Source organism: Somniosus microcephalus, chromosome 2, assembly GCF_052327205.1.
Source record: "Somniosus microcephalus isolate GS21.2 chromosome 2, FLI_Smic_1.0, whole genome shotgun sequence".
NCBI lineage: Eukaryota > Metazoa > Chordata > Chondrichthyes > Squaliformes > Somniosidae > Somniosus > Somniosus microcephalus.
The window spans coordinates 126,754,175-126,898,353 of record NC_140988.1 but is presented as its reverse complement, the minus strand read 5'-3'; positions in this window follow the sequence as shown (position 1 = coordinate 126,898,353).

The following is a 144,179-nucleotide window of genomic DNA, read 5'->3' as shown; positions in this document are numbered from 1 at the left end:
AGAAGGACTAATACGCCTTGCTAGCAATCACTCTCAAAAGACTACACTGAGGGTGGGGTTGACCAAAAGCATGGTCAAGAAAGCATGGCTATATGTAGGCTCCCGTCCACCACCGTAACTTCACTGGAAACATGGTTTCCGCTGCAATTCCGACAAGTTTAGCGATGGAGTGGGTGCAGCACTGGGGAATTCCCAGCCTTTGTGAAGCATATTTATTTACCTTAAGAATTTTAGATTTTCAAAAATAAATGACAATTTTTTTGGGGTGGTGGAAAGCCCAAGCCTTGCTTTATTACCTTAAGTGTCAGCCTGGCTTAGTGTTCCCACTTTCACCTCTGAATCAGGAGATTGGGGATTTAAATCCCACTGTAGACTTCAGCACCTGCTCTAAAATGTGAGCGGATAATCTAAGTTGATGCTTCAGTGCAATAGTGACGCATTGCCTTTTGGTGGAGATGTGAAACCCAGGCTGGGCCTACGCATTCTGGTGGATGCAAAAGATGCCACAGCGCATCTTCAGAGAGGAGCAGGGAGTTTTCCCCAATATCCTGGCCATTCATCTCATTGCTATTAGTCGGACCTTGCTATGTGTAACGGATCACCCTCCGCCATTTCCGCCATCTCCAACGCGATCCCACCACCAAACACATCTTCCCCTCCCCTTTCAGCATTCCGAAGGGACCGCTCCCTCCGTAACACCCTGGTCCACTCCTCAATCACCCCCAACAGCCCCTCCCCTCCACACGGCACCTTCCCGTGCAAGCGCAGGAGATGCCCTTGTTAAATCCGTGAATCTTGAGGTATGGTGTTCTTCAATAAATAGACGGAGACTGCAGATGAACAATCAACAGGTGTTTACTGGATGAGGGTATTCTAAAAACCAACAGTACAGATCCCTACTCAGGGTTTTTCTACAGGTGTGGTCACTGCCGGTACTACAGTATACAGGAGCTGTAAAAGTAGTTCTCCTCTTAAAGGTACATACACTACAATTCCTCCCCTTTTAGATTAACAGTACCATAACATTCATTTAACAGTTAACACTTTTAACATGCACATTAACTGAAATAGTCCATTTATAAATTCAGTCTTTGGGGCCGCTTCCTGATCCTTTCTGGATAGCGCCTTTCCTGAATGTCTTGCTCTTGGTGCGGAGGTGATTCTGGCCCCCTGTCGTCGGTTAGTTCATCAGCTTCCGATGCTACTGTTTCTGGGGTAGATGCTACCGGTATGTCGGGTTCATCACCAGGTACGCGAGACATGGGGTTGACTCGTTCCTGTGACGCTAGGATCTGGTCGACATGGCGTCTCACAATGTTCTCCCCAACATCCACTGTGTACATCAGTGGCCCCTGCCGTGTGCATATCGTTCCTGGTTGCCATTTCTCTGTTCAGTAGTCGCGGGCCAAGACTGGTTGTCCTACATTGAAGCTCCTTGTCGGCTTCTCATTGATGTGCTGGAATTGCTTATTCTCAACATTTCTTCGTACATTTGGTCTGAGCAAATCCAGACGAGATCTCAACCTTCGGTTAAAGAACATCATGTCCGGGGTCTGGTTGGTAATTGCATGTGTCGCATTTCTGTAGGCTAACAGGAAATTGTCCACCTTATGCTGCAGTGGAATGTCGTCATCGCACATGGCCCTTACTGCCTTTTTAAAGGTTTGTACGAACCTCTCAGCCAATCCATTTGTGGCTGGATGATACGGGGCGGATGTGTAATGCCTTACCCCATTTCTTCTCATAAATTTCCGAAACTCTTCGGACACAAACTGTGGTCCGTTATCAGAGCAAATCTGCTTTGGCAAGCCGTTCCTGGCAAATATAGTCCGTAGGACTGCAATCGTTTTCTCCGTAGTGGTGGAGGACATTTTGATCACCTCAGGCCATTTCGAGTGCGCATTCACTGCTATCAAGAACATTGAGTCCATGAATGGACCAGCAAAATCAATATGCACCCGTTGCCATGGAGAGGAGGGCCACTCCCATGGGTGTAGAGGGGCATGTGGTGGTGCATTTTGGACCTTCTGGCATCCTGAGCAGCTCTTTGTTAGGTCCTCGATTTGTTGATCAAGCCCCAGCCACCACACATAAGCCCTAGCAAGGCTTTTCATTTTCACCCCTCCCAGATGGCCTTCGTGAAGCTCATTGAGCACTCTCTCCCTTAACTTGGGTGGAATTACCACTCGGGATCCACACATCAATGTCCCTTGGCATACTGACAGCTGTTCTCTTCTGGATGAGAATGCTGGCAACAGTGAGTCACCATGTGTTGGCCATCCCTTCACCGTCAAATCATATACCCGAGACAGTGTCGGATCATTTCGGGTCTCCTTCTCTATATCCGCGTTAGTTACTGGCAAGCGTTCAATTATAGTTGAATAAAATATTTCGACAGGGTCCACTGCTGGTACTTCCTCCACAGTAGGCAGTGGCAGGCGTGATAGCCCATCAGCGTTTCCATGCTGTTTCGTGCCCTTATACTCTATTTCATATTGGTTCGCCGCTAGAAAAACGGACCATCTTTGTAGCCGTTGTGCAGTCATCACCGGAACGCCCTTCTTTGGATTAAAGATGGAGACAAGTGGTTGGTGGTCAGTCAGCAAGGTGAACTTCTGCCCGTGCAGATAGTGGTTGAACTTTTTCACTCCCCACACTAGGCTGAGGGCCTCCCTGTCAATCTGGGCGTAGTTGCGCTCGGCTGAGGTTAGTGACCGAGACGCAAAGGCTACTGGCCTCTCGAAACTGTCCGGGAATTTGTGCGATAGCACCGCTCCAATACCATAGGGTGATGCATCACACGCCAACCGAATTGGTAGTGCTGGGTTGAAATGAGCCAACACCTCTTTTGATGTGATCAATTCTTTGCACTTCTGGAAAGCTCGTTTACATTTGTCATTCCACTTCCATGGTACCCCCGTTTGCAGTAGGGCGTTCAGTGGGTGTAATACTGTAGACAAATTTGGCAAGAACTTATGGTAGTAGTTCACCAGCCCGAGGAACGACCTCAGTTGTGACACATTTTCCGGTGCTGGAGCCTTGACTACTGCCTCAATCTTTTCAGGAGACTTATGTAACCCCTCTTCATCGATAACGTGGCCACAACACGAGATCTGCTTCTGGAAAAACTCGCATTTGTGGCGATTAGCTCGGAGCCCATATTCCTTAAATCTAGTGAGCACCTGCTCCAGGTTGGCGAGGTGATCACTGTCATTTTCGCCCGTGACCAGGATGTTGTCCAAATAACACTGGGTCCCTGGAATCCCTTGCAGGACTTGATCCATTGCCCTTTGCCAAATAGCCGGAGCTGATGCTACCCCGAACACCAGCCCGTTGTATTGGTAGAGACCTTTGTGAGTGTTGATCGTGAGGTATTGTTTCGAGGCTTCTTCTACCTCCATTTGCAGGTACGCCTGGGCCAGATCAATCTTAGTGAAGCGTTTTCCTCCAGATAGCGAGGCGAAAATATCTTCAATCCGCGGAAGCGGATATTGTACCGTGTGAAGGACTGGGTTCACTGTCACCTTTAAGTCCCCACAGATGCGAACCTTCTTTGGTTCCCCAGGCGTATTACTCAACGACCTCTTCATTACAGGAACGATGGGTATAGCCCACTCGCTCCAGTCCACTTTGGACAGTACTCCTGAACATTCCAAACCTTCCAGCTCTGCTTCGACGGCTGGGCGAATCGCATAAGGCATCGGTCTGGCCTTAAAAAACTTTGGGCTTGCATTTCCTCTATTTTGATCGTCGCTGTTATGCCTTTTAGTGTTCCGAGTCCCTCCTGGAACACTTCTTGTGCGTCAGTTAGCATTTTTGACAGTTGTCCAGGTGTGACATCGTCATCCTTTTTGGCCTCTACCATCAGTGCTTGTATGGAATGCCAATCTAACTCTATCTTCCGGATCCATTCACGTCCTAGTAGTGGTGGTCCTCCATCTGGCAATACATATAGGTCCATTTTTGCTGTTTCCTTGCCGTTGTATATCACGTTCACCCTTATTTTTCCTTTGGGGTAGACTTTTTGCCCCGTGTACGTCTTCAAGACAATCGCTGTATCTCTCAAGGGTCTATGTGAGAATAGCCGCTTGTAGTCCCTTCGGTTTATGATTGTTAGGGCTGATCCTGTGTCCAATTCCATTTTCACTTGGACTCCGTCTATCTTGAGTGTGACCCAGATAGTTTGGTGATCCTCCATTTTGATTACATTATGTAGTTTCAGACAACCCAGCTCCTTGCTTCCGGAGTCTGAACTACTCTCCGTCACCTTATGTACCTTCTTGTACTTCTCCTGTGGAGATTTCTTGCTGCTGGTTTTCTTTCCCGACCTGCAGACTCTTGCTATGTGTCCTGCTTTTCCACACTGTCTGCACACTTGGTCCTTGAACCAACAATCCTTCTGGTCATGTTGTTCTGCCGCAGCGATAACACTTCACTGCTCCATATGACATTTCATTGGTGCCATATTCTTGCAGTCTCCGTTGTATCTCTGCAGCACCCCGTGCGGCTGCTTTGTGTGATACTGCCATGCTGAAAGCCTTGTCCAGCGTAAGATCCTTTTCTGATAGAAGCCATTTCTGGGTTCCTTCACTTTGAAGCCCACACACAAACTTGTCCCTTAACGTATCTGCTAGTCCCGTTCCAAACTGGCAGTGTTTCGATAGCTTGCGCAGTTCCGTTAAATACTCATCATTACTTTCGTCTTTATGCTGGTTCCTTTTGTGAAACTTAAATCTTTCTGCTATCAGCAGCGGTGTGGGGTTTAAGTGGTCCTGTAGGATTGACACTATGCTTTCAAAATCCTTATCCACTGGCTTCTCTGGGGTAACTAGGTTTCGCAGTAAGCCATACATTTTTGCACCCATGGAATTCAACAATACCAGTGCTTTCCTGGCATCTGGCACTTCATTCGCCTTGCAGTACACTTCAATACGTTCTACATATGTCGCCCAATCTTCGACTTCATTGTCGAACGCTGTGACACTGCCACTCTTCGGCATCCCTGGGTGTGGTTAGACTGGCTAAAATGGTGTCTCCCGCGCTCTCCCTTCTTCTCCGCTGGCTCAAAATGGCGTCTCCCACGCTTCCCTTTCTTCCCGCGCTCGCCCTTCTTCTCCGCTGCGGCTTCAAAAATGGCGTCTCCCGCGCTCGCCCTTCTTCTCCGCTGCAGCTCAAATGGCATCTCCCGCGCTTCCTTTCTTCCCCCGCGGACGCTGCTCAGCCCTTGAGCACTGGCTGCGCTCTGCGCGTTTTCCTGCGCGCCTCTCTCGTTGACGCCGCTCGGTCCTGAACCCCAGCTGTGCTTTACCCTCTCTCTCTTTTTGTTTTCCGTCGACGCCGCTCGGTCTTCAACCCCCGGCTGCGCCCTGTGCGCTTTACCCTCTCTCTTACCCCATCGACGCTGCTCGGCCTTTTCTGTGCCGTCGGTCGGCTCCAGCCGCCGCTGTCCGGGAAGGGTCTGTGCCGTACCTGTTGCCAGCCTGTTGCGCTGGATCGTTGTGACTGGAGAACCAAGCCCAGCTCTCAACAGCCTCCCCTGCGATGCTCAATCTCTGCTGGATGACTGGGCGGTTGCTCGTGGTCGACACCCGTGCTTCTGGCCTCAACTTTCTTCCACTGTCCTCCAGGAGCGAATCCCTGGGAGGAAATGCAGAGTTGCAGGTAGGTCCGAATCTGCCTCGTCGCCACTGTTAAATCCGTGAATCTTGAGGTATGGTGTTCTTCAATAAATAGACAGAGACTGCAGATGAACAATCAACAGGTGTTTACTGGATGAGGGTATTCTAAAAACTAACACTACAGAACCCTACTCAGGGTTTATATACAGGTGTGGTCACTGCCGGTACTACAGTATACAGGAGCTGTAAAAGTAGTTCTCCTCTTAAAGGTACATACACTACAGCCTTTTTACCTCCTCCCTTCCCACTGTCCAGGGCCCCAAACACCCCTTCCAGGTGAAACAGCGAATTACTTGTACTTCTTGCAATTTAATATACTGTATTCGCTGCTCACGATGCGGTCTCCTCTACATTGGGGAGACAAAACGCAGATTAGGTGACTGCTTTGTGGAACACCTCCGTTCAGTCCGTAAGGGTGACCCCGAGCATCCGGTCACTTTAATTCTCCGCTCCACTCCCACTCTGACCTCTGCGTCCTTGGCCTCTTACACTGTTCCAATGGTGGACCTCGTGGCACAACGGTAACGCGTCTGACTCCAGATTAGAATCACGTCGGGGCCACTGTTCTTTCAGGTAATCCCGGAATTAATACTTGGAGTCCGTTTTTCACGTTTACGTAGAATGTGAGAGGTTGCAGCCCCTCTTTCATTACTTGAAGGGGCTGCTCCTCGATTTTTGGTTGCACTTCAGTCCCACGCTCTTGATCTACGGTCACCCGGTGCGGAGGGGAGCGGGCAGGTTGGAGGACCTCCTCGTAGGACTGCTCCTGGGCCTGGCTAAAAAAGCCATTAATTGGTCCAGGCAGCGGGCGGTCGAGGGGGTCGTTCAGCCAGATTGCCTGCCTCTCTTCCGCAGCCATGTTCGCGCCCGGGTGGCCCTGGAGATGGAGCACGCGGTGTCCGCCGGCACGCTTGAGTACTTCCGCGACCGGTGGGCACCGCAGGGACTGGAGTGCGTTATCAACCCAGACAACCAAATTTTAATTTGATTTGTTAAGGTTCATTTAAAGTTTTGTTAATTTACAGTCAAATTTGTTTACGTACTTATCAAAAGAGTACACTGTTCCAATGAAGCTCAACGTTAGCTTGAGGAACAGTACCTCATCTTTCAATTAGGCACTTTACAGCCTTCTGGACTCAACATTGAGTTCAACAATTTCAGACTATAAACCCCCCCATTTTTTTCAGGCAGCAGCTGTTGATGATTCTGCCACCCCATTTGCAACATTTAATCTCTCCTGCCTTCAAATCTAGCACAGACTGAACCTTTAGTTCCTTCCTCCCCCCCTCTCTCTGCCACTGCACCTGCTTAAAGCCGGTTACATCTCCAACTTTTACCAGTTCTGACGAAGGGTCACAGACCTGATGTTAACTCTGTTTCTCTCTCCACAGATGCTGCCTGGCCTGCTGAGTGTTTCCAGCATTCTCTGTTGTTATTTCTTGCTATGTGTAAATTGGCTGCTTTTTTGTGCTGATATAACAACACTGACTACCCTTCAAAAGTGGTGAATTGGTTGTGAAGTGCTTTGGGACTTCCTGAGGTGAAAGGCACTATAGAAATAGGGCTGCCAACTCTGCTTAGACATATTCCTGGAAGTTTCATCAGATGACCTCCGGTCTCCAACCACTCTGCCAGTCAAACAGCCTTTTTCCCATTTCCAATATTTTTTTTAACTAATAAAACAAAACTTAAAAAAAAACAATTTTTTAATGCCCTTATGATTTTTCTCCTACTGCCAGCTGCAGTGCCGAGAAGATTAATCTTTATTTCCTGAAGATTCCAGGATAATCTTGGAGGGTTGGCAATCCTATACTGCAAGTCTTTATTTCATATTTACAACACTGTATACACATATGTATAAGACACCGCCTTTGACCTGTTATTAACCCTGCTCATGAAGCTGATGAAGCTGATGAAGCTTCCACCTACAAGTAAAGGTGTAACCTACTGCTGTCAGCTTGATGAGTGTTAATATGCATGCCTGCAGTCGTGGCTCTATAGGTGTGACTGAATGCAATAGCTGCTGGGGCATTCTCCATCTACTGAGTACATAAGAAAGGTACAGAGAGCTGTGGAAACTTGTTCATTTGTTGAGCTTCCAGCCTCACCAGATAGAAGAGAGAGGCTGCCAACAAAGAAATAGGAAATACCAAACTGATCTAATATTTGTCCTTAAAAGCTGTACACCTAGCATCCAAATGGACAAAGTTGCCATTGTCTATTTTAAATGGGGCAGTTGAAAGAGCCTAGAAAATGGGAAAACATACCTTGAAATCATCCAGTTCTATTGGTGGGACTTTGTCGACTGCAAGTTGCCAATTATAACCTGTGATAGATTCAACTAACAGCCGTTCTACAGTCTGGATGTAGCTTGTTGCCAATCCAGGTGGCCATTGCTGGTTGCCTTTAATCAACCAATGTCACCTATAGCCTAGATATAGCTGTTGGTGCATTATTTGGGGGTTAACTGTGTGTTACTAAAAGTTTCTGAGAGAATTTACTCTTGCTTGTTCATTCACAGTTTTGCTGTTTTCAGTCTGTGGATAAAATGTGGACTTCCCCCCCCACATAATAGTTCAGCCAATAAGAAGGGAACAACTGTTATTCCTGTTAATCAGCTATGAACTGCAATCAGGAAGCAGTTAAGCATCTGAAATAGCACTTGGAAGCCAAAGGCAACTGTTTAATCATTCCTGAATAAGGGAAACCCAATTTTACAGATCAAGAACTTCACACCCTTCTGCAAGGACTTAAGGAGAGGAGGCACACATTTTAAGGAATTGATGGTCACCATCCCTAAAATGCCTGGCACATCAGACACGGGAGGAGGATCGGGTAGCTTGAAGCAGACACCAGTCAACCACCACAGTTTCAGATGTGGCTGAATCAAATGCAGGCCCTTAAAACACACAGCCCAGAGAGGTCGAGGGCCACCAAAATCCAGCAGACTGTCAGTAAAACCCTGCAGCTGGCCATATACTTGTGCCTTAACAAAAGAATCATGCAGGAATGATAGATTCAGTGTCACACAAAGCAGAAGCATCAGGGAGCAGCACTGCACCAGGTCATACTGCCAACATTCACACACTACATACTGGAGGAATTATAAAACTTCACTTGAACATTGTGCTGAGCACTTATTTGTCATTGGTACAATAAAGCCTGAGCCCAGCAAAAGATTGCACTAGTTCACATTTGAAGAAACAAAAATTCCTTTTGGATCATACAGGGCACAGCAACTCTTCCGACTCTGGAAAGCAAGCAGTTCTACAGAAATAAAGTGCTGCCCTCTCACAGTACCGCTGTTTGTCAGTGATGAAAGTTACAAAGTCATTGACTATGCTGAATAATGTAATCAACTCCTTTACACATCTGTGGGCAGCAAACTAGTTGACACTGTAGATGTTCTCTGTGCTAGCCTGGAAAAGGCCCATGAATAAAAACGGAGTCCCAAGCTGACTCTGAAGGTCACTGGCAGTGCCATGCAGTTACTGCCTGCTGTACAGAGATCTTCCTGAAGGAGCTTGCACTGCTCTGTCAATGCTTTCCTGTTGAACTCCATTCCCTCAGGCACATCTCTACTATTATTACCAGGCACACGGAACCCCATTGTGTAGTGAGTGAGGGGACTTGATGGTACACCTGACATCATGGGAGTCTTTCAGAAAGGAAATAGAGAGAGTACAACACCAACATGTTCCCATAAAGGTCAATGGTGGGACCAACAAGCCCAGGTATCAAGGGATATACAAGAATGGATTAGGAAAAAAAGGGAGGTTTTTGGCAGATACAAAGGACTAAAAACAGTGGAGGCCTTAGAGGAGTATAGAAAGTGCAGGGGGGTACTTAAAAAAGAAATTAGGAGAGCAAAGAGGGGGCATGAAAAAACACTGGCGGGCAAAATAAAGGAAAATCCCAAGGTATTTTATAAGTATATTAAGGGTAAGAGGATAACCAGGGAAAGAGTAGGGCCCATTAGGGACCAAAGTGGCAATCTGTGTGTAGAGCCGGAAGATGTAGGTGAGGTTTTAAATGAATATTTTGCATCTGTGTTCACTATGGAGAAGGGTGATGTAGGCATAGAAATCAGGCAGGGGGATTGTGATATACTTGAACAAATTAGTATTGAGAGGGAGGAGGTACTAGCGGTTTTAGCGGGTTTAAAAGTGGATAAATCTCCAGGCCCTGATGGGATGTATCCCAGGCTGCTGTGTGAGGCAAGGGAGGAGATTGCAGGGGCTCTGACACAAATTTTCAGAACCTCTCTGGCCACAGGGGAGGTGCCAGAGGACTGGAGAACAGCTAACGTAGTACCATTATTCAAGGGTAGTAGGGATAAACCAGGGAATTACAGGCCAGTGAGCCTAACATCAGTGGTAGGGAAATTATTGGAAAAAATTCTGAGGGACAGAATTAGTCTCCACTTGGAGAGACAGGGATTAATCAGGGATAGTCAGCATGGCTTTGTCAGGGGGCGATCATGTCTGACCAATTTGATTGAATTTTTCGAGGGGGTGACTAGGTGTGTGGATGAGGGTAGTGCAGTTGATGTAGTCTACATGGACTTCAGTAAGGCTTTTGACAAAAGTCCCACATGGGAGACTGGTCAAGAAGGTAAGAGCCCATGAGATCCAGGGCAATTTGGCACATTGGATCCAAAATTGGCTTAGTGGCAGGAGACAGAGGGTGATGGTCAAAGGTTGTTTTTGTGACTGGAAGCCTGTGTCCAGTGGTGTACCGCAGGGATCGGTGCTGGGTCCTTTGCTGTTTGTAGTGTATATTAATGATTTAGATATGAATGTAGGAGGTATGATCAGTAAGTTCGCAGATGTCACGATAATTGGTGGAGTGGTAAATAGCAAGGAGGGAAGCCTCAGGCTACAGTACGATATAGATGGGATGGTTAGATGGGCAGAACAGTAGCAAATGGAATTTAACCCTGAAAAGTGTGAGGTGATGCATTTTGGGAGGACAAACAAGGCAAGGGAATACACAATGAATGGTAGGATTCTAGGAAGGACAGAGGATCAGAGGGACCTTGGTGTGCATGTACCTAGATCCCTGAAGGCAGCAGGACAGGTAGATAAGGTGGTTAAAAAGGCATATGGGAAACTTGCCTTCATTAGCCGAGGCATAGAATATAAGAGCAGGGAGGTTATGATGGAGCTGTACAAAACGCTAGTTAGGCCACAGCTGGAATACTGTGTGCAGTTCTTGTCGCCACACTATAGGAAGGATGTGATTGCATTGGAGAGGGTGCAGAGGAGATTCACCAGGATGTTACCTGGGCTGGAGCGCTTCAGCTATGAAGAAAGAATGGACAGGCTGGGGTTGTTTTCCTTGGAGCAGAGAAGGCTAAGTGGGAACCTGATTGAGGTGTACAAAATTATGAGGGGCATAGATAGGGTAGATAGAAAGGAACTTTTCCCCTTAGTAGAGGGTTCAATAACCAGGGGGCATAGTTTCAAGGTAAGGGGCAGGAAGTTTAGAGGGGATTTGAGGAAAAACTTTTTCACCCAGAGGGTGGTTGGAATCTGGAACTCACTGCCTGAAAGGGTGGTAGAGGCAGGAACCCTCACAACATTCAAGACGCATTTAGATGAGCACTTGAAACGCCATAGCATACAAGGCTACGGACCAAGTGCTGGAAAATGGGATTAGAATAGACAGGGCTTGATGGCCAGCACAGACACGATGGGCCGAAGGGCCTCTTTCTGTGCTGTATAACTCTATGACTCTATGACTATCATAGGCACCCTTTCCTGTTTATTCTGGTCTTTCTCTGCCAAGTCCATTACTAGTGGTGAACTGAGCACAGTCTTCATGGTGCACAAAAACTAAAAAGCGGAAAGTGATATTTTAATTGGCTCTACTTAAATAAAGGCTCCAGCAGTTTCATCCTTAATGCCTTATTCCATCTGGGTGAAAAATAAAGCATTGGACTAGTGATGCATTACAGCGGCATCGTGGGGCAAGGCCTTCTTAAATAGCCAAACTGCCCCCTAAATGGATGTTCTGCATGATTGCGTGCATTAGCAACTGAAGCCCATTTTCACCCTCCAGCAGTTTTGTTCATGCTGGGAGATGTGCAAGTACTGTGTACTTGCACTTTTGACATTGCTGCCCCCTATTGCTCACCCCTGGTGTAATGCTTCATAATGACAACAATTCCCAAGCTTATGTCTCCAAATGTGCCTTGAGACAAGGGTGCTGCTCTCTGCTGAAGCTTCAAGGGAAGGTCTTCCCTTGCAATGTGGAGTTATCTCCATGAAGAATTATTTATATTTTGTGTTTAGTCGCAGACAATATCAAGGCAGAGCAAGTAAGAGCAGACCGTACATTTACAGGAATAGTGTTTAACTTTTCTTCAGTGTCAAAACTTCTGAAAGCTATTCAATTAATCTCATTCAGCACTGGATTCCTTTGTACAGTAGGGATTGCCTGGAGCCACCAATCCCAGATTCACTTCTGTCTCTACATGACAGTGACTCTCAATCCATCAATTAGACCACACCTGCCAAAAACCACCGGGACTTAATTCCATTAATGATGTCATTAGAGGATTTTTGCTGTACTGCTGTTTTTTACTGTTTCTGTTTGGAATGTATGTCAGCAGAATCAGATACCTGCCTGTTCTGTACAATCGTTCCTGTCTACCTTTAAAATCATGTGAAAATCAATGCTTGTCTCTCCAGCTCAATTTTCAGTCGACATCTAATGAAAAAAAAGCAAAGGGATCAAGCTATCTCCTTCTATCTGACAGGTCATATTTTGTAATCTTCTAGGGTCACTGCCAAGCTCACAGCTTCGTAATTGCTTGTGTTGACATTCATATTGACACTGATTTACTTTGATTTTTATCTGATTGAGGTCGGGCGCAAAGGTAAATTGTTTAAAAAAATGGTTCAAAAAATCATTTCAGTAATGGAATGAAAAAAGTATGCTTGAGCAAACAGAACTTTACTCAGAACCCCCTCAGTACTGAATTTATTTTGCACCTTGGCAGACATATATAAGTGTCCCAAAATATTATTTTTTTCAACTAATAGATTGAGTTTTTAAGTGGAATTAGCAATCAGAAGGCAGTAGTTAAAATCAAACAAGGATATTGCAGAATAATTGCCGGCACCCATTAATACAGAACATCATTTTGAAGGGCATTATTGTCATCACTGATTCTTGGTTTTCATTACCATCCCTAGTAGGACTTGAGAGGGGAGTATAGCCACATTTTTAGTGATCCAATAGGGGGAGCTGCTTTGCAGTGTCTTTCTTTCCATCAATCTGACAGTCCAACAGACTGTCCGTTTGTCTGCCTAGTTACCCGCTTGACCATGTGTCTGTGTCTTTACCTATTCCATTTTTTGTGTGTGTCTCCTGATTTGCTGCTGCTGCTTTGACCCACTAAACACGCTGATCTGGTTCGGCGTAACAGCATCTTGTGTGGCAATGAATAATTGCGTGAGTAAGCAGGATGGTCTAGGGTGGCTCAGTGGCTGTTTATTTTTAAATTAAGAAACATTTAAAAAAAACCATAGGAGCAGTATTTTTACTATTGTGTGCCTCTATTCTCTCATAGGAGGCACATGCAGAAGACCAGGCTTTAGTTTTCAAAACATGGCCCCCAACCAATTTATTGGAGAGTGGATACACAAGACAGCCTAAATGCGGAAAAGTAATACATTAAAATTAGTTTGGATTTTCTCTCCCCCAAACCCAGGAAGTGTGAAAACCCCTTGTGATACAAGGTAAAGGTGTACCCTGCTCTGTCCCAATAATGTGCCTCACCCCTAATCCCAGAGGAGCATCACTGTAAAATCTTTCAATTTCCACTCCACATCCTCTAGCTTCTCCGAGTGTTATTGACAATTAGTATGAAATTAGGGGCAGTTTATTGTTATCAGCTCCTGTCCAATAGGTACTGCATTAAGGCTGCACCAACTGGACAGGAGCCCACAGCACATTGGGCACTTACAGCCATCATCTCATTAGTCTGGATGATACCAGGCATGAGAAACTATAGTTATGATGAGAGTCTTGAGATACTGGGATTATTTCCACTGGAGCAAAGAAGACTAAGAGGAGCAACCATTGATGAGTTGAAAATGATCCCCAGTGTTACAGCAGATTCACCAGGATGATTCCAGGGTTGGGAAACTATAGTTATGAACAGAGACTTGAGATAGGAATATAGGAACAGGGGCAATGTTCCCTCTAATTTTTATTTGTACTGAGTGGGCCACAAACTCCTCTGAGCACCACCTTGTCCATGGGCACAGTTTACAACAACAACAACTTTCATTCACCTGACCCAAATTAAATGATTCTGCCGTGTTGACTGCTATTATTAAGTGTTTAGTAATCGGAACAGTCTCCACTTAAAGCTGGGTTTTATTACACGCTGAATGCGTTTCCCTCACTAAAAACCAGTTGATTCTAACGTGCTGAAGTCAAAATTGACACAGATTTCGTACAACTTTAGCCGCACGTACGCCTTCCTCGCTCTTAGCTGCATTAACAGAAAGAAGAAAGCAGAAACCCATTTTTCTGAACAAGCAAGGTCGCTGTGAAGCGATTGGCAGCTCTACTTGTTAAGAAAGGACGGCAGGAATAGAATACCACACAGTTCTTCAAGTTAGATTCAAGTTTAGTAACAATTTTTGAGATTTATGAGAAACGTTGCCTCTAGGTTTCAGGGTCAGTTTAGGATGCATACTGTGCAATAGGTACCTGCAAATCAGTTTTACTATTTTAAAAACGTGTTTCCCCAAGATGATTTGGCATGCACTCAGTTTTTAAATATACAACATTATTTTATTTACCGTGTTTGGATTTTATCCAAATCTTTCAACTCACCCACTTTTTTTTTGGCTAATAAAGAAAATCGATTGAAAGAGGTGAAACGTTTGCAGAAAGCTGCTAACTGCAGGTTGGGGAGGGTTGAAGTTGTCTGTCTCTTTGCATGTGCTTTAACCTGAGCAGGATAGCCAAGGGATCGAGTGTGGGATTGTTTAAACCGTGTCCTAGCAACCGTGCGCACCCTGAGCAAGCTCCTGACTGCTAGGGAAGGATTCAGAGACATTGACAGACATTGCTGCCGCTTGCCTTGATACAACTGCCACTCGAGTCTTTGGCACAATTCTTTCTGAACTGCATCACAAAGCAGCGTATTACATAAGAACATAAGAACATAAGAAATAGGAGCAGGAGTAGGCCGATCGGCCCCTCGAGCCTGCTCCACCATTCAATAAGATCATGGCTGATCTGATCCTAACCTCAAATCTTCTATCACTCTGCATCCACCCGAACCCATGTGATCTCCCGGGAGAGGCGAAAAACCAGATAAAGACCCAATGGCCAATTTGGGAGAAAAAAATCTGGGAAATTCCTCTCCGACCCATCTAGGCGATCGAAATACTTCCAGGAGATCACTCTGTCCCTATATTTTCTACAGTACTTACCTTCTGTAAAGGCGATCTCCACCCCAGCCAGGAACAGGAATAAAACCATCTCCTGAAATCTAACACAGAATTAGAACACAGTAGGAGCAGAACTAGGCTACACGGCCCCTGGGCCCACTCCACTACCCACAGGGCCATGACCATTCCGAACCTAGACTCATGTCCAATTTCCTGCCCGCTCCCCGTAGCCCTTAATTCCCTTTACTTCTAGGAAACTATCTATTTCTGTTTTAAATTTATTTAATGATGTAGCTTCCACAGCTTTCTGGGGCAGCAAATTCCACAAACCTACCACCCTCTGAGTGAAGAAGTTTCTCCTCATCTCAGTTTTGAAAGAGCAGCCCCTTATTTTAAGATTATGCCCCCTAGTTCTAGTTTCACCCATCATTGGGAACATCCTCACCGCATCCACCCGATCAAGCCCCTTCACAATCTTATATGTTTCAATAAGATCGCCTCTCATTCTTCTGAACTCCAATGAGTAGAATCCCAATCTACTCAACCTCTTCTCATATGACCACCCCCTCATCCCCGGGATTAACCGAGTGAACCTTCTTTGTACTGACTCGAGAGCAAGTATGTCTTTTCTTAAGTATGGACACCAAAACTGTATGCAGTATTCCAGGTGCGGTCTCACCAATACCTTGTACAACTGCAGCAATACCTCCCTGTTTTTATATTCCATCCCCCTAGCAATAAAAGCCAACATTCCATTGGCCTTCTTGATCACTTGCTGCACCTGCATACTAACTTTTTGAGTTTCGTGCACCAGGACCCCCAGATCCCTTTGTACTACAGTACTTTCCAGTTTCTTGCCATTAAGATAATAACTTGCTCTATGATTTTTCCTGCCAAAGTGCATAACCTCACACTTTCCAGTATTGTATTCCATCTGCCAAATCTCTGCCCACTTACTTAGCCTGTCTATGTCCCTTTGCAGGTTTTTTATGTCCTCCTCACTCACTACTTTCTGTCCCATCTTTGTATCATCTGCAAACTTTGATATGTTACACTCGGTCCCCTCCTCCAAATCGTTAATATAGATTGTAAAGAGTTGGGGACCCAGCACTGACCCCTGCGGAACACCACTAGTTACTGGTTGCCAATCTGAGAACGAACCATTTATCCCAACTCTCTGCTTTCTGTTAGAGAGCCAATCCTCCACCCACGCCAGAATATTACCCCCAATCCCGTGATTTTTTATCTTGAGCAATAATCTTTTGTGTGGCACCTTGTCAAATGCCTTTTGGAAGTCTAAATACACTACGTCCACTGGTTCCCCTTTATCCACCCTGTATGTTGCTTCCTCAAAAAACTCAAGCAAATTTGTCAAACATGACTTCCCCTTCATGAAACCATGCTGAGTTTGTCCTATTAAATTATGTTTATCCAAATGTCCCGTTACTGTCTCCTTAATAATGGACTCTAACATTTTACCAACCACAGATGTTAGGCTAACAGGTCTATAGTTTCCAGCCTTCTGCCTACTACCCTTTTTAAATAAGGGTGTTACATTAGCAGTTTTCCAATCTGCCGGGACCTTTGCTGAGTCCAGTGAGTTTTGGAAAATTATTACCAATGCATCCGCAATCCCTACCGCTACTTCCCTCAAGACCCTAGGATGCAAGCCATCAGGTCCAGGGGATTTATGCGCCTTGAGTCCCATTATTTTACCAAGTACCACTTCCTTAGTGATTTTAATCATATTTAGTTCCTCCCCCCCTAGAGCCCCCTGTTTGTCCAGTGTTGGGATATTCTTAGTGTCCTCTACTGTAAAGACTGATACAAAATAATTGTTCAGTGTTTTTGCCATCTCCATGTTTCCCACCATTAATTTCCCGGTCTCATCCTCTAAGGGACCAACATTTACTTTAGCCACCCTTTTTCTTTTTATATAACTATAGAAACTTTTACTGTCTGTTTTTATATTTTTTGCTAATTTACTTTCATAATCTATCTTCCCTTTCTTAATCAATCTTTTAGTTATTTTTTGCTGTCTTTTAAAGACTTCCCAATCTTCCATCCTCCCACTAGATTTGGCTACCTTATATTCCCTAGTTTTTAGTCGGATACTAGCCTTAATTACTTTACTTAGCCACGGATGGCTATCTTTTCTTTTACACCCTTTTTTCCTCAGTGGAATATATTTTTTTAGGAAGTTGTAAAATAACTCCTTAAATGTACACCACTGATCATGTACCGTCTTACCCTTTAATCTATTTTCCCAGTCCACTCTAATCAATTCCGCTCTCATACCTTCATAGTCTCCTTTATTCAAGCTCAGCACGCTTGTTTGAGATCCAACCTTCTCACCCTCTAATTGAATATGGAACTCAACCATGTTATGGTCACTCATTCCAAGGGGATCCTTTACTAGGACACTTTTAATTAATCCTGTCTCATTACACAGGACCAAATCTAAGGTTGCTTGCCCCCTGGTCGGTTCGGTTACATACTGCTCAAGAAACCCATCCCTAATACACTCAATGAACTCATCCTCAAGGCTGCTCTGCCCAATTTGATTTGTCCAGTTAATATGATAATTAAAATCCCCCATAATTATAGCTGTTCCCTTATTACAAGCCTCAACTATTTCCTGATTAATACTCCGTCCAACAGAGTTGCAACTGTTCGGAGGCCTATAGACTACACCCACTAGTGTTTTTTTCCCCCTTATTATTCCTTATCTCCACCCAAACTGTTTCACTATCCTGCTCCTTTGACCCAATATCATTTCTCTGTATTATAGTGATTCCTTCCTTTATTAACATAGCCACCCCACCTCCTCTCCCTTCCTGCCTGTCCTTCCTGATTGTTAAATAACCTGGTATGTTTAATTCCCAGTCATGGTCACCCTGCAGCCATGTTTCTGTAATGGCCACAAGATCATACCCATATGTCGTTATTTGTGCCGTTAACTCATTCATTTTGTTACGAATGCTACATGCATTCAGATAAAGAACTTTCAAATATGTTTTGTAACACTTAGTTCCTGTTTTTTCCCTTTTTAGTACTTTACTTTTTACTCCTTACCTTCTGTCCCTTCCTGACACATTCTGTTTTTTAATTCCCCCACTGCTACCTAAGTCTATGACCTTCTCTGTTGTCATTTCTATTATTTGCTCTCTAGAAACCTCCCCCCCACTAATTAGTTTAAAGCCCTCTCTACAGCCCTAGTTATATGATTCGCCAGGACTCTAGTCCCAGCACTGGCCAAGTGGAGTCCGTCCCAACGGAACAGCTCCCTCCTGTCCCAGTATTGGTGCCAGTGTCCCAAGAAGCAAAACCCATTTCTCCCACACCAGTCTTTGAGCCACGCATTTAACTCTTTAATTTTATTTATCCTAGCCATATTCACTTGTGGCTCAGGTAATAACCCAGAGATTATTACCCTTGAGGTTCTGTTTTTTAATTTGACCCCTAGCTGCTCATACTCCTTTAACAGAACCGTCTTCCTTGTCCTATCTACGTCGTTTGTACCAATATGGACCACGACAACTGGATCCTTCCCCTCCCACTCCAAGTTTCTTTCCAGCCCAGAAGAGATGTCCTTAACCCTCGCACCGGGCAGGCAACACAGCCTTCGGGACTCCCGCTCTTGGCTGCAGAGAACCCTATCTATCCCCCTAATGATACTATCCCCTACCACTACAACATTTCTTTTTACTCCCTCCACTTGAATGGCCCCCTGTACCACGGTGCTGTGGCCAGGTTGCTCATCCTCCCTGCAGTCCCCGCTCCCACCCTCACAGGGAGTAAGAACCTCGATCCTGCTGGACAAGAACAAGGGCTGTGTCTCCTTCAACACTACATCCTGGATCCCTGTACCTTCCTCACTCGTAGTCACACCGTCCTGTCCCTGACCACGGACTACATCTGCAGTAATTAACTTCATAGGTGTGACCATCTCCTGAAACATAGAGTCCAGGAACTTCTCCCCCTCCCTGATGTGTCGCAGTGTCTGAAGCTCGGTCTCAAGCTCCATAACATGGAACTTGAGTTCCTCTAGCAGCAAACACTTGTCGCAGATGTAATCACCGTGAGCCTCAATGGGGACCACCGGCTCCCACATCTCGCAACAGTAACACATCACCTGCTCCATTCTATATAATTAATTAAATTTCTTATTATTAGTTATGAAGACCCTGCCCGGATATAGATGATAATGTCACACCACTATTCAAAGGACTTACCAACTTAAAGGTATAAAAGAGAAGAGAAGGAAGAAAACCAACCAACCAACCAGCTGATCACCAACCTCCTCCTTGAATACTGTCTGTGGGGCCTGTTTGGTTGACTCGTCTTGCTGCTCCGCCTCCGCAGTATTGTCCAAGCCTGGGAGTGGGGAACAAAACAGAGCAAAAAACACACCCTCACCTCCCACTTATCCGAACTCTCCCACTTAGCAAAATTGAATCACATAGAATAGTACAGCACAGAAGGAGGCCATTTGGCCCATCGAGATGGCGCCAGCTCTTTCGAAGAGCAATCTAGTTAGTCCCACTTCCCCACTCTTTGCCCGTATCCCTGCAATTTTTGGAATGGAGGTGGGGGGGGTGGAGAGAGAGGGGAAGAGAGGGAGGGGGTAAGAGAGAGTGAGGGGAAGAGAGAGAGAGAGGGGAAGAGAGAGAGAGAGGGGAAGAGAGAGAGGGGGGATGAGAGTGTGAGGGGAAGAGAGAGAGAGAGGGGAAGAGAGAGAGGGGTCAAGAGAGGAAGAGAGAGGGGGTGAAGAGAAATAGAGGGGGAAGATAGATAGATGGGAAGAGAGAGAAAGAAAGAGGGGGAAGAGAGAAAGAGAGAGGGAGAAGAGAGAGGGGGGAGAAGCGAGAGAGAGAGGGGAGAAACAAGACAGAAAGGAGGAGAAGAGAGAGAGAGAGAAAAAGGGGGAAGAGATAGAGGGGGAAGTTTCACATTCTCACCATTTTCTATTTCTAAAATGTCACTATGGGGAAGAATCCATCACGACATATCTGCAAATATTTTTTTACAATGTGCACAAGGCCCTTCAACAATGTATCACCACAAAATGAGCAATATTTACAATTTAAACAATACAACAGTGACTACACTTCAGAAAATATTTAATTGGCTGTAAAATGCTTTGGGACGTCCAGTTGTCGTGAAAAGCGCTATATAAATGCAAGTCTTTCCTTATTTTGGTCCCTGAACCAAAAGCTTCCAAAACACTCCCAGCTGATCCAACCTTTCAATCGCCTTACTATGCACCACCCATCGCAAAACCCATTGGCTACCCTTCAAGACCGGTCCACACTCGATTGGCTAGTGCGGCTGCCAATCCCTTGCGGCATAAAGTTCAGCTCGCACCGTTTCACAGAGCAGCTAATGACATTTGAAACTATGCCTGAAGTGAGACAGCTTTGTGATATTCAACAGATATCACCACTACTGTTACATTTTAATGCATTTTCTTACCAACCCACTGCCTGACTTTTTTTTATTAACAAAACAAAATCATGCATTTAATTTTTTAAAGTCTATTTAAGTAGGGGAGTTATCCCCGGTGTCCTGGCCAATATTTATCCCTCAACTAACATAGCAAAAACAGATTATCTGGTCATCATCACATTGCTGTTTGTGGGAGCTTGCTGTGTGCAAATTCGCTGCCGCGTTTCCCACATTACAACAGTGACTCCACTTCAAAAGTACTACATTGGCTGTAAAGTGCTTTGAGACATCTGGTGGTCGTGAAAGGCACTATATAAATGCAAGTCTTTCTTTCTTACTTATTTTGGGAATGTGGCATTTTATAAACAATCCTTTCACCTCACTGCAAAAAGCAGAATTCTATTGAAACCCTCCAGTATTTAAATCAGGCAAAAATTGAAGGAGTTTTAAAGTCTGATATTGGGAGCTGGGTTTGTGTTGGAGGAGCAGCCTGATGTTATGTATTGTGTGTTCTCCTCCCACCTGTGGTGGCGCTGTCACAGCAGATAACTGGTTGGGTGTTCTCTTGGTTAAGTTTAACTCTCTTTGTTCGGAACCCTCCAGAACTTCCTTTTCCCTTCGAATAAAGCACTTCATGTTTGAACCTCTGAGTTCTAATTGTGTCTAGGTAAAAAGGTACCGACACAGCAAAGTGGTGACGAGGAGCGGATGAATCTGCGTACGTTACGGGTGCAGTGAGTAAACAGAAATTTAAATTTGAAACGTGAGATGGCTACTATATTAGGAAACATCAGTGATTTTGATGAAAATGTGGAGCAATGGAGCGCTTATACGGAACGTTTTGACTATTTTGTCTTGGCGAATGCGGTGGCAAACGAAAAGGTCGTGACTACCTTTTTGAGTGTAATGGGGCCGAAGACATTCAATTTACTTCGCAGCCTTGTGCAGCCAGATAAGCCAGGAACTAAAACGTATAAGCAACTAGTGGAAATTCTTGGAGCACATTTTTCACCAAAACCTCTGGTTATTGCTGAGAGATTTAGATTTCACAAACGGAATCAAGAGGAGGGGGAATCAGTGATGATGTTTATTGCTGCTTTAAAAAGGTTGTCGGAACACTGCCAGTTCAAAGAGGTGCTGAATGACACCATTAGAGACAGACTTGTGTGTGGTCTGCAAAGTGCAGCCACACAGAAGTGCCTTCTTACTGAGGACAACCTTACTCTTGAAAAGGCCATTGAAGTTAGTGTCTCCATGGAGATGGCGGAAAAGGAGGCTCACCAGTTGAGTTCAACAGGGAGAGTTCACAAGGTGTCGTCTGAGCCTAAAGGTGCGCGGAACGGCACATGTTACCGTTGTGGGAAAATGGGCCATCACGCTAATGACTGCTGGTGTACGGAGCTGGAATGCCGAAATTGTGGCGAAAAGGGTCACATTGAACGCGCCTGTAGAGATTAAAAAAAGAACAGACAGAGCTGGGAAGCATGGAAGCAAAATGTCTGTATTTGGACAAGAGAGGAAAAAGAGTGTTCATTCAGTGCAGTATGATGGAACAAGCAAAACAGAGGGGAGCGACACCTCTGAGGAGGAAGAGGTGCACATACTGACAGTTGCAGGTGGTTCAAATGGCTACTGGGTGTCACCACTGGTGGAGGGACAATCAGTGCGGATGGAAGTGGACACAAGCGCGGCTGTGTCCCTTGTTTCAGGCACTGTCTACAACAAAATGCTAAAGCATCTTACCCTTCAGCCAACAAACATTGTGCTAAAGACGTATACCGGCGAACCTGTGGCCATGAGAGGCGCCATTGAGGTGACAGTTAAATTGAACGGACAGACTGCAAAACTGCCACTATATGTGGTAAAGGGAAATTATCCATCGCTACTGGGACGTGCGTGGCTAGAGAAAATCACACTGGACTGGCCTGCAGTCTGCATGATGTCAAAAGGGGAGTCAGGTCTGACTGCAGTGTTAAACAAACATGCAGAACTCTTCAATGGGGAACTTGGGAGCATGAAAAAGATCAGCGTGAGACTGGACATTAAACCTGACAGCAAGCCGAAGTTTCACAAAGCCCGACCTGTACCCTATGCAATTAGGCCAAAAGTTGAGGCTAACTTGGAGGCCTTAGTCGAGAATGGAGTCCTGGAGCCTGTGAGCGTGAGCAAATGGGCCACACCCATTGTTCCTGTCCTGAAAAAGGATGGATCTGTTTGAATCTGCGGGGATTTTAAAGTGACTATTAACCCGGTGCTGTCTGCGGAACAGTACCCTCTTCCCCTCATTGATGATCTTTTTACGGGCCTGGCCGGAGAGCAAAAGTTCAGCAAAATAGACTTATGCCAGGCTTATCTACAAATGCATGTCGATGACAAATCAAAGGAGCTGCTGACAATTGTGACACACAAGGGGCTATGCAGATACTGCCGCCTTCCATTTGGAATTACGTCGGCCCCTGCTCTATTCCAAAGGGCAATGGATCAGATTTTGAGTGGACTGCCAGGAGTCCAGTGCTACCTGGACGACATCCTTGTCACTGGGACAAATGAGGAGGATCATCTTCTGAACTTGGATGCGACACTACAACAACTGAAAGAATACGGACTCAGAGTTCGTAAAGACAAATGTAAATTCTTTCAGTCTTCAGTTGAGTACCTGGGGCATGTGATTGACGCTACTGGCCTGCATAAGGCGCTGTCAAAGGTCAAGGCGATCATGGAGGCCCCAGCACCCCAGAATGTGAGCCAGTTACGTTCATTTCTGGGGCTACTTAACTACTATGGGAAGTTTATTCCAGACTTAGCAACATTGCTGAAGCCGTTACATCAGTTGCTATGTCAAGGCAAAACATGGAAATGGACTGAACTGTGCAACAAAGCTTTCGCCCAAGCAAAGAAAGCATTGCTGAAGTCGGAGGTCCTGACACACTTCGACCCAAAGCTACCCGTGCAGCTAGCATGTGATGCATCACCATATGGTGTGGGAGCAGTCATATCCCACATCATGCCTTCGGGAGAAGAGAAACCTATCGCCTTCGCATCACGCACCTTGAACAAGGCCAAGAGTAACTATGCGCAGATCGAGCGCGAGGCCTTGAAAATCGTTTTTGGAATTCGAAAATTTCATCAGTACCTGTTTGGGAGAAGGTTCACACTCCTGACGGACCACCGTCCATTGACTTCAATCTTCGGGCCCAACACCGGAATTCCGTCTCTCGCTGCAAGCAGGATGCAAAGGTGGGCTTTACTGTTGTCAGGACACACATACGACATCAAATATCGCAAATCAGACTTGCATGGCAAAGCAGACGGTCTCTTGAGGCTACCCTTGCCTGTTACTCCCCCAGAGCCTTGTCAGATAGACATCTTCTACTTTAGACAAGTGGAGGGCGCACCTGTCACTGCAGTTCAGATGCGAAGGTACACCAGCAACGATCCAGTCCTGTCTGAGGTAATGGACGATGTCATTCGAGGGAGAGCTATAGGAGATTCTCCTAGTTTGAAACCTTATGTTTCAAAAAGAAATGAGCTCTCCGTCCAGGCAGGTTGTCTTCTTTGGGGACGCCGTGTCATCATTCAGCCACCTCTGAGGGAACCTATATTGCAACAACTTCATACAGGCCACAGTGGGATGGTTCGGATGAAGAAAATGGCAAAAGCTACTTCTGGTGGCCAGGTCTCGATGGGAATATTGAGGAGAAAGCCAAAACATGTTTGTTAAGTCTGTGTGTTCTAGTTGTAATTACTAACACAGACTACAAGATTAAAGTTCAACAGGTCTTTACTGGTTGGAGGTCAGGACTATACTAAATACAATATTACTACACAGTGCTTATATACCGGTGGTCACCACCGGTATTACGTATACAGCAGCCAGAGAAAGTAGTACATCTCTTAAGGTGGAACAGGCTTAAGTTCTCTTAAGGTGGAACAGGTTACATACACCACAATGTTCCCCATGTAAAAGGGTCCGGAATGTTCTCTACCGGAATGTTCCACAGCTGGCAACCCTACACCCCTGGGATTGGCCTGCAGAAGTGTGGCAGCGAGTACATGTGGACTTCGCCGGTCCTTTCGAAGAGAAGATGTTTATGGTGGTTGTGGGTGCTCGTAGCAAGTGGCCACGGCAGAGAAAACAATTGAGAAACTTGGTGAGATGTTCAGCCGTTATGGCTCACCGGAACAACTCGTAAGTGACAACGGTCCACAATTTGTATCACAGGAGTTCTAATTGTGTCTAGGTAAAAAGGTACCGACACAACACCTGAGACTTCCTGCTGACATGCTTCTAGATTTTCTTCCTTGCTGCTTGTTGCGATCAGCACATCACCTCGATTGCATAAGCAATTTGGAACTCCTTGCAAAATCTTATCCATCGTAGCCTGGAAGATTTTGGGGGAGGACTTTACACCATTCGGCAGCTTGGTGTATGAGTACAGTCACTTGTGTGTGTTGATGGTGAGATACTGTTGACTCTTTTTGTCAAAATTCAGCTGAGCATAAGCGTGCGACAGGTCAAGCTTGGAGAAAACCTTTGACCCAGAGAGTGCTGTATACAAATCTTGCGATGTAGGTAATGGGTACTACTCATTGTCAACTGCTTGGTTGATAGTAACTTTGTAGTCACTGCACAAGCGTATAGTTTTGTTTGCTTTAGGCACTACTACAATCGGGGTAGCCCATTCACTTTTGTCAATTTTTACTAGCACTCCATTCTCTCTCAGTTTCTCCAGCTCTTCCGCCACCTGACTTTTCAATGCATAAGGGACCAGCCTTGCTTTACAATAGACAGGCTTCGCGTTGGACTTGATGCGGATATGCGCGTCATACCCAGTGATGCCCTCATAACTGTCTGTGAACATGCTTTCGTACTACTTCAGCATTGTGTTGAGTCGCTTCTACACTGAAGTTGTTTTTCTAGTCTAGTTTTAACTTTCTCAACCAGTCTTTGCCCATGAGGTTTGGCCTGTTGTTGTAGCTTGCTACAATAATAGGCAGCTTTACTGACTGGCCATTGTGCTGAACTGTACATTCCATTCATCAACATGTCTCTTGGCTTTCTCTGGAGCAGGTTTTTAACTCTACGCTACTCTTTGTAAGTGGTATTTGATTAAACTTACTCTCATGTGTCCTTACTCATGATAGAGCAGTCCGCCGCCGTGTTGATACACATATCAATATATTGGTCATTGATCAAAAGTTTTGTACGAGAGTTTTTCTCACAACTGCTGGCATTGCCGCTAGTGGCATAGATACTGTAGATGCCTAGTTCTTCAACATCAGGTGTGTTCACTTCAATATTGTGAATTCCTCCCTTCTGGTGTCATTGCTTTACATTGCCACTAGAATGGTTCTTACATCCTGCTTTAGATCTAGCTCTGCAAGCTGTTGAAATATGGCTTTGCTTCTGGCAGTGAAAACACGTCGCATTTCTGTATTGGCAGGACTGTGGTGAGTGATTTCCATTGCAGCGATAACAATTCAGTGAACTGCACTCACCGACGAGCTTTTGACTTGATCTCACCAGCTTTAGGTTTGGCGGTGGCTTTGTGACTGTAGACATCAGCTGCACTAGTCACTTGAGTTGGATGGAGCTCCCTAGCATTCTTAGACGCTATCTCCATAGATAGGGCAATTCTGCATGCTATGTCAAACATTAGATTTGGAGTGTTTAGTAATTTGGACAGTGTGCGCTCATCCACCAGTCCACACACAAACTTATCTCACAACGCACAATCCAAAAATGTGTTGAAGTTACAATGCAAAGACAGGTTCTTAAGAGCTACAATGTACCCACTGATGGTTTCACTTTGTTTTTGGATTTGGTAGTAAACCTATAGCTCTCTGCTATTTCTAAAGGCTTTGGATCAAAATGGTCCTTGAGTTTCTCGACAATGCCTTCAAACAACACATCTTTCACTTTCCCTGGCGCGAGTAGGTTTGTTTACGTTCCGTAGACATCTGGCCCAATCTCTGTTAGAGAAATTGCTTTCTCCCATTCACAAATTACTTTATTTTGAGCTTGAACATTCTCATCTGTGTCTTTGGTCTCAATAATGTTATTGGCCCCAAAAAACATCTCCATCCGCTCAATTTAAAAACTGAATGGTTTGCGAGCTCAGTCATACATGCTGAAGCTTCCGATGAATCCCGTAGGCATGTCCATGGTTGTCCTGATCCCGTCGAACAGTGATTCAGCACGCTACCTGTGTACCTGTGAGAATCAACACTGCTGTTGCTGTGTATACATACACGCAAAGGCGAAGCACAGACATTAACAGTAAAACATCGCAAAAAATTCAGTTTAGGTGTCACAAATTCACCTTAAACTTTTCCACTCCAAGGTTGAACACTGTGTCCTTCCATGGTCCCTAAAAATGGCTTTGGGATTCCATTCTCATTGCCAAAAATGTAATATCTGTGGAGAGAACAAATGAAGGACAGAGACAGGATGACTTGCTAGTCCATGTGCTTGTTTTACTAGGCCAGAGCGAACTGAGCATGCTCATACTAAACCATGTGACAAACCATGTGATAATACATTACAGAACACAACACTCCTACCTGGCCATGGCCCAGAGCGTGTTCATCTCCTCCAATCCACACACACTGATAGCACTACACAAGAGCTGACAGCCAATCAGATTAAATTCTCCCTGCACCCCCCCCAGCTGCACTGTATCCCGCGCTCTCTGCAGCTGCTCGCGCTTTGGCCGTTGGGCCCCTCCCCCCGCTCCAGCTCTCCACTGTGCGTGACCTGGGAATTTGAGTGTGCGGGACCTTGCAGATCACTGCCTGCGCACCTTAAAGGGAACTTTGAACAGGAGTAGGCCATTCAGTCTTTCAAGCCTGTTCTGCCATTGAGTTAGATTATGAGTGATCTGTATCTTAATTCCATCTACCCGCCTTGGTTCTGTAGCCCTTAATACCCTTGCCTAACAAAAATCTATCCATCTCAGATTTGAAATTTTTAATTGACCTAGCCTGAATAGTTTTTTGGGGGAGACTGTTCCAGATTCCCACTGCCCTTTGTGTGAAGAAGTGCTTCCTGACATCACCCCTGAATGGACTAGCTCTAATTTTAAGTTTATGCCCCCTTGTTCTGGACTCCCTCACCAGAGGAAATAGTTTCTCACTATCTACCTTAACAAATAGAAAGAAAGACTTACATTTATATAGCACCTTTCACGACCTCAAGACATCCCAGAGTGCTTTGCAGCTAATGAAGTACTTTTGAAGTGTAGTCACTGTTATAATGTAGGAAACATGGCAGCCAATTTGCGCACAGCAAGCTCCCACAAATAGCAATGTGACAATGACCAGATAATCTGCTTTTAGTGATGTTGGCTGAGGAATAAATATTTGCCAGGACACTAGGGGTATCTCCCCTACGCTTCTTCAAAATTGTGCCGTGGGATCTTTTACCTTCACCTGAGAGGGCAGATGGGCCCTCGGTTTAACGTCTCATCCGAAAGATGGCACCTCTGACAGTGCAGCACTCCCTCAGTACTGCACTGAAGTGTCAGCCTAGCTTTTGTGCTCAGGTCTCTGGAGTGGGACTTGCACCAGCAACTTTCTGACTCAGAGGTGAGAATGCTATAAACTGAGCCACAGTTCACTAAGGATAAAATCCTTTAATCATCTTAAACACCTCAATTACATCACCTCTTAATCTTCTATACTTAAGAGAATACAAGCCTAGTCTATGCACCCTAGCCTCATAGTTTAACCCTTTTAGCCCCAGTATCTTATTCTGGTGAATCTGCACTGTACCCCATCCAAGGCCTATATTCCTGCCTGAGACGTGGGGCCCAGAACTAATCACAGTACTCGAAATAGGATCTAACCAGAGTTTTATATAACGATATCATAACTTTCACCCCTTTGTATTCCAGCCCCCTTGAGATTATCCTTTTTTTATTACTTTTTGTACCTGTCCACTAGCTTTTAATGATTTCTGTGCTTGGATCCCTAAATCTCTCTGCTCCTCCACAGTTCCTAGCTTCTCACCATTTAGAAAATACATTGATCTATCTTTCTTAGGTGCAAAGTGGATGACCTCACATTTTCGCACATGGAACTCCATCTGCCACAGTTTTGCCCACTCACTAAATCTGTCAATGTCCCTTTGCAACTTTCTGCTCCCATCTACCCTATTTACTGTGCTACCTAACTTGGTGTCATCAGCAAACTTGGATATATGGCTCAATATTCCTTCATCTCTGTCATTTATAAATATAGTGAAAAGCTGAGACCACTGTACAGATCTCTGGGGGGACACCACTTGTCACATCCTGCCAATTTGAGTACATACCCATTATCCCTACCCTCTGTCTCCTACGACCTAACCAATTCCCTACCCATATCAAAAGGTTGCCTCCAATTCCATGTGCTCTAATTTTTATTACTAGTCCCTTACGTGGAACCTTATCAAATGCCTTTGGAAGTTCATATAAATAACATCCATAGATATTCCCTTATCTACCACGTTAGTTACATCCTTGAAAAATTCAATCAAGTTTGTTAGACATGACTTACTCTTTAGAAATCCATGTTGGCTCTCTGATCAGTTCATTTTTATCCAAGTGCTTAGTCACTCTGTCCCTAATAGTAATGTCCCCACAACAGACATTAGACTAATAGATGCGTAATTTCCTAATTTGTCTCTCCTACCCTTCTTAAGTAGTGGAGATACTGAGACTATTTCCACTCAAGCAGAGAAGACTAGGAGCAGTTTTAATAGTGGTTTTAAAATTATGGAAGGTTTTGATAGTGTGAATAGTGAGAGACTATTTCCTCTGTTTGGGGAGTGAATAACAAGGGATCATCGATTTTAAATTCGCACTAAGGGAGGTTAGGTGAAATGTCTTTATGCAGAGAGTTGTTTCCAACAAGTTAAGTTTTTATATATCAAAAACTTTATAACTAGAGGATCTAGTTGGGAGGGTACGAAAGAGCTGCAATTGGTCATATGTACAGAATGAAAGCAGAGAAAACAACAATAGAAGTTTGGAGATTGAAAGAGAAAGGTGCTGACATTACTTGTAAGCTTTTGAGTTGCTTTATTTTCCAGTTTATCCAAGCTGGAAATTAACTTGCTCCTGATGAATAAGTGAGTGTAATTTTCCAGCACATATATGGCTATATGTACATATAACCAATACGTGTGTGTATGTATACACACTGAACTGACAATTTTTACAGGATATTTCAGTTCACTGCTTTGAGTCTTCCTCAGCTCTGTTAACTCAAGGTAGGGCATTTAATCATGTTTGAAGGCTTTCTACAAAATGGTGAAGTCAAGAATAAGGCTGAAACCTAGTCCCATGTGTAATCCTGAGTGCAGCAAGAAACTTCTTTTAACAAATATTTATATGCATGATTTTTCTTATCTTCAGTAATGTTGACATGTGATTATTTCAGAACATTTCACGTTGTTACCCTACACTTTTACTGACTGTTGTAAAAGTTGCATTTCACTAGTTGTAAAAGCACACGACCATTATGTGATCTGGCCTCAAGTAATCACATTTCAACAAATTGCCTACTTCGCCTCTATTTCTTATGTTCTTATGTTCTTAACAGTATTGGAGACAAGACAGGCATTGCAGACATTGTACAAGGATTCCTGACGGCACGCAATGGCATTCTCTTTTGTTGGCTACGTACAGACAGCTGAGTCTTGACATGACACTCTTTTCTCCACTCTTTCAGTAATAACACTGTATTTGTAAGGGTTTTGATTTGTTCTTTCAAAGAAAAAATCATGACCCTTGCTATAAAGATGCTGACTACAATAAATACATGAGAAAGATGAATGCAGTACATTTACTTTGTAGCTTACCTACTTAAGCAAATCAGGCAGGTCACTCAGCTCTGTTTAAAAGCAATTTGAATATAAGAAAGAAAGACTTGCATTTATATAGCAGCTTTAATGACCTCTGCACATCTCAAAGCACTTTACAGCCAATGAAGTACTTCTGGAGTGCAGTCACCATTGTAATGTAGGAAACGCAGCAGCCAATTTGCACACAGCATGCTCCCACATAATGACCAGATAATCTGTTTTTGTTATATTGATTGAGGGATAAATATTGACTAGGACAATGGGAATAACTCTCCTGCTCTTCTTCGAAATAGTGCCATGGGATCTTTTACATCCACCTGAGAGAGCAAATGGGGCCTCTGTTTAAGGTCTCATCCGAAAGACGGCACCTCCGACAGTGCAGCACTCCCTCAGTACTGCACTGGAGTGTCAGCCTAGATTTTTTTTTGTGCTCAAGTCCCTGGAGTGGGACTTAAACCCACAACCTTCTGACTCAGAGGTGAGAGTGCTACCCACTGAGCCACGGCTGACACTCCCAACACTTAGCACTTGCAGTGGATAACTGCTGGAGAGTTGTGGCTGCATCGACTTATTCTGGACAAGTGCCTGGATTCAGCCATTCTGGTCGACTGTCTGAGACACCAAAGGGGCCTTCACTGGCTTTGCAAATGTGTAGGACCCAGCCCACTCCTTACTTGGTCTGCACACCAAGAGAGCGGGGATCACCTGCAACATGTAAGATAGCACAGCTCTCACAACTTGCTGCAAGAAGATGCATCCCTCTCTGTGGTGGACTGGAGTCCTTGTCACAATAAAACATGTGGCACATGCATTGTTCCAATTTAGCTGGATGATTTTTGCCTCTGCCCAAAACTGGAGAAATACAACCCGTCCGGTGTCAGTTTTCACTTGGCATAGACACACCATCACAAAAATCCACCCATTGACAGAGAGGGATGATGAATCGAACCAACATGACTACTATTAGGCAGGCAGGGAGGCAAGCAGACACTCCCTCCCATTCCCAGAGCCAACTGGTCCCCAAAGAGCTAGAACAAACAAATTACCTCAACTCTTAGACCCTTTTTGCTCCTAGCACAAGTACTCTCTTGCCAAGGAATGTGACTGCATCAATGTACTCCTTCTATAAACATCATGCAATCGAACTTACAGTGGTTTATCAAATACATATGTGAATATAACCTCCTGAAAATTGAATAAAAATGACACGAAACTAACTCACAATAATGTTTAAGTGTTATTATTGAGAGGAGACATTTCTTTGTTTTCAGCTCATCATTTTTACTTACTTGATGAAACTCTGCTGCAAAATAGAAAGAAGGAAAGACTTGCATTTCTATAGCGCCTTTCACGACCACCGGAGGTTCCAAAGCGCTTTACAGCCAATGAAGTACCTTTGAAGTGTAGTCACTCTTGTAACGTAGGAAAGCTTTGAGTGAACATTGCTTCTGTAATTGTAGACAAACATTACCAATAACAAATTAGAATGTTATTTTACAGAATCTATGGCACAGTCATGTGTATCGACAAACAGTGCAAAGAGGGGATACTTAGGGCAGAGGCTAAGCACTTAGCTGGAATGGGAATGTAAAACTAGAGAGCAAGTTACTCTGAGCAGCTCCTGTAGCTGAAGTCAATGGAAATAAATATCAAGAAAGATGTAAAATGGGCTGCCGATTCACTATCACCCGTTTTACACTATTGCACAGTCAAAATTACCCCCAGCCACTTTGGTGTGGGTCTGAAGTCAGATATAGGCCAGTCCGGGTAAGGACAGCAGGTTTCCTTACCTAAAGGACATTAGTAAGCCAACTGGGTTCTTACGCCAATCTGATAATTTCATTGTCATTTTTGCTGATACTAGATTTTCATTTCTAGATTTAAAAAAAAAATGCATTCAAATACTCAAACTGCCATGGTGGGATTTGAACTCACATTCTCTGGATTCTTAGTCCAGCCATCTGCATTACTAGTCCAGTAACATAATTTTTAACTTGTAAGGGGTGGACAGAAGCATCAACCTTATAAGCCAACATGGAAAGTGGCAGAAATGGCAGAGATGCAATGTAACTGAGTTTCCCCCATTTCCCTGCGGGTTCCACCACTCTCCCACTGAAGCTAGGGTGGGAGACTGATAGAACCCTTGTGGGATTTTGAGGCTGATGTGCCCTCCCTCTGAAACTACCAACTCCAACGCGGAGCACGATCCCAGCACAACTGTTGGGATTGCTGCCTGTGGAATTGCAGGGCCCAGCTGGCATCTATGGTGGTGTCCTTCTGGTAGCAGTACCACAGGTCGAAGGCAGCTTATCTGATCATTCATAGGGATTGGGGAAGCAATCGGTAGCATCCCACAATGCTGGAGTATCAGGTTGTGGAATACCTTGAGCAGATGTTGCAAAGGGCTCCCTGGCATAAATATTTGAGGTCTCCACTCTGCTGTGGAATCTTGCATAATAGGAGCACATCTCGGTGCGTCCGATTTGAGGTGCTCCCAGTTTTAAAATGAATGACTGGAAGATTGGGAACCTTGCAAATCGGATGCAATGACCTCCGCATGTCAGATTGTCCAATACATGCTTCTGTCAAGCAAGATGCAGTGCTGGAAGAGGGGTCAGAAGTACCATCAGGAGCGGAATCTCTGAAAATTTCCCAGCAGACAGAAATCTAGCCAGGACAGTGTGATGGCAGGGGTAGGCTGTTGGTGTGAGTTTCAGCAATCTAATTCTGCAGCTTTTTAAAGTAATTTAGTTTCAAACTCTGCTGCTTAATTCTATCAAAAATGATAAGGAACGATATCATCAATCTTCTAAAAACACTAGCCTTCAAATAACAGTTCACCATAACAAAGTCAGAAAACTCGTGTGTATGTGGCCACAAACAAGGGAAGCATTTGATTTATTTAGCTGTACTGACATCTTTTTTGACTTGGTATGCTTAACAAAATGTGTTGAACTTGACAGTAAGTTTTAAAAGCAAAATATTATAATGTATAGATTTCAGTGCTGATTTGATCTTTTAAAATCATCTCGAGCAAACCACGGAAAAGGTGTCTCTTCGAAGTTAAACATTACCTGCATATGCTCACTGTGAGAACCTTCCTTACGCTTAAGCATGTACCTTAAATGCTGGTTATGTTGGTGGTTCAGTGGCCATCCCAAGATCCATTAAAACCAAGATGGATAACAGATGTTTGGAAAATTTGACTCTATGAAAAACACATGGAATATATTTTAATAAATGTTTTCTGTGAATAAACTGACAAGTTCTAGCCTTACCATGTATTGGATTTAGTACAGAACTGCTGCCACAATGTCTGATGGCTTCAAAAGATCTCTTCAGTATCAAGTTGGCTGCAAATCTAGCTGCTAGGCCCACATAATCAATCAATCAAGCAAAACCAATGGATGGAATGACTCAAAATAAATAAGGAACAACTAATTCTATTTTTCTCTTCTTATGCATCATGCATTTTTAAAACACTTGTCTTTAGTCTCCATTGCTTAGGTCCAGTTAAGTTTTGTTTAATATTGGGATTACAGAGACCATATAAATCACACTTCTAACCACATCCCTTATTACCTTCAATAACAACCCTACATTTGTATTGCACTCCTTATGTACAGGAAAATATACCACGCAACCTTACAGGTCAGAGGACAAAAATGGATAGGGAATCAATCGTCCTTTCCTTCTGAATTTCCTGCAGAATTATGGTGTACCTGGCAATGGGGAAACAGTGCTCAGGATGTCCCAAAGTGCTTAACAGCCAATGAATTATGTTTGAAGTCACAATTGTTATGTAGACAAATGTGGCAGCCATTGAATATTGAATGGATTGAGAAATTTGGTGCTTCAGCATGTTTCTGCTCCAATATATTGTACTAATAGAATAGAAAATGGGAATGAGATAAAACCCTTCAGCCCATCAGTCTCATACCATTTAGATACATGTTCAGGATCCGTTTCGTCTTCCTCCTGCCCAGCACAAAACCTATATATTTTCTGCTCTGAAGTGGTGGAATGTGGGTTAGTAGTCTTATTTCCTTGGACAGCAAATTCACAGCCTTTGAGATGAGCGTGGAGGAACCAACAAGTGTAGCACAGTGCTTATCTCCGAAAGGAATGAGGGAATATTGGAGGTTTGAATCCCTCCAATCAAGTTTCTGTCCTTGCCACAGTACCGAAATGGCTCTCATCGAGGTAAAAAATGACATCCTGTGTGGCTGTAACAGAGGTAAACTATCCCTCCTCGTCCTTCTTGACTTGTCTGCAGCCTTTGACATGGTTGACCACTCCATCCTTCTCCAACGCCTCTCCACCATCGCCCAGCTGGGTGGGGCTGCACTCGCCTGGTTCCATTTTTATCTATCTAAATATAGCCAGAGAATCACCTGCAATGGCTTCGCTTCCTGCTCCCGCATCGTTACCTCTAGTGTCCCCCAAGGATCTATCCTTGACCCCCTCCTATTTCTCATCTACATGTTGCCTCTTGGTGACATCATCCAAAAACACAGCGTCAGTTTCCACATGTATGCTGACGACACCCAGCTCCACCTCACAATCTCTTCTCTTGACTCCTCCACGGTATCTAACTTGTCTGACTGCTTGTCTGACATCCAGTTCTGGATGAGCAGACATTTTCTCCAACTAAATATTGGGAAGACTGAGGCCAGCCTAAGGATATGACTTTAGTTGGCATATTTTGGTTTTTGCAGCCTGAGACCTCTGACAGCTCTGCATGGTCCATCGGTGAAATGATGTACAGAATCCCAGTCTGACACAAACCCTGGCCAATGATGGGTGGAATATTGTTCTGGTATGAACATATCATCTGACATGTGAGAGGTGAAATTTTTCATTGACGCCTGAACCCAACTGTTATTTGCTACTTAAGATTGATAATAACCAAACCATTACTTGAACACAACAATGGTTAATAAAAAGCAGAAGCATTCCTATTCCAAGAGAAAAATACAGCAAATTTATGAAAGAGGTCATCTTGCATTGATGTTTCTCTGTACTTCCAGATCAATACCTTTAATTTACTATTTATCAAAGTGTGTCAGCTGTGACTCAGTTGGTAGCACTGTTGCCTCTGAGTTAGATGGTTGTGGGTTCCTGCCCCACTCCAGAGACTTAAGCACAAAAATCTAGGCTGACACTCCAGAGCAGTAGTGAGGGAGTGCTGCACTGTTAAAGGTGCCGTCCTTTGGATGAGACGTTAAACTGAGGCTCCATCTGCTCTCTCAGGTGGACGTAAAAGATCCCATGGCACTATTTTGAAGAAGAGCAGGGGAATTATCCCTGGTGTCCTGGCCAATATTTATCCCTCAATCAACATAATAAAACAGATTATCTGGTCATTATCACATTGCTGTTTGTGGGAGCTTGCTGTGTGTAAACTGGCTGCCACGTTACAACAGTGACTACACTTCAAAAGTGCTTAATTGGCTGTAAAGCGCTTTGGGACGTCCGGTGGTTGTGAAAGGCGCTATAAGAAATGCAAGTCTTTTTTTCTTTAAAGGACAAGAAAACTGAGATAGTAAGAATTATGTGAAATGAAAACCATGTGGAAATCATATCTAGCTCCAATGGCTGGTGGAGTGATGGCATATTTATTGCTGTCCAAATATATAGGATATGATGTTCTGCAGTTTAAAGGAACTTTCTGTCCTAATAGTTGCCTAGACATTAAAAAAAATTGAAAGTAAATACTTAATCAAATTTAGCAGTGACTCTTAGTGATTACTCCTATTTTAAGTGTTAATTTTGTATAAAGTACTCATGCTTACATTTCTGTAATTTTTAACGTAGTATTTTGAAGGTAGGAATCTTGTATGAAGTCATCAAAACATGACTTCTTTGTGAATAGCATAAGATTAAGCAATGGGTCCACTAACACATCTGGTTAGCATTTGCACCAACATTTAAGCCAAGTGTTGAATATTATTTAGTTCACTGCACTGCAAAAAATAACTTGGAACATAATGGGCTAAAAATTCCAGTGCACCGAAAAGCTACTGGTACCACCGTGGGCCGCAGTTAACAGCCATCCGAATTAATCGCGCAGGCAGCATTGGTATTTTGGTGCTGCCTGCTGTTTAACATTAGTGTAGCACTAATCTTACCATGTAAGACTGGCTACTCATAGCAGGAGGCCCAATGTAGTGTGGCTGTAGCATCCCTGGAGCAAGAACAGCATTCTCTTAAAGCTAGTCTGTCATTTTAGAAAGCAGTATCGGTCCCTTTAAGGGGAACTGCCTTCTAAAATGATAAAAGTAAAAATCATTTAAAAATAGGCAGTTTTTAGCCCTTAGAGCTCAACTGCCTTCTGAAAAAAAAATAAAAAGAATTCCCAAATGGCAGTCTTCAGCTCGTAAAGCTGAATTGCCTTCCACGCCTATAAAAAAATGGGAAAAGTATTCAGCACTAATACAAATGGCTCAACAAGCCAGGGAAGGGGCACCCAGGGTTTTGCATGCAACACTCCAACTTTGTGCAGGGGGTCAACACTGCAAACAGGTCCTCTATCCACAGGGGCCAGGAGGCCCTCCAGAAAGAAGGATGTGGGACCAGATCACTGAGGCCGTCACTGCCAGCAGTGTCACCCCCATGACCTGGCTCCAGTGCTCAAAGATGCTTCATGACCTCAGGCCACTGGTCAAGGTCAGTCAATGCATCTTCAAAAGCCGTCTCCCACCAACTACACCACTAGCCTCGCACAGTGCTCATTGCATGACCCATCCCCCATCACTCACCTACCAACAATTTCTACCAAACACGAAGTACACCTCCCATTCCTACCTTTACCTCACCCCCTTGGAGGAGATGGTGCAGGCTATTCTTGGCAGGGGCATCGCTGAGCCCTTGGCATGCGGCGGGGCTGAAAGGATACAAGATGCTGGTATCCTCATATGTTATCCTCCTTCTGGTATGCACCTCTTGCTTTCCCACCCTCCCCTCACCACAACTCCACCCTCGTTCCTTCCTCATTTCACACACCCAAGAAATACAACTTGCCCAGCCAGTGGTTGACCAAGAAGAGGGAGAGGTGAGTGAAGAAGAAGAAACACCGTCACTCAATTTCACACTCCCAGCCACCAGCTCCTCAAGGTCGACCAGCAAGGCCTTTTGCGGTGTCCCCACTGAAAGTCAGCAGCCTTCCACCAGCCATGCTGCAGCCACTGGGGTACACTGCGTGACATCAGTAGGATAGGCAAAGGCACATACAAGACAGTCACTAAGGGAATGCACAAGGGTGATTTCTTGATGTCATATTGGATAAAGTTGGATTGGAAAGTTTGCTTTTTGGTGGCTTTTATTTCAACATTGTGGCCAAGAGGATGCTGTGATGGTCAGTAACAGAGGGAGGTAAGGTGTGGGACAAATGTTGAAAGGGGAATTGGGGTTGTGGTCACTGGTACCGCAGGCAGATGATTCCATACCGGATATCCCAGCCAAAAAGGGGCTGACTGGGTTGCATCCTTCCTTCTGCTTCTTCCTCTTCTGCGCCTTCCTCTTCCCTCTGCGAGCGCATGCTGGAAATCTGAAATAAAAGCAGAAAATACTGGAAATACTCAGCAGGCCAGGCAGCATCTCAACCTGAGACATGAACTCTGTTTCTCTCTCCATAGATGCTGCCTGACCTGCTGAATATTTCCAGCATTTTCTGTCTTTTCAGAGGCCTTCCTTTACCATCCGAGGCTTTGCAAGCATCCAGCATCACTCCCTGCACATTTTAAAAACTTTTAACATCCATTGCACCAAGCCTCTGCTTCAATAAAATATAAAAAATCCAGTCCAAAAGCTTAAATACAAACTTACCTGAAAGTTGTGTGTGTCCCTTTTACGAAGCGTTGATAGCCTCTCTGTAGGTCTGTTGCATGCTCGCTTTTCAGAGCAAGCTTAGGACCCAGCGCTAAAGTCAGTGCAAAGTCCAAGTTTGCAGAGCGTGGTGTCTAGTCAGCGGTGCATGGTGACTGACTTCACGCTCTGCTGTTTTGCATTTCTAGGGCTAGCGCTGTTAATGGCAGCGCTGTGGCCCTCACCAAAATGGTGACCACCGAGTCACATGCCAAAGGTGGACGGAAGTGAGGAGGCCACCTTTTTTTTCAAGAAACTTGCCTTACGGAGAGCGGTAAGTAACTGAATTTCTAAGCCAATGATTTTGAAAAAGTCATTATCCTTTACAAGTGCAGTCACCTTCAGGGTAACAGGTGAATGTATCATTCTTTAAATAGATTTATTTAAAGGGAGTGTCCTGCACAGAGAATGTTGTGACCAATAGAATTGCAATTATGATTCTATCCTAACCGCAGAGAAAAATCCAAAAGCCTAATAAAATATTCATAACCATCTTGTTTAAAAAAAACACAAAGGAAAAGCACTGTTTCCCCATTGCCAGGTGCATCATATTTGAAGTATGCTGTTAATGGAGCTGTGACTGTGTATTTCCAGACTCTGTTTCACAGACAGGCTCACTGGTACTTGTGTCCCTATATTAGCAGGAATGTAGTATTGACCAACAAAAGCTGTACCCAGTGGGAATGGGCATTTAAAATTGCATCATCCTTGTAACGATCAATAACATGTCATTCTATAGTGGACACTAGGTGGAGCCTTAGAGCTGTATATAGATGTATGTATAAGACTACACTACCCAGCTGTATATATATTAAGACTACATTACCCATGAGGCACTAGGGTACCCACAAGGCAACAGTCAAGATGGAAGCCTCTACAGATACTGTACCAGTCCACACGTGCTCAATAAAGTAACTAGCAAAAGCTAGCTGTGTTCATAATAAGAATATCTATTTATTAATGAACATAAGAATCCTAAAGCGTAGTTAATTCTATAAAAAGAGAAATCTTTCAGCATTGTTTGTTCAGCAGTGGCATATAGTGCGACAAATATGGGCGCATATATTTGCATTATGTAAATGCAAGTTCTTTTTTAAATTCCTGTGCCACAATTATTCATTGCATTGGGCTGCCGCTGAGGATTTAATGCCTTACACAATTTGACCGTGGTAGGCTGAAAACAACAGCAACAGCAAAGAAGGGTTGTCCTATATTAGAGCGAGGTCCCCAGAAACAATGCACGTTTTGGCCCCAATGGGCCTCCCCATAAAAGTTCATTCCAAATATGTGCTTAATGTATGTAGCATCACTGAGGCACTCCAGTTACATTGTTTGGAGGCATAATTTATGGGGCCTTAATGAGCCTTGCGTGCATTGTGTATGCAGGCTCCCAGGTTTAGCTGGCTGATTGGCGGTGCACTGAGCACATTTGGTGCATGGTAGGCATTGGATCTCAGTGCCAGTGCACAAAGTGCTCTGGTCCTATGGTCCAAAGTACAGCAGCCACCCTGTCACAGTACCACAAGAATTTTCCTCTTCAGCAATGGCTGGCTCCCTCTTGGTAGTGGGGATCTGCTGAGAGCCTGCCTTGTATGGCAGATGAGCCCCAACCCAAGAAAATGGTTTGGATTTTTTTTTATTATTCATTCATGGGATGTGGTCATCACTGGCAATGCCAGCTTTAGTTGCCCATCCCTAATTGCCCTTCAGATGGTGGTGGTGAGCCGCCTTCTTGAACCGCTGCAGTCCGTGAGGTGAACGTACTCCCAAATTGCTGTTCCAGGGAGTTCCAGGATTTTAACCCAGCGACGATAAAGGAACGGTGATATACTTCCAAGTCAGGATGGTGTGTGACTTGGAGAGGAACTTGGAGGTGGTGGTGTTCCCATGCGCCTGCTGCCCTTGTCTTTCTAGGTGTTAGAGGTTGCAGGTTTGGGAGCTGCTGTGTCAGATGGGGAACATTTAGGGAACAGTATCATCAGGTTTAGATTAGCTATGGAAAAGGACAGTGAGCAATCTAGAGTAAAAATACTTAATTGGAGGAAGGCAAATTTTAGTGGGTTGAGAACAGATCTGGCCTGGGTAAATTGGAATCAAGGATTGGCAGGCAAAACTGTAATTGAACACTGGGCTGCCTTTAAAGAGATGGTTCAGGTACAGTCGAGGTACATTCCCAACAGGGGTAAGATAGGGCAACTAAAGCCAGAGCTCCCTGGATGATGAAAGAGATAGAGAGTAAGATGAAACTGGAAAAGGACGCATATGACAGATGTCAGGTTGAGAATACAAATGAGAATCAGGCTGAATATAGAAAGTTCAGAGGGGAAATGAAAAAGAAAATAAGAGGGGCAAAGAGAGAGTATGAGAATAGATTGGCAGCTAACATAAAAGGGAATCCAAAAGTCTTCTATAGGCATATAAATAGTAAACAGGTAGTAAGAGGAGGGGTGGGGCTAATTAGGGACCAAAATTGAGACCTACACATGGAAGCAGAGGGCATGGCTGAGGTACTAAATGAATACTTTGTATCTGTTTGCACCAAGGAAGAAGATACTGCCGAAGTCATAGTGAAAGAGGAGGCAATGGAGATACTGGATGAGATAAAAATTGATGAAGAGGAGATACTAGAAAGGCTGTCTGAACTTAAAGTTGATAAGTCACCAGGACCGGATGGGATGCATCCCAGGATTCTGAGGGAAGTAAAAGTGGAAATTGCAGAGGTACTGGCCATAATCTTCCAATCCTCCTTGGATACAGGAGTGGTGCCAGAGGATTGGAGAACTGCAAATGTTACACCCTTGTTCAAAAAAGGGTGTAAAGATAAACCTCGCAATTATAGGCCTTGGTAGTGGGAAAGCTTTTGGAAATGATAATCATGGACAAATTTAACAGTCACTTGGACAAGTGTGGATTAATTAAGGAAAGCCAGCATGGATTTGTTAAAGGCAAATCGTGTTTAATTAACTTGATCGAGTTTTTTGATGAGGTAACAGAGAGGGTTCATGAGGGCAATGCGGTTGATGTGGTGTATATGGATTTTGAAAAGGTGTTTGATAAAGTGCCACATAAGAAGCTTACCAGCAAAGTTGAAGCCCATGGAATAAAAGGGACAGTGACAGCATGGATATGAAATTGGCTAAGTGACAGGAAACAGAGAGTAGTGGTGAACGGTTGTTTTTTGGAATGGAGGAAGGTATACGGTGGTGTTCCCCAGAGGTCGGTACTATGACCACTGCTTTTCTTGATATATATTAATGACTTGGACTTGGGAGTACAGGGCACAATTTCAAAATTTGCAGATGGCACAAAACTTGGAATTATAGTGAACAGTGAGGAGGATAGTGATAGACTTCAAGAAGACATAGACAGGCTGGTAGAATGGGCGGACACGGGGCAGATGAAATTTAACGCAGAAAAGTGTGAAGTGATACATTTTGGTAGGAAGAACGAGGAGAGGCAATATAAACTAAAGGGTGCAATCCTAAAGGGGGTGCATGAACAGAGGGACCTAGGGGTATATGTGCACAAATCGTTGACGGTGGCAGGACAGGTTGAGAAAGCAGTTAAGAAAGCGTACGGGATCCTGGGCTTCATAAATAGAGGCAAAGAGCTCGAAATTCCCAGGGCCGTGGAGGCGGAAATGGACGCGTGTGGGGTGTTAAAATTGCAGAATCGGGGCGCACGAACCCTTCCCGCCCCCAACCCGCCTCCATGCCCATTTCCCAGGAGGCGGGAACCCGACCTGTGCTGGGAGCCGCCTCCCCGAGGCAGGAAGGGGATTACTGCCAATTAACTGCCTGTTAACAGGAAGTTAACAGGCAGTTTTTAGCCTAATTCCTATTTTTATCCCTGAAGTGTGGGCTTCCCGATGGCTCCAAACCACGCCAAGTTAGAGAGGTGGACCATCGGGCTGAAGGGCTTGGAGGGTTTGAGATGTCCGGTGTTCAGGTGAGTGATGGGTGCATGAGTGCAGAAGTAAGTGTGTTTGGTGTGTGTAAAGTGTTTAAATAAGTTTTACTTACCTTTACTTACATCCTTCAGGTCTCGGGAGTCTCTCATCTCACCGGCACAGAAAGCCGAATGGCCGCGAGCTGTCAAAAGTTGCAGCATTCTGCTTTCTGTTCTGAAGAGATTTCTAATTGAGTCTGTGGAGAAGGACTCAAGTTAGAAGTCAGATTGTCAGTGTTTGACAGCTTCACAGAGCTGTCAAATGCTGGTATTTCATCTGTCAAAAGCTCTTGACAGAAGGAATGTCAATCCCTGACGTCACCTGTAACCGGGTGTCCCTTAATTGGCCTGCTGAGCCCGCTGGGTGGGCTCAACAAGGTCAATCAAGGGAAAATCACGTGAGTTGGTCACAAATTGATGGAGGTGGCACTACAACCCAAAAAGTGGGAGTCCCGCCTCCATCACGTTCCCATTTGACAAAATCCAGCCCATAGAGTACAAAAGCAAGGAAGTTATGATGAACCTTTATAAAACACTGGTTCAGTCTCAACTGGAATATTGTGTCCAATTCTGGGCACTGCACTTTAGGGAGGATGTGAAGGCCTTAGAGAGGGTGCAGAAAAGATTTACGAGAATGATTCCAGGGATGAGGGACTTCAGTTACGTGGATAGACTGGAGAAGCTGGAGTTGTTCACCTTAGAGCAAAGAAGTTTGAGAGGAGATTTGATAGAGGTATTCAAAATCATGAGGGGTCTAGACAGAGTAGATAGAGAGAAACTGTTCCCATTGGCAGAAGGGTCGAGAACCAGAGGACCCAGATTCAAGGTAATTGGCAAAAGAACCAAAGGCGACATGAGGAAAACCTTTTTTACACAGCGAGTGGTTAGGACCTGGAATGCACTGCCTGAAAGGATTGTGGAGGCAGACTCAATCATGGCTTTCAAAAGGGAATTGGATAAGTATCTGAAGGAAAAAAAATTGCAGGGCTGCAGGGAAAGGGCAGGGGAGTGGGACTAGCTGAAGTGTTCTTGCAGAGTGTCTGCATGGGCTCGATGGGCCGAATGGCCTCCTGTGCTGTAACCATTCTATAATTCTATGATTCTATGAAACCTTGGCGAGTTGCTGCAGTTTATCTTGTAGATGGTACACATTGCAGTCACGGTGCACTGGTAGTGGAGGGAGTGAATGTTTCAGGTGGTGGATTGGGTGCCAATCAAGCAGGCTGCTTTGTCCTAGATGGTGTTGAGCTTCTTGAGTGTTGTTGGAGCTGCACTCATCCAGGCAAATGGAAAGTATTCCATCACACGCCTGACTTGTGCCTTGTAGATGGTGGAAAGGCTTTGGGGAGTCAGGAGGTGAGTCACTCGCCGCAGAATACTCACTGATGCTCAGTTTGGGTTCCACCAGGACCACTTGGCTCCAGACCTCATTACAGCCTTGGTCCAAATATGGTCAAAAGAGCTGAATTCCAGAGGTGAGATGAGAGTGACTACCCTTAATATCAAGGCAGCATTTGAACAAGTCTTGCATCAAGGAACCTTAGTAAAGTTGAAGTTAATGGCAATCAGTGGGAAACTCTCCACCTAACACAAAGTGGTGGTTGTTGGAGGCCAATCATCTCAGCCCCAGGACATCGCTGCAGGAGTTCTTCAGGACAGTATCCTAGGCCCAACCATCTTCAGTTGCTTCAGCAATGACCATCCCTCCATCATAAGGTCAGAAGTGGGGATGTTCGCTGATGATTGCACAGTGTTCAGTTCCATTCGCAATGCCTCAGATAATGTAGCAGTCCATGCCCACATTCAGCATAGGAACATAGGAACAGGAGTAGGCCAATTAACCACTCAAGCCTGTTCCGCCATTCAATGAGATCATGGCTGATCTGCAACCTAACTCTGTATATCCGCCTTTGCCCCATATCCCTTAATACCTTTGGTTAACAAAAATCTATCAATCTCAGATTTAAAATTAACAAGTGATCGTGCATCACTTGCCATTTGCGGAAGAGAGTTCCAAATTTTTACCACCCTAATTTCACTTCTGAAGGGTCTGGCTCTAATTTTTAGACTATGCCTCCTAGTCCTAGAATCCACAACCAGTGGAAATAGTTTCTCTCTATCTACCTTATCTGTTCCTCTTAATATCTTAATGACACAGTGTCAGCTGTGGCTCAGTGGGTAGCACTCTCTAGGTGGGAGGGGCTGGGAGTGAGCCAGGTGTGACTGGTTGCCTAATTGCAGCTGGGTGTTGGAGGAAGTTTTGTAAAAAGTTGGTGGAGGGTTTTGGGGTGTTGTTTTCAGGTTTTAGGGCCTTTTTGGCCCACAAAAAACAGCCAGATGGCTGCTGAGGGGTCCGGAGTGCCGGGCCCCTCAGAGGACAATATTCCCGAGAGGAATTTTATTAGGGAAGAAACTGTGGTGGGAAGGGGGAAAAAAAGGCCCAAAGATTTGGGCCGGGACCTCAGGAGGTTCGGTAAAGAAAATACAGTGGTGGTGCAATGTGAAGATAAGAAGATTCGAGCCTGGAATATAATCCAGGCGGTTCATGAGGACTGTGGTGAGGGAAGCTGTTTTGCCTGCTGACCAAAACCAAATGTGGGATTTGAGGTGACGGTCAGTGGCCGTGAGGAGGTGGAAAAACTGCTGCTCAGCCTGAAAGTTGGGGAGAAATTTTTGGAGGTGACTCTGCTATATTCAGAGGAGGTGGTGGTTTCATTTTTGAACTTGCCTGTGTACATCGAGGACGAAGTGCTGAGCAAAAAGTTGGAGTTGTGGGACATTAAAATCTGTTCCGAAATAAAGAGGAGGTACTATCCGGGAACACGGGTAGCAGACGGAACACGGTATGTAAAGGTACGGTTCCCAGAGGGGGTGAGGTCTTTGCCTTACAGTATGAAGTTCGAGACACTGGAAGGAGTACAGTACTTTCGTGTGCTGCACGATAACCAAGTAAAGGTGTGTTACTATTGTCTGGGACATGACCATCTCGTAAGAAACTGTCCTGATTTGTATTGTTACAATTGTGGTGAGTCAGGACATATCGCGCAGAGCTGCAAGGCAGAGAGCTGTGGGGTGTGCCATAAAGGCCCCACCCACTGTGAGTGTGTGGCAGAAGGGAGCGAAATGAGTGATGAGGAGATGGGAGAAGGAGCAGGAGAGGAGTGTGGAATGGCTGGAGGTGCGGTGCAGTCGGAGGACACAGCAGGTAAAATGAAGGAAAAAGGTGCACAGGAAGAGGCAGAGGTTGGCGGAGCGGAGATCGAGATGGAGATGGCGGAAAACACGGCGAGTGCTATGGAGGGGAACAAAGACAGCAGCGGGCAGCAAGGGTCGAGTACAGACTCGAGCCTTAGTGCAGTTCGGCTCCCCCTGGGGAGTCTGGTGTCTGTGGGGGGAGAGGAGGCAGGAGCGGGGTGTGTGGTGGAAGTGAGTGCTCCGGGGAGAGGCGGGGAGTCGGATATTTTGGTGAGCGGGAGGGGGCAGGGCAGGGAGAGGGTGCAAGAGGCAGGAGCCTTAAAGGGACAGCAGAATGGGATCGGCGAGATAGAGACGTCAGAAGGGAACAATTTAGGTGCGCCATTGTCCCATGGAGTGAGGGAACAAGGTGCAAGGGTCAGAAGTAGAGACGTGGTCGAAGGGGGCAGCACAGTGGGAGAAACTGCGATAGCAGGAAGACTCTCAATGGGAGATGAAGTATCTGACGGGGAGCAGGATTATGTATCTGACGGGGAGCAGGCACAGGGGGTTGCAGAAGAGCTTGAGTGTGAGGAATTAGAGAGGGACAGAGACATGGAAGTTGGGGATGGGGTGGCATCATGTGGAAAGGGAAAGGTTAGTGAGGGGCAGAAGGAGGGAGAAAGGGCAGCTCCTGGGTCCAAACTTAAGGCAAAGAAGAGGCTGAAACAGCAGGGAGGGGTCAAACAGGAGGGGAAAAAGAGCCGGAGGCTGCAGGAAAAAGCAACAGCTGCCCGAAAAGTTGAGAAGGAGCATGAGAGGAGGGAAGAGCCTGAGATTAAATGATGGGGAGATTATTGGGCATACTTCCCTTCTTTGGAGCCATGATTACATTGGTCTCGGTCAATGTGAACGGACTGAGGGGTGAGAAGAAATTGCAGCAGTTGTTGCAGGGTTTTAAAGGCACGGACTTGTTGTGTCTACAAGAAACCTTTTGGGATGAGGATATTCTAGAAAGAGTTCAGAAGGTTTGGAAGGGAGAGGTGTTTGCAAGTTGTGCAAACAATAACCGTAGAGGGGTTGCTGTTTTGGTGAGTCTGTCCATAGAAGAGAACGTTGCCTTGGTGGACAAGGACACTGAGGGGAGATTTTTACGGCTAAGGGTAAAATTGGAGGGATTTAATTGTGATCTTTTTAATATTTATGCACCGAACGACCATTGCAAGCGTCGCGAGTTTTTTCGGGGGTTATTCACTGAAGTGGCAGAGGTGGAAAATCCTTGTATAGTGGGGGATTTTAATGTATTTTTTATCTTGGATGGACATTTCAGCCCAGATGACCTTTAAAGAGGATAACTCCAGAGGGATGATTATAAAAATGATGGCAAATTTAAATTTGAGAGACTTATGGAGGGACTGGAGCCCCATAAAAAGGGAGTTCTCCAGAGCAGGTTGGGTGGGTGATGTTTTAAAACAGAGCCGAATAGATTTTGTGTTAATGCGGGAAGGGTTAAGTTCGGAAGTGATGGAGATTTATTATAAAAAAGTATTTTTTAGTGATCACTCGGCTTTGGTTCTTAGAATTAGGAACAGCAGAGTTAAGATTGGTTCAGGGGTGTGGATTTTAAACAATCAATACCTGAAGGAAAGTGCTTATAAAGAAGGGATTATAAAAATAATAAAGAATGCTCGGAAGGAACTTTTGTTATTGAAAGAAAGAAGAGTTTGGTGGGACAATTTCAAATATGAGGTAAAAGTTTTTTCGGTACGTTATGGGAAAAAGAGGGCAGCAGCTAACCGGCATCGAGAAGAGAATATAAACAAAAGGTTTACGGATGTCTGCAAAGCAGTTGACAGAGGGGATAAGGGAGCTGAGACTAAGTTCCGGGTGCTAAAGGAAGAGTGGGAATTATTGCAAGCTGAAAAATGCAAGGGGGCCATTCTCCGTGCAAAGGCTAGAGATGCATTGGAGGGCGAAAGATGCACTAGATATTTTCTAGAGCAAGAGAAGCTGCGACAGAGATTATTGTTAATTGAGGAGTTGAAGGTTGGGGAGAAGATCATTCATGAAAGTGAGGAGATTTTGGAGGCGGCTAGCAGCTTTTATCAAGAGCTATATACAAAAGAAGACATTTCCAATTTGGAGATGGAGAAGGTTACTGCTTTTATTGAAAAGGGTTTAAAGGAGGATGAGAGAAGCATGTGTGATAAAGAAGTAGGATTAGCGGAAATAAAAATAGCAATAAGTGGAATGAAGGGGGGGAAAAGCCCAGGGTCCGATGGACTAAGTGCAGAATTTTATAAGGAATTTTTCGAGATTTTAAGTCCATTGCTCTTAGGAGTTTTTAAGGAAATTAAAATTGAGGGAAGCCTGGCCCCATCTATGAGGAGAGGTATCATAAGCTTAGCTTATAAAAATAAAGGGGATAGATGGGATCTGAAGAATTGGAGGCCCATCACACTATTAAATGTGGATTATAAGATCTTGGCGAGGGTTATGGCAAATCGTTTGAAGGAGGTGTTACCGGAGATAGTTTGGCCCTCTCAGTCCTATGGAGTCATAGGCCGGGACATCGCAGACTCTGTGGTCTCAATCCGAGATGCGATAGAGCTCATGGAAGAGAGTGGGAGGGAGGCTTATGTATTAAAGATAGATCAAGAGAAAGCCTTTGATAGGGTCTCTCATGAGTTTTTATTGAAGGTTTTGGAAGCATTTGGTTTCAAGGAAAATTTCATTCAGTGGATAAGGATTTTTTATTCAAACATATTTAGCTGTGTTAAATGTAATGGTTTTTTATCTAAGTATTTTCCGATACAGAGATCAGTGAGACAGGGTTGTCCCCTGTCCCCACTGCTGTACACATTGGTAGCAGAACCATTAGGTTACATGATGCGAAAGAAACAAGGTGTAGCTGGGATTGTGGTCCCCAGTTCTGGGCTGGTGTCGGTGATACACCAATATGCAGATGACACAATCTTAACATTGAGAAATGGGGAGTCAGTGAGGAAAGCTATGGAGGTAGTGGAGGAATATTGTAGAGCTTCAGGTGCCAGAGTGAATTATAGTAAGTCCCAATGCCTGGTTGCAGGGAGGGGTAGGGGGGAATGGTTGGGGGTATGTCCCTTTAAGGTGGTGGAGGTTTTGGAAGTTCTGGGGGTGCATATGGGGTGCAAGAAAGGCAGGGAAGAAGTGGATCGATTAAATTGGGAACCGAAGGTTATGAAAATTAAAAAGATTTTGGGAAGATGGGAAAGAAGGTGGTTGAAAGTGCAAGGAAGAGCGACAGTGGTGTCTGCTCTCCTGCTATCTAAGCTATGGTACTTATTGACAGTGGAGGATATTCCTGAGTGGGCAGAAAAGTCCATCCGAGAGGCTTGTGTGAGGTTTTTATGGGAAGGGAAACCAGCCTTGGTGGCTTACAATACCATCATTGGACGGAGAAATCAGGGAGGACTCAAGTTCCCAGATATTGATTTGAAGAAAAAATCCTTTAGAATCAAATGGGTGAAGAGATTTCTTCAGAAGTCAAGTTTTTGGAAGAGTTGTTTTGAGCATTTTTTAAAACGAAGTGGGATAGGAGGGCAGGGGATATTGTATATGGAATACAATAATATGTTTTTGAAATCGATTAACCTTCTCCCTAGGTTTTATAAGGGGGTTGTAGAGACTTGGGCTCAATTTTTAAAAAGTGTGCAGTTTACGCCCAAGGGGGCTGAGGAATTTTTAGAACAGCCCTTATTTTTGAATAGGTGGGTCAACATCGAAGGAGAGGTTTTATTTAATCAAGCTTTAATAAAAGCTGGGATTATATCTGTGAAAGATGTATTATACGAGGTGATTCCCGGTTGGTTGCCGGAAGCGATAGTGAGGGACATGGTGTGGTAGGAGGATCAGGAGGTAGAAGGAAAAGCAATAGGAATCATGTATGAGAAGATTGTGAGGGCAATGCCACAGGATTGGATGGAAGAAATAAATACGCCTGATCTGGGGTAGCCTGAAAAAGGCTAGGACTTGTAATTATCTCTCTATATAAATGCAAGTCTTTCTTTTTTCTTTTATCTTGAAAACTTCGATCAAATCACCACTTAACGTTTTAAATTCTAGGGAATACAAACCTAATTTGTCTAATCTCTCCTTGTAATTTAACTCTTGGAATCTAGGTATCATTCTGGTAAACCTACGCTGCACTACCTCCAAAGCTAATGGCCCAGAAATTCGGGTCGGGGGCTTCCCGCGGGTGCAAGCCCCCGACCTGCACTTACCTTGCGCGCTGGCAGTTGAGCTGCAGGGCCCCGTGGAATTCCGCTCCGGGGCCTGGCCCAGCTGCCGGTGCGCTGTGCTTGCGTGTCCCAGGGGCGTAGTTAGTGCGATGCATCCCCTGGGATCACGTGAGCCATGGGCAGCCAATCGGAGGAGGGAAAAGCCCATTCATAAGATTGACAGGAAGACCTGTGAAAACTTATGAATACTACAGGCCCCAAAATAGCAGTAAACCTTCAAATAATTTTTTTTTTAAATCACACTTTTTAAATAAACTATAAATTACATTAAATAACTATTTTAAACAATAATTTAAATTTTTGAAAAAAATAATTTAATAAAAAAATGGGGCTAAAAATTAACTTACCTTGCTTTAAAGTATTTAAAAATAATAAACCTGTGGAAAAAATGTTTTAATTTTAATTAATTGACCACTTACCTTGTAAAAAGCAGGCCTTATGCGTAAATGTGTAAATCCTGCAGGCTTAAGCTCGCGTGAAAACCTGCAAAAAAAACTACGTTCAAAGTGCACGCGCAGCCTCCCCTGCGCGCGCGTTCAACCTCTGAACCCCTTCGTTCAGAGGATCGGAAGTGCCGGTTTTCCGCGCATGCGCAGTGCATGCAGGAAACCGGCAATTCCATTCGGCCTACGGGTGAGTACCCCGTGCGTACTCACCCGTGGAGAGCCAAATTTCTGGGCCAATATAAACTTCCTAAGGTGTGGTGCCCAGAACTGCTCACAATTGTCCAGGTGTGCCTTTTTGATTATTTTCTGTAACTGTTCATGACATTTTAATGATCTATGTACCTGGACCCCCAAGTCTCTTTGGACCACCACTTTTCACCATTTAGAAAGTACCCTGTTTTATCCTTTTTAGGTCTAAAGTAGATGACCTCACATTTGTCTGCATTGAAATCCATTTGCCACAATTTTGCCCATTCAATTAATCTATCAATAGCCCTTTGTAATTTTATGCTTTTGTCTCCACTGCCTACAATGCCGTCTAGCATTGTGTCATCGGCAAATTTGGATACATGGCTTTCTATGCCATCATCTAAGCCCTTAATAAATACTGTGAATAGTTGAGATCCCAACATAGATCCCTGCAGGACACCACTAGTCACATCCTGCCAATTAGAGTACCTGCCCATTATTCCTACTCTCTGTCTCCTGCCGCTCAGCCAATTTCCTAACTAGGTCAATAATCTGCCTTCAATTCCATGGGCTTCAATTTTATGAGGAACTTTATCAAATGCCTTCTGGAAGTCCATATAAATAACATCCATAGACAGGCCCCTGTCCACTACTTCAGTCACCTCAAAAAATTCAATCAGGCTTGTCAGGCATGACCTATCTTTTGCAAATCCATGTTGGCTCTCTCTGATCAGCTGAAAATTTTCAACGTGTTCAGTCACCCTATCCTTAATTATAGGCTCTAGTAATTTCCTGAGGTTAGATGTTAGGCTAACTGGTCTATAATTCCCTGATTTCCCTCTCTCGCCATTCTTAAATAGCAGAGTGACATGCACAATTTTCCAATCTAAAGGAATGGTTCCTGAATCAAGAGAACTTTGGAAGATTATAGCTAGGGCATCTGCAATGTGCTCACCCACTTCCTTTAAAACCCTGGATGGAATCCATCTGCTCCTGGGGATTTGTCACTCTTTTGTGCCATTATTTTCTTCATTATTGTTACTTTACTTACATTAATTTTATTGAGTCCGGACCACTGATTCAAGACCTGGCTAAGATTCAGGTTTGGGCTGATAAGTGGCAAGTAACATTTGCGCCACACAAGTGCCAGGCAATGACTATCACCAACGAGTGAGAGTCTAACCACCTCCTCTTGATATTCAACGGCATTACCATCATTGAATCCCTCACCATCAACATCCTGAGGGTCACCATTGACAAGAAACTTAACTGGACGAGCCACATAAGTACTGTGGCTACAAGAGCAGGTCAGAGGCTAGGTATTCTGCGGCGAGTGACTCACCTTCTGACTCCCCAAAGCCTTTCCACCATCTACAAGGCACAAGTCAGGAATGTGATGAAATACTCTTCAATTGCCTGGATGAGTGCAGCTACAACAACACTCAAGAAGCTCGACATCATCCAGAACACAACAGTCCACTTAATGGCATCTCATCCACCACCATCAACAAGATGCACTGCAGAAACTTGCCAAGGCTTCTTCGACAGTACCTCCCAAACCCGTGAGCTCTACTACCTAGAAGGACAAGGGCACTGGGTGCATGGGCACACCACTACCTCCAACTTCCCCTCCAAGTCAGATAATGTCCTGACTTGGGAATATAGCGCTGTTCCTATATTGTCACCATGTCAAAATGCTGGAACACTCTCCTAACAGCACTGTGCGAGTACATTCACCACATGGTCTGCAGCGGTTCAAGAAGGTGGCTCACCACTATCTTCTCAAGGGCAATTAGGGATGGACAATAAAGGCTGGCATTGCCAGCAATGCCCCATCCCATTAATGAATTAAAAACAAGTACCCAGCCTCTGACCTGCTCTTGTTGCCACAGTATTTATGTGGCTGGTCCAGTTAAGTTTCTGGTCAATGGTGACACCCAGGATATTGATGGTTTGGGGTTCAGCGATGGTAATATCATTGAATGTCAAGGGGAGGTGGTTAAACTCTCTTTTGTTGGAGATGGTCATTGCCTGGCACTTGTGTGGCATGAACATTACTTGCCACTTATCAGCCCAAGGCTGAAAGTTGTCCAGGTCTTGCTGCATGCGGGCATGGACTGCTACATTACCTGATGAGTTGCGAATGGAACTGAACACTGCGCAATCATCAGCGAACATCCCCACTTCTGACCTTATGATGGAGGGAAGGTCATTGATGAAGCAACTGAAGATGGTTGGTCCTAGGATACTGCCCTGAAGAATTCCTGCAGCGATGTCCTGGGACTGAGATGATTGGCCTCCAACAACCACAACCATCTTCCTTTGTGCTAGGTATGACTCCAGCCAGTGGGTAGTTTTCCTCCTGATTGCCATTGACTTAGTTTTACTAGAGTTCCTTGATGCCACCCTCAGTCAAATGCTGCCTTGATGTCATGGGCAGTCACTCTCATCTCAACTCTTTCACTCTTTTGTCCATGTTTGGACCCAGGCTGTAATAAGGTCTGGAGCCAAGTGGTCCTGGTGGAACCAAAACTGAGCATTGGTGAGCAGGTTATTGGTGAGTAAATGCCGCTTAATAGCACTGTTGATGACACCTTCCATCATTTTGCTGATGATTGAGAGTAAACTGATGGGGCGGTAATTGGCCAGATTGGATTTGTCCTGCTTTTTGTGGACAGGACGTACCTGGGCAATTTTCCACTTTGTCGGGTAGATGTAACTGTACTGGAACAACTTGACTAGAGGCGTGGCTAGTTCTGGAGCACAAGTCATCAGCACTAGTGCCAGAATTATTCAGGCCCCATAGCCTTTGCTGTATCCAGTGCGCTCAGCTGTTTCTTGCTATCATGTGGATTGAATCCAATTGGCAGAATACTGGCTTCTGTGATGATGGTGACCTCAGGAGGAGGCCGAGATGGATCATCCACTTGGCACTTCTGGCTGAAGATGGTTGCAAATGTTTCAGCCTTGTCTTTTGCACTCACATGGTGGGTTTCACCATCATTGAGGATGGGGATGTTCATGGAGCCTCCTCCTCCCAATAGTTGTTCAATTGCCCACCACCATTCACAACTGGATGAGGCAGAACTGCATAGCTTTGATCCGCTCCGTTGGTTGTGGGATCGCTTAGCTCTTTCTATTGCATGCTGCTTCTGCTGTTTAGCATTCATGTAGTCCAGCTTCACCAGGTTGGCACCTCGCTTTTAGGCATGCTTGGTGCTGATCCTGCTCTGCTCTTCTACACTCCTCATTGAACCAGTGTCAGTCCCCTGGCTTGACGGTAATGGTAGAGTGAGGGATATTTGGGCGATGAGGCTACAGATTGTGGTGGAATACAATTCTGCTGCTGCTGATGGCCCATAGCACATCCTGGATGCCCAGTTTTGAGCTGCTAGATCTGTTCTGAATCTATCCCATTTAGCACGGTGGTAGTGCCACATAACATGATGGAGGGTGTCCTTGGTGTGAAGACGAGACTTTGGCCTAGAAATTCAGTGGGCTGCGCCACCCGTTAGCGCCCAAAGAGGGCACTTAGTGGGTTTTGCGCCACTGGCCACGCCTCCCGCTAAATTTAGCGGGGCGCTAATGGCGGCGCTAGCCATTAGTGCTGCGCCGCCACCGATGATGTCATCGGTGTGCACAGCACCCCGCTACCACCCCGATCGCCAAATTTGGTAGCGCCCCCTGCTTTAACGCCGGTCGCAATTTGCGACCAGTTCAGGGGGGCCTACTTGCGACGGTAGAGGTGCTGAGGTGCGGGGTGGCCATTTTTTTGCTGGCCGCCTGCCAGCACCTCTTCGCGCCGCCGTCCCCGGCCTCCTGAGCACCCCCCCCCCCGCGTTGTGCCAGCTGTGTCCCAAGAGCCCGGCACTTCTCCTCGGTGCTGGGCTCTTTTGCCGGCACTCGCGGTCGCCGATCGCGCTGCAGCAGGCCCCGCCCCTTTAAGAAGGGGAGGAAGGCCTGCAGTACCACAGCGTGCCGTGCCACAGCGTGTGGCGCTGCGGCACGTTGCGCTGTGATTTTCAGTTGTAGCGCCCCAAGAGGGATGCAGGGCGCCTCGAGTAGCGCCGCGCTTCCGTTTGGGGCGCTGAAACTGAATTTCCGGCGGGCGCTTGCGACTCCTTCCAGGGCGGTACTTCCGGTGCCCTGGTGAGACTGGCACCCCAAACGGGGCGCCAGTGAATTTCTAGGCCTTTGTCTCCACAATGACTGTGCGGTGGTCACTGCTACCAATACTGTCATGGACAAATGCATCTGCGACAGATAGATTGGTGAGGATGAAGTCAAGTAGGTGTTTCCCTCGCAGCTATTGATGATTCTGCTATTCCCATTTACACCTCTTCTAGACCCATCTTTTGTTTCTTTACTTGTCCCATTACCATCCCCTTTTGCCTTACACCATCATCCCTTTTGTCATTTAATCTCTCCTGCCTTCCACCCTATCACAGACCTTCGCTTTTGTTCTTTCCTCCATTCCCCCCTTTCCCTGCCTCTGTACTTGCATAAAACCTGTTACATCTCTAACTTTTTCCAGTTCTGATGAAAGCTCATTGACTGAAACATTGGGCAGGATTTTCATTGGGCCGTGGAGGCAGGATTGGAGGCATGTGGGGGGTTAAAATCGTGAAATCGGGGGGCACGAACCCATCTCGCCCCCAACCCGCCTCCATGCCAGTTTCAAAGGAGGCGGATACCCGACCTGTGCTGGGACCCGCCTCCCTGAGGTGGAAAGGGGTTCAGTGCCAATTAACTGCCTGTTAACAGGTAGTTGACAGGCAGTTTTTAGCCTAATCCCTATTTTTATTCCTGAAGTGTGGGATTCCCGACGGCTCCAAACCACGCCAAGTTAGCGAGGTGGACCGTCGGGCTGAAGGGCCTGGAGGGTTCAAGATATCAGTGTTCAGGTGAGTGATGGGTGCATGAGTGCAGAGGTAAGTGTGTTTGGTGTGTGTAAAGTGTTTAAAGAAGCTTAATTACCTTTACAGCCATCCGTCCTTCAGGTCTCTGGAGTCCCTCATCTCATCGGCACAGAAAGCAGAATGGCCGCGAGCTGTCAAAAGTTGCAGCATTCAGCTTTCTGTTCTGGAGAGATCTCTAAATCAGCCTGAGAGGAAGGAATTAACTTAGTGTACAGATTGTCAGTGTTTGATAGCTTCAAAGAGCTGTCAAACGCTGATATTTCATCTGTCAAAAGCTCTTGACAGATGAAATGTCAATCTGTGACGTCACCTGTTGCCGGCTGGCCCTTAATTGGTCTGCTGAGCCCACTCGGTGGGCTCAACAAGGTCAATCAAGTGAAAATCGTGTGGGTTGGCCACAAATCGATGGAGGTGGGACTACAACCCCAAAAGTTGTAGTCCCGCCTCCTACACGGCTCTAGTATCAAAATCCAGCCCATTAACTCTGTTTCTCTCTCCACAGATGCTGCCTGACCTGTTGAGTATTTCCAGCAGTTTCTGTTTTTATTTCAGATTTCCAGCATCCACTGTATTTTTCTTTTGCATAGATTTTTCCCTTGCGTTGGTTCTCTCACCACCTGTCAGAGGCCCAGTCTGGCAGCTATGTCCTTCAGGACCCAGCTAGCTCAGTCAGTAATGGTGCTACTCAGCCACTCTTGGTGATGGACATTGAAGTCCCCCACCCAGAGTATATTCTGTGCCGTTGCTACCCTCAGTTCTTCTTCCAAGTTGGAATGGTAGCACAGTGGTTATGTTACTGAACTAGTAATCCAGAGGCCTGGGCAAATGGTTCATTGGTCAAAACCAGCAGGTGTTAAGTCATGCCCTGCCTTTACCCTGCCAGGAAGAGAAGAATCCAGCCTAAAATATAACAACAACACATTGCATTTATATAGCACCTTTAACATAATAAAATGTCTTAATGTGCTTCATAGGAGCATTATCAAACAAAATTTGACATTGAGCCACATAAGGAGATAGTAGGGCAAAAGCTTGGTCAAAGCAGTAGGTTTTAAGGAGCATCAAAAAGGGGGACAGAGGTAGAGAGGTGGAGAGGTTCAGAGAGGGAATTCCAGAACTTAGGGCCTAGGTACCCACCATGCACGGCCGCCAATGGTGGAGCAATGAAAATCGGGGATGTGCAAGAGGCCAGAATTGGAGGAGCGCAGATGTCTCAGTGTTGTATGGCTGGAGGAGGCTACAGAGACAGGGAGGGGTGAGGCCACAGAGCGAATTTGAAAACAAGGATGAAAATTTTAAAATCAAGGCATTGCCGGAATGGGGTGAGCACAGGGGTGATGGGTGAATGGGACTTGGTGCGAATTAGGGTACAGTTGTAGAGTTTTGGATGAGCTCAAGTTTGCAGGGGATGCAAGTTGGGAGGTTGGCCAGGAGAGCATTGGAATAGTTGAGTCTAGAGGTAACCTTAGCAATCACAGTTGGGGTGGGTGTGCGGAAAGAGGAAGAGACAGATATTTCATCCTAGGTTCTGACTTGCGGCCTAAAGAGCAATTAAGCTCTGATTGAACTCACTCTGCACAATTTCCCCAGCGAACAATTGAACTTCAGTTCAGATATTTATGGAGAGGCGGGGAGGGAGCCAAAAAGGCTGTTATGCATTTGGTAAACCTGATAAACGGGTTTCCCTCAGGTTCTGCCAAATTTAATGGCAGGACCTGATTAACATATTTTGTCTCCGTTTCCTGGCCGCAGCCAGCCAGATTGAGAGGCTGGCTGGCTGTCGGGTGGGTAGCCGGGGAACGTAGAGGAGGGAGGGGTCTGCAAGATCCGGGAGGGGGTTGTGGCGGGAGGGAACATCAGAAGCCGGGAATGGGGGGGGAGATCGGAAAGGCCGGCAGGAGGGAGAACAGAAAGGCCGGATGGGGGGGTGAGATCGAAAAGGCCAGTGGGGGAAATCAGAGGCTGGCGGGAGGGGAGGAAAATTGAAAAGACAAGGCAGGGGGAGATTGTAACCAGGTAGTGCAGAGAAAGGAGGGATTGGAAAGTCTACATTGGCGGGTGGGGGGGGGCGGGGCAGGTGGGCGCGGTCAGATCGGAAAAGCCGGGTCGGTGGGAGAGGGTGGTCCAATCCGGGGTTAGCTGATCGCAGGGGTGGGGGAGTCGGCCAATCGTGGTAGTGGTTTACAGGTAAGCTTGGGGGCCCAGGTTGGGCGGGGGGCGGAGGGGGGAGCGGGGCGGGGTGGTGGTTGCACAAGCAGTGCTGGAACAAGTAGTCCTTGCCTCCCCTTGGCCTGCCGGTTTCCTGAGGCCCAGGAAATCGGCTGGCCAGCATAAAATTTTAAATGGAGACAAATGTGAGGCATGCAGCCTCATTAAAATATTTAAATGAGTGACCCACCTCCTGGAAGCGGGTTGGTTTCCCGCCAAACATCCCGTCTCCGTATAAGCCAGAAGTGGGCGGGTTCGAGGTGGGTTGGGTTCAGGTTTGAGATTTGTAATATTTTAACATCACTCCCGACCCAAACCCACCCATTTTTAGGGGTTAAATTTCCCCTCAATGTTTACTTTGCAACAGTTAGACTTTATGGCCGAAATTTTAACCTTGGTGTCGGGTTGGGTGCATGTGGGCCGCGTAGTGGGTCGGGAACGCGATGTTCTGCTCAGCGCGTTCTTCAGGGCGACGTCAACTTAATGGCCCCACTTAAAGCAGTCATGTGCGTTTCTCAGCCCAGTTAAATGGAACGGGTCTGATGACATCGATGACTCGTTTCCAGCGCCGATATTTAAAACAGCCTCGCACACAACTCATTTGAAGGTTGCTAGAGCAGTGTGGAAGTTGAAATAGAAACGTCTGAGTACTGTTCAAAATTTTAAATGATGAATACTCAAAGGCAGAGGGCTGCACCCAGACTTTCTGATGCATCCCTGCATATTCTGGTGGAGGCAGTGAAAGCACGCAGGGAGGTCCTGTTCCCTGCAGATAGGCACAAGAGAGCGCCCATTGACACCAAAAGGGCCTGGTTGGAGAGCGCAGAGGAGGTCAGCAGCAGGGATATTGTCAGGAGGAAGTGGATCCAGTGCAGGAAAGATTCAATGCTCTCATGAGGTCAGGAAAGGTGAGTGCAATGCCACACTCACCTTCAGCCTGATATGCCAGTCACCACACCCCCATCACTCTGCCTTCCCAGGCCTACTCCTGCACATCATTCCTCACACCAACATACCTTACACCAACATACCTTGCAGGTCCTCCCATCCCTCTCTCTCTATGTACATACTCACAGCCCCATCTGACCTCATCCTAATGCAATCATAGCAAGTAACACCACAGAAGGAGGCCACTTGGCAATGTCACGCCACTTCCTCATAGTCACCCTCTACAAATATAACCCATCCATTCCTTACACTCATTCCATCACTCTCACTCAAAGTTCTCTTCTTTCCCTCCTTGCAGGTGAAAAGAGCCCAGAACAATAGTGAGAGGCAGAGAACCGGAGGTGGCCCTCCAGTATTGACGCAACTGGCTCCAGCAGAGGAGGAGGCCCTGGAGGTATCGTGAGTTGCAGAGCTGCTGGTGGTGTGAGACAGTAACCTGGTGACAGAATTACATTTCATACAGCCACATGGCATACAGCAGTCACTCATATGGTGACTGATGTCAGCAGCCAGTGCAATGTTACCCATTCTTAATATAACACTTCTAATTCATCTCCTTACTCTCCCACAGGCCCATCAAGTGCCCGCCACTGCCCCTGACCCCCCACCCCCGCACTGTCCAGCCAGAGGAGGAATCCAACTCCTTAGAGGAAGCTCCATTCTCTGAAGGTGCACCATCACTAGACCCATGCACACTTAGCACAAGCGCAGGTACGGACACCTTGGTGGATCCTGTGAGAGATAGAGTAGTGTTGTCACCTGGTATCACACAATTCACAAGTGAGCAAGAACAGATGGTACAGCAATGGAGAATCCTCGCCAGAGGGTGCAAAATGCTCCAAGCTCTGCTGAGTTGCATGCAGATGCTGAGCCTCAGGGGCCATTGAGGAAGAGGCTGATCCTGGAGGGGCAACAACAATTGCATGAGGCTCTGGCTTCTTTTTCAGCTGCGATGTCTGCAAATGTTCAGAGAATGGAGAAGTCCATCTCCAACATGAGCACCACCATATCGCAGACGATGGTGATGATGTGCTGTTCCATGGAAAGGATGGCCACCTGCATGGAGCAGCAAATGCGGCACTCACATGAGCACGTACTAGCTGTGGACAACAGATGGCAGATGGTCATAGACCTCATCTCAAGGAGGGATATAAACATAGACTTGAGTGTTCACCACCCCACTGCTGTGCAGCAACGTGCTCTCCAGCTCCTTGCTACCAGGGAAGTGCGGGTGGCCCATGAGAGGGATGACCTTAAGAAAGGACATGGAAGTGGGGGCTCTTCTCAAAGCGCTCTCACTTCTCCCCCGTTGCCTCCCCCTCAGTCAAAGCCCCAGATGCTTCCTTGGATCCCGATGGCTGAGTCTGCCCCTGCACAGTCGCAGGAGGAGCAGACTTTGGTGGGGCCATCACAGGCTCCAAAACCCAGAGGACGTCTGCCAAAAGTATCTAACCAGTCGCAGCAGGGAAGCTGAGCAGCCTGCTGTAGTGTCCGTGTGTAGATAAAGACACTGAAGACAGGAGTTGATTCATAGGTATTTACTAAGCAAGTCTGGGGGGGGTTTCTAAAGGATATACACAATACACAAGCTTATATAGCCCAAGTGGCAATTACCGGCATTACGCACACCTGGGGCTCTTAAAGGCACATACACCATAATTGCTCTTAAAGGCACATACACCACAATTCCTCCCCGTCTAGCTAACTAGTACATCATATTTTAAGTAATTATTAATTACATGTTATATGCAAAATAATATACATTGCTGTATTAATTAATAAGTTAGTCTCTCAGGAGGCTTCCTGACTCGGTCCGGATAACGCCTCGGGGGTGTAGTAGTTTCTGGTGGTGTAGTAGGTTCTTCTGGCAAGGCTGATTCGGCTTGAAGGCCAGTGTCGGGTTCATTGGGCTCCAGTATCACCGGATCGGAGGTAGATATGGGTATCTCTACTTCATCGTTAGATGTATAGAGTGGTGGTGTAGGTTGTCCCTTTTCGGATGACTTGATGATTTGGTCAGCATGGCGCCTTATTATGCTGTCTCCGATGTCCACAGTATACATCAGTGGTCCTAATCGTGTGCAGATAGTTCCAGGCTGCCATTTCTCGGTACGGTAGTCCTGGGCCAAAACCGGTTGGCCTATCTGGAAGGCCCTAGTTGGCCTTTCATTCATGCCCTGAAACTGCCGGTTCTCCACGTCCCTTCGGATGTTGGGCTTGACCAAATCCAGCCGGCATCTTAGGTTTCTATTGTAGAACATCATGGCGGGAGTTTGGTTAGTAACCATATGCGTTGCATTCCTATATGCAAATAAGAAGTTATCCACCTTGTGCTGAAGTTTTATGTCTTCATTATCCATGGCCTTGATGGCCTTCTTGAAGGTCTGGACAAACCTTTCAGCCAATCCATTGGTGGCGGGATGGTATGGGGCGGACGTGTAGTGCTTTACCCCATTGTTCTTTAAGAACTTTCTGAATTCTATAGTTATATAAAAAGAAAAAGGGTGGCTAAAGTAAATGTTGGTCCCTTAGAGGATGAGACTGGGAAATTAATGGTGGGAAACATGGAGATGGCAAAAACACTGAACAATTATTTTGTATCAGTCTTTACAGTAGAGGACACTAAGAATATCCCAACACTGGACAAACAGGGGGCTCTAGGGGGGGAGGAACTAAATACGATTAAAATCACTAAGGAAGTGGTACTTGGTAAAATAATGGGACTTAAGCTGGATAAATCCCCTGGACCTGATGGCTTGCATCCTAGGGTCTTGAGGGAAGTAGCGGTAGGGATTGTGGATGCATTGGTAATAATTTTCCAAAACTCACTGGACTCAGCAAAGGTCCCGGCAGATTGGAAAACTGCTAATGTAACATCCTTATTTAAAAAGGGTAGTAGGCAGAAGGCTGGAAACTATAGACCTGTTAGCCTAACATCTGTGGTTGGTAAAATGTTAGAGTCCATTATTAAGGAGACAGTAACGGGACATTTGGATAAACATAATTTAATAGGACAAACTCAGCATGGTTTCATGAAGGGGAAGTCACGTTTGACAAATTTGCTTGAGTTTTTTGAGGAAGTAACATACAGGGTGGATAAAGGGGAACCAGTGGACGTAGTGTATTTAGACTTCCAAAAGGCATTTGACAAGGTGCCACACAAAAGATTATTGCTCAAGATAAAAAATCACGGGATTGGGGGTAATATTCTGGCGTGGGTGGAGGATTGGCTCTCTAACAGAAAGCAGAGAGTTGGGATAAATGGTTCGTTCTCAGATTGGCAACCAGTAACTAGTGGTGTTCCGCAGGGGTCAGTGCTGGGTCCCCAACTCTTTACAATCTATATTAACGATTTGGAGGAGGGGACCGAGTGTAACATATCAAAGTTTGCAGATGATACAAAGATGGGACGGAAAGTAGTGAGTGAGGAGGACATAAAAAACCTGCAAAGGGACATAGACAGGCTAAGTAAGTGGGCAGAGATTTGGCAGATGGAATACAATACTGGAAAGTGTGAGGTTATGCACTTTGGCAGGAAAAATCATAGAGCAAGTTATTATCTTAATGGCAAGAAACTGGAAAGTACTGTAGTACAAAGGGATCTGGGGGTCCTGGTGCACGAAACTCAAAAAGTTAGTATGCAGGTGCAGCAAGTGATTAAGAAGGCCAATGGAATGTTGGCTTTTATTGCTAGGGGGATGGAATATAAAAACAGGGAGGTATTGCTGCAGTTGTACAAGGTATTGGTGAGACCGCACCTGGAATACTGCATACAGTTTTGGTGTCCATACTTAAGAAAAGACATACTTGCTCTCGAGTCAGTACAAAGAAGGTTCACTCGGTTAATCCCGGGGATGAGGGGGTGGTCATATGAGGAGAGGTTGAGTAGATTGGGATTCTACTCATTGGAGTTCAGAAGAATGAGAGGCGATCTTATTGAAACATATAAGATTGTGAAGGGGCTTGATTGGGTGGATGCGGTGAGGATGTTCCCAATGATGGGTGAAACTAGAACTAGGGGGCATAATCTTAAAATAAGGGGCTGCTCATTCAAAACTGAGATGAGGAGAAACTTCTTCACTCAGAGGGTGGTAGGTTTGTGGAATTTGCTGCCCCAGAAAGCTGTGGAAGCTACATCATTAAATAAATTTAAAACAGAAATAGATAGTTTCCTAGAAGTAAACGGAATTAAGGGTTACGGGGAGCGGGCAGGAAATTGGACATGAGTCTAGGTTCGGAATGGTCATGGCCCTGTGGGTAGTGGAGTGGGCCCAGGGGCCGTGTAGCCTGGTTCTGCTCCTACTGTGTTCTAATTCTGTGTTAGATTTCAGGAGATGGTTTTATTCCTGTTCCTGGCTGGGGTGGAGATCGCCTTTACAGAAGGTAAGTACTGTGGAAAATATAGGGACAGAGTGATCTCCTGGAAGAATTTTGATCGCCTAGATGGGTCGGAGAGGAATTTCCCAGATTTTTTTCTCCCAAATTGGCCATTGGGTCTTTATCTGGTTTTTCGCCTCTCCCGGGAGATCACATGGGTTCAGGTGGGATGCAGAGTGATAGAAGATTTGAGGTTAGGATCAGATCAGCCATGATCTTATTGAATGGTGGAGCAGGCTCGAGGGGCCGATTGGCCTACTCCTGCTCCTATTTCTTATGTTCTTAAATTGCGGTCCATTATCAGAACATATCTGCTCCGGCAGCCCATTCCTGGCAAATATGGTCCTTAATACTGTGATGGTTTTTTCCGTGGTGGTGGAGGACATCTTTATTACCTCCGGCCACTTGGAGTGTGCATCAACTGCGATTAAGAACATTGAGTCCATAAATGGACCAGCAAAGTCGATGTGCACCCTTTGCCAGGGAGATGAGGGCCACTCCCATGGATGTAGAGGGGCCTGTGGTGGAGCATTTTGGACCTTCTGGCATCCTAGGCAGCTCTTGGTCATGTCTTCGATGTCTCCATCGATACCTGGCCACCATACAAACGCCCTAGCTAGGTTCTTCATTTTCACTCCACCCAGATGCCCCTCGTGAAGCTCCTTTAGCACTTTATCCTGGAGTTTGGGTGGAATCACCACTCTGGATCCACACATCAAGGTTCCTCGGCACACTGACAGCTGTTCTCCTCTTTGCGAGAATGCTGGCAACAGTGGTTCGCCATGTGCTGGCCATCCCTTCACTGTTAAATCGTAGACCCGTGAGAGAGTAGGGTCATTTCTTGTCTCCCTTTCAATGGCAGAATTTGTCACCGGTAGACATTCCACTATGGTAGAGTGGAATATCTCTACTGGGTCTACTGTAGGTGCCTCTTCTATCATTGGCAACGGTAGGCGTGATAAACCGTCAGCATTCCCATGCTGTTTTGACCCTTTGTATTCAATGTTGTATTGGTGTGCCCCTAGAAAAAGGGACCACCTCTGTAGTCTTTGTGCCGTCATAATGGGGACACCTTTTTTAGGGTTGAATATGGAGATGAGGGGTTGATGGTCAGCCAGCAAGGTAAATTTTTGTCCGTGTAGGTAATGGTTGAATTTCTTTACTCCCCATACCAGGCTGAGTGCTTCCCTGTCTACCTGGGCATAGTTACGCTCAGCTGAGTTCAATGAGCGTGACGCAAAAGCTATCGGCCGTTCCGAGCCATCAGGGAATCTATGGGACAATACCGCTCCTATGCCGTAAGGGGATGCATCGCACGCCAGTCTGATTGGTAGTGATGGGTTGTAATGAGCCAAAATTTTCTCGGATGTGATTAAGTCTTTACATTTATGGAAGGCACGTTTACAGTCTTCGTTCCATTCCCAAATCACTCCTGTCTGTAGAAGATCATTAAGAGGGTGTAGAATAGTTGATAAGTTCGGTAAAAATTTATGATAGTAATTTATTAATCCCAGGAATGACCTTAATTGTGAAACATTTTCAGGTGCTGGGGCTTTTATAACTGCTTCAATTTTTTCAGGTGACTTATGCAACCCTTCCTTATTAATTATGTGGCCACAATATGATATCTGATTTTGGAAAAATTCGCACTTGGGGCGATTTGCTCGTAGGCCCCGTTCTTTCAGCCTAGTGAGCACCTGCTCCAAATTGGCAAGGTGCTCGTTGTCGTTTTCTCCTGTTATAAGGATGTCGTCTAGGTAGCATTGAGTCCCCGGAATCCCTTGCAGGACTTGCTCCATAGCTCTTTGCCAGATAGCTGGAGCTGATGTTATTCCAAAAACCAGTCGATTGTACTGGTACAGGCCTTTGTGTGTGTTTATTGTGAGATACTTTTTAGAGGTCTCCTCAACCTCCATCTGTAGATATGCCTGTGCCAAGTCAATTTTTGTGAAACGTTTCCCTCCGGATAGTGAGCCGAAAATATCTTCTATCCTCGGAAGAGGATACTGTACCGTGTGAAGGACCGGGTTTACAGTCACCTTAAAGTCCCCACAGATGCGAATTTTTTTCTGTTCCTCAGAGTTATTTTTCAATGTTTTTTCATGACTGGAACGATGGGTGTTGCCCATTCGCTCCAATCTATTTTGGATAATACGCCTGCCTTTTCCAAATTCTTCAGCTCTGCCGCGACTGCCGGACGTATTGCGTATGGCACCGGTCTTGCCTTAAAATTTTTTGGAATTGCTCTATCTTCCACTTTTATTGAGGCGGTGATGCCTTTCAAGGTTCCTAGTTTCTCTTGAAACACTTCTTTGGCGTTGGCCAAGATGTCTTTTAATCGTTCAGGTATGATGTCATCCTTGTTTTTTTCCTTACTGGTCACCGTCAGTGCCTGAATGGAGTGCCAGTCTAAACGTATCTTCCTTATCCATTCACGTCCCAACAACGGTGGACCACCATCTTGTAGAATGTATAAATACAACTTTTGTATTTCTTTGCCGTTGTATACCACAGGCACCCTTATTTTTCCTTTGGGGTAGACTTTCTGCCCCGTATATGTTTTTAAGATAATGGATGTGTCTTTTAGAGGTATATGCGAAAATAACCTCTCGTAATCTCGTCGATTTATTACGGTTAGAGCTGATCCTGTATCTAGCTCCATTTTAACTGGGGACCCTGCTATTGTGAGGGTAACCCAAATGGTTTGGTAATCCTCTTTGGCAAGTACATTATGTAATTTGAGACAGCTTAGTCTCTTGTTTCCGGAGTCGCTATCGCTATTCTGGTCTTCGGAGCTATTGTCCGTCATCATTTGTACCTTCCTGTACTTTTCTTTATTGATTTTTTGTTTTCTGTCAGTGGATTTATTTTGTCCGGATTGGCATACCCGTGCAATGTGTCCAATCTTACCACATTGCCTGCATGCTTTGCCCTTGAACCAGCAGTCCCTCTGGTTATGGGTGGATCTGCCGCAGCGATAACATCTTCCGAACTCCTGTGTCATTTTATGGGTGCCGAAGTCCTGTGTCTCTTGTTGTATCTCTGCAGCTCCTTTTGCTGCTGCTTCGTATGATACAGCCATACTGAAAGCTTTGTCCAATGTTAAATCTTTTTCAGAAAGCAGTCTTTTTTATGTTCCTTCACTTAAGAGACCGCAAACAAATTTGTCTCGAAGATAATCCGATAGTCCTGCTCCGAATTGGCAGTACTTTGATAGCTTTCTTAATTCGGTTAGGTAATCAGCGTTACTTTCATTCTTGTGTTGATTTCTCTTGAAGAACTTGAATCGTTCCGCTATCAGCAGCGGTGTTGGGTTTAAATGCTCCTGCAGGGTATCAACAATTTCTTTAAAAGTCTTGTCCTTTGGTTTGGCTGGAGTGATTAAATTTCGTAACAGCCCGTATGTCTTCGCGCCCATTAAGTTCAGAAGTACTGAAGCTTTTTTTTCATCTGTTATTCCATTTGCAGTGCAATAAACCTCTACTCTTTCCACGTATGTGGTCCAATCTTCTATTTCGCCATCAAAAGCCTCAATATTACCAGATTTAGGCATTTCAGAAAAGATATGGCGCTTCCCGCGCTTTTTTTTTTTCTCTCTGTAGCAACGATATGGCGCTTCCCGCGCTTTCCCGCCGCTGCTACCGATAACAACGCTGTTTATTCACTGTTGGAGACTCGTTCCCGACGGAGGTCTAAATGCTGACCTGCTTGCCGCGCCGGCCGTCTCTCGAGTGCACCCTCCCAGTCCGTTATTGCTTGCCTCCGATTTCGCTGCCTGTCTCAGCTGTAGAGCCCACCGCTGGAGCTCCAGCCTGACGCCCAGGAAGGATTAGCGCAGTACCTGTCACCAGCTTGGCCAGCTGGTGAAACCACAGTTTCTCTTACTTCCTTGAGTCTTCTGGACGCTGGAGGAATCGATGTCCTTGAGGTGCTGCCGAATTGCAGGTAAGTCTGTTTCCACTTCGTCGCCACTGTAGTGTCCGTGTGTAGATAAAGACACTGAAGACAGGAGTTGGTTCATAGGTATTTACTAAGCAAGTCTGGGGGGGGGGGGGGGGGGGGTTTCGAAAGGATATACACAATACACAAGCTTATATAGCCCAAGTGGCAATTACTGGCATTACGCACACCTGGGGCTCTTAAAGGCACATACACCATAATTGCTCTTAAAGGCACATACACCACACCTGCCTCTACCTTTGCTGAAGCCACAGGGATTGCACCTCATAGAAGCACTCAGATAAGTAGTTGCACAAGGTTAAGCACATGTGAATATGAACAAATGTCAGTGGTAAGCTTCAGTTATTTTGATGACACAGACAAATGTATTTATTTGCAGCACTTTCTGGTCTTGTCCATTTTTGCCTGCTACCTTGGAAGTGACTTTGTCACTTGGAGTGAATGGTGAGACATTACTTAAGATGAAGTACTGGGGTTGGGTGAGAGTAATGGCTTGTTCACTGTAGGGATCTTTTATGGTGTTGTTAGCCGGGGGGTGGGGGTGGAGGGGGAACTTAGTAGAGCATGTGGCAGCCATATGGATGCACTGGTGCAAGTATCTCTGGCCATGATGAGGCCATCCTGGGCCTCCCGGGCAACAGTGTGCGGTGCTGCTGGTACCATTTCCACCTCAGGTTCCTCCTCCTCCTCCTCGTCTTCCACCTGATCCTCCTCCTCCTCCTCCTCTGAAGAGGCTGTGCGCTCTGTGCCTTGCTCCTCCTGAAGCACCAATCTTTGCTGCTGCGCTATGTTGTGCAGTGCATTGCAAATGACGATGATTCTGGAGACCTGGCTGGTTGTGCTGATGGGCTCCTCCAGATCTGTCAAGGCATCTGAAGCGCATCTTCAACATGCCAACTTTTTGCTCCATGATACATCTGGTGGACAAATGTAGTGTGAGCTGTGGCTCAGTGGGTAGCACACTTGCCTCTGCGTCAGAAGGTTGTGAGTTCAGGTCCCACTCCAGGGACTTGAGCACATAAATCTAGGCTGACCCTCCAGTACAGTGCTGAGGGAGTGCTGCCCTGTCGGAGGTGCCATCTTTTGGATGAAACGATAAACTGAGGCCCCATCTGCTCTCTCAGGTGGATGTAAAAGATCCCATGGTACTATTTTGAAAAAGAGCAGGGGAGTTACCCCCAGTGTCCTGGCCAATATTTAACCCTCAATCAACATAACAGAAACAGATTATCTAGTCATTATCACATTGCTGTTTGTGGGAGCTTGCTGTGAGCAATTTGGTTGCTGCGTTTCCCACTATACAACAGTGACTACATTCCAAAAGTACTTAATTGACTGTAAGGCGCTTTGAGATGTCCGGTGGTTGTGAAAGGCACTGTATAAATGTAAGTCTTTCTTTTTTTTTGACATGTGGCTCTCATTATAACACTCCTCGGCCTCAGTACTTGGCGTCCTCAAGGGTATCATGAGCCACGACTTCAGTGGATAGCCCTTGTTTCCAAGCAGCCAGCCGGTAGGCCTGTTTGGAGGTGCGAAGAGCTGAGGGAGTGTGTTCAGGCGCAGCATGAAAGAGTCATGACAGCTGCCAGAGAATCTGGCGCACACATGCATGATTATCTTATTATGGTTGCAGGCGAGCTGCACATTGAGGGAGTGGAAGCCCTTGCGGTTCACAAACACACCTGGGTGATGATGGGGTGCCTTCATGGCCACACGTGTGCAGTCGGTGATGCCCTGCACCTGTGGGAAGTCAGCCAGAGCCGCAAAGCCGAGCGCCCTCTCAGTAACACTGGCTTCGTCAGTGGCAAAGTTTACAATAATTGGCTGACTTGTGAAACATGGCATTGGTCAACTGGGTGATGCATCTGTGGGTGGCCGACTGTGAGATCCTGCAAATGTCTGCTGCAGATCCCTGGAAGGAGCCTGAGGTGAAGAAGTTGAGGCTGGTGGTGACTTTGACAGCCACAGGTAAGGACAGGACATACCCAGGGATGATGATGGAGGAGTCTGGGACTTTGGCTGAAAGGTATGATTCTGTGAGTATGACTATGTCAAGCTGTTGCTTGACTAGTCTGTGGGACAGCTCTTCCAATTTTGGCACAAGTCCCCAGATGTTAGTGAGGTGGAATTTGCAGGGTTGACTGGGCTGGATGTGCCGTTGTCATGTCCGAAGCCTGTGTCTAGGTCGATGCCGGGTGATCCGTCCGGTTTTGTTCTTATTATTGCTTTTCATAGTGGTTTGTTACAAGTGAGTGGCTTGTTAGGCCATTTCAGAGGGCTGTTAAGAGTCAACCACATTGCTGTGGGTCTGGAATCACTTATAGGCCAGACCAGGTAAGGACGGCAGATTACCTTCCCTAAAGGACATTAGTGAACCAGATGGGTTTTTACGACAATCCGGTAGTTTCATGGTCACCATTACTGATACTCGCTTTTTATTCCAGATTTATTTAATTAAGTGAATTTAAATTCCCCAGCTGCCGTGGTGGGATTTGTACTCACATCTCTGTATCATTAATCCAGGCCTCTGAATTACTAGTCTAGAAACATAACCACTATGCTACAGTTCCCGTTCAGGTAGGAGAATTGCTCCCTCAACACATTGTGCAGTTATGGCCTCCTGCTGTGAGCCCTGCTCCTGCTCCTCCTCCTCCCTCTTCTAGCAGCTTGTCCTGCTCTGCGTGGCCTCTGCTCCTTCTCCCAGTCATGCTCAATACCAAGAGGAAGGCCTACTACTGCACCCATGTCTGGGAGCAACTGGTTTGTGCAGAATCCTTGAAGTCAGAAAAAGTACTTCAGCACCTGCCACACCACTCCCTGTAGACTTTTGAAACTTGAAACAACTATGGAAAGCATCAAAAATGTATAGAATTGTAGCAACAGCCAGAAGCAATCAACCAGCAACTAACCTGTAAGTAGTTGATGATCCCTTTAAATAGTGCTGGTGGGGGTTCCTTGCTGCTACTTAACTCATGTTCAGCTGTACCAGCTTAAGAGAGAGCGTCAGCTGGAGCGTTGAGTTCCAAAATGGCAGCACTGGCAGCAAATCAGCATTGCATGCTGATTGTAGATTGACGTCATAATCTACCTGTTCTGCATACTTCTGACGGATGTTCACTACGTGCGCGCTATCGCCTGCACTAAGATGGCGTCCGGCGCACTTTGCATCACAAGTATGCACATGCACTGCAGACACCATTTTACAGCTCTAAGGGCACCCGTAGCAGCTACCAGGCCCAATTTCTTGCCCATGGTGTTTTAGGATGAGTTTTTTGTGTTTTGCTGAGGAGGAGTAATGTTTATATCAGGGTCGGAGGTGGCTAGGTTCGCGGCATTTTGATGTTGACCTTGGACATTGCCACTGGAGTCAGTCAAGTAGCCAAATGAATGACCAGCTGGCTGTGGACTTGTCAGTGGGAAAAGCTTCCCAAGACACTGCTACACCAATGACAGCTTTAGCACAAAGTACAGATTCAACGATGGGAAGTAAGGGGAAAAGAAAAGCCATCTATCTGAAACGTTAATTCTGTTTCTCTCTCCACAGATGCTGCCTGACCTGATGAGTATTCCCAGCATTTTCTGTTTTTATTTCAGATTTCCAGCATCTCCTGTATTTTGCATTTGTATCAGATAAATTTATAATAGCATTTACCGACTACTTTATAAAACCTGGTTAAGATGCAAATAACAAGTCCCCAATGACCAGTATTCCCAGCATTTTCTGGTTTTATTCTAAATTTATCTGAGGCTGTTGTCTTTCAGTGTCAGTATGGTGTGTAATGTATTTACCTCAAATTAGTCATGTAATATATTGCTTCAGTAACTTAGCAGCATTACATCAATGAGCCAGCCATTGCCATATTTAGGCTTCAGTAAGACTGCAGTAAGCGCTAAAAAGCACAGTCCAAGTCCTACGCTACCTGTAGAATCATACAAATTTACAGCATAGAAGGAGGCCATTTGGCCCATCAAGTTTGTGGCAGTTCTTTGCTCGAGCAATCTAAAACTTACACCACTGTCCCACTCTCTTTCAATAGCCCTGTATCTTCCCCTGCTGCAAAATCATATCAAATTTTCCGTTGAAAAATGTAGTGGTCTCTGCTTCAGCCACTTTCTGTGGAAAAGCATTCTATGCTCCAACAACCCTCTGCGTAAAGAAATTTCCCCTAACCTCTCTCCTCAGTGGCAATTTTAACTTAGTGACTCCTTGTTATTGACTCCCCAAGCAGGGGAATAATCTTTCCCTATTCACTGTATCAAACCCTTCATAATTTTAAAAACCTGTATTAAATCTCCTTGTATTCTTCTCTGCTCCATTAGACATAGTTCCAAGTCTCTGTTCATAACTATAGTTTCCCATCCCTGGCATCATTCTGGTGAATCTTCACTGTAATACTCTCTATGGGGGTAATTTTCAACTCACCATCGGTTTCTATAATGGGCACCCAACCCACAATGTCAGTTTTACATTCCAGCGGTTAGTTGAAAATGAACCCCTATGGCTTTAATGTCCTTTTTATAATGGGGTGCCTAGAACTGCACAAATATTCTAACTGTGCTCAAAAGATGTCCAATTCAATGGGAGATTTACTAGTATATCCATAAAAATAAAATATATCATACAATAAACGCATTAACAAATTCACACACTTACTCAAACATGGCTTCAGCAAAATCTCCTCTTTTCACAAACACAGCGGCACACTGTGTGAGGCCATTGACTGTCCAGGTATAAGTACTCCATGTACAACTGGTCTCTCCCCCATACATCACAATCCCCACCTGGACTCACCATGTACAACTGGACTCTCCCCCATACATCACAATCCCCACCTGGACTCACCATGTACAACTGGACTCTCCCCCATACATTGCAATCCCCACCTGGGAATCTGACTCCTCATGTTCAGAGAACTCCCAATATGCTGTGATGTGCATCCCAGAATTAGACTACAATTCCCAGGAGCAACCTTATGGCCAGGGCTCCAAAGAAAGTACAAACTAATCAGCTGATTCCCTCCATGCGCACAAACAGGCCAGCTGATTCCTGATATCAGAGGCCTCTGAGCGCCTCCAATACATGGCCAAACCATCTTGCTACCCCCCGACAAGTCCAAGGAGCTATCATGGGATTGAAGCTCCAACGCTTGTGCAAACTGAACAATTGACTTCTGAACTTTGGAGACCTCTCAAATCCTCATATGCGCAAACTAGCCAGCTGAGATCGTGGGGTCGATTTTGTGGAGCCGTCAGGCGGGGTTTCAGGCATGTGGGGGGAGAAAATCCTGAATTTGGAGGTCCCGACACCATCCCACCCAAAACCCCGCTCCACGCAACTTTCAGGGGCGGTGGGTACCCGCCCCGCGCTGGGACCCGCCGAAACCAGACGGGAAGGGATTAGTGCCAATTAACTGCCTGTTAACAGGTAGTTAACAAGCAGTTTTTAGCCTAATCCCTATTTTGAGGGGTTTCGCATGGGATTTCCAACGGCTCCAAACCACGCCAGGTTAGAGCAGGCGGGCCGTCGGGTTGAAGGAGTTGGAGGGGTCGCGATGTCAGTGCTCAGGTGAGTGATGGGTGCATGAGTGCAAAGGTAAGTGTGTTTGGTGTGTCTAAAGTGTGTAAAGAACTTTTACTTACCTGTAATTACCTTAACAGCCTTTCTTCCTGTAGCCGTCAGGAGTCCATCACTCAGCCAGAACTTAAAGCTGAATGGCTGTGATCTGTGAAAAGCGACAGCCTTCAGCTTTGAGTGCTGCTGAGAGTTCTAACTGAGTCTGTGGAGAAGGACTCATGTTAAAACTCAGACTGTCAGTGTTTCACAGCTTCAAACAGCTGTGAAACACTGATATTTCATCTGTCAAAAACTCTTGACAGGTGAAATTTCAGTCTATGATGTCACCTGTTGCCGGGTGGCCCTTAATTGGCCTGCTGAGCCCGCTGGGTGGGCTCAACAAGGTCAACCAAGGGAAAATCGCGCGGATTGGCCGGACGTCAAAGTAGGCGGGTCTAAAACCCGAAAGTTGTAGTCCTGCCTTCTTCCCGACAGCTTCGGGAAAATCGACCCCTGTGACTTTAGTTCATAACATTTTTGAAGAGCGTGGTTGAGAAATTCAAATGGAGAGTGGGCCAGATTAAGTACAAGTGTATGGCCAATGAGGTTATAACACAGCTGTGGTGTGGCGAGGAAGAATTATGAACAAAATAGTAACAGCAGGGAGAAGGAGGAAACAACTCACAGAGGGACAAGAAAAACAGAGGGAGTAACCTGGGGAGACTGCTCTTTCAATCACAATGTGTTAAGCAGCTATGGAGGTACAGGTAAAAATACAAACTTTATAAATCTGTGACCAACACCATGGGAGATCAACTAGTATATATACGATAGCAAAATACTGCAGATGCTGGAAATCCAAAATAACAACAGCAAATGCTGGAAAAACTCAGCAGGCCAGGCAACATCCGAGGAGAGAAAATAGAGTCAACGTTTCAGGTGAAAACCCTGATGAAGGGTTCACCTGAAACGTTGACTCTATTTTCTCTCTACGGATGTTGCCTGGTCTGCTGAGTTTTTCCAGCATTTTCTGTTGTTATTAATTATTATAGTATATATAAGTCAACTATAGCTGAATGAAAACTGTCCAAAAGCATCTTTGGAAGACAGCTAAAAAAAGTAATGATCAGAAAAAGCATTATTTTCTGTAAAAAGTCTGAATAAAGTTAACACAACAGATCTGTTCTGCCATTTTATTAATGCCCTATTACTGCGGTCCCTGCAAGCCCATCCCCGTCACCAATTTAGATCAGAATTCTTTCTGTATGGATTAAATTAGAATTTAAAAGTATATTTGGTGTACTGTAATATACAGTCTATAGGATTACTTTAACAAAATAATTTAGTGGTGTTTGGTGATTTGTCACATTCTTTGAAGCTTGATTGCCCAATTTTAGGATCAGTAATTCTCTCTGAATAATGTGATCACTTCCATTGTCTGAGTGTTAAGAAGTATAAACCATGACAATTTGTACAATGAGCCAGCACTGAGCAAACTGACAGAGAGGCTCTAATGGATTTTTGTTGTTGATAACAATACTTAATAAGGTTAAGGAATGCTAATGTTATAGATGCAACTCACAGGATGGACAAAAGACACACAATTACTATGTTTTAAACTGCAATTTGTCCATCAAACTGCTTTGAGTTGTTCAAAAAGATTGTGATTTACAAGTATCATTAAGGAAAGTTGCCCCTAACCCCATTGGATTTTTGTGTGTTGGTCTAATTATATACTCAATGTAAGCTATTGGCCTCAATAAGGCTTCCTGATGGGACTTTATTCAATGGTGAGGAGGAAGTGTTGGGAATTCTGTGCAGCTATGATTTAAAGTGTGTTGATTTATTTGTGCATCAAGTGAGGAAGCCAGAGGAATGGTGCAGTGCCCACAGAGAACCTCTTCATTCACTGATACCCTCCTTCAGGATCTGGGCAAAAGGAGGGATGTCCTGTTCGGCATTAAAGGACATTCTCTAAACAGAAGGAGTAGTGCTGATTGCATGGGAGGAGGTGGGGGAAAGGGTGAATGCTGTATCTTAAGAAGCTGAGTCCAGATTACAGCATTGGAAAGCTGCCAACCTAAAACTACACTGGAAGAAGGCTCCATCCTTCACTTTAAGCCCATTAGCACTGAAAATCCTGGGACCAGAGAGAATAGAAGGAGTGGGGGAGGATGAACAGCAAGCTCTGGACCTAGTTTCATCTGTTTTCTGTTATTTTTTCTCTACTCATTCACTCACTCACTCACTCACTCATGCACACAGCATATAGCATTGTGAGATGGTGTGCCTTGCAGTTATCATTCTAACATATGTTATTCTTCTGTTTCTTTAGGCAACCTCCAAGAACCATTCCAAACTGTCACAGAAATGAAACAAGCTACAACCAGACACCAGTCTGCATCACTCAGTCCACACCTCACAAGCACAGCCGCTACGGGAAATTTAGAGCCAGTTTGTGAAGCGTGCATTGGGTGAATCATTGAGCAGAGGGAGCGGATGTATATAGTGTTGGCAGTGGAGGAGTAGGAACCATCCAGAGAGAGGGCCAGCTTGCATCCTTCCTCAGCAGGCTTTAGACTCAGTTGGACTTCCATTGAAAAGAAGGCTGCTACCCGAGCACAGGTGTTTCAAGCAGTCATTTTAAATATGCAAAATTCCCTGCATGAATGTGGAAGTGTCCACTAACCTGTATCTGTGCAGATGTGTACGACCTCTTACTTGAACTGTTGCACACCATGGAGAGTGTGGCAACTCCAGGGGCATTTCTAGCAGAGCCCCCCGAGGACAGCAATTCTTTGCACAATGGGATTATCTGTTGTGAATGCTCATGATGCTGCTATGGAGGCCTTGAGCTCCAGTCTCCAAAAGGCTCTCTTGTCTGGCTTCAATATGCTGGGGCAGCAGATGGACAGTGCCATTACACAGGCCTTTACAAACCTCATTACTGCCCAGCGGTCTGCTCCCATGCAGAACACTAGACATGCTGCAGGAGTGCCCAGCAGCAGGGGCATGGCTGGAGTAGCATGGAGCAACTCTCAGGATGGCATTACATCTAGCCCATTAAGTTGCCCCCGCTCAAATGGCAGATGATATGACAGATAGCAGGTAAAAGGAGTCAGCCGCCATAGCAGCAGATGTGGTGGAAGTAGTAGCAGGACCCAGCACAAGAAGGCACAGCACCACATCATCCCCAGAGCCAGCCATCTCACTTATTTCTCCATTGTGGAAACATCTAGAAAGAGCACTAGGTTGAGTTTTACAAGACGCATATTATATACAGTCATCAAGGGAAGCACCAGGGTAAAATACCTGCATGAATGTGGAAGAGTCCACTAACCTGTATCTGTGCAGATGTGTACGACCTCTTACTTGAACTGTAGCACACCATGGAGAGTGTGGCAACTCCAGGGGCATTTCTAGCAGAGCCCCCCAAGGACAGCAATTCTTTGCACAATGGGATTTTCTGTTGTGAACGCTCATGATGCTGCTATGGAGGCCTTGAGCTCCAGTCTCTAAAAGGCTCTCTTGTCTGGCTTCAATATGCTGGGGCAAGTGCGACAGAGTGAGAATCCCAATGTGCCACTAACATCCGCTCCTGACCCTGCCGAATTATCTTGGGTCAGGACAGGTCATCTAATTTTAATATGTGCACATCTTGGGCGCCTGTTCCTCCACCACGCAAGCACAGACTGCAGCTCTTGTGGCAGTAGGGAGCAGATTAAATAGCACTGAAGTGCATCAATTTTGGAGTAAAAACCCAGTAAAAATGACTCCTGCCCAAATTCACAGGCCTGAAAATGCCATTGTCCTAGTCTACCACCAGGGATATCACAAATAAAGGAAGTAAGTTTGGGGTCAGAGTGCTTTATCTTTCTTATATATATATAGCTGAATTTGTAGTGTGGCCAGGGAATGAATAGAGATCTGTTTTAATTGATTTCAACTACTGGTTTTGTTATGTGGTCCCATATAATCCTACTTGTGTTTGGAAGGCAGCAAAATAATACTTTGGCTTAGGTTTTAGCTTCCAAACAAATTTATTAAACAGCAGTAAAAGAACAATTAAATGATACAAGTAACACAATACATATTTTACATTAGTTGTTATGCTTAGCCGGTTCCTTGTGCAGTCAAAATAATAAATATTTCTACAGTGATCAACAAAGATATAAGTAATATATAGGATACGTCTTTTGGATAAGCCGTTAAACCGAGGCTCCGTCTGCTCTCTCAGGTGGAAGTGAAAGATCCCAAGACACTTTTTTGAAAAAGAGCAGGGGAGTTATCCCTGGTGTCCTGGCCAATATTTATCCCTCAACCAACATCACTGAAACAGATTATCTGGTCATTATCACATTGCTGTTTGTGGGAGCTTGCTGTGCACAAATTGGCTGTCATGTTTCTTACATTACAACAGTGACTACACTCCAAAAAGTACTTAATTGGCTGTAAAGTGCTTTGCGGCATACGGTGGTCATGAAAGGTCCTATATAAATACAAATCTTTCTTTTTAATATTCTTTTGTACCGATTCGCTTCCTTTTCTCATCATTTACAGAGGCTATCTGGCCTAACTATCTTGCTTCAAATGCTACAAACAGATGTCCTGAATTGAAAAAGGGATGAGAAATACTTTCAGAAAGGTAACATGGACTGACCAAACTTTATTAACTGTCTGTTAAAAAAGCTGTCAAAACCCCAAAAGATGTTTGTATTTGAACTGAGTGCCTTGGCCCCTTTCATGGACATCTTTCTCAGACAAGCTTATCAGTGCAACAAATTTATCAAATTAAGCTGGAATAGGATTTCTGTGAGTATTTTGAACTCCTTATGTACTGTGACAGAATTAAATAAACACATGTGAAGTTATATCTTAGACATTTATTGCTGCAGGATTAGACTGTAGTATCTTGTTGCAGGGCTGATAACTGCACTATTATAGGCAATGAGGCAACATGGATATCTGGCAGAGATTTCTCAATGAGGACATGGGTAAGAGGAGAGAGCCAGGCACTGGGTAGAAGGATGAGGTCTAAAAAAAACACAATGTATGATTTGGGGTCACCTAAGAAGACACACAATCACTTCTGATGAAAATTACTTAATATGAGCATCTGTGTCATGAATATTTGAATATCTTGTTCCCTTTTTAATTTTTTCCCTTCCTTTCCTGAATGAACTTAAATGTCCTGGTTGAAGACAGTTCCATCAGCACTGGTATTTCTTCAGTGGCTTTTCCAAGAGGCCATTCTTCATGTGTGAGACTAAATACGCATGTTGGTAGGTTGCTTAACCTAAGAGGGCATCAAATCCAAGCCGGATCTTGTCCTCACCCAAAGTTCACATACATGACCTATCCAGTAGAAGTCACTGGATAACATCAGAGTTCTGAAACATTCTGATTCTTTCTCTCCCTAGCCCAGAGGTACTGAACTCAATCTGTAGTATGCCTCGGTGTTATTTCAACACAAGCCTTGGAAGTAAACCTGGGATGTTCCAGGTCTATGACCATGGACCAGGTAGTTAATTTCTTCAACTAAATGGATCAGTTTCTGGCTGAGGTACACATCCTGAGAAGAAAAGTAAGGTCTATACTGTGAATGATAACATTCTGGGTCAGGATATGTAAACACCAAGCAATTATCTTGTGAAACAATTCCCTTTTTCCCTGATAGTGCTCTTAGAGGACTTGTACCTGACAAGTGGACCAGCATCCCTTATGAAAAACTCAAAGTTGTGGAGAATCAGGGAAATACTTGGATATACCAGGTGTCAACCTGGTGAAGCTACAACAGAGGACTACTTTAGAAGAAGTAGGTTGGGAGGAGGCCCGTGTGGAGCATAAACACCGGCATGGACCAATTGGGCCGAGTGGCCTGTTTCTGTGCTGTACATTCTATGTAATTCTATGTAATACATGCATGCTAAACAACGGAAGCAGCATGCTATAGACAGAGCTAAGTGATTCCACAACCAACAGATTAGATCAAAGCTCTGCAGTGCTGCCACATACAGTCGTGAATGGTGGCGGACAACTAAACAACTAAGGGGAGAAGGAGGCTCCATGAGCATCCCCATCCTCAACGATGGTGGAGCCCAGCATGTGAGTGCAAAAAGACAAGGCTGAAGCTTTTGCAACCATCTTCAGCCAGAAGTGCCAAGTGGATGATCCATATTGACCTACTGCTGAGGTCCCCAACATCACAGAAGCCAGTCTTCAGCCAATTCAATTCACTGCACATGATATCAAGAAATGGCTGAGCGCACTGGATACAGCAAAGGCTATGGGCCCCGACAATATCCCGGCTGTACTGCTGAAGACTTGTGCTGCAGAACTAGCCACGCCTCTAGCCAAACTGTTTCAGTACAGCTACAAAACTGGCATCTACCCGACAAAGTGGAAAATTGCCCAGGTATGTCCTGTCCACAAAAAACAGGACAAATCCAATCCAGCCAATTACTGCCCTATCAACCTACTCTCAATCATCAGCAAAGTGATGGAAGGTGTCATCAACAGTGCTATCAAGCAGCACTTACTCACCAATAACCTGCTCACCAATGCACAGTTTGGGTTCCGCCAGGACCACTCCACTCCAGATCTTTATTACAGCCTTGGTCCAAGCATGGACAAAAGAGCTGAATTCCAGAGGTGAGGTAAGAGTGACTGCCCTTGACATCAGGCAGCATTTGACCAAGTGTGGCATCAAGGAACCCTAGTAAAACTGAAGTCAATGGGAATCGGGGGGAAAACACTCCACTGGCTGGAGTCATACCTAGCACAAAGGAAGATGGTTGTGGTTGTTGGAGGTCAATCATCTCAGCCCCAGGACATCACTGCAGGAGTTCCTCAGGGCAGTGTCCTAGGCCCAACTATCTTCAGCTGCTTCATCAATGACCATCTCTCCATCATAAGGTCAGAGGTGGGGATGTTTGCTGATGATTGCACAATGTTCAGTTCCATTCGCAATTCCTCAGATAATGAAGCAGTCCATGCCCGCATGCAGCAAGACCTGGACAACGTTCAGGCTTGGACTGATAAGTGGCAGGTAACATTCGCGCCACACAAGTGCCAGGCAATGACCATCTCCAAGAAAAAATCTAATCACCTCCCCATGACATTCAATGGCATTAACATCATCAAATTCCCAACTATCAACATCCCGGGGGTCACCATTGACCAGAAACTTAACTGGACCAGTCACATAAATACTGTGGCTACAAGAGCAGGTCAGAGGCTGGGTATTCTGCGGCAAGTGTCTCACCTCCTGACTCCCCAAAGCCTTTCCACCATCTATAAGGAATAAGTCAGGTGTGTGTTGGAATATTCTCCAATTGCCTTGATGAGTGCAGCTCCAACAACACCCAAGAAGCTCGACACCATCCAGAACAAAGCAGCCCGCTTAATTGGCACCAGATCCATCACTTTAAACATTCACTTCCTCCACCACTGGTGCAGCATGTCTGCAGTGTGTACTATCTACAAGATACACTGCAGAATCTCGCCAAGGCTTCATCGACAGCACCTCTCAAACCCGCGTCCTCTACCACCTAGAAGGACAAGGGCAGCAGGTGTATGGGAACACCACCACCTCCAAGTTCCCTCAAGTCACACACCATCCTGACTTGGAAATATTCCATCATTGTCGCTAGGTCAAAATCCTGGAACTCCCTACCTAACAGCACTGTGGGACAATGTTCCCTTTAAGCTGCGGGGAAATGTGTTCAAACTAGTAAAAGTTAACTTTAGAACTGATATCAGGAGGTTGTTCTTCTTACAGAGTTATAAGCACATGGAATGAACTTCCAAGCAGAAAAGTGGAGGTGAAAATCCTGAAATCATTTAAGAAACAATTAGCTGAAGCAATGTGAGTAAGGTGAATATATAGGGTTGTGCTGGATGAATAAATTAAGATGGGCGAAATGGCCTTTTTGACATGTAATATCTTCTCATCTAGGACGGTTGCTGACATGTGACAGCAGATATTGCTAAGGGGCTAGCGGAATTAGACTTGGTTAAGTTTTCTATCTAGTTTCAAATGGTGTTGAGTAACGTTGGTTAATTTAAAGGAATAATCTGGCATGCACAACCCATTTTCCAGGACTTTATTATTTAGGCAGTAGTCCAGGAAAATTAGAAAATGGACAAATTGCTAGCAAATTAGTCACTCTCTGACACCTACATGTAAATAGTTAGGACTGTATGAAGGGCACTCCTCTATGCAAGAGGGAGGAGAAACTAACAGGACCAAACACCCTCGTGGTGGACCAGATCTCAGAGTGCCATCAATGATAGACATGGAAACATCCTTGTTGGCAGGAGAAAATATGTTGACAACTGTAGTGGAGTCCTAAAAAGGAGGCGGGGCGGGAAGATTTGGAATTTCCACCTTTCAAACTGAATTAAGAATAATTGCCTAGTAGTGTGGATTGAAACCAGGCAGACTAATTCTTTCTGTGATCTGCCAGAAGCCCTAAAGCAATAGTACAGTTCATTTGCCACACAGAGTAAGAATATTCTCCAGAGAGAACAGTGAATATTTAGGACTGATTAGAAGGTGATGATTCCATTAAAAGCTGCAGATGAGATCATAAAGCAAAAGTACTTCATAAGCATCATCTAAACCCCAGGATTATATTACAATTGTGCGACTCATTATATGGCCTGTGGACCACTGAGGCCCACCATTTCCTCACCTAAGGCCCGAAACAGATCCACTGCGCCACATATCCACGGTTTTGAATGTCGAGCCCTCCAGCATTGAGATGTATGTGTATGTGAGTGTGCGAGAGAGAGAAAAGAGGAAATAGTGTAAACATTCAAAAAACTAAGTGATTGCGTCCCTCAGCAAGTCATTGCTCAGGACTTTGATTCCTACCAAAATGTTAGTGAGAACCACTGCTATACAGGCTTCAGATCATTCCCACTGTCCTTTTTCATAATATATACCATTGGATCTCGTGGTTAGTCTGGATCTGAAGCAAGATTATGATGTTTAGCCGGTAGCGTGTCTTGTCACTTTATGACCACTGCCCAGGTACTGCCCATGGGAATCCAGGTAAATGTAGCTGATTGTACATTCTGAGGTTAATTAATGAGGTCCTGGGCTACCCCAGAATTTCTGCCAAGAGCAATCTGATAGGCCCAGTGGGATCTTTACCTGTTGAGAGCATAGTTCGGTCCCATTCTGGGCATAATGTATAGAGGTGGCCTCTCTGCTTCCTGAACTCAAATAAAAAAAAATTGTAATGTTTTTTCTGGTAGTGATAGCTCTGGGAAGATCATGTAAAAACATTAATGAATGTGCTCAACACCACGAAAGGAAACTTTACAGGTAAATGTAATCAATTATTCTGAAATATGTAATTTTCTAATGCTTTTATAATGTTAGAAACCTTGGGCCTAAAATCCCAGCAGGGTGGGAGGGTAACAGAAGGAAGGCCTGAGTGTAAAAGATCTAATAGCATTATTTGAAGAGTAGGGAGTGTTCCTGGTGCCCTGGCAAGCATTTCTCCCTCAGCCAACACAACCAAAAACAAGTTATCTTGGCCTAGAAATTCATTATAGCCACTTTTGGGGTGGTAAAGTCGGGCGGCCGCTAAAGTTTGTGCCCGGCGCAAATTCAAGGCCACTTCCCCGATATTCATTAGCTTCGCCCTAAGAGTTTGCTCGAGCGCTAAAACTGGCGATGCACGGCTCTCTTTAGGCGCTAAGCCGGCGGCCTGGGCGCTAACACCGGAAGGTGGGCGCAGGGCAGGTGCGGCGAGCTGCTGATTGACGGCAGACACTCTGGCTCCGGTGAGCTCTTAAAGGGGGAGGGTGGATTTGGTTTTTTGAAAGGCCGAGACTGCTGTATTTGTGTTGTTGGGGAGGGCTTCTGTCCATCAGTTTGTTATGTGGTACCGGTACTACTACTACTCCTCCTCCTCCTCCTCCTCCTCCTCCTCCTCCTTCATCATCATCATCTTTGTCTCTCACAAAGTGTTGCAAAACGGCTGCCTTTTCTACTGCAGGAGTGCCCTTTAATTTGCGCTGCCCGCGGCCCGCCTTGGCTGCGTACCGTTCCACTTCACAGTTGTTAGGGCCGCCCGGCGCACAATGGGGCGGCGCGAGTGAAGTTCCGGTTCCGGGTGCACAAAGGGCGTTGCACGACGAAATGACGTCATGATCTGCGCGCGCAGCAGGGCGCGCGCTAAGACTTTGCGCTGGCGCTAAATGTCTACTGAAGTTGGGGCGAGGCGCAGATCGCGCTGCGCCCGGGCGCTAAGCGCCTAGCGCTCGAGATCTACTCCTCCTAAGGCGCTAACGGCTGGCGCGCCCAACTGAATTTCTAGGCCCTTGTCTTTCATTCACCTTGCTGTGTGAAAATGTATCTCCTTAAAATCTGTAAAGAAGACTTGCAAGAAGTAATCCATTGTTTGCAAAGTGTTTTGGGACAGGCTAAAGATATGATACGGCACTATATAAATACTTTGGGGTCACAGGTACCACAAAGGTCTAAGGGGGAGAAATTGGAGGCTTTAGCATCGGCTGCTACTGCCATGAAATGTTGAAAAGATGGCAGCCGGCGCTCTTCTGCCAGCTGGTGGTGGATCCATCGGCAAGGGCCATTTTCAAGCTGCCGGTAATGCTGCTGGTAAACACTAGCACCAGGGAAATTTGAATGAAAGAGATCGTGACATCAGTGAGTGTGTAACGCTCACTTGACGCCCGATCTACAACATTGCATTTAGCCATTGTACTTACCATCAGCGCAGAACAATGACAGGGAACGCTGTCGTCTACCAGCAGGAAGCAGGCTGCAGCAGCGATATTTAAAGGCATCATCACCAATCACTCGCACCTCACATGGTGCAGCAGTTTCAGTGGTTGTCTGTTACTCTCTGTAACTGAAACAGCTTTCTTTAGTTATTTCAAGTTTTTTTGGTATCAGGGAGTATTTTTTCAAGTGCAGAAGTCCCTCATTTTTTGTTAAAGGCTTCTGCTCACAACACTTGCTCACAGTCATGGGGGCTGTAGGGGGTTTTGGTTTGGGGTTTGTGTCTGGTCAGTCAGTCGTGCATCTGAGCTGCTCCAGCCCCGTGCGGTTTGAATCGCTTCCCCTTTGGTTCTGACCACCGGACTTATTTACAAGTAGCGATATAGACAAAACGAGACCAGTGGTTCGGTGCAAAGAAAACCAATGTTTATTAAAATAGAGAACAATTACTATACAGGGAAAATCACTGGATGCAGCACAATTACACTTAACGGGGGGAGGAGAAACGGACACATCGAGGGAAAATGACTAAAATGACACTTTAGCAATTCCCCTTAACTCCCACCCTTTACACCTATCTAGATTATCTTGTGATGGGCCAGAAAATTGATGCTCACCAGTCTAGGATGTTGAAATGCCTGCTCTGTGCCCTGTTGCCTGTGAATGTCTTAGGTTTTCACCGCCCAAAGCAGAGATACCCCAGTAATTTAAACGTAGCTGTGGTATTCTACTTCCCTGGACGGGCTCTTCATCGACAATCCTTTTGATGGTAAGGCAGGGCACCGGAGGCGAGGTGGGAGAGAGAGAGAAATGTCCTCCCGAGGGACTAGTTATACCCTTCCCGGTAGCTCTTATCTCCCGCCAGATCAGCTCATTTCTTTTGTCTAATCTGGACATATTGAAACTCATACAAATGGTACCGATCTGGGCCCATCGACCTGGATGGCCGGTAATCGGTTTTAAATGCCTCATCAGTGTTCCCCTTTGTCCAACTGGTTTCGTGATGGGGCCATTCCAGTCTGAATGCCCCGTTGATCGTTTTGAAGTACTTGGGTAAACAATGTTGATGTTCTCTAAACAAAGGCCTGAATGCAGCTGAGCTTGTCCCACTACATATTCAAATAGGCCTTGTCTGCTCTTGATTGTTTGTGCAAACAACCTTGATGGCTTTTAATCAGAGGCCCGAATGCCACTGGGTTTGCTTCTAATGCATAAATGCAGAAGGTCTGTCTGCATTCAAGTTCTGGAAAGTTCTTTCTCACAGTCATCAGAACACAAGCTGTCAGTCCAAACCGAAACCCACAGGCTTTGGCCATGAGGCCGACCGCAGCCATCTTGTTGTGCCCTGGATTCCAAACTCAGTCCAACCAGGGCTTCTCCAATAAACCAAAAGTAAATGCTCGGGGGAGACATGAAATTTGCGAATCCTTTCAGTTCCCCCTAGGATACTGAAACTTGCTTGAAGTGTCCAATCAAGGTGAGCAACATTTCTGACACCCCACAAACAACCTTCCCCTATATTTATCTATCCACGATCCCCCGACACATACATTCCCCTTACCTAGAGAAAACCGCAATGCACGGCAGGCATCTAATGATAGAAAATATGATCTGTTACAATAATCCAAGCACGGAGGGGACCAATACCCCTGCACTACTTGGGACATCATAAAACTTTATTACAACACACAATCATTAATAAAATTAACATCAGGCCAAAACCATATTTATTAAAAATAACGAACGGAAGGAACAAGCTTTATTAAAAATAACAAACGAATCTGCCATCACTCGGTAGTGATATGACACAAAGCTCACATGGGTGTTTCTTCTTCCACCCGGGCATACCGGTCCTTCCACAACCTTTTCGCTTTAAATTCTACCCTGGGATCCTTTCTCCTACACTGGACACAAACCAGGTGGAGGACGATCCCTAGCTGACAGACTACTAAGATGTGGGATGCTATACGAATCTAGGAGGGGACCTCTATACTTTCAAAAATGTCCCACCAGGGTGGGGTCGTAATATCTAAAATGTCGGCCCCTATCTGTACAGTCTTCTGTTCCAAAGTGTAGAAGTGCTTTTGTGATACTAGAATGGCTTTTAATAATTTGGTAAGGTGCTCTGGGAGAGGGGGAATCAGGTAACCGAAGTGGGCGACATATTTCTGGACGTGGGTAAAACTCTCCTCCACAGTGAGGTGAACAGTGGATGGTTCAGGAATGGGGACAATTCGTATCTGTGCCACTTGAACTTCTGCCTCGGGTTTGAAGCAGAAACTGCTGTCACTCACCGCGTACCAGCTGTGCTGTCCGTGCTGGTAGTGAGATGCTCCTGTGGTGACGCAATATGTCCCACCTCCGATATATGCTACCTGTGGGGGAACATGGCCTTGTGCCATGGCTTCCATGGTACAATTTATAGGTTTCGTGTCAGCAGCTCTGAACCCGCATTGTGGTTTCGAATAGGCATTCAAGTGCTGGGGACACAGGATGATGTGTGCTCCCCGGCTACGGCACCCCGAGAGGTCAGCACCCATCATAGCATGCTCCCACTTTATGACCTAGGGCGGGACCGCTGTAAAACGAATGTGCGCACCCCCTTGAATGACTCCAATGTTCTCCACCCTGTATACCGGTGCGGGTCGGGCCGTCCCGCCCATGACCGGCATTCTTATAACTATCCCCATGGCGGTGTGGTTGGACTGCCCACAGTCCACTGGGACTGGGTAGGCCTCAGAAGTTAGCCGGAGCTGGCATGGGCTTAATGCATTCTCAAAAGGGTGGAGGGCTGCGAGGTGTTTGTTGCTGATCCAGGAGGGGACTAAACCTTGTTTTAAATCCTCCAGATTACTGCGGCCCTCGCCCAGCAACCATGCCCCGTACAGCACGCACACATCGTACTGCACTGCCTGGTCAGAAGCGTTTCTGTCCTCCCTGATGAGAGCATTTACCATCTTTGCATGTTTTTCCAGCTCCGCAATGATCTCCTTCAAATGGAGAGTCATGGCCTGGTCTTCACGCAACTCAGAACTTACCACCTTATTCTCATCAGTTAAAATACCCTTTAATTGCGTTTTTAGACCATTAATCTGGGTCTGCAGCTCGATGTCATCGAAACTGTTGATGACCGAGGACCCCGTGTTAAAACCAGTTAAAACATCATTAAGAACACCCTTTCTTTGCCTCCCAATCCCGTCCCAAATCTCGTGGTGAGTATACAATTCGGCCTTATTGACCTCCGAAAAGTCAAATTCACGGAATTTTCGAAACATCTCTGTTAAAAGGGCTTGATACAATTTGGCAGTCTCTGCGGGTCACCACGCGGGTAAGTGTACCTCAGTGAGGTTTAAAATCACCGAGGCCACCACGTAATGCACCCCTTGATACAGCACCTGGTCTGTGGGTACTAGCACCAGGCTGTTCCCTGGTCCCTTGGTGGTGGCGGGGCATCCCTCTGCTACTGTCCGTGACGCCGGGGTCGTGGGCAGGGGCCGTCGGGGGTGGGTCACTAGTTCAGTGGCATTAACCGAGATTGGGGAGTACGGGATCGCGCATGCGTCCAGGTGGGACTCCCAGTCCATCCCCCTCCCGTTATTTTGCCACTGGCTGCGGAAAATGATGGAAATGCCTGTGGGGCAGACTTTCTCTGATCCCCACATACAGACGTAGATCCCCTGATCCGGTTCCCACCATTTATCCCAGCACACACTTAACCCTCCCTGGGTCCCTGTAATGGTCCTGTGAGTGTCATTCCCTAACCTTTCCCACTCTACCCTGGGGTTCCCCATGTCTCTGCTTAACTTTCTGAGCCACCACCACCTATCCAGGGGAACGTTCCCTTTACACGTCAAACATCCTTGGGGTGACAATTCGTATCCTCGGGCACTGGAGGGAGGCCTCCCCATACGTGAAGCCGGTCTCACTAGAATATTAGGTCGAATTGGATCCTAGCCATCCTGGCCAGCTCCCCTCATGGACATACGAGGTGATTTCATCCGCCTCCCATAGGCCACTTCCGTCGTGTGCTAGGGGCGCTCTCTTCCCCGAGCATCCGAAGATATGATGGTCCTCGTCATCGCCCCTTCTCGCGAGGCTCAGCCCGAACAGGGCGAGCAGGATTATGCCTCCGCACATTTCGAAATTCTGAAAAAGACATAAAAGCATCTAGCCAGGTTCCCTGGAGGGTCCCTGGCTCGGGGGAAGTGTGATCGGGTCCCGCGACCTCGGCTCACGTAGACAGCACTCTGGATTGGTTCCATACTTAAAACTTATAGACTATCGGTTCCTTACATAGAATTAAATTAAAACACCCTAACTTAACCTTATACACATTACTAAACTTAAACAAAGCTATGTACATCTGCCGCCCGTCTCCGAGCGGCCAGCCTAATCTCTGTTAGGACTGTTGCAGGCTACTACCTGCGGCGAAGCTGGACTGATCTCCACTTCTGGTCCCTCGCAGCTTATGGCTGCTGGCTGGGGACCTCTGTCTTTCGGCTTCTCCCTGACTTGGGATGCCGCCCTTTTGAACCGAAGAGCCAGTGACCATACTTTTCTGGGCTGGGGTGGCCGAGGAGACCTCCTAGGGAGTGCTACTGGTGGGGCTACCCTGGCGAGCGGACCCTTGGCTCGGGTCACAGTCCTCGCTGGCTCGGGTCCCTCCCCTCCCAAACCTGAACTGGGGACGGGCAATCCCTCGCTGCTGGTGGCTGAGGGTCTTCCCCTCCAGGTTCAAAACCTGGTTCAGGGGCAGGGCCATCTGGTTCGGGCTCCTCCTCCTCGGAATCCCATAAGAGAGGGGGCGTGGTCTGGACAAAGTGCTGGGGAACTTCTCCCTTGACGCACGCGACTGCGCCTGCATGTGCAGCCTGCGTGCGCGTACCCGCTGCGGGCTGAGGATTTCTAACCTTGGGTTGAATCCCAGCTGCCTGTTTCCCTGCCTTTGGCTTAAACAACTTCCATTGATTCACATGGAACCATTTTGTGCGCCAGGGCATTTTCACTGCTTAAACCATGGGGCTGGCTTTATCGACTATGCTATAGGGTCCCATGTACAGTGGCTCTAAACTCCCCATTTGGGCGTAGTTCCTAACCATCACTTGGTCCCCTATCTCCCACTGGTGACTCTTGCTAGGCTCGAGCAGCAACCGGTTGTTCCGATGCTGCTTCCCCATGCCACCTGCTGCCTGTTCGTAAATCTGTTTCAGGCGCTCGAGGAGTGGTCGGGCGAATTTATCTCGATTTATCTCCCGAAGCTGCCCTTCAGTAAGAACTGGGGCTAGGACATGGGTGGGGGTCCTCATAACCCTACCGGTCATGAGTTCGTGCGGGGAATACCCTGTACTCTTGGACTGGCTGGCCCGGATCCCCATGAGGACTGGAGGCAGGACCTCTGCCCATTTTTGGGGCGAGCCCACTGTCTCCTTCCTCAACTTTTCTTTAACGGTGCGGTTCATGCGCTCCACAATCCCTGAGGACTGTGGATTGTGGGCTACGTGCCACTTCCCCTGAATACCGGGCAGCGTAAGGGTGTTCTGCATGACCTGGCCGGTGAAGTGGCTTCCCTGGTCGGACTCCACAAACTGGGGTAGTCCCCACCTCGAGAATACCTCTCGCACCAAGATCCTTGCAGTCCCCAATGCTGTGGCCGTTTTGCAGGGGAAGGCTTCCACCCACTTGGAAAACACGTCTACCAGGACGAGGCAGTATTTGTAGCCTCCCTGGGCGGTGGGCAGGGGCCCGATGTAGTCGATCTGGATCGACTGCCATGGTCCCTCTACCCTCCTAATGTGTCCCATGGGCACCTTCCTTCTGTGGGGGTTGGGGTTGTTTGCAGCGCACACAAGACAGCTAGCACAGAACTCGCGGATGTCTTCCCGGAGTCCTGGCCACCATCCCGCCTGTTCCACCCATTGCCAGGTGGTCTCAGGCCCGGGGTGTCCCGCTCCCGGACCCTCATGGGCCAGTTGAAGGAACTCCCTCCGGTGTTGCTGGGGTACTACCCACTGTTCTTCTTTGAACAGCATGCCTTCCCTTATGGAGAGGGCCGCTGCGCCGTAAGGGCCTTCTACCTTCCTGCCCTCCATTACTGCGCAAATGACGGTTTTCAGGACAGGGTCCTGGGCTTGGACCATTTTAAGGTCCGGGGCTAACACTACTCCTAAGCTCCCTTGGGTCCCATCCCTGCCTCTAACTGCTGCCACGGGCCCGGACTCATACGGGTCCCAGAAAGTGCCTGCGCATGCACCCTCCTTGGCCAGCATGTCGGCTTGCTGGTTACCCTGGCTGCGGGGCTCTGTGGAGGAATGGGCCTTCACTTTGTGGATGAAGACCTCGCCTTCCTCCCCCACGGCTGCCAGGATATTCTCCAGCAGGAGCTTTACTGTTAAGGGCCTCCCGTTGGCGGAGGAAAACCCGTGACGGGACCAAATGGCCAGGTATTCCGTACACGAGTTGCAAGTGAACATGCTGTCCGAGCAAATTGTGTATGGGGTGGGGAAGATTTCGGGGTGGGTAACCACGTACACCACCGCGGACAGTTCAGCCTGTTGGGCGCTCATGGTGCTGGGGAGCTTGATCACCAGGGCAATGTTTGCCGTTGGGTCATAGACTCCACAACCCGTGAGTCGTTCGCCAGCAGATACCATGCTGGAACCGTCTACATAGATTTCGCGGCCTGAGGGATGTATCCCGGCCCGTAAACCTACGTTCACCTCCCATACCCCGTCTATGGAACACCGATGGGCTGTTCCAGGGTATACCATATTGGCCGCGAGCTTTGGCTCGCAAAGGCCCCTCACCTTCAGATCCATCTGCGAGAGGAGGAGGGTCCAGCGCGCAATGCGTACACTGCTGACTGTCCCATCTTTAATCCTCCCGTCCAGAAGCATCTGGGTGGATGTGTGGTATGTGAGAAGGGTGATGGGAGAGGTGCCTGTGAAGATCAAGGATCTTTTCACAGCCCAATACGTGGCCAAAAGGTGCCGTTCGCAAATTGAGTAGCTCCTCTCCACATCAGTGAGTACTCTGGAGGAGTAGACCACGGGCCTTAGCCTACCGTGCCGCTCTTGGAGCAGTGCAGCACTCAGGCTATCCCCGCTAGCCGCTGCCTCCAGAAAGAACTCTTTCCCCCCATCTATGGCTCCTAGGGCTGGTGCGGTCTGCAAGTCTCCCTTGAGCTTGACAAATGCTGCCTGGCAACCCTCATCCCAAGACCACTCCACTCCTCTGTGTAGGAGTCGGAGCAAAGGGGCTGCTGTGGCTGCATAGTCTTCAATGAAGTCCCTGCAGTACCCCGTTAACCCTAGGAACGACCTCACACCTCTCACTGTGTTGGGAACCGGCAACTCTTGGACCGCTTCCCTCCTAGCCTTGTCTATGGCTCTCTCTCCTGCGCGGACGGTTAGGCCCAGGAATTTAACTTCCCGCTGGCCGATCTGCGCCTTTTTCGGGTTGACTTTGAACCCCTTACTCTGTAGCAGCTCCAGCAGTTCGGCCAGTAGCGGGCCATGCTCCCTGACTGAGTCGGTAAACAAGAGCAGGCCATTCACATACTGCAGCAACTGGGTGGGCTGACTAAATTCCTTTAAGCTATCCGCCATACACTGGTGGAAGATGCTGGGGCTGTTATGAAAGCCTTGTGGCAAGCAGTTCCAAGTATACTGTTGCCCTTTAAAAGTAAAAGCGAACTTATACTGGTCCTCCCTCCTCAAGGGGATGGACCAAAACCCATTTGAAATATCCAGCACCGTGAACGTAGTCACGGATGCTGGAATACTCCCGATGAGGTCGGCCATTGCTGCCACTGTGGGGGCGCACGCGGGGATATTGCTGTTGAGCACCCAATAGTCCACCGTGGCTCTCCATGAATTGTCCGGTTTTCTGACCGGCCAAAGCGGAGAGTTAACATGGGTGGCTATGGGCCTCAACACTCCCTGCTGTACTAAAGAGGACATGGCTGCCTCCATGTCGGGCTCTGCTTCTCTGGGGAAGTTATACTGCTTCTGGGGCCGGGCCATGGGGTCCCCGTCCACTCTAACCTCAAACCCGGTGACTCTCCCGCAGTCGTGTTTGTGCGTGGCAAACGCAGCTAGATTAGCCTGCACGAATGCCTGAAATTCCCCCGGGACACCGTCGACCAGGAGCCCGAGGTTGTAACCTTCTTTCGGCTTCACAGTACACAGGGTCCCCTTCCCTTCCTTGCTCGGGATGACTACTACACCTCCCTCTTTACCCGTGTTGGCTCCCCAAAGGCAATGATTGCGGAGATCCACGAGGATCCCGTGGCCCACGATGAAGTCGGCCCCTAGGATCCCCTTTCCTCCCTCCGCTTCCCACCTCGCCAGAATGCACGTCCACTTGGTCCGGAGCATGCCCGGGTGGATTGAGAGCGGCTTGGAGAATGCTCCCGCCTGTTCCTTACCGGTGAACCCCGATAGAACGTATGGAACCCCGCTAGACAGTGGTGAGGTGGTGGGATTAGCTGCATGGATCACGGTGCATGATGCTCCCGTATCCAGCAAATAAGTCCCTTTAACCTTCTCTACCTCCATCTGCACGAACGGTCTCTTCCATCCGTCATACCGGAGAGCACACAGGTAGACAGGCTTCGTGGGCTCCAGTCATTGTGGGGCTTCAGAGGGGGCCGAGGGAACCACCACACCGGTGGTGGCTGCTATTCTCCCCTGGCTGGTCATAAGAGATCGCATGGTCTCTAAAAATGACTCAATCGCAGCAGGAGCAATTTCCGCCTCTGCCTTCTGGGCTGGGGCTGTGGAGTTCTTTACTTTATTGTCTTTCCATGGATTTTTACAATCCTTGTGCCAGTGGCCGTCTTTCCCGCACCCATAACAGTTTAACTTAGTCTGGGAGGGACGGTTCCCCTCCTGGTGCCACTCTTTCTTATTCTGGCCCCCAGGTTTAACATCATGGACTTTTCCCTTGGGTTGGGGCATCTCGATACCCCTCATATTCCTCAACGCTACCGTGAGCTGGCGGTTCACCATTTCTTCGGTGGTCTGGGGGCTTCGGGGGTCAAAGCAGGCCGCAGCCTGGGCTTGGATTTGGGGCAGGCAGTTTGTCATTAAACAACGGAGCCAGTGGGTCAATTGGACTTGGTTCAGTAATGTCCGCGCTGGCATTCCCGGGCATGCACTCCGGTAGACTGGCCACAGCCTGTCTGCGAACGCCTGCGGGGACTCCCCTGGGAGCTGTAACGTTTTTTCCGCCCGGGCGAACGGACTACCGTCATTGAGTCCCATGGCCTCCAATATCTCGTTCCTCAAATCCTCATAATCTTTCTGCCCCTTTTTACATTCATCAGATAGGGTCTGGAGGAGATCACTCCCCAGAGAAAACAGCAGCATCTTAGCTTGCTCTGCGTCATCGCAGTCATTGACGCATGCTGCCTGTTCTATCTCCCTGAAGTGCAGAGAGGGGTCTCCCTTTTCGGTGAGCTTGGGGATGTGACTAACCATGGCCCTGAGCTGCTGGGTGCCATGCGGCACCACAAACTGATTTTGGATGGCCCCTGGGTCCTCGCCATCAACGGGCGGGCCGTACCTCCGTTGTCGGAGGGGGTACACCGGTCCTGGTCCCGGCCTATCTAGCGGGGCCCGCTGTGCTTCCCCTACCACTTCATCCTCCACCCCCTCTTGCTGCCAAAACTCCTGAAAACTCAGAGCTATGGGTGGCGGCCGTGGGACCTCTGATTCCCTAGCCAACTTTGTTCTGGGTGCTGCCTGTGGGACGGATCTGTTTGGGTTGCCGGTAAAGTCCGACTGGCCCGCCTTCGGGCTGATGAGGCATACCATGCCCTTTGCCCTCGATAAGGCCATGCCCAAGCTTTCTATCTCCTCCCTACAGGGCCCGTGATCTGCCTCCTCGAACCCCCGGTCGCAGGCTAGCTTGTATGCTGCCTTTACCTCCCTTACTTTCTCCTCCTGCTCTTTTAATTCTTGGGTGAGGTTACAAATCGTGTCCTGCAGCCTTATCTCACTGCCCCTCGCCTCTCTGACCTGGTATTCCAAATGCTCCATCTTGCGCCTAGCGCTGGCTTTAATTTCAGCGGTCTGGTATTCCAGGCGCTCTAGCTTTGCCTGGTGTTCCCATTGCACTTCGACGGCCCGGGCCTCCAGGCGCTCTACCTTTGCCTGGTGTTCCTTTGCCGTCTGCGCTCTTTCTTGGCTTAACGCCTGAAGCGCCACTAGCACTTTCTCTTCCGCTAAAACCTTATCCTGCATTTCTAGGGCCAATTTCTTGAGCTTGGCAGCCTGTGCTGCTACAACACTGTCCAGCACTAGGACTTGTTTCTTGTAACACATTAACCAGACTGCCTTTTCAATTGCCCTCTTATGCTGTTTACTCGCCGTCCACTGGGCGGCAGCGTCTATGGGACGCTCGGCCTTTAACATAGCGCCCACCCATTTCTTGGTGATATTGACCATTCTGCACACATAACTGGACAACCTCTCTTCCATTGCGGTTTCTCCCTCCGCACCACTGTCTGTCATATCGCATACTGTCGCTGATGGTCCTGCCACGGTCGCCATTTCTGTAGGAGGTTTTGGTTTGGGGTTTACGTCTGGTCAGTCAGTCGTGTGTCTGAGTTGCTCCAGCCCCGTGCGGTTCGAATCGCTTCCCCTTTGGTTCTGACCACCGGACTTATTTACAAGTAGCGATATAGACAAAACGAGACCAGTGGTTCGGTGCAAAGAAAACCAATGTTTATTAAAATAGAGAACAATTACTATACAGAGAAAATCACTATGGATGCAGCTCAATTACACTTAACGGGGGGAGGAGAAACGGACACATCGAGGGAAAATGACTAAAATGACACTTTAGCAATTCCCCTTAACTCCCACCCTTTACACCTATCTTGATTATCTTGTGATGGGCCAGAAAATTGATGCTCACCAGTCTAGGATGTTGAAATGCCTGCTTCGTGCCCTGTTGCCTACCGATGTCTTAGGTTTACACCACCCAAAGCAGAGATACCCCAGTAATTTAAACGTAGCTGCGGGTATTCTATTTCCCTGGACGGGCTCTTTGTCGACGGTCCTCTTGATGGGGGGCGAGGCGGGAGAGAGAGAGAGAGAAATGGCCTCCCGAGGGACTAGTTATACCCTTCCCGGTAGCCCTTATCTCCCGCCAGATCAGCTCATTTCTTTTGTCTAATCTGGATGTATTGAAACTCATACAAATGGTACCGATCTGGGCCCATCGACCTAGATGGCCGGTAATCGGTTTTAAACGCCTCATCAGTGTTCCCCTTTGTCCAACTGGTTTCGTGATGGGGCCATTCCACTCTGAATGCCCCGTTGATCGTTTTGAAGTACTTAGGTAAACAATGTTGATGTTCTCTAATCGAAGGCCTGAATGCAGCTGAGCTTATCCCACTACATATTCAAATAGGCCTTGTCTGCTCTTGATTGTTTGCGCAAACAACCTTGATGGCTTTTAATCAGAGGCCCGAATGCCACTGGGTTTGCTTCTAATGCATAAATGCAGAAGGTCTGTCTGCATTCAAGTTCTGGAAAGTTCTTTCTCACAGTCATCAGAACACAAGCTGTCAGTCCAAACCGAAACCCACAGGCTTTGGCCGTGAGGCCGACCGCAGCCATCTTGTTGTGCCCTGGATTCCAAACTCAGTCCAACCAGGGCTTCTCCAATAAACCAAAAGTAAATCCTCGGGGGAGACATGAAATTTGCGAATCCTTTCAGGGCTGTACTGGCAGTCGACCTTGGCCTCCAGGAGCTATGGCAGAGGGAGCGGAGGCAGTGAGTAAGATAGGAACCTGCATGCAGAGGCAGGAGGATTGCCATGAGGGCTCTCAACAGGAGGCCTTACCCACCTAGGGTCTTCCGACAGCACATCGCCTACCTCCAGTTAAGCGAGGAGCAGTGTCTTAAAATGCTACGCTTCAGCAAGGAGGTGGTCATCGATCTCTGCCACCTCCTGCAACCAGATCTGCAGCCTGAGAGCAGGGTGAACACAGCTCTCCCAGTGGCAGTCAAGGTCACTGTGACACACCACATCCCCAAAATACCATCCCTGTGTCATAGAATATCACATCGCTCCCCCGGGCACAGAGAATATCACATCGCTCCCCTGGGGACAGAGAATATCACATCGCTCCCCTGGGCACAGAGAATATCACATCGCTCCCCCGGGCACAGAGAATATCACATCGCTCCCCCGGGCACAGAGAATATCACATCGCTCCCCTGGGCACAGAGAATATCACATCGCTCCCCCGGGCACAGAGAATATCACATCGCTCCCCTGGGCACAGAGAATATCACATGGCTCCCCTGGGCACAGAGAATATCACATGGCTCCCCTGGGCACAGAGAATATCACATCGCTCCCCCGGGCACAGAGAATATCACATTGCTCCCCTGGGCACAGAGAATATCACATCGCTCCCCTGGGCACAGAGAATATCACATCGCTCCCCTGGGCACAGAGAATATCACATCGCTCCCCTGGGCACAGAGAATATCACATCGCTCCCCTGGGCACAGAGAATATCACATTGCTCCGCTGGGCACAGAGAATATCACATTGCTCCCCTGGGCACAGAGAATATCACATCGCTCCCCCGGGCACAGAGAATATCACATCGCTCCCCCGGGCACAGAGAATATCACATCGCTCCCCCGGGCACAGAGAATATCACATCGCTCCCCTGGGCACAGAGAATATCACATCGCTCCCCCGGGCACAGAGAATATCACATCGCTCCCCCGGGCACAGAGAATATCACATCGCTCCCCCGGGCACAGAGAATATCACATCGCTCCCCCGGGCACAGAGAATACCAGATCGCTCCCCCGGGCACAGAGAATATCACATCGCTCCCGCGGGCACGGAGAATATCACATCGCTCCCCCGGGCACAGAGAATATCACATCGCTCCCCCGGGCACAGAGAATATCACATCGCTCCCCCGGGCACAGAGAATATCACATCGCTCCCCTGGGCACAGAGAATATCACATCGCTCCCCTGGGCACAGAGAATATCACATCGCTCCCCAGGGCACAGAGAATATCACATCGCTCCCCCGGGCACAGAGAATATCACATCACTCCCCTGGGCACAGAGAATATCACATCACTCCCCTGGGCACAGAGAATATCACATCGCTCCCCCGGGCACAGAGAATATCACATCGCTCCCCTGGGCACAGAGAATATCACATCACTCCCCTGGGCACAGAGAATATCACATCGCTCCCCCGGGCACAGAGAATATCACATCGCTCCCCTGGGCACAGGGAACATCACTTCGCTCCCCTCGGCACAGAGAATATCACTTCGCTCCCCTGGGCACAGAGAATATCACATCGCTCCCCTGGGCACAGAGAATATCACATCGCTCCCCCGAACACAGAGAATATCACATCGCTCCCCCGGGCACAGAGAATATCACATCGCTCCCCTGGGCACAGAGAATATCACATCGCTCCCCTGGGCACAGAGAATATCACATCGCTCCCCCGGGCACAGAGAATATCACATCGCTCCCCCGGGCACAGAGAATATCACATCGCTCCCCTGGGCACAGAGAATATCACATCGCTCCCCTGGGCACAGAGAATATCACATCGCTCCCCTCGGCACAGAGAATATCACATCGCTCCCCTGGGCACAGAGAATATCACATCGCTCCCCTGGGCACAGAGAATATCACATCGCTCCCCCGGGCACAGAGAATATCACATCGCTCCCCCGGGCACAGAGAATATCACATCGCTCCCCTCGGCACAGAGAATACCAGATCGCTCCCCCGGGCACAGAGAATATCACATCGCTCCCCTGGGCACAGAGAATATCACATCGCTCCCGCGGGCACGGAGAATATCACATCGCTCCCCCGGGCACAGAGAATACCAGATCGCTCCCCCGGGCACAGAGAATATCACATTGCTCCCCCGGGCACAGAGAATATCACATCGCTCCCCCGGGCACAGAGAATATCACATCGCTCCCCTCGGCACAGAGAATATCACATCACTCCCCCGGGCACAGAGAATATCACATCGCTCCCCCGGGCACAGAGAATATCACATCGCTCCCCTCGGCACAGAGAATACCAGATCGCTCCCCCGGGCACAGAGAATATCACATCGCTCCCGCGGGCACGGAGAATATCACATCGCTCCCCTGGGCACAGAGAATATCACATCGCTCCCCCGGGCACAGAGAATATCACATCGCTCCCCCGGGCACAGAGAATATCACATCGCTCCCCCGGGCACAGAGAATATCACATCGCTCCCCTGGGCACAGAGAATATCACATCGCTCCCCCGGGCACAGAGAATATCACATCGCTCCCCCGGGCACAGAGAATATCACATCGCTCCCTCGGGCACAGAGAATATCACATCGCTCCCCCGGGCACAGAGAATACCAGATCGCTCCCCCGGGCACAGAGAATATCACATCGCTCCCGCGGGCACGGAGAATATCACATCGCTCCCCCGGGCACAGAGAATATCACATCGCTCCCCCGGGCACAGAGAATATCACATCGCTCCCCCGGGCACAGAGAATATCACATCGCTCCCCTGGGCACAGAGAATATCACATCGCTCCCCTGGGCACAGAGAATATCACATCGCTCCCCAGGGCACAGAGAATATCACATCGCTCCCCCGGGCACAGAGAATATCACATCACTCCCCTGGGCACAGAGAATATCACATCACTCCCCTGGGCACAGAGAATATCACATCGCTCCCCCGGGCACAGAGAATATCACATCGCTCCCCTGGGCACAGAGAATATCACATCACTCCCCTGGGCACAGAGAATATCACATCGCTCCCCCGGGCACAGAGAATATCACATCGCTCCCCTGGGCACAGGGAACATCACTTCGCTCCCCTCGGCACAGAGAATATCACTTCGCTCCCCTGGGCACAGAGAATATCACATCGCTCCCCTGGGCACAGAGAATATCACATCGCTCCCCCGAACACAGAGAATATCACATCGCTCCCCCGGGCACAGAGAATATCACATCGCTCCCCTGGGCACAGAGAATATCACATCGCTCCCCTGGGCACAGAGAATATCACATCGCTCCCCCGGGCACAGAGAATATCACATCGCTCCCCCGGGCACAGAGAATATCACATCGCTCCCCTGGGCACAGAGAATATCACATCGCTCCCCTGGGCACAGAGAATATCACATCGCTCCCCTCGGCACAGAGAATATCACATCGCTCCCCTGGGCACAGAGAATATCACATCGCTCCCCTGGGCACAGAGAATATCACATCGCTCCCCCGGGCACAGAGAATATCACATCGCTCCCCCGGGCACAGAGAATATCACATCGCTCCCCTCGGCACAGAGAATACCAGATCGCTCCCCCGGGCACAGAGAATATCACATCGCTCCCCTGGGCACAGAGAATATCACATCGCTCCCGCGGGCACGGAGAATATCACATCGCTCCCCCGGGCACAGAGAATACCAGATCGCTCCCCCGGGCACAGAGAATATCACATTGCTCCCCCGGGCACAGAGAATATCACATCGCTCCCCCGGGCACAGAGAATATCACATTGCTCCCCTCGGCACAGAGAATATCACATCACTCCCCCGGGCACAGAGAATATCACATCGCTCCCCCGGGCACAGAGAATATCACATCGCTCCCCTCGGCACAGAGAATACCAGATCGCTCCCCCGGGCACAGAGAATATCACATCGCTCCCGCGGGCATGGAGAATATCACATCGCTCCCCCGGGCACAGAGAATACCAGATCGCTCCCCCGGGCACAGAGAATATCACATTGCTCCCCCGGGCACAGAGAATATCACATCGCTCCCCCGGGCACAGAGAATATCACATCGCTCCCCCGGGCACAGAGAATATCACATCGCTCCCCTGGGCACAGAGAATATCACATCGCTCCCCCGGGCACAGAGAATATCACATCGCTCCCCCGGGCACAGAGAATATCACATCGCTCCCCCGGGCACAGAGAATATCACATCGCTCCCCCGGGCACAGAGAATATCACATCGCTCCCCCGGGCACAGAGAATATCACATCGCTCCCCCGGGCACAGAGAATATCACATCGCTCCCCTCGGCACAGAGAATATCACATCGCTCCCCTGGGCACAGAGAATATCACATCGCTCCCCTGGGCACAGAGAATATCACATCGCTCCCCCGGGCACAGAGAATATCACATCGCTCCCCCGGGCACAGAGAATATCACATCGCTCCCCCGGGCACAGAGAATATCACATCGCTCCCCTGGGCACAGAGAATATCACTTCGCTCCCCCGGGCACAGAGAATATCACATCGCTCCCCCGGGCACAGAGAATATCACATCGCTCCCCTGGGCACAGAGAATATCACATCGCTCCCCCGGGCACAGAGAATATCACATCGCTCCCCCGGGGCACAGAGAATATCACATCGCTCCCCCGGGCACAGAGAATATCACATCGCTCCCCTGGGCACAGAGAATACCAGATCGCTCCCCTGGGCACAGAGAATATCACATCGCTCCCCCGGGCACAGAGAATATCACATCGCTCCCCTGGGCACAAAGAATATCACATCGCTCCCCTGGGCACAGAGAATATCACATCGCTCCCCTGGGCACAGAGAATATCACATCGCTCCCCCGGGCACAGAGAATATCACATCGCTCCCCCGGGCACAGAGAATATCACATCGCTCCCCTGGGCACAGAGAATATCACATCGCTCCCCTGGGCACAGAGAATATTACATCGCTCCCCTGGGCACAGAGAATATCACATCGCTCCCCTGGGCACAGAGAACATCACTTCGCTCCCCTGGGCACAGAGAATATCACATCGCTCCCCTGGGCACAGGGAACATCACTTCGCTCCCCTGGGCACAGAGAATATCACATCGCTCCCCCGGGCACAGAGAATATCACATCGCTCCCCCGGGCACAGAGAATATCACATCGCTCCCCAGGGCACAGAGAATATCACATCGCTCCCCCGGGCACAGAGAATATCACATCGCTCCCCCGGGCACAGAGAATATCACATCGCTCCCCCGGGCACAGAGAATATCACATCGCTCCCCCGGGCACAGAGAATATCACATCGCTCCCCTGGGCACAGAGAATATCACATCGCTCCCCTGGGCACAGAGAATATCACATCGCTCCCCTGGGCACAGAGAATATCACATCGCTCCCCCGGGCACAGAGAATATCACATCGCTCCCCTGGGCACAGAGAATATCACATCGCTCCCATGGGCACAGAGAATATCACATCGCTCCCCCGGGCACAGAGAATATCACATCGCTCCCCCGGGCACAGAGAATATCACATCGCTCCCCCGGGCACAGAGCTGAAATGAGACACACCACAAAAGATTTCAGACATAATTATTACATTTATCAATAATCACAAGACACATATTTACAATTATACTATTAACTAATCCCATAGTGTTTGTCTTCCATGTGGCTTTTCCTATCCTAGTGCTCCTATGAATTGTTCCCCCAGTGGCTGCAGCATGGCTGGTGGAAAGAAAGAAAGACTTGCATTTATATAGTGCCTTTCACGACCACCGGACGTCTCAAAGTGTTTTACAGCCAATGAAGTACTTTGGAAGTGGAGTCACTGTTGTAATGTAGGAAGGCTGCTGACTTTCAGTGGGGGAGACTGCAGATGGCCTTGCAGGACGACCATGAGCAGTTCTGGACCTAGAAGGCCCGGCTGTAGACTGCACCACCTCAGCATGGGCAGCAGTAGTCTGGGCTGGTTAGCTGATAGGCAGCGACAAGGGCAATGGCAGAGTGTCAGTGGTGGGAGTAGGAATGCTGTCATCCTGAGAGAGGACAGCAGGTTCCTGCTCCACTGATCCTCTGTCACTCCCCCAGGGCGGTGCCTCAACAGTCCCACCAATCTGTTGGAGCACAGATTGCTGAGTTGCTGCGACACCCTGCAAGCCCTGGTCGATGGTGGGCAACCCAGCCATGATAGCAACAGCCTGAGCTTGGGTGGCTTCGAGCTGAGACTGCATGACAGCGGCCTGAGCTTGGGTGGCTTCGAGCTGAGACTGCATGACAGCGGTCTGAGCTTGGGTGGCTTCGAGCTGAGACTGCATGACAGCGGTCTGAGCTTGGGTGGCTTCGAGCTGAGACTGCATGACAGCGGTCTGAGCTTGGATGGCACCAAGCAGAGCCTGCATGAGCACAGTCTGAGCTTCCGCTGCAGCACTAAGACATTGGGTCGCTTCCGCCTGTGCTGAATAGAAGCTGCAACATCACTCATCACATCTGGGATGCTACAGTTTCTCTGGGAGTGCACAATCATTTCAGGGCTTGAAATCCTCAGTTCCATGTTCTACGCAGAGCCCAGTGCAATGTTGGAGGCGGACTCCTCCACACTCCTTGATATTGCCGCGGGGCTCTCTGGCAGCCTTGCCATTGCACTCATCAATTCTGTGTTCATGCCCATCACCCATCTTCTGAAGGCCTCCACATCGAGGTCCTCATCGGAGTCCTGTGCAGCAGAACTCGTGTGCGAACTCGTACTCCGGGGAGCTGGCTCCCGAGCTACCCTTTCCCCTGGCCTTGCTGCAGATCACTCGCGCCCATTGTCTCACCCTCTGCAGGTCCTGCTTCTACACTAGCCTCTAAAGTTCACGTAGTGCTAGTTTCTGAGCTGGTGTCTGCGGGTGAGAGATGCAGTGACGCGGTGTCTTTTTTCTCCTCCTCTTCTCCCCCCTCACTCTCAGCGGTGCCCTCGGGGACAGGGTGCTCAGCTGCTTGTTGATTATCTGAAAGCATAAAGACACAGGAATAAGGTTATGGTGAGTGCGGTGGGGGCAGGTGGGGGGAGCCAGAAATGCATGCATACAGCATGAGTAGCTTGAAAGTGAGAAAGGATTGTGGGCTGAGGGGGAAGTGGGATGTGAGAAGGATTAGGAATTACCATATCGTTTTTGTCCCCAAAGGGTTGAAGGGTTGAACCTCGCCAGTGGCCACAGCCTCTACCACATGGCGCTCAATGACCTCAAGCACTCGCTCCGCACGCTTATGTGTGACCTTGGCCTGCAAGAGAAAGAGAGGTGTTGAATGAGTTTAGTGCAATGTGTTTGGGTGATGTGCCTGCCATAGTTGAACAGCTGTCGTTGTGTGCAAGGTGTGAGATGTGGGTGTGAGTGTTGAAAGGTGGAGATTGTTGCTTTGTGAGTGCTGGGGGTGTGGTGTGTGAGCTTTGTGGTCCAGATGGTGATAGGTGGCATTTGCTGAAGCCTTCATTCACCTTAACCACAAGTATGAGGTCGTTAAACTTCTTCCGTCACTGGGTGTGGGTCCTGGGGACAACAGTGCTGGCCATGACATGGTCTGCTATCTCACACCACATGGTCCTTGATGTATGTGGCAAGGGCCTCCTACCAGATTGCGGGTATAGCACCACCTGTCCCCTCTCCACCGCGGAGACCAATGCCTCGAGAGCTTCGTCAGAAAACCTACGGGCTCTGTCCCTCCATCTATGTTCTGCCATCACTACTTGTATGTGTTGCTTCTACGTCTGTCTCTTCACTGTGCTGTTGGGGCAGCTGAACAGCCTAGCAGCCTGACAATGAGGTACAACAGCACTAATGCACCTTCCCTTTAAGTAGTGGAAAAAGCCTGTGGCAATCCTGACTCTGACTTATACCATCCCTGATATTGCTCCACCTGTTCAGTGTAACGCCAATAAGCAGCAGTATCAGCACTGAAATCATGACTAAAATCATGTTAACAAAGAGTGAGGACAAATTTTGTATCTTAATTAGACCATTTTCAGGTGGCAAAGCTTAACCTCATTTAGTCTTAACACTGCCACTTTCTTGGCTATATCCAATTTTTAGTCCATAAAATTTCCAGAGTAGCTTGAACACTGTTAAAGCGTATCGATCACTTGCAGTGCAGTGTTAAAATGCCACCTTTAAGAAAGGGTTACAATCCAATACGCAGGTGTGCCAGTTGAGAAATTTGTAATGTAGATAGAGAAAAGGGTTTCCATAATATCTGTGTCAGCCATGACCGAGTGATGACACTCAATTGTGAGCCAGAAGGCTGTAGGCTCGTCCCATTCTAGAGACTGGAGCACTTAATCTAGGCGACCACTTTAGTGTAGTATTGAGGGAATGCTGTATTGTTGGAGGTGCTGTCCTTCAGAGAATATGTTAAACCAATGTTCTATCTGCCCTCTCAGGTGGATGTAAATGAACCCTTGAAGAAGTATAGGGAAGATCTCCCACTGTTCTGGCAAACCTTTATTGCTCAACCAACATCACTAAAAGTTTATTTGGTCATTTATCTCATTGCTATTTGTGGGACATTGTTGTGTACAAATTAGCTGCCTACATAACAACACTGACTACACTTCAAAAGTACTTAATTGACTATGAAGTGCTTTTGAACGTCCTGAGGATATGAAAGATGTTATATAATTGCAAATGATTCGGCCATTCCCATTTACACCTCTTCTACACTCATCTTTTGTTTCTTTACTTGTCCCATTACCACCTCCTTTTGCCTTGCACCATCATCCCTTTTGTCTTTTAATCTCTCCTGCCTTCCACCCTATCACAAACCTTCCCTTTTGTTCTTTCCTCCCCTCCCCCCTTTCCCTGCCCCTGTACTTGCTTAAAATCTGGTACATTTCTAACTTCTTCCAGTTCTGACAAAAGTTATTGGGGGAAAAATTCAGTTGGTTTGTGCCTCCCGTTAGTGCGTTAAGAGGGCGCAAATGGGGCGCAAAGCAAGTAGCGCCCAGACGAGGCGATATCTGCGCCTCTCGCAGAATTGACTGGACATTTTGCGGCGGCGCTAAACATTACCGCCCGATCTCCTGCGCACGCAGATCTTGACGTCATTCGAGCATGCAACACACTTGGGGCGTCCTGGAACGGAAATTGAGTGGCGCCCCCCTCCTTTCTGCCTGGCGCTACCAACTACAGGTACACTGGAAAGCTGCCCAGTCGCTGTGGGGCTGGGAGGGCGCTATTTAAAGGGGCCTCTTCCTGGCTTTTTCTGTGGTAGACATTTTTGCACCACTCATTCTGAGAGAGAGAGAGAGAGAGAGAGATTTTGAGAGAGAGAGAAAGAGAGACTTCTGCATTGAGTCAACGCTGTCTGAAAGAGTTTTGGCTTCTGACCATAACTTTGCAGGAACTTTGGTTTTTGACCTTCATTACTTTGATTGCCAAGATACTATGGGGGCTGCAATGAATGGGGGCTGCAATGAATGGGGGCATCGTCCTGCGCCATCACATTCGGAGGGCACAGAGACACAGAGAGAGAGTGGCAATCATGGCCGGATGGAGGAGGGCCAACAGGCCTCTGTACAGGAGACACGCTCCCAGGGTATTTCGCCAACAATTCTCCTACATAATATGTCTGAGGAGCAGTGTTTGCGAAGGCTGCGCTTCAGCAAGGAGGTGGTCACTGAGCTCTGCCACCTGCTGCAGCCAGATCTGCAGCCTCAACTGAGGAGCAGGACGTCTCTGTCGGTGGCAGTGAAGATAACAGTGGCTCTGAACTTTTATGCCACCGGCTCATTTCAATCAGCTCCTGCCTTCCACCCTATCACAAACCTTCCCTTTTGTTCTTTCCTCCCCTCTCCCCTTTCCCTGCCCCTGTACTTGCTTAAAATCTGGTACATTTCTAACTTCTTCCAGTTCTGACAAAAGTCATTGGGGGAAAAATTCAATCAGCTCCCAGTTCGTGGTGCATTGCTGCATCCGTCAGGTCACAAATGCCCTCTATAAAAGGGGACGAGAGTACATCTCTTTCCCCATGACCCTGGACAAGCAGCAAGAACGCACAATGGGCTTTGCTAGGATAGCGGGCTTCCCCATGGTGCAGGGCGCCATTGACTGCATGCACGTGGCTTTGCGTGCTCCGCATGAGAATGCCGAGGATTTCCGCAACCGAAAGGGCTTCCATTTCTTAAACGTTCAGATGGTCTGTGACCACAGACAGCTGATACTCGCTGTCAATGCCCACTTTCCTGGCAGCAGCCACGATGCATTCATCCTGCGCCAGATTACTGTGGCAGAACTTTTCCAGGCACCACATCACCCGCTTCTCGGGGACAAGGGATTTCCACTGTGCACCTGGCTGATGACACCGCTCCGTACGCCCAACACCTCTGCTGCGGTACAACGAGAGCCATCAAGCTACCAGGAACATCGTTGAGCACACAATCGGCGTGCTCAAGCAACGGTTCTGCTGTCTGAGCCATTCTGGAGGAGCCCTGCAGTACTCGCCTGAGTGAGTCTCCCACTTCGTTGTTGTATGCTGCATGCTGCATAACCTGGCAATCCTCAGGACCCAGCCAATGCCACCAGGCCTTGGAGCACCACCAGAGGAGGAGGAGGAGGAGGAGAAAGATGAGGAGGATGATGATCAGCAGCACCAAGGCAGGAGGGAGGCACACAATGTCGAAACTGGAAGGATCGTTCGTCAAAGACTGATAACAGGCCGCTTCTAGGCCCCTGCTGAGGAAATGGCTTCTGCCATTGAGAACAACATGAATGAAACCAACCCGCAACCCCTAAGCTGGCCAAGGCAACAATGATTGCAAAGACCAAACATGTACATTTTGAATACAAAAACTTTTTTATTTAACAAACTCTGTGTGTGTCATTTCCACATGACAAACTAATAGAAAGAAACACAAAAAAAAAGTCATTAGCATAACTGGCTCTCACAACCTGGAGATAATGTCCAAAACACTAAAAAAAATTTGACCACGAGCCTCGGCCTTTAATAAAAAAATGAACAACATTTTGTCACACCTCCTACTTTTTGCCCTTCGAGGGTGATCTCCTTCCCTTGCGCACTTCCCCCCTTCCCACCCTACAGCTTCTCTGTAATGGGACCCCAGTGGCTGCAGCAAGGCTGGTGGAAGGCTGCTGATTGTCACAACCTGAGACTGCAGATGCCTTTGAAGGACGGCTTCGACCAGCTCTGGGTCTAGAGGGCCCGACTGCAGACTGCACCAACTCTGCATGGGCGGCAGCAGTCTGTCCTACAGGTGGTGGCAAGTGCAGTGAAGAAGTGACAGTGGTGGCAGAGGAATGCTGTCACCTTGAGAGAGGACAGCAACTCCCTGCTCAGCTGACACACTGGCACACCCACGGGGCAGCACTTCAGCATCTGGAGCAATCTGCTGAAGCACAGAGTGCTGGCCTGCTGCAGCGCAGTGAGAGCTCCGGGGAAATGTGTCTGAACCTGCGAGGATGGCAGCAGTCAGTGCTCACGTGGCCTCAATCTGAGCCTGCATGAGAGCAGTCTGAGATGGGATCATGGTACCCAGTGACTGAATTGCAGCACTAAGCATTTGCGTGGCATCTGCCTGTGCTACTGCGAAGTGCTCCACACTCCTTGCCAGTGATTCAATGCATTCCGGCACCCTTCCCACTGCACCCATGAGCTCAGTGTGCCTGTGCACCACCTGGGTGTTCATTTCAGTGAGGAGCCGCTCCTCCCCTGTGTCCAGTGCAGTAGGACTCGCTGGCATACTCTCCCTCCGGGGAGAAGGCCCCCGAGCTTCCATACCCCCATCGCGTTGCTGCAGCCCGCTAGGTCCTGGATCTTCACCCTCATCAGACCCTTCCCCCCTGCTCCCCTCCAGGGAAGGCGTGTTCCCAGTGTGGGCATGGGCTTCCTCGGGAGAGGGTGGTGCTGATGCTTCGGCTTCCTCTTCCTCCTCGCCTGCAGCTTCACTCCTGCTGGCAGCTTGAGGGCCCATCTCCTCAGCTGGTGAATCACCATCTGAAAGCAGGGAGGTACAAGAGTGGCTTTAGCGTGGGGACAGGGTAGCAGCAAGGGAGGAATGAGTGCAGCGATTAGTAAGTTGGATTGAAAGTGTCAAAGGCTGGTGTTGTGAAGAACAAGTGGAAGGAGAGAGGACAAAAAGGTGATGACCTTACCATTGCTGTCCAGAACGGGGTCAGCATCTCCAGTGGTGACGGGACCGATCACCCGGCTTGCCACAATCCTCTGGACATGCACCTCAAGATCGCTGAGGGGTTGCAGCTGAGGCCACCCTCCACCCATCCATTGCTGCTGTCTCCTATTATGAGATAGCTTGGCCTGCAAGAGAAAGGATGGCGTCTGAGTAAATATACAGCCATGGTCTTGCCTGATGTGCCTCCCATAGTTGAATAGCCCTTACTGTATGCAGCCATGGTCTTGCCTGATGTGCCTCCCATAGTTGAATAGCCCTTACTGTATGCAAAGTGTGGAATGTGCGTGTGTGTTTGATGAAAGGGCCATAGGTCTTGGATGAGTGTTGGGACCCTCTGGCCATAGAGTGAGGTTGAGATGGAGGGATGGAGAGGTTTTGAAAAGAAGCCACTCACCCTGACGACCCGAGTGAGGTCGTTGAACTTTTTTCTACATTGGATATGGGTCCTGGGCACCATGCTCCTTGAGGAGACGCTCTGAGCCACCTCCCTCCACACTCTTCTGTACTCGCGTGGCAAAGGCCTCCTGCCATTCTCTGGGTACAGTATAGATCTTCGGCACTCCACCGCGCCAACCAGAGCCTCCAAGGCCTGCTTGCTGAAGTGATGTGCTTGCTCACTGGCCCTCTCCATAGTACTTGCCAGCAAGATTTAGCCACAGGTCTGCCCAGGCAGAGATTCAAGGCTCCAATGAGCAGGGTGTGGCTGGAGAGCATGATCGACCCTCCCCTTTAAGAACTGACCGGCGCCAGTGTGTCTGTGTTCAATCGCTAACTGACAGCACCTGCGCTGCGCCCGCACTCTGAGGTAGCGCCTCGCTCTTCGGCCTTAGCACCTTAAGAGAGGTGTGTTGCGCCTGATTTAGTGCTCCAATCACCTCCAGGGGCGATAAAAGCCAAGTTTACCATCGGAGGCGATAATTAGCGCCAGGCGCTAAATTTTGCGCACGGCCGATAACGGCGCCCCAAACAGGGTGATACTGAATTTCTCCCCCATTGAACTGAAACGTTAACTCTGTTTGTTGCTCCACAGATGCTGCCTGACTCGCTGAGTATTTCCATCATTTTCTGTTTTTATTTCAGATTTCCAGCTTCCACAGTATTTTTCTTTTGTATCTGATTTTGATTGTACCATTTCACAAATGCTTATCAATTATTGGCAAAACCATAAACATCTGCAAGCACTCTTACAAAGATACATTTTCCACAGTGATAGAATAGTACTGACAAAAGTTATAATGTACAAATTTAGCACTAATCAATGTATGCCAGAATCATTGGGCCATAATTGGTAGGGCATCTAACGGCATCTGCCATTAGTTAGACTTGACCTTGCATATTTAGGTTTTTACATTTTTTGCGTGGCAAGTTGCTGAAAGTGCGAGCTGATAATATCACAGCGAGAGAAACAGGGCTAAAATAAAAACAGAAAATGCTGGGAAAACTCAGCAGGTCAGGCAGCATCTGCAAAGAGAGAAACAGAGTTAACGTTTCAGGTCGATGACCTTTCATCAGAACTGGAAAAAAGCAGGAAATGGAACAGATTTTAAGCAAGTGTAGTGGCTAGGAAATGGGGGAGGGGCCCCTATCATATATATATTTTTTATCCACACTTTTGTTCTGTTCTCTCCCACATGGCAGCGGTCTTCCATTCTGCCAGCGCAATTTACACTTCATCTAGAGCCATCCTTTGTTTCTTAACCTGTCCCATTACCATCTCCTTTTGCCTTGAATATCTCTTAATGTCTCTCAATGTCTCTTAATCTCTCCTGCCTTCTATCCTATCAAAGGCCTTCCCTTTTGTTCTTTCATCCCCTCCCCCATTTCCCAGCCACTACACTTGCTTAAAAATCTGTTCCATTTCCTACTTTTTTCCAGTTCTGACAAAAGGTCATTGACCTGAAACGTTAACTCTGTTTCTCTCTTCACAGATGCTGCCTGACCTGCTGAGTTTCTCCAGCATTTTCTGTTTTTATTTCAGATTTCCAGCATCTGCGGTATTTTCTTTTTGTATTAGAGAGAAACAGGGCATCTGGGACCTGAGTGAACAGGGCAAGCAAATGTGTATCTCCTTAACCAATCAGATTGACGGATAGAGATATTAATACCACAAGAACCACAAGGGGAGCACGGTGGCATAGTGGTTAGCACTGTTGCCTCACAGCGCCAGGGACCCGGGTTCGAATCTGGCCTCGGGTGACTGTCTGTGTGGAGTTTGCACATTCTCCCTGTGTTTGCGTGGGTTTCCTCCGGGTGCTCCGGTTTCCTCCCACAGTCCAAAGATGTGTGGGTTAGGTTGATTGGCTATGATAAATTGACCCTTAGTGTTAGGGGGATTAAATACGTGGGGTTACGGGGATAGGGTGGGATATGTGTTGGTGTTGGTGTAGGGGTTACGGGGATTGGGTGGGATATGTGTCGGTGCAGGCTCGATGGGCCAAAATGGCCTCTATCTGCACTGTGGGGTTTCTGTGATTCTGTGAAGAACTGGGAAGGAAGTATAAATTAGAGTGGATGAATTCAATGTTAAATCAGAAATAAAGAGAGGGTAAAAAAGATTGGATTAAGAGAGAAAGAAAAAAGCGAGAAAAAAGAAAAAAAATTACATTTTATATTTTAAAATCTCTAACAATTGAAACATGAAGGAATGAAACACCACATTTATAATAATTAATTTTCAGTGCCAGAGAGGTTGTTTGGCAGCAATTAACATTTAGCATGTCATTAAAAGGGTACTTAGACTGAAATGGCAAGACTGGCCGCGGAAATACAGCAACTTCACGCCATTCAATACATTTTAATGGTGAGGCAAACAACAAGATGCCATTTTTGTGAAGTTAATGGCGGAGCAGCGCAACTAACACAGTAACTTTGGGATATTTGAGTTTAACCGTGCATCTGCCTCTCGCCTGAAGTTACTGCACCATTTGCATATAAATAATGGCGAGCACCATTAGCTTCACTGTTATTTTGACAGCAAATTATGGCCCACTATTTTACCACTGTTTGAAGTAGGAAAAAGTTGCATCGTGCATTAAAGTATGAAGTAATGATATTTTAAAGAAAACATGTATTTCCTTTTTACATTTGAAATGACATTTTGAAACCTACTTGGAGTAGATCTAAATTCCATTCATAGAGGAAGGCTTTACTTGTGGTGAATGTTCTGGCTGACACCCAAATAAATTGGCTAAACTGACAGATTATAACACTGTGCAACACTCTTTCAGTTTGAATAAATGTGGAGTCAATGATTCTGACTAATGGAAGTTCAGCCAAAACCCAGATTGCCACTAAACATGCACTATCCTGCCTGGTGGACAAAAGTGCACAGATTTTGCCACGCCTGGAGAGATCATCCCTCTTCCTACAGACTAATGTTGTCTGTAGAGGAGAAGTTCCTATCAGCCTTTATACAGTCAAATTCTATTTTATTTTATCTAATCTGGGGGATAGGATTGGAGAGAAGAGAGAAGAATTGTCCCTTAAACTCACAGCACTGTTTCATATTCAATGCATATTCCTGTATGAACCTCCAGTAAAAGAAAAACAAAATAAAAGTCACTTGTAACATGAAAGCACATTAGAAGATTAAATCATAATTTGAATATTCAACTATCAATACTACAAAGCACTTTTTGCTGCCATATAAAATATATCTTTTAGCACCTTGGTGCATAGTAATGCTATTAGCAATTAATGGGGTCAATTTGCTCTTTTGTCAGGGGTGGAAAACTGGTGATAGCAGATCAACTGCCTGTTATACACCTCGCCTAGTGGAAAATTTGGCATGGTGTATAATGAGCGGCCGATCTACTACCACCACTTTTCTGCCCGTGCCCAATAGTAGTCATGTCTCACCCACTGCCCGTCATAATTAACTAACAAATGCTATGCCGCCTTCCCTCCCAAGCATTTCTAAGGAAGAACATACATTTATATAGCACCTTATCATTTCCTTAGGATCCTCAAGCACTTAACAGCCAATTAATAACTGCTGAAGTGATCAGTTGCTGTGCAGGCAACTTGCACACAGTGAGGTCCCGCAAACAGCAAATGAGATGAATAACCAGTTAACCTGCTTTCTGTTGATAATTGATCGAGGGATGAATGTGTACTTGAACATCAAGAGGGCTCTCTGTTCTTCTCATAGTGCCATGGTATATGTCAGTGAGGTCTAGGTTTAACAACAACAACAACTTGTATTTATATAGCACCTTATAGTAGTAAAATGTCCCAAGGTGCTTCACAGTGGCGTTATAAAACAAAATTTGCCACCAAGCCACATAAGGAGGTTTTAGCGCAGATGACCAAAAGCCTGGTCAAAGAGGTAGATTTAAACAGCGTCTTAAAGGAGGAAAGAGAGGTAGAAAGGCAGAGAGATTTGGGGCGGTCGGGGTGGGGAATTCCAGAGCTTAGGGCCTTGGCAGCTGAAGGCACGGCCACCAATGGTTGAGCGATTATAATCAGTGATGCTCAAAAGGTCAGAATTAGAGGAGCGCAGATACTTCGGAGGGTTGTGGGGCTGCAGGAGATTAGAGAGATAGGGAGGGGCGAGGCCATGGAGGAACTTGAAAACAAGAAAGAGAATTTTAAAATAGAGGCGTTGCTTAACCAGGAGCCAATGTAGGTCAGTGAGCACAGGGGTGATGGGTGAATGGGACTTGGTGTGAGTTAGGACACGGGCAGCAGAGTTTTGGATGACCTCAAGTTTACGGAAGGTAGAACATGGGAGGCCGGCCAGGAGTGCATAGGAGTAGTCAAGTCTAGAGGTAACAAAGAAATGTGTCACAGGACAGTAATAACGAGCCTCGACAAGGGATAAGGGTAAATGGTTACTTTATTGAACTTAATTGAAATCTTGTGAGGTCTGTGATATAGAGAATTTTGTTCAATTGGAACAAGGCAGCTCAACCTGTGAGCAGCACCTGGTGAGTAAGGATCAGATACATTGATTACAGTTTTAAAATTTGTGAAGTTTCAAATATATTTTCTACTGCAATTTTAAACATTCATATTGTGCGGTGAGACAGCTTGTCAAGAAACTACAGCAGAAGCTATTACCACGACCCCTACAATGGCTCATATAGCTTTCACCTTTAAATCAAATTTAAAAGCAACATTAGCTATGAATTTGAATTCTATTTCTAGGTGTTGCAGGAGTAAATTACATTTAGAGACTATCAGAACTGCCATGATGTGTGCTGTCAGTGATGTTATCACTGTTAGCTGTCCTGTTTGATTGCTTTACTTGCTTTCTCAGTGGCAATTCAATAATAGCTAGAGATATATTTTTTGATTGAAGTGTAGACACCCACCTCCCCACCACCCCCCCCCAATATTCTTATGAGCTATATATTTGTATATGCAGCGCATTCTGTGTGTGTGGTCTGCCGTCAAACAACTAACTCTTTTCATATATTTCTTTCTACATTTTGTTTGGCACCTTCAGTAATTTCAACACTTTTGTTTATTATTATGCTAACATTAAGTCTCCAACTTGTGTCTTGGAAAAGCAGGACATTGGTTTGTATAACTTCCTGATTGCAGGGAAAATTATCCTGAGTTGCTCTCATGCATCTTCTAGCGGTAGGGTGAAGAGCCATCGACAGAGACATGGAAGCAGATTGTCTCCCTTGAACTCTCAGCGTGACAATAGTGCCCTGTAGGCCAACATTAATAACTTTAAAAAGCCTTCTAAAAGTATTTTTGAATTAAATGGTTTTCCAGTGGTTCAGAAAGTATTTGCACTGCACAGTGTGGAGCAGGGCTATAGAAATCAGAAAGATCTTGCTTTCCGGGGTTAGGAAGAGAAAAAACAGTTAGGGGCCCCAATTCTAATCATGATCCAGTGACCTCTGCTGAAAAGTACCTATTTGTGATGGCGGTGAGAGCAGGATTGGGCTTGACTACAGGGCTAAATTCCCTTGGGACTTCTCCCGCTCCTCCACCGTGACTTCAGCGAGAACTCTATTTACATAAGTAAACTTTAAGCCCTAAACTCTGGAATTCCCTCCCTTAATCTCTCTGCCCCTCTCTTCTCCTTTAAGATGCACCTTAAAACCTAACTCTTTGACCAAGCTTTTAGTCACCTGTCCTAATATCACCGTATGTGGCTTGGTGACAAATTTTGCTTGATAAACGCTCCTGTAAAGTGCCTCGCGACATTTTACTGCGTTAAAGGCGCTATATAAATGTAAGTTGTTGTTGTTGTAGACAGGGTTCCCACTGAACTTCTGCTGAAGTTACAGCTGAGGAACCTATGAGAAACCCTGGGGAAATTCAACCCTGATGGTGCCCCCATCCCCCCTCCCCCCAATGGTTGAGCAGCCTGTCAACACACACAGTCTAGGCTCATGAAGAGTGGTAGACTTTGGCACTTCTGGTGTTGGCTGCTCCTGCCCGAGGAATGTTTTCAGCATAAATTACCACCTTCTGGAGGGAATTAAGGGTTACGGGGAGCGGGCAGGAAATTGGACATGAGTCTAGGTTCGGAATGGTCATGGCCCTGTGGGTAGTGGAGTGGGCCCAGGGGCCGTGTAGCCTGGTTCTGCTCCTACTTCTTGTGTTCTAATTCTGTTTTAGATTTCAGGAGATAGTTTTATTCCTGTTCCTGGCTGGGATGGAGATCGCCTTTACAGAAGGTAAGTACTGTAGAAAATATAGGGACAGAGTGATCTCCTGGACGAGTTTCGATCGCCTAGATGGGTCGGAGAGGAATTTCCCAGATTTTTTCTCCCAAATTGGCCATTGAGTTGTTATCTGGTTTTTCGCCTCTCCCGGGAGATCACATGGGTTCGGGTGGATGCAGAGTGATAGAAGATTTGAGGTTAGGATCAGATCAGCCATGATCTTATTGAATGGTGGAGCAGGCTCGAGGGGCCGATTGGCCTACTCCTGCTCCTATTTCTTATGTTCTTATGTAGGAGGGGAGAAAGACAAAATGAAAAATAATTAACAGCGGCAGGTTAACCTGATATATAATGCAGAGATCATTAATATAATTTTGTAATCATCAGAATGACTCACTGGTGTTTCAGCAGCAGGTTTCCATTCTAACCCTTTTCAGTGTGCATGGTGATTATGGAAAAATAGTTTTATTGTCATCTCAAGTTAATTAAGTCTTAGATAGTACCTGCTTAACATTCTCTTGGGCTGAAATCCTAACTGTGATTAGAAGAAACTAATAACATGGTCGTTTATTGCAGCAAATCTCCTGTCAGGAGCAATACAACAACATCAAACAAACAACAACTTGCAGCTATATAGCACCTTTTAATATACAAAGACATTCCGAGTAGCTTCACAGAGGCATAAGGAAACTAAAACCAAGCTATGGAAAGGGAGATTAGGAGGGTAACTGTAGTGTATGTACTTTGCAGAAGGAACTATATTCTGCAGCCCCTGTATACTGCAGTACCAGTAGTGACCACCCCTGTATATAAGCCTGTGTAGTAATTTTTGCATAGTAGTTCCAAGTTGTCTCCACTCAGTAAAGACCTGTTATAACCAACTCCTGCAGTCCGTGTCTCAATTACACACGGACATAATACTGGCGACAAGCAGATCCGAACTTACCTACAGTCTGCACCACCTCATGGGGATCCATCCCTGAAGCGAATTGTCAGAGGTCGAGGCCAGAAGGAAGAAAGAAAAAAAATAAAAAAATAAAACAAACAGAAGAAACGGGCGTCGACCGTGGGCAACCGCCTCTGATTCATTGGAGTTGAAGATTTGCAGGAGAGGCTGTCGAGAGCGGGGCTTGGTTATCCTGTCGATGGTGTTCCAGCTAATCGGGCTGGTGGCAGGTAGTACACTGATCCTTCCTGGGCTGCGGCGGGCTAGAGCTCGATCGGGTGGCTTTTCAACGGGGCCGAGCAGCGTTGTCGGGAAGAGGAGAGAGAGAGAGAGAGGGTGGAGCACACAGGGCGTGGCCAGTGCTACGAAGCTGGGCAGCGTACAGACCCGAGAAGAGGGAGGAAAGTGTCCCGCAGGGTTGCTCCGACGATGGGGAAATAAAAGAAATTAGAAGCGCAGAAAGCCGCGAGGAGCTGCAGTTTGCCACGGGAACCGCAGAGAGCGGCGTTAGCAGCAGCGCGGGGGGAAGTGCGCGAAGACCATAGGGCGTCGCCATCAAGGCATAAAACGCCAGCAACAGCGCTAGCAGCAGCGGGGAAGACGGAAAGCGCGGGAGGCGCCATTTTGTTAAATCGGGGAAGAAGGCAAAGCGCGGGAGGCGCCATCTTAGATTTCCAAGATGCCGAAGACTGGCAATATCACTGCCTTCGATAATGTAATAGAAGACTGGACCACGTATGTGGAAAGAGTCGAAGTATATTGCGAGGCAAACGAAGTAGCCGATGAGAAAAAGGCATCAGTACTACTAAACTTAATGGGCGCAAGAACGTACGGCCTATTGCAGAACCTGATTACTCCAGCCAAACCAATGGCGAAGAGTTTTAACAAAATTGTTGATATCCTACAGGAACACCTAAATCCTACACCACTGCTGATAGCAGAAAGATTTAAATTCCACAGGAGAAATCAGCATAAAGATGAGAGCAATGCTGATTACCTTACGGAACTACGCAAGCTATCAAAGCACTGCCAGTTCGGAGCAGGACTGGCAGATACCCTACGGGACAAATTTGTCTGTGGACTCCTGAGTGAAGGAACCCAGAAGAGGTTACTCTCAGAGAAAGAGCTGACGCTAGATAAGGCTTTCAGCGTGGCAGTATCGTACGAAGCAGCAGCAAGGGGAGCTGCAGAAATACAGCAAAAGCCACAGGAATACGGCACCCACGAAATGACATGGGGATTTGAAAAATGTTATCGCTGCGGCAGAACAACCCATGACCAGAAGGACTGCTGGTCCAAGGACAAAATATGCAGGCAATGCGGAAAGATGGGACACATTGCACGAGTTTGCAGGTCTGGGAAGAAGACTAATGACAACAAAAAGGCTACTAAGGAACAGTACAGAAAAGTACAAAAGATGATGGACAGTAGTTCCGAAGACCAGATGAGCGATAGTGAATCCGGGAACAAGAGACTAAGCTGTCTCAAACTTCACAACGTAATCGCAAAAGAGGATCACCGAACCATTTGGGTCACCCTCACGATAGCAGGGTCCCAAGTCAAAATGGAATTGGATACAGGATCAGCCCTGACCGTCATGAATCGACGAGACTACGAGCGGCTATTCTCACACATACCCTTGAAAGAGACATCCATTGTCTTGAAGATGTATACGGGGCAAAAAGTATACCCCAGAGGGAAAATAAGGGTGCCTGTCGAATACAACGGCAAGGAAATACGGAAATTGTATCTGTACATCATGCAAGATGGTGGACCACCGCTATTGGGACGTGAATGGATCAGAAAGATAAGTTTAGACTGGCACTCCATTCAGGCACTGACGGTGGCTGGTAAAAAGGATGACGACGTCACACCTGGACGATTGTCAAAAATCTTAGCAAATGCCAAAGAGGTATTTCAACAAGAACTGGGAACTCTTAAAGGCGTAACCGCCTCAATAAAAATAGAAGAGAATGCAATTCCCAAGTTTTTCAAAGCAAGACCGGTACCGTATGCAATTCGCCCAGCCGTCGAGGCAGAGCTGGAGAATCTGGAGAATGCAGGCGTGTTATCTAAGGTAGACTGGAGCGAGTGGGCGACACCCATCGTTCCTGTCATGAAGAAAATGTTAAACAATAAGTCTGAGGAGCCAAGGAAGGTTTGCATCTGTGGGGACTTCAAGGTGACGGTGAACCCAGTCCTTCACACAGTACAATATCCTCTCCCGAGGATAGAAGGTATTTTCGCCTCACTATCTGGAGGGAAGCGCTTTACAAAAATTGACCTAGCACAAGCATATTTGCAGATGGAGGTTGAAGAATCCTCTAGGAAGTATCTCACGATAAACGCTCACAAAGGTCTTTACCAGTATAATTGACTGGTATTCGGAGTAGCATCAGCTCCGGCGATATGGCAAAGAGCGATGGAACAAGTCCTGCAAAGGATTCCGGGGACTCAGTGTTACTTGGACGACATCCTAGTGACAGGTGAAGATGACAGTGAACACCTTGCCAACCTAGAGCAGGTGCTCACTAGACTAAGAGAACATGGGCTCCGAGCCAATTGCCCCAAGTGCGAGTTTTTTAAGAAACATATATCGTATTGTGGCCACGTGATTGATGAAGAGGGGTTACATAAGTCCCCTGACAAAATTGAAGCGGCAGTTAAGGCTCCAGCGCCTGAAAATGTGTCGCAACTGAGGTCATTCCTCGGATTGGTGAATTACTACCATAAGTTTTTGCCGAATTTGTCCACAATTCTGCACCCACTGAACGCCCTACTACAAACTGGAGTAGCATGGAAATGGAGCGATGAATGTAAGCGGGCCTTTCAGAAGAGTAAAGACCTAATCACTTCAAGAGAAGTATTGGCTCACTACAACCCATCACTACCGATAAGATTGGCGTGTGATGCGTCTCCCTACGGCATTGGAGCGGTACTGTCACATAAATTCCTTGATGGTTCAGAGAGGCCGATAGCTTTTGCGTCACGCTCGTTAACTTCAGCCGAGCGTAACTACGCCCAGATTGACAGAGAGGCCCTTAGCCTGGTGTGGGGGGTGAAGAAGTTCAATCACTACCTGCATGGTCAGAAATTTACTCTACTAACTGATCATCAACCTCTTGTCTCCATTTTCAACCCTCAGAAGGGCGTCCCGATAATGACAGCACAACGGCTACAGAGGTGGTCCCTTTTCCTAGGGGCACACCAATATGACATCGAGTACAAAGGAACTAAACAGCATGGGAATGCTGATGGATTGTCGTGCCTACCGTTGCCGACGGTGGAAGAAGCACCTGCAATGGATCCAGTGGAGATATTCCACTCGACCATAGTCGAATGTCTCCCGGTGACGAATGCAAACATAGAAAAGGAAACACGAAATGACCCGACACTCTCCTGGGTCTATGATTTAACGGTGAAGGGATGGCCAGCACATGGCGAACCACTGTTGCCAGCATTCTCGCCGAGAAGAGAACAGCTGTCAGTGTGCAGAGGAACCTTGATGTGTGGATCTAGAGTAGTAATTCCACCCAAATTGAAGGATAGAGTGCTCAATGAGCTTCATGAGGGTCATCTGGGAGGGGTAAAAATGAAGAACTTAACCAGAGCGTTTGTGTGGTGGCCGGGAATCGATAGAGAAATCGAAGAGATGACCAAGAGCTGTACAGGATGCCAGAAGGTCCAAAACGCCCCACCACAAGCCCCTCTACATCCATGGGAGCGGCCCTCATCTCCATGGCAAAGGGTGCACATTGATTTTGCTGGTCCATTTATGGACTCGATGTTTTTAATTGCGGTGGATGCACATTCAAAGTGGCCAGAGGTAATAAAAATGTCCTCAACCACCACAGAAAAAACTATCACAGTCTTACGAACCATATTCGCCAGAAATGGGCTGCCTGAACAGATTTGCTCTGACAATGGACCACAGTTTGTGTCTGAAGAGTTCCGGAGGTTCTTAAAGAACAATGGTGTTAAGCATTACACATCCGCCCCATATCATCCAGCCACCAATGGATTGGCTGAGAGGTTCGTTCAAACATTCAAGAAGGCTATCAAGGCAATGTGTAATGAAGACATACCCCTACAACACAAGGTGGATAACTTCTTGTTTGCCTACCGGAATGCGACACATGCGGTTACCAACCAAACTCCAGCCATGATGTTCTTCAATCGAAGACTACGATGCCACTTGGATTTGGTTAAGCCAAACATCAGAAGAGATGTGGAGAACAGGCAGTTTCAGAATATGAATGAAAGGCCGACCAGGAGTTTTAAGATAGGTCAACCAGTTTTGGCCCGGGACTACCGCACAGAGAAATGGCAGCCAGGAACGATCTGTACACGGCAAGGACCTCTAATGTATACCGTGGACGTTGGAGAGAGCATTGTAAGATGCCATGTTGACCAGATTCTAGAGTCACTGGAAAACGTCAATTCCACACCACGATCCGATACACCTGGTGATGAAACCGAAGTACCAATTGCATCTACCTCAGAATCGGTGATATTGGAAGCAGACGAACCAAACAACGACGTTGATCCTGAATCAACTTTGCCAGAAGAACCTGATACCCCAAAGAGGCGTTATCCAGACAGAATCAGGAAGCCTCCTCAAAGACTGAACTTATAATTGCTTAACTTCAGCTAATGTATCTAGCAACTGTAATTGTAAATATGTTATTTAATTATTAATCGAATGTTATGTACTGTTTAGCTAAAAGGGGAGGAATTGTAGTGTATGTACTTTGCAGAAGGAACTGTATTCTGCAGCCCCTGTATACTGCAGTACCAGTAGTGACCACCCCTGTATATAAGCCTGTGTAGTAACTTTTGCATAGTAGTTCCAGGTTGTCTCCACTCAGTAAAGACCTGTTATAACCAACTCCTGCAGTCCGTGTCTCAATTACACATGGACATAATAGTAACCAGGTGCTCAGTCAAAGAGATGGGCTTTAAGGAGGGTGTTAAAAGAGGAGAGAGAGGTGGTGAGGCAAAGAGTTTATGGACAGAATTCGAGACCATGGGGCCGAGACGTCTGAAGGCCTGTCACTATTGGTGGGGGAAAGGGAGGCAAAATGCACAAGAGGCCAGAGTAAGAGTAACTGAGAGTTTGGTGAGGATGGGGATTACAGCATTGGAGGAGATTACAGAAATAGAGAGGGGAGAGGACATGAAGAGATTTAAAAATAAAGGTAACAGTTTTAAATTTGAGTTTTTGGGGAACCGAGTGCCAATTTAGGTCAGTGAGGACAGGGGTGTTGGGCTAATGAGAATTGATGTGGGATAGGATACCTGTAGCAGAGGTTTGGATGAGTTGAAGTTTATAGAGGGTGGAAGGTGGGCAGCTGGGCATGAGAGTATTGCAATAATTGAGTCTGATGATAACAAAGGCTTGGATGACGATGTCGAAAGCTGCAGAAAGGCCGAGGAGGAGGAGGAGGAATAATGCACTACAGTTACAGAGTATTGCCCAACATCCAGTCTTGTATGAACCGTTACAACTTCCAGCTAAACATTGAGAAGACTGACGCCATCATCTGCAGCCCCTGCCTCAAACTTTAGTTAAAGCTGTTTTGGTGATGTGGTGGGGTGGAAACCTGATTGGAGAGATTCAAACAGTGAGTTGCGGGAGAGATGGGTCCAAATCTGAGAGGCGACAACACGTTCAGGGACTTTGAAGAGGAAAGGGAGGCTGGAGATGGGGCAGTAGTCAGCAAGGAGAGAGGTATCAAGCCTGGGCTTTTGGGAGAGGTCATGGCAAAGGTTTTGAAAGGGAGGGGAACAATGTCTGAGGAGATGGAACCATTTACAATAGAACAGGGGCGTTGTTCTGGCCAATATTTATCCCTCAATCAACATCACTAAAACAGATTATCTGGTCATTATCACATTGTTGTTTGTGGGAACTTGCTGTGCACAAATTGGCTGCCGCGTTTCCTACATTACAACAGCAGCTGTGCTTCAAAAAGTACTTCATTGGCTGTAAAGAATTTCCTTTTAACAGAAAGAATAAAACAAAAACAATTGTTTACTGATATTACACAACAAAGAATATTGCTTAAATGCTTAACAAAGTGGGAGAAAGCTCAATCAGAGTCCAGATATTGTCTTTCCTAAGAGAAATGATATACTTCATTGTTTTCTGCATTAAAACTCCACATAACAGCTAATTAAATAGATATCTGTCAGAAAAATGACTTCAAATGAGTATTTATCTAAAATTACACAACGTTTAATTATAATGGATTAACTCAAAGTTTTAATGCAACACAAATTGACCGCAAGTATTAAAATATTGCTGATCATGTTCTGAATGCTCAATAATGCCTTGGTGCTCAGCCTTCAGTCATCATAACACATTTTAAACCACTGGTGTACCTGTCGGCACAATACTATTCCACTACAACCTTCGGGAACAACCCCTTGCGTAAATTTGCAGCGACAACACCACAAACTGAACAGCAAACTTGCAGAAACACGTTGCAATTTACTGTCACCATGCGGGAATCTGAAAGCTTACAAATCTCTAAAATGGGAAGTTCTCTCAAGCTTGCTGAAACTTGTCATGAATTAACTGAAATGGTTGAAGATCTGACAACACAAAGAGGGTATCAAGACATGGCTGCTCCCCTTCGTCATCAGAGTGAAAAGATTAAGTTGTGGCCTCAGGTTGCAACTTGTCATTTTTGTGATGTCGTTGTACTAGAAACAATCCTTGATACCCTCACTGCACTTTGTTAAAATTATGTCTGCAGCGGCTTAATTTCAGTATTGTCAATTTGACTGTACATTGCTTAGGTATCACTTGAAACACTGTGGTTAGGGCAGGAGAGTTTTATTTGCCTTTTGGAAGTGCCAAACATCTGGATATTCGTATTCTGGCTGTTCTTTTACTGAGGTCCTTGTCTAATCCTTTTGTTAACCTACATGCCTATATTTTCAGACTTTCTTATTGCAGTGTGGTAACCAGTGGTCCTTAAAGGGACCATTGGTGGCTGCTCAAGAAATAGTCCTAAAATTGTTTTGAGGGGATTTTCGGGGGCCAGAAGTATCAGGAGTTCTCCACCTGGCTCCACAAAAATCCTGCATACCACTGCCGGCCCGTGCTCGATCCCATTCCGACCGGCTCAGATTGGGAGCTATTTGCCGCCGTAGCTTGCTGGTGGCATTAGAATGAAGGCAGAACCAGAAAACGGTTCAGGCCTCCCGATGCCGACTTTGTGCCCATTTCAGGTGGAAGTCAATTTCCCCACTATCACTGAATTCAGATTCCAGCTTCACTGTCCAACTATGTCTGCTGTAAGCAGAGGAAAAGGTAGTGATTGGACAGTGCAGGCGCTTCTATTTGGGTTACTTGCCAAGGACTAACATTGGCCCTGCCAATCTTATGCAATCAATGGTACAATTTCAAGGGCTTTAGTAGCTCTCTTGTATCTCAGGTGGCCAATTTTCATGTGATAGTCTGGAGTTGATGGGCTGTTTGCCTGCGGAGGGTATTACAATTAAGGCCGATCTGTTGTCATCCAACTTCCAAACACGCACATGTTCAGCTATGGTCCACCGATGGTGACCAGAGTGGAAACCCTGGACGAATTTTTCAATTGTGTATTTGAATTATGCAATCAGAAAAAATCATTAAATTCGGGTCTCCACGGGTGAGTACGCACGGGGTACTCACCCGTAGGCCGAATGGAAGTGCCGGTTTTCTGCATGCACTGTGCATGCATGGGAAACCGGCACTTCCAATCCTCTGAACGAAGGGGTTCAGAGGTCAAACGCACGCGCAGGAGAGTCTGCGCGTGCACTTTGAACTTAGGTTTTTTTTGCAGGTTTTCCCAGGATCGTAAGCCTGCAGTATTTAGAAATGTAAAAAGCAGGCGTAAAGCCTGCTTTTTACAAGGTAAGTGGTCAATTAATTAAAATTAAAACATTTTTTTCCACAGTTTATTATTTTTAAATACTTTAAAGCAAGGTAAGTTTATTTTTAGCCCCGTTAGAATATAAAATTATTTTTTTCAAAAATTTAAATTATTGTTTAAAATAATTATTTAATGTAATTTATAGTTTATTTAAAAAGTGTGATTTAAAAAAAAAATTATTTGAAGGTTTACTGCTATTTTGGGGCCGTAGTATTCATAAGTTTTGACAGGTCTTCCTGTCAATCTTATGAATGGGCTTTTCCCTCCTCCGATTGGCTGCCCATGGCTCACGTGATCCCAGGGGACGCATCGCACTAACTATGCCCCTGGGACACGCAAGCACAGCGCGCCGGCAGCTGGGCCAGGCCCCGGAGCGGAATTCCACGGGGCCCTACACCTTGGTGAGGCCACATCTTGAGTATTGTGTGCAGTTTTGGTCGCTTTATCTGAGGAAGGATGTGCTTGCCATGGAAGGAGTGCAGTGAAGATTCACCAGTCTGATACCTGGGATGGCAGGAATGACGTATGAGATTGGGTCGATTGGGCTTGTACTCGCTGGTGTTTAGAAGAATAAGAGGGGATCTCATCGAAACGTATAAAATTCTAACAGGACTAGACAGACTAGATGCTGGAAGGATGTTCCCGATGGTCGGGGAGTCCAGAACCAGGGGTCACAGTCTAAGGATAAGGGGTAAGCCATTTAGGACAGAGATGAGGAGGAATTTCTTCACCCAGAGAGTGGTGAACCTGTGGAATTCTCTGCCAAAGAAGGCAGTAGAGGCCAATTCATTAAATATATTCAAGAAGGAGTTGGATATATTTCTTAAGGCTAAAGGGATCAAGGGATATGGAGAGAAGGCAGGAACAGGGTACTGAATTTGGATGATCAGCCATGATCTCATTGAATGGCGGAGCAGGCTCGAGGGGCCGAATGGCCTACTCCTGCTCCTATCTTCTATGTTTCTATGTTTCTATGTTTCAACTGCTGGCGCGCAAGGTAAGTGCAGGTCGGGGGCTTACACCCGTGGGAAGCCCCCGACCCGAATTTCTGGGCCAATGAGAACGAAATCAGGTAGCCTTATCGATTAGTGATTGCATTTTAGGAATGTAGCCTTAGAACATAAGGGGAAAGTCATATGACAGGAAAAAGACACTGGGGGGGGGGCGCGTAAATTTCCACAGGGATTTTCCGGCTCACGTTTGGTGCAGAAAGACGGGGTAAATGAGGAAATTGACTCCCTGCATATAGCAGCCTGCCTGATCCCATTTGACAAATGCTTCCTCTGCACAGCTGCAGGAATTGAAAAATGCACATCAATGCTATTTACATAAGTTTCTATTTGGTGACAAATTTGCTGTCAAGTCATTTTTGTATTCTAATGACCAGTGTACTAAATAAGATAATGTGGTGGAAGAGGCTGCTTTAATTGCAATTTAATGTTCAACAGGGAATTTGACAGCTAATTCTGAAAATGAATTGATAAACTCAATGGGGCTGAAAACCATTAGGTCTTCTGGCACACTCCCACTGTAACTCAGATGGGAGTGCGGTGGAAGGGCCGGTTAGTAGACCGGGACTCGGATATGCCCAATTTCCGAGGATCCTTGTAAGGAATGGAACCGCCGCCCACCCCAAATAAGGTCAATGGTGGGTATTCCCAGGCCAGGAATTCATGTGACATTAGCCTGGATACCAAGCGTACCAGCTTGTCTGATGGTAGAAGTGGAGGCCCAGGCCGAACAAAATAATTGGGGCACATTAATTATGTTTCCAGGGATGGGGGAAGCCCTGGCAACCCCCCTGGCTTGCCAAACAACTCCAGTTTAAGGTCTCATGGAGCAGGCGAATGCCCCCCTCTTTTGAACTTTGTTGGGGTCAGTGCTGGAGATCCCAGGTGGTTGCATTCCAGCACTGGTACCAGGATGCTGCGGCTGCAGGTTTTTGGCCCAATGTGTTAAATATATTGAAATGTGTTGACTGCTGGTGGTGACATGAGGACTGATTCCCTGATCCGGAGTTTCCTGTGAGAACAAAACTCTTCATTACCCAATCGGATGATTATTGACTCTCAAGTCAAACAGCCTTTTCTTCCCAGCTCCAATATTTTTATAACTAATAAACAGAGGATTTTTCTCCTGTGCTGCTCGCAGCAGTGTACTGAAGATTAGTCTTCAATTCTGGGAGACTCCAGGCCAATCTTGGAGGGTTGGCAATCCTAGAGCCCGAAGCTCCTATTTTAATTTAGCCCTATTGTGTCAACAAAATCATGGGCATTTGTTAACTGAGTTAATCAACATATTGGCCTTGCATTTGCTCTGAGCCGCTGTCATAATGGGGTGGAAGTTGGGCGCAAGAAAGCTGGCGGGGGCTGTAAATAGAGAAGGACCTGGAAACACGTGTCTCTTCCCACAAGAGGAACCAATAAGAATTTTTGTTGGGGATGGGGGTAGGCAGTACTCCCAAATATGGCCCATGACGTCTCGGGAGGCAAGTCTGGTGAGAGGGCCTTCCCATGCCAGGATTTCTGCAGTTTCCACCTCCTTTCCACCCAGTGGACTGGACGCCGGGAAGAACCTGGTGTACAGGTCAGTCTTGAGGTCAGTTTTAGGGGCCCACCAATTAAATTGTCACGTTTGCCATGATTTTAACAGAGAACATGGCTCCACACCTGGAGTACTCATTCGGAAAATTAGCCTTCAGATGTCAGCTATTTCTTAATTAGTTACTACTCCAGGACCTATCAGCAAGTGGTAACAAGACTTCTGACAATGCAATGAGCTGACAAATCCACTCTTTGTAAATGAGCTAAAGTGCTGATTTTTCATATTTATTGACCTGATGTGAATTAGTCAACAAAGAGAGTGAGACCCTTGACTTCAAATAACTGGGCTCAGTGTGAATGCCTCTTTTTGTACTTTCAGTGGACGCAATTTCTATTTGCCCCAGGTAAATAATATTTTTCCTTATGGGCATATTGAGGCATTGGTGATTTATATAGAATAAATAAAAAGAAGAAAACACTGTGATGACCACCGGTATATAAGCACTGTGTAGTAATATTGTATTTTAGTATAGTCCTGACCTCCAACCAGTAAAGACCTGTTGAACTTTAATCTTGTAGTCTGTGTTAGTAATTACAACTAGAACACACAGACTTAACAGTGGCGACGAGTCCGATTCTTACCCTGCGGCAGTTTATATCCACGGCGGCTTCGTCCACAGAACGGACGTCGAAGAGAGGCTTCCACCCTCATCACCCTGCTGGAAGACACGGCGCGCGGCAGACATCGAGAAACCAGAGTGCAGAAGACACCCTGAACTCGAAGCCTCCATCAGCGGCTGTCAGCTATCTTCTTTCTTCCTCGGTGGTGGGTAAGCCGGGCAGCGACGCGACCAGAAAGTCGGCCGCGTTGGCTGTACAGACGGGGAGGGAAGACGGAGGAATGAGGGTGGTGAGATCGATGGCAACCGGAGATAAGGGCCGGGCCGCATTCGGGCCGAAAGGCGCAGCGCGGGGACATCGATCGCGGCTGGTGATAAGGGCCGGGCCGCATTCGGGCTAAAAAGGCGCAGCGTCTGGGGCAACTGAAGGCGCGAGAGCCGCGGTGAAGCGGAGACAGCGTCGGGGGACGGGTGAAGACTGCCAAGCGCGGGAAAACCGCCATTTTGTAGGCGGAGGACGAAGACAAGAGCGGGAAGCCGCCACCTTGGATAAAAATTTAAATAAATTAAATTGCAACGATGCCTAAACATGGGAACATTAATACCTTTGACAGCGACATCGAAGATTGGGCCATGTATGTAGAACGCATACAAAATTATTGTAAAGCAAATAAAATTCCAGATGAAGAGAAAGCACTAACATTATTAAACTTAATGGGTGCGAAGACATACAGGCAATTGAAACACCTTTTATCACCAGATGAACCGGCGGATAAGACGTTCGAGGAGATTGTTACTGTCCTGAAAAATCATCTAAACCCCACACCGCTGATGCTAGCGGAACGATTTAAATTTTACAGCAGAAGGCAGCTGAAGGATGAAAGCAATGCTGAATATTTAATGGAATTGCGTAAGCTAGCAAAGTACTGTCAGTTTGGAACGAGACTGACAGAGGCGCTACGAGATAAATTTGTGTGTGGTTTATTAAAAGAAGATACACAAAAGTGACTGCTCGAGGAGAATGAGCTGACGCTTGAGAAAGCGGTCACTATGGCAGCAGCACACGAAGCCGCAGCGAGAGGCACGGCAGTAATGCAGCTACGGTCACCGGAACTCAGTACAAATAAATTGGGTTTGAGTACTGTAAAATGTTATCGTTGTGGAAAGACAACGCACGATCAGAACCAGTGTTGGTTTAAAAACCAAGAATGCAGAACGTGTGGCAGGCTTGGCCACATAGCTAAAGTATGCCGGTCAGGAAAGAAGACCAGCAACAAAAAGTCACCGCAAGGAAAATACATAAAGGTACACAAGGTGACAAAGAACAGTTCGACCGAACAGAAGTCAGATTCAGATGCTAGCAGTAATGAACTGGGTAGCTTAAGAGTACACAACGTTGGTAAGGATGCAGATCTCCAGACAATTTGGGTCACCCTTCAGATAGCAGGAGTCCAAGTAAAGATGGAATTGGACACTGGATCGGCATTGATGGTCATGAATAAGAAAGATTACAAAAGGTTATTCCAACATATTCCCTTACGGGATACGGAGATTATATTGAAAACATACACGGGGCAAAGAGTGTACCCCATCGGAAAGATAGAGGTAAAAGTGGTCCACAAGGGCGAAGAAAGCCAAGTAATGGACTTATATGTGCTACCTGAAGGAGGTCCACCACTACTGGGATGGGAGTGGATTAGGAAAATGAATATGGACTGGCACTCCTTGAAGGCACTAACGGTAGATTCCGGGGAAACAGATGTCAAACCTAAACGATTGTCCAAAATATTGGATGATGCTAAAGAGGTGTTCCAGCAGGGACTGGGAACACTGAGAGGAATTACGGCAAACATCAAGATTGATGAACATGCACACCCAAAATTTTTTAAGGCCAGACCAGTACCCTATGCAATACGACCTACTGTAGAAGCGGAACTGGAAGCGCTAGAACATTCAGGTGTACTGTCTAAGGTAGATTGGAGTGAGTGGGCTACGCCCATTGTTCCCGTTATGAAACGTCCTTCGAGCAACAAGCCAGGAGAACCAGGGAAGGTTCGCATCTGTGGAGATTTCAAAATCACCGTTAATCCGGTGCTTCACACGGTGCAGTATCCGCTTCCGCGGATTGAGGATATTTTTGCTTCGTTGTCTGGCGGGAAACACTTCACCAAGATAGATCTGGCGCAGGCGTACTTGCAGATGGAGGTTGAAGAAGAGTCACACCAATACCTCACGATCAATACGCATCGAGGTTTGTACCGGTACAATAGGCTGGTTTTTGGAGTGGCATCGGCTCCAGCAATTTGGCAGAGGGCCATGGAGCAGGTATTACAGGGAATTCCAGGCACACAATGTTACCTGGACGATATTCTGATTACAGGTGATGGTGATGAAGAACACCTCGCAAACTTGGAACTGGTGCTCAACAGACTGAAAGAGTATGGACTTAGAGTTAATCGGCAGAAATGTGAGTTCTTCCAGAAGCGGATCTCATACTGTGGTCATGTCATTGACCGGGAGGGGCTTCATAAGTCTCCTGACAAGATAGAGGCAGTTGTAAAGGCTCCCGCTCCGGATAATGTCTCTCAGTTGAGGTCGTTTCTAGGATTGATTAACTATTACCATAAATTTCTACCAAATCTATCCACGGTACTGCCCCCGCTAAACGCTCTTTTACAGAAGGGGGTACCATGGGAATGGAACGAAAACTGTAAGAAGGCATTTCGCAAAAGCAAAGAATTGATCACCTCAGAGGAAGTATTGGCTCACTTCAGCCCGACACTGCCTATTCGGTTGGCTTGTGATGCTTCTCCATATGGTATTGGGGCAGTACTCTCACACAAGTTGCCAAATGGCACGGAAAGGCCAGTCGCGTTTGCATCCAGATCATTGACCTCCGCTGAGCGCAACTATGCGCAGATCGATAGGGAGGCTCTCAGCCTTGTATGGGGAGTGAAGAAGTTTAATCATTACCTGCAGGGCCAAAAATTCACACTTCTGACAGACCATCAGCCGTTGGTATCCATTTTTAACCCTAAGAAGGGTGTTTCAGTGATGACAGCACAGCGTCTCTAGAGATGGTCCCTTTTCCTAGGGGCACATCAATATCAAATAGAATTCAAAGGTACGAAGCAGCATGGCAATGCTGATGGGCTGTCGCGCCTGCCACTACCTGAAGAAGAAGAAATGACGAAAGTTGACCCTGTTGAGTTATTTCATTCGACCATCATCGAGTGTTTACCAGTCACCAATGCAAGTATTGAAAAAGAAACCAGGAACGACCCGACACTGTCCAGAGTCTACGAGGTGACAGTGAAAGGATGGCGAACACATGGTGATCCTCTGTTATCGGCATTCTCGGCAAGGTGAGACCAGCTGTCCGTCTGCCATGGTACTTTGATGTACGGGACAAGAGTGATTATTCCTCCCAAGTTAAGGGAAAGAGTTCTAAAAGAACTGCATGAAGGTCATCTGGGGGGAGTTAAGATGAAAAGTCTTGCTAGGGCTTATGTATGGTGGCCGGGTATTGACCAACAGATAGAGGAGTTGACGAAAAGCTGCGCTGGGTGCCAAAAAGTGCAAAATGCACCTCCGATCGCACCACTACACCCATGGGAATGGCCTTCAGCCCCATGGCAATGCGTACATATTGACTTTGCTGGTCCATTCATGGACTCCATGTTCCTAATTGCGGTGGACGCACATTCCAAATGGCCAGAAGTGATCAAGATGAATACCACTACTTCAGAAAAGACAATTGCGGTGTTAAGAACAATGGGCTAAAAATTCGGTATCGCCGCGCCAGGTCTTTAGTGCCCGAAATTTTGCGCTCGCCCGGATTCCCGTAGCGCCCGCCTGAAATTCAGTTGCGCCGCCCCAAGACGGAGGCGGGCGCTATTGCAGGGTTTGGCCGCCTCGTTTGGGGCGATGAAAGTCAGTTTCAGGCGTCCAGCTGCCGCTGCGGCACCCGATGCGGTGCGGCAGGCTGGGGTACTGCAGGCCTCCTCCTTCTCTTAAGGAGGAGCTGCCTGCAGCCGTGAGATCGCCGCTGGATTCCCCCGGCAAATGAGCCCGGCACCACGGAGAAGTGCCGGGCTCGCGGGAGTCAGACACCAATGCCGCGGGGGGGTGGTGCAGGAGTCCGGGGAGGGAAGTGCGGCTAGGCGGCCGCCGGGAAAGCGGCCGGCCGCCCCTCCACCTTTATGCGCCGGCCTCTCGGAGCTGCAAGGCACCGTTTTTCAAACGCTGTTTGCGGCCGCTACGGGCGAGGCGGCCGCAACTGAATTTGGCCATCGGCACGGAATAGCATTGGAACCGGGGCGCTGCGCACACCGATGACGTCATCGGTGCCGGCGCATCGCTACCGGCTAATGCCGATGTTAGGGACCAACTGAATTTCGGGCGCTAAAAAACTTCCGGCGCAAACCACTCTATAGCCAATAAGTGGGCGCAAACGCGACTGAATTTCTAGGCCAGTATTCGCAAGGAACGGATTGCCAGAACAGATCTGTTCGGACAACGGGCTACAGTTCGTGTCGGAAGAATTCCAAAAATTCTTAAAGAAGAATGGGGCGAAACATTATACCTCTGCCCCATATCATCCGGCGACAAACGGGTTGGCCGAGAGATTTGTCCAAACATTCAAAAAGGCAATAAAGGCCATGAACAATGATCAGATTCCGCTACAGCACAAGGTGGACAATTTCCTAATGGCATATCGAAACGCCGCTCATGCAGTGACTAACCAAAGTCCTGACATGATGTTTTATAACAGGAGGTTGTGGTCCAGGTTGGGCTTGTTAAAACCAAATGTGCGGAGGGAAGTGGAAAACAAACAGTTCCGGCATATTAATAACAAGACCACTCGAAGTTTCGACGTAGGACAACCAGTGTTGGCAAGGGGCTATGGAAATGAAAAATGGCAGTCCGGAACAATTCAGGCCAGACAAGGACCTCTAATGTACACAGTAGATATTGGTAACAATGTGATAAGGCGTCATGCGGATCAACTGGTAGAATCGAGAGCAAGGGTCGAACCCATGGTTGCGACAGAGACAACTGTGGAAGACATTAATGAACCTGAAGCATCTACCTCGGCAGGAAATGTACCTGAGGATGATAACACCCAATGCATGGGAGACCAACTAGAGGAGTCACCTCAGCAACAGGAATCAGAGACCACTGAAAGGCGTTATCCAAACCGAATCAGAAGGCCTCCTGAGAGACTGAACCTTTGAACTGTTTATACCTGAAGTTATATATGTTATTATGTTATGTTAAATGGGGATATGACTGTTAAGCTAAAAAGGGAGGATTGTGGTGTATGTAACCTGTTCCACCTTAAGAGAACTTAAGCCTGTTCCACCTTAAGAGATGTACTACTTTCTCTGGCTGCTGTATACGTAATACCGGTGGTGACCACCGGTATATAAGCACTGTGTAGTAATATTGTATTTTAGTATAGTCCTGACCTCCAACCAGTAAAGACCTGTTGAACTTTAATCTTGTAGTCTGTGTTAGTAATTACAACTAGAACACACAGACTTAACATTAACGTTTCAGCACAGACTCTTAACAGAACTAAAAACTTATTAGTTTTTGACTTTATATAGGCTCTTTATTAATGGGGAAACTATAAGGCTTGAGTTTTAAAATTAGGAATGGAAAATAGTGTTATTGTGAGGGGCCAATGTTCTTTCAATTTTTCTCTGTGGCAGAAATCTTGGCAATAATTCTCAATTTCAGCAGGGGCAGAAAGATTTGCATTTATATAGCAACCTTTCACAACCACTGGACGTCCCAAAGTGCTTTGCAGCCAATAAAATACTTTTTGAAGTGTAGTCACTGTTGTAATGTTTGAAACATGGCAGCCAATTTGTACAGCAAGCTCCAACAAACAGCAATGTGATAATGACCAGATAATCTGTTTTTTAGTGATGTTGCTGGAGGGATAAATATTGGCCAGGACATTACTCCTCTGTTCTTCTCCAAAATAGTGCTTTTACGTCCACTTGAGAGAGCAGACAGGGCCTCAGTTTAACGTCTCATCTGAAAGACAGCACCTCCGACACAGTGGCACTCCCTCAGCACTGTACTGGAATGCCAGCCTAGATTTTTTTCTTGTGCTCAAGTCTCTGGAGTGGGACTTGAACCCACAACCTTCTGACCTGGAGACAAGGGTACTACCAACTGAGCCACAGCTGACACTGGTGGTAACGAATTTGCTGCACATTATGCTACACCCCGATTTCCTTTCCATTGATTTCATAACTATACAATGAGAGGCCAATCCACCGACCAGAGATCGGGGGTGGGGGTAGGAAGGACGGGATCGTCGGAGGCTGGAGATCGGGTGTTGGGGGGAAGTAGGAAGACCTGGATTGTCGGCGGCTGAAGATCGGGGGTGGGGGTAGGAAGGACGGGATCGACGGAGGCTGGAGATCGGGTGTTGGGGGGAAGTAGGAAGACCTGGATTGTTGGAGGCTGGAGATCGGGGGGTGGGGGTAGGAAGGGCGGGATCGTCGGAGGCTAGAGATCCGGGGGTGTAGGAAGGCTGGAATCAGTGGAGGCCGGAGATTAGGGGGGTGAGTAGGAAGGCCGGGCTGGAGATCAGAGGTGGGAGTGGGGTTTGGGGGCTGGGGACTGGGGGCTGGAGGTAGGGTTTGGAGGTCAGGGTGAGGGTTGGAAGGCTAGAGGGGGATTCGGAGATCGGAGGCCCTGTTGGGGGGGGCCAAGGTTAGGGGAGATCGGAAGGGTTGGGTGGGGTTTGTCTGATCATGGTGAGGGGGTTAGTGAGGCAGGATAGGCACTTACCTCCTGAATTCAGCAGTTCTCGCCTCCCTTTAGCTGCCGGGTTCCCTGAGGCCTGGGAAACCCGGCCGCTCACAGTTAAATTTAAAATGGAGCTTCAACATGAGGCATGCAGTCTTATAATATTTAAAGTGCCAACCCACCTCCTGGGAGCAGGTTGGCTGCCTGCCTCCGTTAAAACAGGAAGTGGGCAGGTTGGGGTCGGGATTCAGATCTTTAACACTTTAACCACCTGCCCGACCACAACCCACCTGTTGTTTGGGGTTAAAATTCCCCCCATAGGATCAGGAGTAGGCCAGTCAGCCCCTCAAGCCTGCTCCACCATTCAATTAGATCATGGCAGATCTGTACCTCAACTCCATTTACCTGCCTTAGCTCCATATGCCTTGATACCCTGACCATTAGTCAACACTTTTCACACTGGCAAACACTTCATTCTTGCCCCTTGCTCTCAACATAGGCGCCAATGGAAAGGAAAATCAAGCGCAGTGTATGGTGGGCAGCCGATCTGATACCGCCAGTGTTCCACTCCTGGAGTCGAAGCTAAAAATTACCCCCCTTGTTTGCATCTACAGATTGTGCTTATTTGAATCTTGCAAGCTAGTTGATGCTTTAAATTCATTGCTGAAATAAAGGTGCTCAGAATATAATTCTGCAAACTTCACCTTTACCTGATATGTAGTGCAAAGTTTGCATACAGCACAAGGCCAGCATTAGTCCCTGTAATATAATGAACAAATAGCAGCTGGCAAACTTTTATTTTATATGTTTGTATTTATACTGGTTCCATATTTGTTCTTATGAAACTTGCTGTGGGTAGTGGACAGTCACAGCCAAATCTGGCACAGTTAGAACTGTGTTATCTCACTTTTATCATTGTTTAAGTACTGTTTAATAGGTTTGTTTCAGCTGTTGACCTTGATCTTTTGTCCCTTCTTCCCACTTTGTATGACAGAATTCAAACCTAATTGTATTTGTATTATCAGTTTATTGATAACAAACTAATACAGTTTAACTGTGGTTCTTTCTCTAAACAAGAGAAACACTTTCATGTGAACTACAGTGCATCTGATTTGTGCACTCCCATACAAGCAGGCCATAAATCAAGCCTGACTTCAAAGCTAAACCTTGCTGCAGTTAACTACTGAAAATTAGGTCACATTGTTCAGGAACAAGGATCAGGAATGAGTAGCGACAATCATTAATCTGACTGAAGGCCATTTCTGGAGGATGGTACAGTACCACAGGTGCTTCACATGTTCTGTCAACTTTCCGTTTCTCCTTTTAGATGTTCTAACCACAAGCTTCTATGAGGATATTTTGGGCAGGTAGAGCCAGGGACATCAACCTTTGAAAGCATTGACCTAATGCCACCATGTTGCCCAGTGGCGAAGTTGGCACAAAAGCCTTGATTTCAATGGGGACGAAGGGTAAGCCTGGGGCCGACGGGTCGAGTGTCAGGCTCGGCCTGGCTTACTAACGTGAGGCCCAGAGCCATTTTAACTCCCCACAATTTGGTTTGAAATATACTCACAGTGATATCCTAGACACGATAATAAAGACAAATACAAGACAAATAATGCAAATTAAATTTAACCTTTAGCTGTGAGATTGGTTTATGTCTGAAAGAGATTGATGCTAGTGGGCTGTTCAAGGCATTGAACATTTTTTGGTAGATAATTGGGAACGATAATTGGAGTAAGTATAATAGAGATTCTATCTAGAATATTGCACAGAATACATTTATTAAGCTATTTTGTGATTGCTGGGGGATTGAGACTTAAAGAAAAAATGACGTCTCACACTACTTAAGATGGTTATTGGGTAACTGATGTAAAATTGATCAGCGTCCTTTCCAGTTTGGCAGAACAATGGGGGGATTTTCATGCACACGGCCAACATTCCAACATATTCTCTGCAGATCTTTAAGAAACCTGAGTCTTTTTCAATATTTGAACAAGCAACCAGGATTTAATTTGAAAACAAAAAAAAAACTAATTAGGGTGTTTTGTGTCACAGAATGTACAGTCCAAATTAAGTAATCCAGAAATTCAGATCGAGCAGGAATTAAAAGCCTACGGGTAGATAGGGTTATTAATGATTTGTTAAAACAAAGTTCTTTTTCAGATGCTTAATGATAAGTTGCTTCAGGTTTAATCCTTTATTTAAACAAAGGCTCAAAAAGAGCTCTTTTAAGTCATAAATAATGTGTATTTCTTTCTCTTTTACTTTTAATATGCCAGTGTGGTTCACCTCCAAATCTCCAAGTACATATTTTATTATGCTTTTCAATAGTTTACTTTAATTAGTGTTTCTGAGTGCTCTGGGAGGCTCTTGTTCATTTAAAACAAACAAGAGTTTAGGAGCAGTAAAATACTGATTCAGGTTGGTTGGTCCCAGTCTGAGGCAGCCTGTGACTTTTAATGAGGAACACATGTTGTAAGTAAACAAGTATAATTACATTTATCATCTCTGGAGTATTTACGCTTCAGATATTAGCTCTTGAGACTACTGGAGCAGGTTTACAATATCTAGTCAAATGGAATTTGCTTAAATCACATGGAAAAACATACCTGGTGCAGTAACCTAAGAGTGAAGCAAATATATAGTTGTCACATAAATGCTTTTCTGTTTCTCCCTGTCCGCTCCTTGCTGATCTAAGCAATATTCAACTGTGTTCTGTAACAAAGCCAAGAAAACTAAGGTGAACATTTGCAGCAAGTCACAAGTATACAGCAATAAATTTAATAGGGTGGAAAAATGATAAATTGTCCTACAAGTTGTATTCACACAACTTGTTAAAACAAAACAGATTAAACACAGTATAAAGAGATTATTGTTGTCGACTCACCACCATTTACCCACACCCTATTTCAAAAGAAAGCCAAAATAAACACAAGTTGATCAGCTTCAGAACTAGTGAACGGTCTTGAAGTGTTAGATCATTTTTTCATTTGGGTGTTGATTGAAAGCGGTGTGCATTTCCAGCAGATTTGTTTCATAGCTCCAGCATTTGTGATTTTCTTTTTACTGTACCTCAAAGAAAACTCGTTCTAGTTCCATGTATTTTGGGGTGACATTATATTTGTTACAGTTTCTTTTGATGCTTAAGTCATGTGTTTATCTAAAGCAATCCTTCGAGGCTTCGAAAAAGATGTCATAGTGACGACTAACTCAAAGGCGCATCCAGCATTCAAAACTCTGCCCCTGCTCCAAATATTGTACACATCAAAAGTTGAAGGACTTTTCCATTCAGAAATCACAAGTGAGCCCACACAGAAATGTAAAAGGATTCTAATCCTTTAGCCTTACACCTCAACATTGGTGGTGTCTAAACAGGCATATCCCTGAAGAGAGTTTACACCATGGGGTGTCTGAAGGTAAGATAATAAGAGATGTGAGTCATTTTGTTGTGACAGCCAATGGTTTAACACTGGGTGGTAAATACAGACTTCAGGTTATCTTGTTCTGAGGCAGAATAACTACATCTTTTCATTTCACAGAAACATAGAAACATAGAAGATAGGAGCAGGAGTAGGCCATTCGGCCCCTCGAGCCTGCTCCGCCATTTAATGAGAATATGGCTGATCATCCAATTTCAGTACCCTGTCCCTGCTCTCTCCCCATATCCCTTGATCCCTTTAGCCTTAAGAAATATATCTAACTCCTTCTTGAATATATTTAATGAATTGGCCTCAACTGTCTTCTGTGGCAGAGAATTCCACAGGTACACCACTCTCTGGGTGAAGAAATTCCTCCTCATCTCAGTCCTAAATGGCTTACCCCTTATCCTTAGACTGTGACCCCTGGTTCTGGACTGCCCCGCCATCGGGAACATCCTTCCTGCATCTAGTCTGTCTAATCCTGTTAGAATTTTATAAGTTTCAATGAGATCCCCTCTCATTCTTCTAAACTCCAGTGAATATTTCACAGAACAAAGGGAGAAAATCCCAATGTTTCTTTGTCTGTGAAATAAATTAAAGGGCTGATTTTTTACTCGCTGCACCAAGGTAAATGTGACATCAGCAGCCTCAAAATGGCATCGGGTCCCTTACCGCCCCAATTACACTGGTGCTCCAGCCACCACCTTGAGTAGGTTCATAGAGCTCGATTTTGCCATTGGGGGCGGGCTGGGGGCGTGTCAAGTGGTTTTCGTGTCAGGACTCCGACTCCGATGTGAAGTGGGAAAAAAGTGCAATTTTGCCCTAATTGGGCACTTGATTTCCAGCGTGTGGGAACCCCTGGCCCAATAAGTCTTTCCATACAAAAAGTCACCTCCGATGACATCATCAATGCTGCTGGATTTAAGGCCTGCAAGCAGCCTTGCTTCTTCTGGAGACTTTAAGCTTTATGCCCATTGTTGTGATCGCTTCATTCAGCAACTATGTCCAGCAGTAAACCAAAGTGTGCTCCAAAGTTCGATGAGGCCTCCCTCCAAGCTCTGGTGGAGGGAGCAAGATCAAATAAGGAGGTGCTCTTCCCTTCCTCAGGGAGGAAAAAGCCACCCCAGCAGACTAAAGCTGTGTGGCTGCAGGTAGCCCAGGAGGTCAACTCAATCTCTATGTGCCGCAGAACCTGGCTGCAGTGCAGGAAGAGGTTTTGTGACCTTCTCCGCACAGGAAAAGTGAGTATGACTTTCTCATCACCCTCAATCTGATCCCCATCGCCTCTCCTCACCAGCACTCTGCTTTGCCAACCTCTTCCTCCACATCTCCAATGGGCAGCACGGTGGCATAGTGGTTAGCACTGTTGCCTCACAGCGCCAGGGACCCGGGTTTGAATCCGGCCTCGGGTGACTGTTTGTGTGGAGTTTGCACATTCTCCCCGTGTTTGCATGGGTTTCCTCGGGGTGCTCCGGTTTCCTCCCACAGTCCAAAGATGTGCGGGTTAGGATGATTGGCTATGATAAATTGACCCTTAGTGTTAGGGGTATTAAATACGTGGGGTTACGGGGATAGGGTGGGATATGTGTTGGTGTAGGGGTTACGGGGATCGGGTGGGATATGTGTCGGTGCAGGCTCGATGGGCCGAAATGGCCTCTATCTGCACTGTGGGGTTTCTGTGATTTCTGTGATCTCACTTGACACTGACATTCCTGCACCCTTACCCATTCCCTATCTCTCTATGATCACATTCACTTAACTATTTGACCATGCAGCCCTCACACTCCCTATCACTGTGATGCAATGACAACAACTTACAACACACAGGCAGGGCCCTTTGTCTCCTTCTATGCATCTATGCTATGGATTCTCTACACTTACTCCTTCATTCTCATTCAAGCTCCACTCGTGTCCCTCATTGCAGGAAAAGAGAGCCCACAATAAGAGGGAAAGAGCGAGGACAGGAGGAGGGTCACCCTCAGTAGCCCAGCTCACCACCTCGGAGGAGGCAGCCCTGGAAATCGCTGGTGTCGAGGAAGATTCGCAAGTGGGAGATGGACAGACGGGCGCATCACAGCAAGCTGGTGACAGAATAGTTTGGCATCTCTCTCATTGACATTGCATGAGTGACTGATAATGATTCTGATGCTCTAACAGATTGACTTATGATCATCTGCACAATTCAATGTGCATGCAACCTTTACCTCACATCTCTAACTCTTTCCTTTATTCCCCCACAGGACCATCGACAGCCCCCGCCCCCACTGTCCAGGAGGAAGAGCCAGAGCTTCCAGACTCCTCAGAGGAAGCTGCAACCTCTGAGGGCGTAGCGTCAGCAGAATTCCGTGCACCCAGCACCAGCGCAGACACTCACACCTCGGTGGGACCTTCGCGAGATAGAGTAGTGTTGTCACCTGGTGTATCGCAGCTCACAAGTGAGCATCAGCAGATGGAGGAGACAGGGACAGCAGTGGAGAGTCCTCGTCGGAGGGCGCAGGACTCTGCCAGCTCGGCTCAGCTGCATGTCGATCCTATGCCTCCAGGTCCATCCTGAAGGAGAGCGGTGATGGAACTCCAGGAACAGGTGCAGGAGTCTCTGGCAGGTTTTGTCTTCAGGGTCGCTGTGAGTGTGGAGTGAATGGAGGAGTCCATCGCGAACATGAGAAGAGCCTTTGTGGAGGCATTGGCGCATGAACGCATCACCACGGAAAGGATGGCAACCTCCGTGGAAAGGATGGCTATGGTAGAGGAGAGGATGGCTATGGCCATGGAGTAGCTAAGTCGCCAGAGTGTTGAAAACATGGTCATTGTTCAGAATAGACTGGCATCTCTTGAGGAGTGATGGTCAGCTATTGAGCACAGAAACCAGAACTCTGGAGTAGGACCTCCAGTGCAGAAACGGGTCTTCATGGCCCCCCTGAAGTGCAGCAAGGCGTTGTCAAGCAACTTGCTAGCTCTGAAGTGGGGCTGACCCATGAGAGGGATGTTGGTGGCAGACAACAAGGAAGTGGGGGCTCCTCCCCAAGCGCTCGCACGACCATGCCACTGCAAAGCCCTCGGTCAGAGCCCCACCAGAGTCCTCACTCAACTGAGATGGGCGTCTCATCCCCTGCACAGCCGCAGGAGCAGCAGACTGTTGCCGATCCCTAACAGGTTCACAACTCCAGAGGACAGCCGCCAAAGGTGTCGAGACAGGAGCAACAAGAAAGTGAGCAAGAGGCCTCCACATCTGCTGAAGCCACAGGGGAAGCACCATATAGGAGCATGTGTAAGGTTCTCAAAATTCCAACATTCCCCAAAGTTATTAATCAACAGGGACCCTGGATGGACTTGATTTTAAAACCAGGGTACCCAAAATGGCTGCGGTAAACCTCGTGACCAGGCCAAATGGGATTTTAAAACAAAGGTTCTGCAAAACAAGCAGGTCAAGGAGTTCAAGTTTTAAACTAATCAAAGACTTTGTAAGGACTGATAAAATGAATAAAAGACTGTACATTCCAGTCATTAAGTTGGAATGGGCTCCATCAAGCCATTAGGCTTTCTGCATTTTAAATCGGGAACCTCTCACCAGAGACATTAAGCCTGAATGGGAGCAATTCACAACTTGTCTTTAACAACGGCCAGGGTTTTGAGGCTACTTTAGACATAACGACTATCACTCTACAGGTCATTTTTATAAATGTTTTTAAACATTTAAACGAGCTCACCCAAATCAGATAAAAGACTGAACTGATTTGCCGCGCAGATAAGGGCTCCCGATGGGGGTATAACTATGGGCCCATCAGGAAGCCACTCTCTCTCTTGCCTCTTCCCTCCTGCCTCCTGCCTCTCAACTCACTGCCAGATTACAACCAGGGTTGTATGAAGAAGACTGATTGGGGCTTCGAATAAATGGGCCCTCACTCCAGCTCATTCAACCCAACAGGATCAACCAAGGAAGAACATCAACTGAAGAAGAGCCCGTCCTGCGAGGTAAAATACCCAGGCAGAGACTTTAATATTGGGGTATTTTACCTGGACGGCACCCTTGCAGCGCGCTGGAACCACATGACGTCGACAGGCCACAGAGTGCACAAGGAGTGAACCCAAAACCTTCAACTGTTTTTTTTAAACGTAACAAGTTCTTGGATTGGTGAGCATGAAGTTCTGGCCCCTCATAGTCTAATCTAGTTAGGTATAGGGGGTGGGAATTAAGGGGATTGCTAATATAGTTGTTTTCCCTCGATTGTGCCGTGTGTTCCCCATTCCCTTTAAGTATAAGCATTTTATGTCTGTAGTGTGCTGTACCAGTAATTTTCTCATGTAACATTGTTAATAATTTTTCAGTTCAGTAAAACCTTGGTTCTTTTACACCAAACCACTTGTCTACTCGAGTTTCTTTATCGCTGCCTGTATCTAAGTCCGGTGTCCAGAACCCAGGGGGCGAGCGATTCGAACCGCTCAAAGAAGGTAGTCAGAGGCAAAGCTGACTGACCAAACACGCCTGTGCAAACCCCCTACACATGCCTAAGAGGAAGATAATGCACAAGTAGTCACAAGGGTCGTCACTTGGGTGTTATGTTGTGTTTATTGTTGAAATGCCATCAGTTGCTTTTTGTGATAAAAAATTCTGCTGGCAAACTGTTGAAGTTGTGGCCTGTGTCATTTCACAAATGGGACTTCCACATTGAGGGCTTAGAGCGACTTGTAATTGTCAGTATGATGGTCCGAGTGATAGGAATCTGCAGGTTCTTGTCCATTGTCGATGCTCTGTTAAGAAGGTGCGAGGCAAAAGTGTTTGATTGTGCAGACTAAGCAAATCTGGCCAACATGAGCGTGTCCCTTGCATCCCGGGCAGCAATGTGGTTGAGCGCTGGCGCCTTCTGGCCTGTGCAGCTTCAGGTGGGTGAGCAGCAGCTTGGCGCTCCTGTTGCTGGTGCTGCTGTTGTTCTTGGTTCTGCTGCTGCCACGGCTGGCCTTCGTCTGAATCTGATGTCCAGGAGGAAAGGAAATAAATGGTTCCCATGCTTCTGGTATATGCCTCAGTTGAGGAAGCGCTCAGTCAAGGTGGGGAGAGGGGTTTCCCAGGAGGTCACACTGGAGATGGGTGTCGGGCTCCAAACTTCCACAACAATGAGTATGCCTGCTAAAAGTTCCCCAGACCTGAGACAACAAAGTTCTGCCACCTGCAAATGATCATTGGTGAAAACTCCTTTTTAATGGTGGAGCTGCAGCTGTTAGTAAGCAATCCACTAGTGAGGCCGCCAGGATTCACTGGCATGTTCCAGAGGAAACGTGCAGGATGGGGGAAAAGTGTTAAAATCAGAAAGGCCTCTCAAAATGGGATTATAGAGGCAATTAACTGGTTGTTAAAGGCCTTAAGGACCTATCCCGCCTCTTGGAGGTGGGATGGAAACGGTGTCTGAATCCCCGATTCTGGGAAAATTACTCAGAGGCGAGCTGGAGGCGGGATCGGAGCCGCCCGCCATTTTTTGCGATTTTAACACCTCACACGCTTCCAATCCCGTCTCCTCGGGGCTTGGCAAAATCGAGCCCATAGAGTCATAACGGCACAGAAGGAGGCCATTCGGCCCATGGAGTCCATGCCGGCTCTCTGTAGAACAATCCAGTCAGTCCCATTCCCCCGCTCTATCCCCGTAGCCCTGCAAGTTTATTTCCCTCAAGTGCCTTGAGATAGGCGGTTGGAGTGCCCGCCTGTTCCAGACAGGGATCAATTATAAAATGCAAATCTGGGTCCTATGGCATACATAACACCCCAGTTCCACTTTTGTATCAGGTGTTGAGCGGCCTAAGCAGCAGTAGTACTCAAAGAACTCCAGGCCACTGCCAGCCCATCCAGGGTTGCCTCCCTCTCCTCCCAGACTATTGTCCGGCTCAGTAGCCGCAGCTCACCAGCAGCATGTAAGTGAGGCCCGGACCTCAAACTGGCTCTGGCCTCATGCCTGCTGATGTAAGAAAACTACTAGGCACTTGGTTTATGTTGTGTCTGTGTATAATAAGACACAGACTGCAGGAGAACGGTACAACAGGTGTTTACTCAACGTGGTTCACACTGGAACTGATCTGTACAGATTACTGCTCAGTGCTATATACAGGTGTGGTCACTGCCGGTACTGCAGTATACATGAGCTGTAAAAGATAGTTCCCCCCTTAAAGGTATATACATTACAATTCCTCCCCTTTTAGATTAACAGTACCATAACACTCATTTAACAATTAAATATCAAACTAATTACAATTAACACTTTTAACATGCAACATTAGCTGAAAATAGTCTATTTATATATTCAGTCTTTGGGGAGGCTTCCTGATCCTTTCTGGATAGCGCCTTTCCCGAATGTCTTGCTCTTGGTGCGGAGGCGATTCTGCCCCCCTGTCATCGATTGGTTCATCAGCTTCCGATGCTACTGTTTCTGGGGTAGATGCGACCTGTACGTCGGGTTCATCACCAGGTACGTATGGGCGAGGCATGGGGTTGACTTGTTCCTGTGACCCTAGGATCTGGTCAGCATGGCGCCTCACGATGCTCTCCCCAACGTCCACTGTGTACATTAATGGGCCCTGCCGTGTGCATATCGTTTCTGGCTGCCATTTTTCTGTTCGGTAGTCGCGGGCCAAGACTGGTTGCCCTATATTGAAGCTCCTTGTTGGCTTCTCATGGATGTGCTGGAATTGCTTACTCTCAACATCTCTTCGTACGTTTGGTCTGAGCAAATCCAGGCGAGATCTTAACCTTCGGTTAAAGAACATCATGGCTGGGGCCTGGTTGGTGACTGCCTGTGTCGCATTCCGGTAGGCGAACAGGAAATTGTCCACCTTGTGCTGCAGCGGAATGTTGTCATTGTACACAGCCTTTATTGCCTCCTTAAAGGTTTGTACGAACCTCTCAGCCAATCCATTTGTGGCTGGATGATACGGGGCGGATGTGTAATGCCTTACCCCATTCTTTTTCAAGAACCTCCGGAACTCTTCAGACACAAACTGTGGTCCGTTGTCGGAGCAAATCTGTTCTGGCAAGCCATTCCTGGCAAAAATGGTCCGTAGGACTGCAATAGTTTTCTCCGTGGTGGTGGAGGACATTTTGATGACCTCAGGCCATTTCGAGTGCGCATCCACGGCTATTAAAAACATTGGCCTAGAAATTGGGTTGGGGCGCCAAAGTGGCGCAAAAGTCGGCGGAGCGCAGGATTTAGCGCAGCGATCGGAGTGATACCGATCGCCAGAAATTCAGTTTCAGTGCCCCTCGAGGGACACGGGGCGAGGCTCGAGGCGCTCCGCGTCCCTCTTAGGGCGCTGAAACTGATTATCGCAGCGCAACGTGCCGCAGCGCCAAATGCTGCGGCACGGCACGCTGCGGTACTGCAGGCCTTCCTCCCACTGTTAAGGGGGAGGTGCCTGCAACAGCGTGATCCCCGATCGCGAGTGCCGGCAAATGAGCCCGGCACCAAGGAGAAGTGCCGGGCTCTCGGGAAACAGCCGGCAATGCCGTGGGGGCGGGGGTTAGGAGGCCGGGGACGGAGGTGCGGGCAGGCGGCCGCCGAAAAAGCGGCCGCCCCGCACCTCCACCTTAACTTGCGCCGCTGCCGGCACAGTAAGGCCCCGTGAACCGGGCGCGGGTAGCGAGCGACGCAACTGCGGCGTTCCCTACCAAATATCACGATCGGGGCACGAATGGGCTGCTGCGCACACCAATGACGTCATCGGTGGCGGCGCAGCGCAAATGCCTAATGCCACCATTAGCGCCCCTACTGAATATCGCTGCAGACGCAGCCAGTGGCGCTACAGCCACTGACTGCCTCTTTAGGCGCTAGCAGGTGGCGCTACTCACCCAATTTCTCCCCCTTTGAGTCCATGAATGGACCAGCAAAATCAATATGCACCCGTTGCCATGGAGATGAGGGCCACTCCCACGGGTGTAGAGGGGCCTGTGGTGGTGCATTTTGGACTTTCTGGCATCCTGAGCAGCTCTTGGTCAGGTCCTCAATTTGTTTATCGATTCCTGGCCACCACACATAAGCCCTGGCTAGGCTTTTCATTTTTACCCCTCCCAGATGACCCTCATGAAGCTCATTGAGCACTCTATCCCTTAACTTGGGTGGAATTACCACTCGGGATCCACACATCAAGGTCCCCTGGCACACTGACAGCTGTTCTCTCCTTGTCGAGAATGCTGGCAACAGTGAGTCGCCATGTGCTGGCCATCCCTTCACCGTCAAATCATATACCCGAGACAGTGTCGGGTCATTTTGGGTTTCCTTTTCGATACAAGCGTTAGTTACCGGTAGGTATTCAACTAT